This window comes from Danaus plexippus (assembly GCF_018135715.1).
Source record: "Danaus plexippus chromosome 9 unlocalized genomic scaffold, MEX_DaPlex mxdp_26, whole genome shotgun sequence".
NCBI lineage: Eukaryota > Metazoa > Arthropoda > Insecta > Lepidoptera > Nymphalidae > Danaus > Danaus plexippus.
In genome coordinates, this window is record NW_026869848.1 from 1979064 (window position 1) to 2123242 (window position 144179).

At 30.1% G+C, this 144179-nt stretch overlaps 6 protein-coding genes across 6 annotated transcripts; 4 read left to right on the top strand and 2 right to left on the bottom strand.

The window, feature by feature from the left end:
* Window positions 1-9912: 9912 nt before the first annotated feature.
* On the bottom strand, window positions 9913-11893 carry LOC116767775 (3-oxoacyl-[acyl-carrier-protein] reductase FabG-like). Its single transcript, XM_032658253.2, has 5 exons — window positions 11659-11893; window positions 10991-11230; window positions 10743-10919; window positions 10468-10628; window positions 9913-10243 (listed from the first exon to the last, which is right to left on the bottom strand). Exons 1-5 carry the CDS (start codon window positions 11752-11754, stop codon window positions 10081-10083), a joined length of 837 nt encoding a protein of 278 aa, XP_032514144.1. The 5' UTR covers window positions 11755-11893; the 3' UTR covers window positions 9913-10080.
* A 3096-nt stretch (window positions 11894-14989) lies between these two features.
* Window positions 14990-17561, top strand: LOC116767459 (15-hydroxyprostaglandin dehydrogenase [NAD(+)]-like). Its single transcript, XM_032657785.2, has 5 exons — window positions 14990-15264; window positions 15902-16141; window positions 16230-16406; window positions 16485-16645; window positions 17115-17561. Exons 1-5 carry the CDS (start codon window positions 15169-15171, stop codon window positions 17266-17268), a joined length of 828 nt encoding a protein of 275 aa, XP_032513676.2. The 5' UTR covers window positions 14990-15168; the 3' UTR covers window positions 17269-17561.
* Window positions 17562-21100: 3539 nt separating this feature from the next.
* LOC116767739 (15-hydroxyprostaglandin dehydrogenase [NAD(+)]-like) lies at window positions 21101-24704 on the top strand. The gene is made up of 5 exons (XM_032658198.2): window positions 21101-21248; window positions 21634-21870; window positions 22487-22660; window positions 22855-23003; window positions 23782-24704. Exons 1-5 carry the CDS (start codon window positions 21153-21155, stop codon window positions 23930-23932), a joined length of 807 nt encoding a protein of 268 aa, XP_032514089.2. The 5' UTR covers window positions 21101-21152; the 3' UTR covers window positions 23933-24704.
* On the bottom strand, window positions 24671-90119 carry LOC116767211 (uncharacterized). Its single transcript, XM_032657431.2, has 14 exons — window positions 89513-90119; window positions 75409-75675; window positions 49011-49147; window positions 31596-31887; window positions 30813-31405; window positions 29580-29932; window positions 29158-29391; window positions 28819-29007; window positions 28378-28584; window positions 27978-28191; window positions 27642-27872; window positions 27040-27227; window positions 26427-26649; window positions 24671-26223 (listed from the first exon to the last, which is right to left on the bottom strand). Exons 1-14 carry the CDS (start codon window positions 89526-89528, stop codon window positions 26116-26118), a joined length of 3252 nt encoding a protein of 1083 aa, XP_032513322.2. The 5' UTR covers window positions 89529-90119; the 3' UTR covers window positions 24671-26115.
* On the top strand, window positions 35910-39394 carry LOC116767212 (uncharacterized). The gene is made up of 5 exons (XM_032657432.2): window positions 35910-36192; window positions 36275-36508; window positions 37010-37156; window positions 37392-37528; window positions 38932-39394. Exons 1-5 carry the CDS (start codon window positions 35920-35922, stop codon window positions 39071-39073), a joined length of 933 nt encoding a protein of 310 aa, XP_032513323.2. The 5' UTR covers window positions 35910-35919; the 3' UTR covers window positions 39074-39394.
* Window positions 90120-102970: 12851 nt separating the features above from the next.
* Window positions 102971-110985, top strand: LOC116767578 (fringe glycosyltransferase). The gene is made up of 8 exons (XM_032657966.2): window positions 102971-103413; window positions 106416-106464; window positions 106901-107003; window positions 109530-109677; window positions 109907-109992; window positions 110084-110154; window positions 110240-110417; window positions 110599-110985. The coding sequence occupies exons 1-8, from the start codon at window positions 103105-103107 to the stop codon at window positions 110651-110653; spliced, it is 999 nt and encodes a 332-aa protein (XP_032513857.2). The 5' UTR covers window positions 102971-103104; the 3' UTR covers window positions 110654-110985.
* The last annotated feature ends 33194 nt before the right edge of the window (window positions 110986-144179 follow it).

Below are 144179 nucleotides of genomic sequence, written 5' to 3' on the forward strand. Positions count from 1 at the left end.
CTTGATTACTAGTTTTATTTTGTCTATATGCTTATTTTTTATTTCTTTTTATTAAATATAAACAAGCACAATAGCCATTGTAGTGTATAAAAAATATAAATATTTCTTACTAAAAACCTTCTTTGTTTTTGTTTCCATAACGTCAACTAAAATACATATTTTTAGAAACAAGGTAAGAATTGACTTTAAAAAAAAAATTCGACACAATTCCAATACTAATTTATTAAATTTGCACAAAAATAAAAACAATTCTAAATTAATAACTTTCAACTATCTTGATTTAAACTAATCGTTAAATGAAATTCGAATATAACCCAATCGAAAAATTTAAACACACTTTGAAAATCTACTAACGACTAATCTATCACACCAACGCACGTTTGAACGAAAAAAGAGCCCTGATGTCCTCTGACAACCGCTTACATGTCGCTTGATTCTCTTCTACCCTCTCATATTCCTACATTGATTCTCTCCTACCCTCTCATATTCCTACAATATATTAAAATACAGATGAATATAAAGTATGAAAACAATATAAAAGTATATAATGATTACATTCAATTCCGTTTCTCACACAACCTCTTTATAGTATTAAATAAAAAATTTGTTTTGTCTGTAGATAAATATATATAGTTTTTATATAGGGCTTTTTATCAATTTGTTATTTATCATTCACTTATTTTGAGCTCACTTTCTTTTCATCGTATCGACGGTATTAAGACTATTTAATATTTTAACATAATAAACTTGATGCTTTACAAAGTTCGTAAAGACATCTGTTTTGTCTTGAATTTGCGTATATTTTAGCTTGACAATTATTAAAATAAAAATAGACTTATAAAAAAGTTATTTGAACTGTAGCGAAAATTATATCATATTATATATGTATATCGGATTTATTACAAATTCATTATTTTAAAGAGAGGACGCCAGCCTCGCTGACGTCACTAATGTCACTTGTTTCAGTACGTTCCAGATATTTTAAAATGAAACTTCAATTCTTCTAAATGTTCTTGTATTTCTCGAAGGTTCTTCATAATCACATTCTTTATGATCCGCACTAGCTGAACTCTGCAGTCCCCTGTCGTGCGTCCAGACGTCATATTTATACCAGAATTCAAACATAGTTCTATTCTCTTTGATTTCGTTTTACTTTTAACAATAGTAACGACGACCAATAAGTTGTTATAATAATTGATGCTAGCCTTGAGTTATTTTCATGTTGCATCCGTCATTGAAGCTGCTTGCGCCGATATGTTCATAAACATAGAATTACTTTGTCTGACCATAAATGTATATATAACAATATATAGACCAATATATAGAATAATATAACTATAACAATAAATACTATTATTCATAATAAAAAAGGTATTACATTAGTAACGTTTTAATTTTGAAGTTCTATCTTTTACAGATTTGTCCATTCTGTTTTCTTATTGTCTCGCCAATAAGTTTTAAGTGTTATTCAAATCGAGTGATACAAACAAAAAAGAATCGCTATATATTGCCTTATATAAATGTAATATACACTTCTTTCGATCACGCTCAGGAGCCGTATTTGGGAGTTTTATTCTAATAACGCTTTTACTAGCACTTGGTAGGCTATAACCTGATGAGTCGATTACAAGAAAACACCTTGATACTTTAAAATGATTTTATACTTTCAAGCACAACCGTCTCGATCGGTGTCCAACAGCGAGTGACCGATCGAGTTCCGTTTTAAAAAAACATACCATATTAAAAAACATAAATAAAATAATACCCTACGTAAAAAAAACTATCACTTTACAAAAATAAATCGGTAAAACATTTCCTTTAAATCGATATAAGTTAAGTAGTCATAATTTAATGCTATTAGAAGTTATTATAAATATTAACGTCATTTAACAAACAAAATGTGATATTCCATATCAAGGATTAATATGTCGGTAACAACTCGGCCATCCTCCAGTTTACGAGTCCCTCGTAAATTACAGAAGAGAAAGAGATAATATGTATGTATATTTTTAGTTAAATAAATTATGTTACTTTACGATTTATATAAAATTAAACATATTCACATTTAATTTACCATTTATAAACAAAACATTTAATTTACCATTTATAAACGATATTTAGAGAATTGGGAAGACCTAATTGTTATGACAATAAGTTTGATCTGATTAAAATTATCAAAATATACAACAGTTAATTAGTCTAAACAATGATATGATGTGACGTCCATGTAGTATGGCTGATCCATGACTTACATAGGTTACTTGAATTTAAACTGATGCATGACAATGATCAGTAACATAAATCTAAACTGATGCATGACAATGATCAGTAACATAAATCTAAACTGATCCATGTCAATGACCAGTAACTTTAATCTACACCGATCCATGACAATGACCAGTAACTTTAATCTACAGCGATCCATGACAATGATCAGTTACTTAAATCTAAACCGATCCATGACAATGACCAGTAACTTTAATCTACACCGATCCATGATAATGATCAGTTACTCAAATCTAAACTGATCCATGACGATGATCAGTTACTTAAATTTAAACTGATCCACGATAATGATCAGTTACTTAAATCTAAACCGATCCATGACAATGATCAGTTACTTAAATTTAAACTGATCCATGACAATGATCAGTTACTTAAATCTAAACTGATCCATGACGACGATCAGTTACTTAAATCTAAACTGATCCATGACAATGATCAGTTATTTAAATCTAAACTGATCCATGACGACGATCAGTTACTTAAATCTAAACTGATCCATGACCTTGAACAGTTATTTAAATCTAAACTGATCCATGACGACGATCAGTTACTTAAATCTAAACTGATCCATGACCTTGAACAGTTATTTAATCTAAACTGATCCATGACCTTGACCAGTTATTTAATCTAAACTGATCCATGACGTTGACCAGTTACTTAAATCTAAACTGATCCATGACGACGACCAGTTATCTTATCTAAACTGATCCATGACGTTGACCAGTTATCTGATCTAAACTGATCCATGACCTTGACCAGTTAACTAATCTAAACTGATCCATGACCTTGACCAGTTATCTAATCTAAACTGATCCATGACCTTGACCAGTTATCTAATCTAAACTGATCCATGACCTTGACCAGTTATCTAATCTAAACTGATCCATGACCTTGACCAGTTATCTAATCTTAACTGATCCATGACCTTGACCAGTTATTTAATCTAAACTGATCCATGACGACGACCAGTTATCTTATCTAAACTGATCCATGACGACGACCAGTTATCTAAACTGATCCATGACAAGCTCCCTAATTGCCCTCTACTCATCCCCTGATACACTTGCAGATTCTGCACTACAAGTCGCTTCGTCCTCTGACATGGGTGGTGTAAACGTAAGCCATGGAAATATCTTGTCTATTGCTACAACAGATTCGTAATGCCTACCTTTTCTAGTAATAAGAGTATCTTCTATTACGAACCTGTCATTGGGAAGCACCTTTTTAATACGGTAGGGACCTTGACATTTTGGCTCAAGCTTTTTACACTGTCCCTCTATTCCCGTTGCCGCTCTTATAACCCTAACCAAGTCTCCTGTCTTGAAAACTACATTAGTTTTCCGATGTTTATCGAAATTTTCTTTGGACTTCCGTTGTTAAACCTGAATGAGCTCGTTAGTGTCTGATCTTAACTTAACTAAGTCATCTGTGGTAACCTCTGGCATCGCATCTGATATAACTTCATTTAATATGCCTTGGGATGGGTTCGTGGAGTTATAACCAAATAGTAATTCAACCGGTGTCTTTTAGTGGTAGCATTGACTGTGGTATTAATACCTAGCTGTATATCCGGTAAATGATCGTCCCAGTTACCGTTTGGTTTGTCATGGTTCATGGCGCCAAGTGCAGCCAAAATTGTACGATTGTACCGCTCTACCTGCCCGTTGGCACAAGGAGTTATATATGTGCTTAATACCAGTAGATTTAATAAAAGTTTTAAACACTTTACTTGTAAAACTAGTACCTTGATCAGTGATAAGGCTCATTGGTGTACCGAAATAGCTGAAATGCTCTTTAAAAATTCTAATACTTGTCGAAGATTTTGTGTTACGTACGGCTGAGAGGTTTATGAATTTCGTAAAACTGTCAATTGTAACAAGAATATATGTGTTACCTCGCTTTGACCGTATGAATGGTCCTAAATGGTCTGCATGCACTGTGTGAAACGGCCTATCGACTTTCGAAATAGGATGCAATTTCCCCGCTTTAGGCCTTTATGGTGTGCAAACTTTATGGTGTGCACACTCAAGACAAGCTGCAATATATTTTTTTTCAAATCGTCTCATCTTGGGAAACCAGTATGACGCTTGTATACGAGTTAAAGTCTTATCTACACCGAAGTGGCCGATATCATCATGATTACTCTTCAAAATTTGCCACCTGGCACCTCTCGGTACTACCCAACGTTCATTGTTGTCACTGGCAACACGGAATACTCGGCCATTTCTTTTTAAATTTATAATTATTAAAAATGTCTACTACGTTTTTAGTGTTCGGATCATTTAATATATCGGCAATATTCTTTATTTCGTCATCTGCTTGTTGTACAGTCGTAAGCCAGTCGTCTGTTAACAACGAGAACATCAATGACGTGCTGATCGTTGATACTGCTATCTACGGGACTCCTACTTAATGCATCAACGTGAGCCATCTTTTCGCCAGGTCTATACTCGATTTCACAATCAAACTCCAAGAATTGCACACACCAACGAGCAATTCTCGGAATCAGATCTCGCTTGGTAAGGGTGCTTCTTAGGGCGTTACAATCAGTTATTATTTTAAATTTAAGGCCTAACAACTAGACTCTAAATTTTGCAAGAGAAGCTATAACGGCGAGAGTCTCTAACTCAAATGAATGCAATTTCTGCTCATCAATACTTGTTTGTCTACTGTAATAAGCAATTACTTTTAATAAACCAGTATCATCCTTTTGGAAAAGTATTCCCGCTACCCCAATTTTACAGGCATCGGTATGTTATTGAGTTTCAACTTCCGGATTGTAAATAGCTAAAATAGGTCGCTCTGTAAGTCTATTTTTTAAAGAATCGAATGCTTTAATTTCATCATCGCTCCATTTACACGGAGAATCTTTCTTTAGTAAAGCTGTGCTTGCTTTACAAACCTCCTAAAATAACTCGCCATTCCCAAAAATCTCCTAACCTCGTGGACATTTCGCGGGGCGATAAATTGTGATACAGCTTGTCTTGTTCGTACCGGGACTAATACCTTCGGAACTTACTTCATAACCTAGATAGTCAATCTTGTCATAGAAAAATTTACTATATACATATAAAGAACTACCAGATAACAGATCTAACTGATCTTCTATTCTCGGAAGAGGAAAGTGTTCCCATCTAGTCTTTTTATTTAGAGCCCGATAACCTACGCATAGGCGTTTTTCTCCTGATTTCTTGTTGACTAAGTCAATGGGACTTGTAAATGGAGAGTTAGATTCACGTATTATTCCGCTGTCTAACATTTCTTGTACCATGTCACGTACACACTGTCGTTCAGAAAACGAAAGCCTATATGGACGATAAACCACCGGCTCCGAATCTTCCAGATGAATCACCATTTCAGTTTCAGTCGTGAAACCAAGATCTTTCAAATTACTTGAAAAACAGTCCTTATAATTCTCTAAGAGAGTTGTGAGTTTATCTTTATCTACGTCACTAATACCATCACCAATATTTAACGTTGATTCGTTTGAAAACGATTCAGTTGTTGTTTGCAATCGGTTTACTTGAAGGCATATATCCATCTTAAAGCCGCGAGTGAAAAGCTCCCCTGTTTTAAATATGATGTCATTTTTACCTATATTTTGTAAAAGAATACTTCCTAAGCCATGTTTTAAGGTATACTCGCCTGGTAATAAATATTGTTCCTTATTTTCACGTCCCCTGACAGTTCCGTTAATATAAACTTCACCAGAATAGCGTCCAGCATTAATAATGGGAACCGCCTTTATTTTTCCACTAATAATAGAGACGTCTGTAGCACAGTGCAGCACGCATTTCTCTAAATTATATTGTTTCACTTTTGAAAAAATAACATCAGTGCCCGTTTTAATTATTTTAATATTAGGCCTTTCAGTAAAAGTGTGTCCTAACATAATTGGAGTGTTAATGTGAGTGTCATCAACTACTAATATTTCAATGTTCCTTTCTGTAACTACTTGAATTTCAATATCCGCGATAGTAGAGCCTATAGGTCGAAAGTGTGTTACCAAATCCAGAAAGTATTGGCCCTGCAGTTGGTTTCCATTCGAGTCCTAGACCTTGTGCATCACTCAGACGTATAAGGGTACCTTCACAGCCTAGACCGACTAAGCAATGAGAAATTTTGTCATTAATTTTTAATGGCATCTTATACTTCAGGCTAGAATTACACTCATTTTCGATTCGTAATACCTTTTTACTTTCGTTTAAAGTATTTTGTCCCTTTTTGGGACATTCGGTTGCTACATGGCCTCTTAAATTACAGTTAGTACATTGTATTCTCGGTTTTATGCATCGGAAAAATGGATGTCCCGTTTCGTTACAGTTAAAACATACCATCTGACTATAGTTAGTTTTTTTTTGTGGTTGGCTACTTTTGTTATTAGAAGATTGAGAATTAAGAACGACTTGTTGTATACGCCTATCTTCAATACTAAAAAATTAGACAATCTACAGCGCGCTTACCTACTATCTCGCAACGGTTTATAAGATTCATTTTATTGTAATAATAGAGCTCAAGTGATTCGTTATATCGCGCCTTCTTCCCTAACATCTCGGTAAGTATTTCCGCATAATTATCTCGAGAGGGAATAGACTCTTTGAGCTTAAGTTTCCATTCTTTCCACGAGTAAAGTAAAGGTGGCAACCCCTGATACCACGTCTTCGCTACTCCGAAAAGCTTAGGTAAAGCGTAGTGACCAATTTGTTTTTCGTCCCAATTATATTTGTGCACATTCTTCAGTTTTATGTATCCAAGAATCAATAGTTTGTTCTTTACAGAATGGGTCAAACTCAGGAATAACATTATTGAGAATAGGGAACTTATCACGCTCAGTAGTATTCTTATCCTTAATACCCCGCATTACGGTAATAAACTCCGCAAAGAACTGTTGTTGTACGTCCGCATACCTTGATTCATTGGCACAGTCATTACCAATTCTATCTTCGCTCGTTGGTTGCACTGATGGTCGCTTGGCGTGACAGCACAGCAGTCAGGATCGCAGGCGAAGTGCGCTGCCTCGAAGTTCTGGATCGCCGCGATCTAGTAGACTGCCCGCGGTCGTCGCGCCCGCGAGCCACACGCGTCTCGCTTTGCCTTCGGCTGCCACGCGTCTCGCCTTGCCTTCGGCTGCCACGCGTCTCGCCTTGCCTTCGGCTGCCACGCGTGCTCTGCGAACGCCTCTTGCTACGCGGCGACTGGCGCCCCGTGAAGAATCGCTAGCAGGCGATCCGACCCTTTCCTTTCGTTTGAGCATCGTCCTCGAACAGAGTAACGACATTAAGAGGATAAGATTTACATAAAACGTATTAGTTTATAGGTTAAAATATTAACGTAAACGGCAATTAAATCATTTCCTAATGTAATGTTCAGTAGGTAACAATGCCTCACCTTGCAATTGTATACAATATAGGTATATAACCCCAGCACATTTCAAATTCGGTATTACTATATATTTAGCTATTCTTTTCTTTACAGACGCGGCATATTTAGTTTAATATATAACTAATAAAAAAAAATATAAAAACAAAAATACCCTCGTATTTCAAAACTTCATTCCATACCGCAATATTTTTAAGCACAGTATAGTACATTCCAAGTAATTTAATACAGAACATTAAAGAAAAATACTTACGTTTCTCTTGGGCGGGTAGGATCACACCAAGATTTAAAATAAAAACTCGATGCTATCCCACTTCTGAGATGTAATATACACTTCTTTCGATCACGCTCAGGAGCCGTGTTTGGGAGTTTTATTCTAATAACGCTTTTACTAGCACTTGGTAGGCTATAACCTGATGAGTCGATTACAAGAAAACACCTTGATACTTTAAAATGATTTTATACTTTCAAGCACAACCGTCTCGATCGGTGTCCAACAGCGAGTGACCGATCGAGTTCCGTTTTAAAAAAACATACCATATTAAAAAACATAAATAAAATAATACCCTACGTAAAAAAAACTATCACTTTACAAAAATAAATCGGTAAAACATTTCCTTTAAATCGATATAAGTTAAGTAGTCATAATTTAATGCTATTAGAAGTTATTATAAATATTAACGTCATTTAACAAACAAAATGTGATATTCCATATCAAGGATTAATATGTCGGTAACATAAAGTAGTTATGAAGTCAAAATCAATTATTAAAATCCTCCATACGCTTCGAATTAGTCAAATATTTGTGAAATTTGATTTTTTTTACGAATAAGATTTTTTTATAATTCAGCAATATTTTCCAAAAAAATAACATTCTTCATGCTGCATGGTTTAAAAATTCACAAATAGTCAACGGAGTACAACGTGAGCATTATTTGACTTAAGTCATTGTTTAATAAGGTGTTAGCTGAGAAGGAGTGTTTGAGATATAATTTAGTGGAAAAGGTCTCAAAATATCTAAACAGTGTTTAAAAAAATGTATTACAGCCATTGCAGACCACGTCAAATAAGCTATATATTCTTTTAACTTCTTTATATTGAGTTAGTATGACAGTAACGCATTGTAGTATTAAAATGATACAAGAAAAATATGTAGTTTTAGTGTTACAACATATATGGCAACCATAAGTACCACCGTGGTAATATTTGTGTGGAAGGTTAATTCAAATGGGATTTTTTTATTTAGTTTTTTTGTAGGTTGGACAAATATTTAATATATATTAGGTTTTAAATAAAGCGTAGTAAGAATTCATTTCACTTTTTCAATGTTGCTTTTCAGATATACGTAGAAGGGAAGGGAGGACTCAACACAAGAGGTACAAGGTACTTGGCTTATGTGACGTCATCGATGGCATGACAATGGTGTGAGGGTATCGTTCGATAATATATACGACTTTGATCGTGGGATTAACCACACCACTCTCTAAATGACGCTGTCAAAACAGCAATATTTACAATTAGAAAAAAAAACAGATTCACCACTTTTGGTTGTCGTTTCGCACCCATTTTGTATATACATGCGTCATTTCAAATATAATATAAAAAAATGATTATGATTTATGTATAAAAACATATTTGTATCGCTTTTTCTCGAATAACAGAGACAGTTATGATCTTACAATAAACGATGTTCGTTTACAGAAAACTTGTCTTATCTATCTTTTGTTTTTTTAGACTAAGTTACATTAAATAATTTTTAATTTTGTTTGTATTGGTCGTAAAGCATACAATCTGGGTTTCATTATCGTAGCTACCAAGCCTTTCCAAAATGTCAAGTGCCTAAGGATTGCTTACTTTAGTTATGTGATCATTTTTGAATATAAAAGTCATATTAAATGGAATATAAATCAATTATATCAAAATAGGTAAAGAAATCAAAAAGTATAACTTCAGTAAACATAGGATAAAAGATTGAAAACTGTATTCATCGTGATATTTTTTAGTTTCACTGTAACGAAAAAAGCAAAAAACTGATTTTAATTATGATTTCCGGCTTTATTGATAACAAATCATCATCGTCCATAATCAATTATCATATTTACATTTAGATAATTTAGATCTTATTATATGATAATAAAGATCGAACTCAAAACAGTAATGGTATAGTCTCTAGTTAGATTTCAGCCGATGGTTTATGGGACAAAAGCAAAATCACTCCTACTAATATTAGTAAAGAAAAACAAGTGCTAAAATAATAGGACATTTTAATAGTGATTTATCAATGTAACAACATTGTATATGTACATAACAGGATGATGTTGTATTTGATGTCTTATAATCGTTTAACAGCACTGAATTGGGTAATCTACATAGATAACAAATGCAACAAGTTATTTAAGGTGTGAAACTAAAATCTTATGACAATATTTCAGATAACACAGTTTTCTTTGACATAATTTTATAACTTTCATCTACATTCTCTGTAATATCTATTATTTTACTGTTATCGACAAGCCAAGTGCTTCCACTGCTGCCTGTATTATATGCTTGCACCACGCCCTTGGCAGCGATATTAGAGCTGAAAATAAATACAATGAATAAAGGATTAAAGCATAAATTGATTGCTTAAAATATGTATAAAAACAATAAAAACGTGAGAGACATTTGCATCGTAAAAAAGACAATTTTGACTAATGTCATCGTTAGTATTAGTTTTTATAATTATAAAAAGTATCTGTTTAAAATATTATCTGTATGATATTATAAATTTCGTGATTATTCGAAATTTGAATTCTTATTTACCTTTGTAGAATTTTTTGATGGTGATGAAGACCAACTAATTGTTCAATTCTTTCGTTGACGATGTCATCAAAACTGTTCATATTCGTCACGATTTCGGTGTCAGTTAAACCAAAACACATCGTTATTACTCGCACATTAGTGTAGCGATAGTAAGCCTCTTTCTGAATATGAATGAAACATTTGAGATGTTACTTGCAAATTAAAATGGAAACAATAAATTGACATTCAAAATAAGCGACAAATCACTTCCACGTTGTACTATGAGATCGACTTACTCCTATACAACAGCTAAAATGTAAAACGGCGCTCTTAGTTGCCCCATACACAAATACGGATGGTGAAAGTTGTGTTATGCCAGCTACTGATGATATGTTTATAACTGTACCACCTCTCCCTCCTTTATCTACTCGCATCAGCTCAACAGCCTTCAAAGTGGATGTTACTGTAGCCGTCTAAAATTAATATTGCAATTATTAAACCTCGAAGAATAACTTTCAATAAAGGATTGCCAATAATAACTCACAAAGTTGATTTCAATTTCTTTCTTATAAAGTTCTAACGTATCACGAGCAATTCCAGCATTATTAACAATCACGTCTATAGCTCCGAATTCTTTCATGACTTCATCAAAAATACCAAACAGTTGTTCATCATTGGTTACATCACAAATAAAAAATTTTCCTTTTCCTTCACCATGTTTTACAGCCAGTTCTTTTTCAAGTGCTTTTCCCGCTTCATCGTTTATATCCAATATAGCTACATACTGCAAACAATCATTTAAAACAAGGTACTTAAAAATATATAAAACGAAAAAGTGAAATAATAATCCTTTTTCGTGAAAGCAATGTATACCTATGTAAAATGATATTTACCTATCATACCATTTATTCCTGAAAAATGATATGGCAAAAATCTCTTACAAATAAAATAATGAGATCTAGTTAAAAATAAAGTTTGTTTATGAATGTTTAATAATAGCGTTTCGAAACAGTTTTTTAATTAAACAGAAATAGATGTGTTATAGAAATAAATTTAGAGAATAAACGATACCAAAATTTATAATGAGATCTGAGATTAATTCAACAGAATATTAATTTGTGTATAATTTTACATTTGTGTAATATTTTGACTCATCTAATATTTTATGTTTATAGTGTTATATTATAGGTAAATATGAAATAAAAGACGAACCTTTACACCTTCATTGAGGAATTCCTTTACAATTTCAGCTCCAATACCATTAGCTCCTCCCGTCACAATTGCAACTTTATCTGACAAATTAAACATGGTTGTTTATGTAGCTCCCAAGTTAACACTGAAGTTTTCAATTTATTTGAATATTTATATATATGTATATCAGAGGTGTAATAACAAAGATATGCTTTGACGATTATGAGAGAAGATAATGAACATATAAGACTTGATTCAGTAGAAGCTTGTTTAAAAATGATTATATTCAAAGAAGCCGTAGGTATAACATTAGCAAGAGATTTTTTATTAGTAGTTTGGCTATAAACGAGTTTTTTGATGTACAATTTTTTGGACTTCATTACGTCATCTATGTTTTATTTTTAACGTAATAATAAGTAAGCAAATAAAGAGATAAATGGATATCTACTAGTTATACAGTATTCTTGGCAGTAGCCAAGAATATAAGCATCCACGGACGGTTTCTAAAATGAAAGTGTTATTATTCTCTGTAAAGATTTTTTTTTATTCCTGATTTTACTGACAAATAACGGTAATGAACTTTCATCTGACATTAAAAAAATACGAAGACTCCGAACATTGATTGTTCTTACGTAAGAAATACGTGTGATAAGAATGCATTTAAATTTATATATTTTTCATAACAACAATGGCATGATTCCTTATCTAATTATTTCGATACATTAATTGATTATCTTTCTGAATTAAATTTTATGCTTTTTCGTAATTCTATTAACTCTTATCCAAATCAAATCGAAGAATAATAATACTTAATTATCAACAGGGAATATGCATTTGACTTAAGAATTAACAAAAAAAAAATCTTGCGTAATCTTTATTTCTGAAGAAATATGATCACATAAATACTTTTATAAATAATCAGGTATTTATTATTAAATTTTATTGAGAGCACAATGTCTGTCCAAAATGTTACGTTAATAAGATTGAGGGATAATTTCAAGGTGAATGTGCGGCACGTTTAGGATAGTTATCACTTATTATTGAAATCGAGATACCGCGTCATTATGTCAAAATTATCAGCCATATTCCATATTCACTATTTATCATGAACTATAGCGGAGGCTGGATGTATGCATTTTGCATGGTCGCAACAATAGTCTTTATTTTAGATGCTATTATTGACTTTAGTTCTTTGTACATATATGTGGTTAATTTTGCCAATGTCGACATTTTCATTTGTTGAAAAAAACATTTTGATGACAACATTTACATAGTTAGATATAATGTTAAATATTTTATTCCTGTTGTCATTTACAACTTTATAACAAGATTTAATACAAAGATTAATTTTTAACCAAAAAAACAAATTGTTTGTAATAAATATCCAACGATGTGTATAAATTTTCGATTGCATTTGTTAACAAAACAGCGTGGTTGATAATGCTGGGTGAAATATGAAAAGATGACCCAATAAATGATTACTTAGTTTTTTATCGATTAAAGGCTAAATCACTAAATTACATCTAGTATACACGTGGTGTTAGTTAATATTTTATCAAATGTGTTGAAGGATACGAAATTATCGTACTGAATTCACCTAAATCGAAAATTTAAACTCAAAGTTATACGAAATAAATCAAAGCATTTACTTATCCCTTTCTCTAGATATCAGTACAATTGTGTACAATATGTATTGTGTATGTATGTATTGTGTAAAATTTAAATTAAATCACTTTTTTTTAATATTAATAATGTTAACCTTTTAAATAAAACGAACATATTTGGATTACTACGCGTATTTTATTATTTTTAAAAACTACATACTCCCGACGTTTCGGTTACTTTGCAGCAACCGTGATAACGGGCAGACGTAAGGAGTAGACGTGTAGAGAGCATGTAAGTTTTAAAAATAAAGAAATACGAGTAATTATCCGAAAATATTAGTTTAATTTAAGTATTGTAATTGTATTCTTAAAAGTTCAGTGACCTTATTGTCTTTCGACTATAGTGTAGACAATGATGGAAAATGCATTAGTGTGATTAAAATTTCATCAAGAGCTCTCTACTGAGCAACTCCAGCCGTTTTCTTACAGATTAATAGTTGTCTTGGTGTAAGATTCGTCCAAATATTTTCAATTTAAAGAAAAAAAACATTGAAAGTAATAGTGAGTATACACGCTAATTCATGATTCATAAGCTATTTGATAAATAATAAATTGAATCCAAATTCTTGGATATGATAAAAAATTCCCGAATTGTACTTAAATACACTGCATAATATTCGAAATTTGTCGCTTCCACATCTGTAGGAGTACATACATCTGTTTTACAATTCATGATTGCTGTGTTAATATATTTAATGTGTTTTTTTTTCTCTTCTTAACGAAAAATCTATAAATAGTTCCCTAAACTTGTAATAACTACTAGTAAATGTAAGATTATTTTATTATGTAATAAATTTTAGCTACCTAAGAGGTGCCGAGTGAGATTCCGTGTAAATGATATGAAAAAAGTATAAGTCACATCTCGTCATTTTTTTTTTATTTTTTTACATTTTTGAAGCCAATGAAAAGAATATTAAAAAAGATTAAATATAATTTGTGCTCATATATATCATATATATCGTAATAAAATTTATATATATAAAAAACATTAAAATTTTTTTCAACACGATAGGGTCAAATAAAGGTCAAACTTATTAACAGTGCATTAACTTCAACATACTGATAAAAAATATTTATTTATGAACGGTATCACTTTTTATAACACTTTTAAACACAATTTTATACTTCTCGAGAAGTAATTAAACTAAACAATAATCTATATGCATAAATAAATAAAGGTGTTTATATAAATACATACAAGCAAAGGCGTGTTAGTTAAATAATTTATAACCCAAGAACGACTGTACGGGTTTGGCTGAAAATTCGCTGAAATTTAGCTTAGTACCAGGAGACGGACTTAGGATACTTTTCATCCCGTTCGACGAAAAAAAATTAAGTTCGAAACTGTTGCCGACTATATTAGTCGTAGGGCTGTCTTTTGCTGTACTTATTATTCAACTAGTTTTTAGTTTTGTTAATAACTTAATATTTTTGTAGCAAAAATTTACGGAAACACATGAGTAATGTTATTTGTTTCCGTAGTCAGTGTCATGTCAGTCCCTTAAGAAATTAATTTAATAAAAAAAAAAACCTTCAACTTAACTTACCATTGTTATAAATTAAAATTTTAAAAAGATTTTTTTTTCACCTAGTACCTAAACAATATGTTTCAATAATTTTGCAGATATAACGAGGTCAATAACATTAGATAGTGACTTAATAGAGCGATAAAATGTATTGAAATAGAATGTACATAAATACCTGAAGCAGTGTTTTGATTCAGTCGTTATACTTTAAACTTTTTCACAAATGACTGACGTGTTACAAATTTGTATGCACATAAACTTAGCTATAATTTGGTATGAGTTTATTTTAAAACCTTAATCCAGTCTTTAACAAGTAATGTGAAAAACTTTTTGTATTAAGAATGTTTAGTTGTCAAAATAAGGTAGCTATTGTAACTGGGGGCGCAAGTGGCATAGGAGCTAATATTGTTCTGGAGTTCTTGAAGGAAAATATAAAGGTGAGTTAAGTAAACGTTTGTAATGGTTCATGGCGACGTGGCTATGTACGCTACACTATACCCAGAGATAAAATCTTTTGCATTTGAATATTCTTCCTGCGAATTATTTTCTTTCTCGCTTTGATCATCTTTTATGTACAAACACTATGTGGACTGAAAAATCTTTTTATAACTAAAATGGAGGGTTCAGTATACCAATATCCTCCTACAAACATTTGAATTATATCAAGAGTAGGGAGAATATTTGGATCTCAGGATTCTGTTCTCTCTATCAACCAATTCCATTTTGATATCAAAAAATATAATACAATATATTAACCCGAGAAAATATACATACTATAAGCAATTTTATAAAAAATATACGTTCCAGATTAGTAATATATATTATGATAATTTTTAATTGTAACAGTATTTGAAGCCAGACTAAGTGTGTACAGTGAGAAAAATATTGTGAAAAATATTTTTTCAAGTTTTGAATAAAAATCTTTTTGAACTGAGTATAAGTCATATAGCGTTAGATACCGGAGTCTCAGCTATTAAAAAAGTGTCATATTCGAGTAATTTCATAGTATGTAAGCATCTGTAAATATGGTGTTATATATTTGTTATGTATGTCAATTATTTTTTTATGTGACAGCATGTAGCTATTATTGACGTCGATGTAGATTCTGGTATGAGATTACAAGACTCAATTGATGTGAAATATGGAAAAGGTAAAGCTACATTCTATAAATGTGACGTCACAAACGAAGTTCAACTACAAGAAGTTTTTTGTAACGTTATCGAAAAGTATGAAAGCGTCGACATAGTAGTTAATAATGCTGGTGTTGCTGATGATTCTCCAAAAATGTACAAACGGACAATAGAAATTAATTTTGTAAGTATCCACGGTATATCATTGGTGGATAAGAATATCACATAATATGTTGTACACACGGAATCCCTAAATTTATTGCCTATTTCAGACCGCACTCGTTGCTACAACCATAATGGCGTTAGATCATATGCGTGTTGACAAAGGTGGAAAGGGTGGTACTATCATTAATATTTCTTCCATAACAGCACTTGACCCAAGTATCTCAGCAGTACACATTTACTCATCGACTAAAGCCGCTGTGATACATTTCAGTACTCGTTTGGGTGTAAGATTCGTCATACTATTTTGAATTTAATTAATATTTACTTTTTAAATAAAAAAATACTTACACTGTATCTTGCAGATGGATCCTCAATACTCACACACAAATGTTCGAGTACTTACTGTATGTTTTGGAGCTACAGATACACAAATTATGAAAAAATGTGCAGGTTTTGATTATATTACCGATGGAAAAATAAATGAAGCCCGTGACATTTTAAAAACCCAAAATTTACTTCAATGGTAATTATGTTTGAAAGTTTTCTTTAGTCTGTATGTCTGTATGAGTTATTTTTTTATTTTTATTTAATTTCAGTCGAATCAACTTTAAGCATATTAAAAATAAACCTAGGAACTTAAAACGATTTTTCCACTTACAAAATTTTGTGTCGTGTTGAATAGACATTATCCTAAAATTTTCTTATGTGGAAATATTGAAATTCCTCTAAATCTATGTAATAGTTTCTAAAATATTGAGAAAATATAAACTTTAATGCATTAGTCAAACGTTATCTGTTTAAATATTAACCCTTTAAAATCTAGTTTAATATAAATCATCACTTAATAATTATGAATACACCCATATATTTATATATATATATATTTCCTGAAAGGCAATAGATGCTGCTAAGCATCTATTTAACTTAAAACTTTTGAACAGACCTAGGCTCAAATGACATTTTACTTACTTGATTATTTTTAAACTTTTCAGTTCTTCTGTGGCCGCAAGTTTCATTGTAGATATTTTTCAAAAGGGGAAGAGTGCTGACGTATGGCTAGTTCAGAATGGCGAAGTTACTGATGTCACGGATACATTAAAAGAAGCTAATGCAAATATTAGAGAAATTGTAGGATTTAGAACATAAAAAGAATTTTATTTTGTCTTTATCGGTACGATGATTTCATAAAAATTGTAGTTAACTTGTACTGCTTAAAATATCACGTTTGATTTAATTAAATATTTAGTATTGGAGCTGTTTAAAATCTGAAGATATGAAATGTATAAAATGTGTCAAAAAAATTGTTAAAACAAAAGATATGGGAACCAGCCGTCAGGGACATCTTCAGTTTGCATCAAGGAATTTATACACACATACTGTTGAGATTTGATCATACAACTACACGGAATTTGAGGATAAATAGCCTTGATATAAATGTCTCAGCTGTTTTACTGAAAAGGTTTTCAACATCCATGAAATAGTTTTTTATATAAAAGATCAACAAATGTCCACATTTATGTACATCCATACATTCGAACGTCTTTACAATGTTTTGCATTTATTATATTAGTGGGATATTTGGTGTCTGGTTAAAAATTAATTATTTATATTTCAACCGAAATTGATACTACAATCAAATAATAAGTCTTTCTTAATTTACCAAACTCCTACTAAAAACCTTGAAATTTTTCATAAAATATTTATGATTAAAACTACCTTAAATTTTTAATGCTAAAATGCTTTCATTTTAGTCGGAAACGGAAAACATTGCGTATCTTAATTGAATCAAGTCATAATTATTTGATCAGTGCCTTTATTTTGATTCCCAAATTTAAAAATAATTGCCCATTTTGTACATTATTATATTTAGGAAAATATAAGGTTATATTGTAATTTATGTATTTATAATTCCCTCTAATTCTAAAAGGGACTTAAAAGCTGTTCTATCCTTAATATTGCTTAAAAACTATTTTTGTGGGAAACTGTTAGTGTGGAAAGTGTTAGCAAAGTCAGTTAATTATTTTAAATTAAAAACGTCCCTATAAAATGTCATACATTGAGACCGTTTGAGTCGCCATGGCCTCCTTCTGAATACAGTGGAGAAGGGAATCTGCCTCCTCCGCTGATCTGCTCCGTTCAGGGGAGATTAGATAGACGGAGGCGAAAATATGCCCGCCGCTTTCTTACCTAGTTGATGGGGTCCGGGCGAGAGGGGGTTTGGGTCCACCTTTTTGCCAAACATAAGTCTAAACCGTAAAAGTGTAGTACTAGAGTACTCGGAGCACCCTTATTTGAGGGTTGAAAAAAATCGACGGAGAGTCACGATTGATTGCGCTAGTGATCTTGTGGCGGTCTGCTGAGGCAAAGAGGGTCACCGTTGGTGTTTAGTGGGTAGTTCTGGGTATATGCCGAGAAGTTACACATACCCCTTCGACTTCCCGCTTGGTAAGGAGGAAAGTGATAAATCGCTTTTTTATGTGAAAGGTGGCAAACGAGCAGACGGTCTACTTGGTGGGCGGAAGCCTATAGGCGACGGTGCGTTGCCAACCTTCGTTGTTTAGGAATAGGGAGGGTGGGAATAAGGAACTAACAGGAAAAAGGTGGGAATAGGAAAAGGGCAACCGGCTCTCTCACTCATCGGATGAAAAGCGGCCATTAAAAGCTAGTTCACGCCGATCTTCTGTGAGAGGGTGGTACTTCCCCGGTCGAGCCAGCTCATGTTCGATCTGTAGTTACATGACTACAGCTAGGCTCTACCACCCAGTAAGTAAAAATAAATACAAAATTGCACGATAATTATTTGAAAGTTACCTAAGTTGCATATTCGATTACGTTTTTGTGAAGTAACGATCAAATTTTTAAAAGAAAAAGTTAGAAAATATTATTGTTTTATAAAACTAAAAAAAAAAATCTACTCTCACGCCAGCCTAAAAATTGGCTTAGCGAATATTGTAGAATGTTCTCGACAGTAAGCAGCGCCATATCGTGACTACGGATGAAACCATTAGCTATACGTGTACTAGAACATTCATATAGTTATTGTTTGATAACAAGTTAAAATATAATAGAGAATATTTTGTAATGTTCTAGTAATTGGACTGTTGCGTATTGCCTTTGGGTCGGATTTGAGACAAGTCTTTCGAGAAGCGATATTAAAGCAATAGAAACGATATTACCTGCGATATGATCTATGATCATAATAAGGTGAATATTTGTGTTTTCTGTTAAATACCCTATTTACATTGCTAACCAAATACTATTTTTTTTTATGACGCAGGGAAACTCTTTTTACGAGCCGTCTCACCGGCCTTGGTGGGGCCGGAGAGGATGTGTGAGACTCGACTTAGGCAGGTCCCTACTCACTAAAACCACTGCGAAACCCATCAGCCGCTATGTTGGCGCACCCCGGATCTGTCAGCGACAGGGCACAACAGCGACTAGCCGGTCCTGGCAAAGACCGGACTTACTCCCTCGGAGAAAGGAGGCAATCCCGGCAATTAGGATCGCCCCGACGACGCCGGGTTTTCACAGGAGCCGGGTTACCAGCCCGACCCCAGCCTGGAGTGCAGGAGCGCTATTGGAGGCGTTGCAAATATCGCCTCCGGCGCGCCCCCGTATGTCGTCTGCGGAGGGAGGGTGCATCAGCCGCATCCTCCCTTTCCCGCTCAGATGCCTCCTTCGTGGACATGACCGTCTCACAGAAGGAGGACACCGCCAGCCAGGACCTGTCACTCTCGAGCATCTTCTCCACGATACTCGAAAGCGACAAGTCCACTCCGCCGAGAGCCGCCACAAGGTCTTGGCGCTGCGCAGCACATCTCGGGCAAAAATAAAAGGTAGCCTATGTTACTCTTTATAACATGAGGTAGCTGCCGATGAAAATCCTGTTAAGTTGGTCTAGCCATTTCAGAGACTAGACGGAATAAACATACAGACAAAAGTTTAACAATATCTATTATTGGTATATGTGATACGCTTAATGTAATAATACAAACAGATACTTCAATTTCATATAGATGTGGTGAGAAGTGTACTACAACAAAGGCATTATAATTTGGTTTATTACTAAACTAATTGATTTGTTACTGCTCTTTTTAACTAGGTAATTATATAATTACAGTAATGAGCAAAATTATGAGGTTATATTATAGAGACATTTGATTATCAGAAAAGACTGCTAAGTCGTTGGATTATTGACATAAAATAAGAAGATAACATATAAAAGAATAACTAATTACTTCTCATTAAATAAAGTTAATCCTGTATTAGTATGAAATATAATTTTCTAAATTAATCAAAAATTAAAAAAACACTATGTTGATCGTATAAATTATGTATAACAAACAACATGTATTTGTATCTCATTCGCAACTTTTTAAAATGTTTTTTTTTTAATTAGTTTATTAATACCAGAAAACTCCGCTTTAATATTAAATAAACTGTGTAAACTATTGCAGTTATTTAATTTTATATAAAATTAAAACCTATTTAATTTTACATTTTCCAGTCTAAAAAAAAAAATGAAAAGCCATTCATATGTATGTATAGAATTCTTTTATCGCCTTCTAAAATATACATAAAATCAAGCAAAAATATTCCTATTAAATTAGAGATATTAAGTTTATTCAATTTTAAAGTATTATATCATATATTTTTCCATGTTTATTTAGTTACCAAGACTCGGTCGGTAAACGTAAACTCGGTAACCTTGTACGACTCTATCTTTTCGCTGGAAGTAAGATAAAAAAGAAATTTTGTATCTTGAAAATTATAAATTAGTAGAGCAATGTTATTTTGGTTCAAATCACTTTATATTCAACATTGTAAGAAGTAAAAACGTTAATATATATTTATTATGAAAAGACATTATAAAAAACTTTTTGAAATTGTTTAGATGACAAAGAATAAATTTACAATAGCAATATAGATATAACATTGTTATATTATCTATGGTCTGTTCGTCGTCCGTTTGTTATCAACGTTCGATTAGTTCTCAGTAGAGAATCAGTTGCCATCGAAAACAGACGAATATGAATGACGTCAGAGATCTAGTTGTTCTGGTCACCGGCGGTTCGAACGGCATTGGCGCTGGTATAGTTCGAACTGTTTTGGCTCGCGGAGCAAAGGTAAGACGATGATTTAATATACAACATTAGTTTAAAAATATAATTTAAATTATAGATCCACTTGGAACTTGTTTTATGATAATATATCATAAGGTTTACTTAGGTTACAATTATCTTTATAGGAGTAAATAAAAGCAAATAATATGAGGTAATTAAAATTAATAATTCCTTGCAATTGTTCTGCATATTATAGTTCTATGTATATACAACGATTATTGTTTACTTGTATTTTTCACTTATTTGTTTGTTAAAGAATACAAGGAAATAATAACGGATATAGTCAATTTTTAAATAACTCTCAATTAGGTAGTTCAACAAATTTTTTTATTACATAAAAACACGTTATGAATCATAGTTTATAATTATGTTTCATCGTTTTTTCTAGCATGTTGTCATATTAGATATCAATATAACGCAAGGGCAGGCTTTGGAAGCTGAATTGAACTCAAAATATGGTATCAATAAAGTAAAATTTATAAAGTGCGATGTAGCAAGTAACGAACTCCATGCAGCCTTCGAGGAAGCCGTTCAGCTTTTTGGGTATTTGGACGTTGTTATTAACAATGCTGGTATTATGAATGATAGCCCCAAAGTGTATGAAAAGGAAATAACAATCAATGTTGTAAGTTATTCTTGGATTCGTGTCTTAGTTTGTATTTTGTGTTTGCCTGTTTATTATGTTTCGAACATAACGTATCAGAAGACAGTTTTCTGGTCGTGCGCTTATGTTGTCCATATTTTTTGTCAAAAATTCTGTTAATTTTATACATGGTATTTTATTGATATCGATAATTTATTTTTATAAAAAAAGATAAATAGTTTGTTTATGAACTGTTAAAATTATATTCGTATTGTTTAATAACTCTATTATAACTCCAGTTTTTAAACCATAGAATTGTTGTTTGGTTTAAGGTAAAACAAAATTGTTTGTAGAAGGTATATAAATATTTTATGCTCCTCTTATTATAAACACAAAAACGTATTCGAATACATTATTTAAATTTACATATTATGAATAGGCATCTTATCAAGATGTGTTTATTTTGAGAGCTAACATAAATTTTACTTATGCGTTAATGTCACTGAACTACCATCACCACTATCTCATTGTACGTTTGTCATTCAAAATAAATTATCAAACGCAAAGGCAACAATATCCACGTTTTGTAAAATTTTTTCAATTTTTACAACATTATGATATAAGTTTTTATTTAACTCTATCTAATATCATATTTCAGACAGCTGTTATAACAGGGTCACTAAAGGCTTTCGAAATAATGCGTAAAGATAGAAATGGGAAAGGAGGCACCATTGTCAACATATCCTCTGTCGTCGCCCTAATACAAAGCTCTTTACTCCCTGTTTATAGTGCAACGAAGAGCGCTGTATTGCAGTTCAGCAATTGTCTTGGCGTGAGTGACAGAATAATAATTTATTGCTGATTTTATGAACACAATAGTAGCAATAAAATTATATATAAGGTATTATATGCTCGTAATAAGAAAATATAATTACATACTTATCCATTTATAATACCAGCGTCATGGGTTTTTTCGTTATATTACTTTGATAAAAAAAATCTCAATTATATTGATTTAATTTTCAGAAGATTGAAACTTATAATAGGACTGGAGTACGAGTGGTGACTGTTTGCTTTGGTGCGACGGATACAAGTTTGATTGTCAAAGTTGGATGCATTGACAAGGAATTAGAAGAAATGGTGCCAGCAGCAATGGAAAAAATGCCATTACAGGGGTAAGATCACATTAAACAATCTTCATATACTTTTGTGTAATATTCCATATTTTCGTTTTAAGTATCGTTACAACAACGTAAATGACGTAGCTATGATCAACTTTTAGAATCTAAAAAAAAAAATAACCTGACAGAAAAAAAAAGTTATACTATCATGTCAAGTTTAAATTTAACCAATCACAGCATTTGCTTTGAGACGTTGCTAGATGTTAGGGTAAATACTTTAATAGTTACACTTGCCTTCATATTTTAAATACAGTCTAAAAATTAATCCAACATATTTTTTACAGATATGTTTTTTTTATTTACAATAAACAGTAAAATTATATAGCGTCAGTTGTAAATTATTTTAGCTCTATTATTATTTCATTTGTGAATTACGAAGGTTTCTACAGTCATACTTTTTAATTCAAATGGATTTATTAAAATATAAACAAACATACGAAATACGTCTCGTCTGCCCGTGACCACGGTTGCTGCAAAGTAACCGTAACGTTGGGGTTATGTAATTTTTAAAAAATATAAAATACGCGTAATAATCCGAAAAATATTACTTTAACTAAAATTAATACTCGCAAAAGTCCTAGATCTCATTAAACATACGAGAGCTATGTGTTTTTACCGAAGATAAATTACCTTTTTCATAATTGATTCACAAAATTTCATTGTCATATACTAAATTACTACACCGATAACACTTTGCTTTTGATGAATCCTTAAAATACTAATTATAATTAAAGAGAACACGGGATAAAACATTTCAAACTATATATTACAGAGTTGACGCTGCTGTTTCTGGCTTAATACACGCGTTCGAAAACGGCGCCAGCGGCAGCACGTGGCTGGTGACGTCTGGGAGACCTGCCGAGGAAATCACCGGAAACGTCACCAAGGCATACGAAATACTGAGTCAAGGTGTATACAAGTAGCCGTTTTAATACAACATAATATAATATTTGATACATGTTTGTTAAAAGAAATAATTTCTATAAAAACAGCTGTTTCCACGCGAGGCCGTCAAGATAAAACACGGTACATTTCAAGATTTTTTATACGATCAGTTTTTGCAACGATTTAAACAGGATTACATTGTATTTAACTGGTAACATAAACAACTCTTTCCAAATATCCTGATTTCTAGAGACGTTTCTATTCCCGAGGTTACGTAGTTTGTAATATAAACTGAATGTATTTACATAACGATGTTCTAAATGTTTCAGTGTTTTAAGTAAATCAAGTTTACTAATAGTGCATTGTTAACTGTGAAATCATTATAACTATAAGATTTAAATGTTTTAGTTATCTAATAATTTTCAAAGTAATCGTAACTTTGTCTGTAATTTATTTTTTGTAGTATTTTTTTTTTATTTATATTAAAAAAAATAAAACAAATTTCTAGAATAATGATAGTTTAAGTAAATGTTTATTGCCAATCAATGTCCAATCAGAATCGGTCAAGCCGTTTCAGAGATTGTTCAATCCAAAAAGATGTCAAACAGATAAACTTTCAAAAATATATGCATATGTTTTGGTGTGTGTGTGTGTGTGTGTGTGTGTGTGTGTGTGGTACCATGTGCATTGGGTTAAAAGGTTCTTATTATTCATATGGACATTTATAATTACATATTTTTGAATGCAGTGTTACATGATTGAAATAAAACGAAGTATTTCATGCAATAAATAATTTTATTTTAAAAACTTTATATCACCATAATTCTCGTCAATGTATGTCCAAAGTAGTATCTCTGCTTAAACAGCTATTTCCCTTCATTATTGTCTTCCAGGATAACACCTGATTTGGATTATTAGTTCACTTCCGCTATTGGAAATTTACCGTATTTCATACAAATGGTTAATCGAACAAAATTGACAAAAAATAATAATAATAATAATAATGAAAACCTCCGAAATTATCGTATATTATGGAAGACGATATAAACATGCTACACCAGTTCCGCTAACTTACTTCGATAACAAATTACAAAACTCAATCGCACGCTAAAACCGAATCTACGTCCAAATGGAAACAAACCTCCTCTAATGCTTATCGTTAACCTATCAAAGGACATTATCAATGAACGCTAGACCTCGTATGTAACATGTTATATATAATAAAATTGTCCCTCCATTCATACTTCAACAATACTATATCCGTTTCCTAAAGTCCTCACACTCGATATGAACGAGAAACAATATTAGTGGACTTAATATATATATCAGTAACAATATCTTATTGTTAATAAAACGAGGTTATTCAATAGGATCATCATTATCTACAAATTCTCTAATAGTAACTCGACAAAGATTCAAACGATTTCCCTGGGAAACATCTCTTTATATCACTTCAATACGTTTCTAAGATATGAATAGTTTAAATTTTATTTACATCGTATTATTATAATATTTTAAAATGTTTAATTTAATTGATTTATATTTAAATATCTATTAAAATTATATTAAAAGTGGCAGATATTTGGCCGTCAACATAACTCTCGTCAATAGACGGATAGGTAAACATCATTGTAAAATAAAATCCATCTTAACATTTATTTAGATTGAACTCTTTTTTTTTTTAATTTTCGGTGGCGTCGTTGAAGAACATTTCAATTTCAAAATGGCAGTTTTCTATCACGTATACATATAGAATTGAGAGAACACAGACGACTTGGGAAACATTAACAGAATTATTGCCACAACGGTCTATACTATGACGAACGTTACACAATAAATACTACTCTATTTACATTACATTAAAAATCACAATCGAGTAACAGAACAAATGAACGTTGTGCCACAAGTCGATCGGTCGAAAAATTGTGCGTTCATATATACAGATACAAAGGAAATACGATGGGTTTGATAAAGACCACTTAATACATGGACACGGTGACCGTTCGACTGCGTTTGGTCCATACATAATCAATTAAGTATTAACTTATAGTGAGGAATAATAGAAGAGAATTAAATATCAACCGTATAGAAATAAACGGATTCTCACCGATGCGCCAAGAGGTGGCGGATGTATGAACATTAGTATGAGACTCTGTGCGGGAGACGGTCACACGGTGGTGACGCGGTCTACTTCCACGTACCGCACAGAGTCCTCGCTTGGTCAGCAAATCACTTCTTTCTCGTCGAATATAGCTGTATCGGATGATAAACTCTTGAGACGTTGTTGGAAAGCTGACCGCCGTCTGCGACACGAACGCATCACCGCTATCTGTGATGATGATGAAAACATTGTTCTTAATTTGTATCAAATGGAGGTGTTTTATCTTCTATATAGTCCAAAAAAAACTCTTAATCAGAATCACAGCTACAATATGTTGAGAAAATTATTCGGTTCTTCTTCCTACCCTAAAGACTGTACCAAGCTATCTCAAGCTAAGAAAATTAACTATGTTTTAGATCTGTATTACTCACCACAGCGAATACCGCAAGCACTGTGAGCGCGAGCAGAGCGGCTGCGTAATGCGCGGGCAGTCTCATGAGAGCAGAGCATTGCGACAGACGCTCGTCCTCCCCGTGCGGACACTGCGGCACTCCGTCACACCAAAGAGCTGGTTCGATGCACGCGTCCAAAGACGAACATTTATGAGTACACTCGCCGGAGAGAGCGAAGACACCGCCGCGAGGACTTGGGTGTCTGGAGTAATCATATTGAAATGTATTAACTTGTGGCTAGCCACTAAACAAAAGTGTTCAAATAATTTTGTATAAAAAAATATGCATAGATTAGAGCAAATATACATATACATATAATTAAAAAACATTCTTAAAAACTCCGGAACGCACCCGAAGTGGCATTAAATCGATGACATTTGTTTTGTTCACTTTTGCGCGGGAAAGTATTTGTCGAAGCGATTTGTGAGTATCATTGTAAATCAATATTAAATCGTTTAAGGTGTATTGGTTTTAGACAATAATTAGTTAAAACCCTTTAAGACAAGTTTGTTCCAGTTCATATTTGGTTTTAAAAGTGGCAGGTTTATAAGTCAACAATATTTTTAATGATTTTGTCCGAATCCTAAATTACCTCCTCGACAGTTCCAACCACGTAATGTAATAGGAACCAGTCTCCGCGGCTATCAGTTCAACAGAGAGCGATCGTGGCCATTCCAAATCGAACCGGTCGAGGGAGGGCGTCGCCGCCAGCACGTGTCTGGACAAACCATCTACTTCCGAAGTCCAACCTTCGGAGAATACTTCCACTACGTCGTCTTCCTGAAAATAACAGAAAGTAGAGTTATTGTTTCTGATTGTCTCTTAGGTGACGAAATAAAGTGAAATCATATGAATATATATACGAATATATATGCGATACATACACCAAAAAAAAAAATCTATTTTTACAAGTTTTTGCCTGTCTCTCTGTTCCTGCTAATCTCTAAAATGGTTGGGCTGATTTTGACGGTACGTTTATTGGCAGGTAGCTGATGTAATAAGGAGTACCTTAGGCTACTTTTTATATTGATAAATAATGCCGATCCCGAAATTAATAGATATCACGACTGAGTGGGAGGCAATGCGCATGCGATGTTTAGGAGTGTTATCATTATTCCTTGATTTTTTTAACGCAGACACAGAAACATAATTGGGTACATGAATAAATAAAGCATAATAAACAATACCTCATACCTGTTCTACTGGTGGCCTAGGACATATGAATATCGGAGAAAGTCCTCCAGCGTAGACTGCAATACGATTCTGTGTTTGGCATAAATGCCTCAAATCCGGAGCAACTGTTATATTATTTTGTAACGTGAAGTTATCGAGTTCCGGTTCCTTAATCAAACTGCCTTGGATTTGGAGATAAAGGTACCTGCCTGGTGCTGGATCAATCAACCAGGGACGAAAGTCACAACGATCCTACAAATAACATCCGCTTATCTTGCATAGTCCGTAGATTGAGTAATATTTAATACACTTATATTTAATAATAGACATTAAAAATCATATTAACGTATGACTTACATCTTCAGACATTGGAGGATAGTATGAAAGCCTCAATTCCCCACTAGCTCCAAACACTCGGTGGGTGGAATCACAAACACTGCTCAGCCTTACGAACTCAACAGATGCCTCAAAACCGAAAGATCTGAAGTCATCAACAGCGGACATGTTGACCACGTCAAACTTTAGTTCAGCCACTGCTGAGGTGGATGTGAATTCATAGTCAGGAACATCGCTGTGAAAAAAAAACGATAACAAGTTTTAATTACACTTTGGGTTTAAATCATCACGATAGGTATTCAATATTCCAGCTCATAACTTTAATATAGTCTTCCACACTGAAATTCAAACATTGTTTAGCACATTAGCAAAACGGTCTTTTAAACCTTGCAAATTTCATTATATCAAATGTTTCAACTACCTGCACAAACAGTCCCTTGGAACACCAGCTCCATTATCTTTCCATGGTCTCTCGAAGATCCTCACAGCAGCTGTAGGATTTCCTCCGCATCGATACCATGGTGAGTGAGCCGAGTGCACGGACCTGCATAACCTTCCACCATTCCTGACGCCCCACACTCGGAGACGTACTACCTCACCCGGATTGGCTTCGAAGCGATAAGTGCAACTGAAATCGTTAGATTTAATGTTTCGTTATATATCCAAAAGCGAACACTGTCTATGAAATTTGTTGTTGTGGAAACCAATGACGAAATAGAAGTATTTTGTTTATACAATTTTACAATAATTTTTAAATAGTTTTAGTCGTTTGGTGACATTAGAGGTACGGAAGAATTTGCACGAAGGAAAGCGATTTAAATTTTCTTATCGATGACATTGTTGTAATTGTTTTTCTGTTAACCTGATGTTTTTAGCACCGCCACGACCATACAAAAAGACATCTCTGGGCGAGGAGAAGGTAACCGGCGGGTCTGGTGGCGCTTCAGGGAATGACCTTGACGCAAAACGTCTGGAACACGGCCCGCGTCCCCAAGCCTCCCCATCTTGATGTAAATCTACAAACTCGTATAGAGCTTTAAAGAATACTGGCCTGGAATGTAAGAGGATAGACCATATCACCATCGACTCATTGCAATTTCCTTATACTGAGTCTTGAATACTTAAATATAAAATAATATTTCAATTGAGTTCATCAACTAACAAAGGTAAGAAATTGATATGAAAAAGTCATAATACTCACTTCAGTGCTGTTCCTTGTGTTAACTTCAATTCCAACGTTAAAGAGTCCCCTTTAGACAAGAAACTTTCTGTTCTAGCACATGCTCTAGATCGTCTTAATAACGCATGTTCACAAGTCCTTGGAGCCCGTTCGCGGCAGAACCTAGCTATGAGGGTTGCATTTGTCGGTGGCCGTCCAACTATCACGGACTGGGCGGAAGTGGCTCTTGACATTTGAACCGATCGTTCTTTATCACTACAAGTAAAAGTGTCATCTCAAACTAAATACAATTTAAAACGACATTATTTAATATAAAATTATTGTAATTCTTGAATTAACAGAATGTCATGTATGTATGTTTTATGAAACGACAGTTTTTCTTTTTTTCTTTCAAAGATATCGAATATAATGTATTAGCGTAAAACAAAAAGTTAACCACTTACCAAAAGATATCACTGCAACCGGGAGATATCCTCATTGGCCCATCCCATATATTCAAATGGCTCCCACAATACTCATCTTCAGGCAAATTGGGATTGATAGCGTTTGTCACATAAAATTTTAATACAGAGAACCAAACCCTAAAACGCGGTGCAGAAAATTGCCGTCTGTAAATAATATTTCTTCCTGATGGACCGGAAGTATCGATTCCTTGCATGTGATAAAGGCATGTTGTGTTTGGAGGAAGTGAATGTTGTGGATGCTCCAAAACTCCCCTACCAGTTCCTCGAATCCAAAATTCACAAGCTCTTTTATTTTTTGCGTACGTTGGAGATTGTTGGTCAACAAATCTCACCTACAATAGTAAATTGCGTATTTGAATTGTTTTTTCTTTATCAATAATGGAGTATTTAAAATAAATAAAACAGTTTTTGCTCAATTTAATGGGGCACATTTTCGCAATGTGTTTTATGTTCTTTGTAGCGTTAGGCCCGATTACAAAAACTTAACCAAAAAGTAAAGATTTAAAGTTTGGTAAATATTCAGAACAAAAAAGTTATGAAACTTTATTTTTGGGTTGTAAACTGTAAATTAAAAAGATTTCATTGTACTTGTTTGTTGAACCAATCGTTCAAGCGATGAATCGAAACACATTTAAAAAGTTTATATTATGGAGCTGTATACACTATAATTGAAACAAATTCATAATAATAAATACAAGTCTCGAAATTAAACACTGGGATACATACACATTTTTCAATAAACATATCAAAATCCTTTAACAAAAAGAACTTTATAATCCTAAATTCAGCAACATGAATGAGTAGGCAACTTATTAAACGAGACGTAAAAAAAAATCACTTACATAAAAAATATTGACATAAAAACCATTACGATTTCGAATCTAATCTCATTACTTTAAAATCTTAACGAACTGTTTTAATTTAACACACAAATAGTAGAACCCACTGGGAAAAATTCAAGCGTCGTCGTCTCAGTGTCATTTAGTTCAGCCGATCACGTAGTGTCTTCGATCGAACCTCACTAATGATAATAAATTATTTATAAAGCCACTACTATACTGAGCACTGCCCAATCTGATATTGAGGGCAGACTTAAACTGTCTTTTACATAAAACCTAATCAAGTTTATTTCTTTGTTATGATTGTTTTTGAAGTTATTTTTTAACAATGTAAATGTAAAACAATATAAAATTATAGTTTAATTTTAATTACCTCGACTTCTAATTGGAATCCATGTAGAGACTGTGATGTAGCCGGTTGGAGAAATGTACCAAAAGGTGAAGTAGTAAACTCGACTAACAATTCCGGACCACTTGATATCGCTTCAGGAACTGAAACTCCACCACCGCAAAACCTCAGTATAACGGGATCTCTTGTCGTGTAGCCATCATAAACTGTCACATAGTCCTGTACTTCATCGCACTGTTGCCAAAATTTTAATTCTCTACCGTTAGTCTCCCTATCATTTTGAGATGGAGCGTACAATGCCTTTTGACTTCTTATGGAAATTAACTGGCCATTCGGTTGTTTCACAACTATTAAAGCATGTTTTCCTTGAGGCACTTCGTGCTGTCTAACCGCATAGTAACAAGTGAGATTTCTAGGATAAACGCCGGGGAAGTTTGGAGATTGTAATCTACAGTTTTTACGATCGCAGTCACTGTAGATCCGAGAGCAATAAGTCCCCGAGATCAAATCCCCGAGGTAATACTCTGGAGTTTTTGCCGTCCTTCCAATGTTCGTATCTTCTCCGTGTGATATGTTTACAGGGTATAACATTGGCCTGAGTTTGAAAAAAGGTCTCTCTAAAAGCAAAAATAAAATTATGAAATATTGATACCACATATAAAAGTCTACATGAAGGTAACGACGCTCGTAAATGACCCCAATGACATCAAAAGGTTTTACTAACCTTCCAAAATATCCATAAATATTTATAAATATTTTAATGTATTGAAAATTAACTTGTTAATATAAAATATTTTTTTTAAATACCTGAAGGTGGCGTTCCACCGTATCTGACAGTGGCATATTCTTTCCTTAAAACTTTATATGCCATACGGAAATCAAAGTTATAATTATTCTGTTCCTTAGACAAATGTAATAGGCGAATAATAAGCGTAATAGATTTCGTCTCGCTGTAATAAATTGAGGGGCCCCAGGAAGTTCCACACCACGAACCGCCTACTTGGGGACGGCTTGCCTCTTGAATTTGCATGTAGCCATCAGGGCAGCCGTCGTCAACGAACGATGTGAAACGACCCAACGTGAAACTATCGAATAATATCTGCGAACAAAGATTAAATCAGTTAATAATTCACTATTTAATAATAACCAATCAGGAATTAAGTATTTCAGCAAAAAGACATGTTGTGCTTTTATTAATATTATATTTCAAAGCTAACTTTTAAAGTGCTTAAAGTACATAATTTTATTGTACAAAATTCATAATGTGAGGGATGAGTATGTAGTAATACCCTTTTTATCAGTCCAAATCTTATAGGCATTCCTTAAAATAAAAGTTCGTACATATTTTATAAGTAACTAACTACCTGCCAAACTATATTGTAAAAGTATTGAGGTCACTATGTTCATATGTCAGTGCTCGGGTGAAATGAAGTGGAACCGAAAGTAATAAGATTATGTCAGCTTATATTCCATTTCTAACAGTATATGGGATATTGCAATTATAGTCAAGGTTATTATTTTTGATTTATCGAAGTTTAAATAAAAAAATCATTTTGCAACAAAAATATATTCTATTATATTGATCTTATTCAATCGTGATTTTTCAATAGAACTTTAATCATAAAAGGAATGGTAAAAGTTTAACGTTATCCAGGTAATCTTCCCTCGGTAATGTTTGCAATAATAACTGTGGCTGGGATATCGTGAGAGGCAAGTACTCCTATGAATAACTAATCACCGTATAACGCTGTCTGCACTGCAGTCTAAGGATTTCATCTCGGCTTTGATTTCGGGACCGAAATATGAGCGAATTTTTCGATATTAAACTTCCATTTCAACTGTAATTTTCATTTTCAAGTAAAGCTTTTGCTGATAAAGGATATAAAATGGGTTTAAAAAACGAATATTAGAGTGTCGGATATTGTATTAAAACGACCTGTTATATATTTTATTTCGAAGAAATATTATTAAAGCATGCATATACAATAGCGTGTACATACACAGATATATGAGGTACTGACATCTAAATTCATTTGTATTCACAAAAATATTTAAATACTAATTCGTTGCTTGAATTCCCGTGATTCAGTTTCATCACTCAAATCAACTAAATTATCAAGTAGTAAATCACATTCAAGAACTAAATAGGTATTCCAAATTTTCGGCCATTGTTTCGTGTTCTGCATTAATCGTTTGAAAGGCTGACATTCCAAGTGTCAATTGCGGCAGAATATGACAAAAAACTACCAATGGGTCTATAACTACTGAAATTCGCCCAATAACCTACGCACTACGTATTTCTGCAAAATTGTGGTAATGAACTAAATATCTCAATAAATAAATACCTTAGCCTTAATAAATTTTCACTAAACAACATTCTAATAAGAAGTTAGGATACTGTAATAAAATAAGACACTAAGGATAGTGTCTTATATTTCAAACGTGAAAGCATACTTATGATAACAATTCTAAGAGGAATTCTCAAAGAAACAAAAGTGCCTGGAAATATGACTATTTTACATTTCCACTCCCTTTTGCAAATCGAAACGCCACATTTCATACAAGTACATTTAAATTTCATCAGACCGGTGGAATATCTCCCCTTGAAATTGTGATTTCCACGCCACCGGAACGAACAAGACGAAATACGTCTCAGATAATTTTGTTTTTACGTGATGTTGAAATCTTTACGTAGACAATTTACTTATTTTGTTGCTGGAGTTTTCTGGGAGATCATATAACTCTGGCTCAACATCTACATTATAAATCTAACGTTAAGTTGAAGTCGTTTTTTGTTTCATAAACCGAGTAAAATGTAATCAAAACTTTTATAATTAATATTTACTATTTTTAGATTTTATTTTTATAGTTAATTGAACTAACATCAATTTTTTTATATAACGAAAAAAAAGTATTATATAATATAAATCTTTTCATTAATAAATTTCTGTATCATGGGTATTTTAGTTGTTTATATCAACATGGAATAATATGACTTCATAAGGATGAAGATAGAGGTTACTTATAGATATTGCATATGCATGTAATATCGTTGAGTATTTAAGTAATGCTCTGTCATTAATGTTCCAGCTGTAAAAGGAGAATGTTTAGTATGAGTATTAATTTAATCGAAAACCGAAAGTCAAAATATTGAACTAACATTAATCTTCAACTATTAAAGATCGAGGGTCCAATCAGAGTGTACACAATCCTCGGCTGTATTAATATTATAAAAGGTTCTGTGGCAAAGATGACTTTTGTAACGGTAACGAAACTCAAAAACTATAACAGTTGTCGCTGATCATTTAACTTTTAATGGAGTAGTCACTTTTTTTATGCCACGACGAAACACACATATTATATGTATAAACGTATTGTATCATCGCCGACGGTTGAGTAATTAAAGAAAAATTAATTACTAAACTAACACTACTTACAAATTTTGTGATATTTTTTTTAAATAACAATACAACTACGGCTATTAAACATAACCATATTGATTTATTTTAGTTTATTATTTATATATATATATCTTTTTTGATTATAATTGTCAGTAGTTAAAACTTTTGTTCTCGAATTTTATTATTGCAAGGAAAAGATTAGGACCAATTTGCCAACCATAAATCGATTGCTTGTATCGTCTTCATTTAAAAAGTATACTACAGATTTGAAATCAATAACATATCGGTATTTGAACGCTGGAAAAAAGTGTACTGCTGCTAACTTTTTGCCTTTTTCATAGTTACAAAATAAAAATATCAAAGAGTGCTGTGTAAACTACTGCTCTAAATAAAATGTTTCCAATCTTTTATCAGGTTCGGGGATTGTAAATAAAATTGACAGTTTATAAAGCGTGTGACTTCCAAACTTTTTGAGATGACGTCACTTATATTAAATATTCTTTTTTCAACTTTAGAAATTAATTTCTTACATTAGTCATAAAATAAAATATAGGTCATAAAAAGGCCTAGCGTATAATAGATTGAAACAGCTGAAAATCATTTACAATGAAGATATTTATCTTATCCTGATATTTTGTAAGTATTATTATTTTTTAAAAAATTATATGTAACTTATATCTTTATTATAATAGATAATAACGAAATTGAAGTTAATTGTTTCATTTGGAATAACAATCTGAAATAAAAACTATGAGATAATTATCAAAGAATATATACTTATTTCACTAAGAGTGCTCTTACACAAACAATAAATTAATTAATTAACAAAACAAAAAGATACATAGCTGGAATCATTAGTAGTGATATAAGCCATTAATTATTGACAGATAACCCATTTTACTATTTGGAAAGACAACAATATTATTCAAATATATATATTAGTAATAATCTTTCCTTATTTACTTCAACGTAACAATTAAAATTAAAATTATTGTTTCAAAGTATTGTAAAAAAAAAATCTATAACAAATGTAATATAAATAATACTAGTGTTATGCCATAGTAAGAGAAAACGAATTGCTGGACATTAAAAATATAAATAGATAAATATTTTCATTAATATCATTGTTAATGATCTTATTTGAAACGCTATTACGAATTTTATATTGTAGGTTTTTTTTTTTTATTTTACAATTAATCGCTGATAATTAATGATCAATATCACCATTTCACTATAAATTTAAAGTAATCAGACAGTCGGACTAATAATGAGATGGGAGGCTGTGACATCAAAGAATATTTCGAATTAATTAAAATATTTTTTCACGGGAAAAAAGGTCGCGATATACATTAATAAGGCTACGTTATTGAAAATGATCCTGAAATATCCTTAAACAAAAGTAAAGAATTCCGAAACCACTTAAAGTGAAGGAGATTGCCCGCGGTTAGAAATGTTTTAAGGAACACGTTGCAAATCTCAATGAATTTTAATTTTAAGCGAAGTGTCATTTCTTAAATATTCTATTGCCTTTTTAAAAAATCTTTAAAACCGAATACGGTTGTTGCGCAATTTAATAAAAATCTCCTATAGCTAAAACTAATTATATGACTATATATATATATATATTTTAGTTTATTATATATCCTTTTTTATTTCACTCGAATGTGTCATTATAACAGATAAATTGAGCAAATATAATAAACAATAATCAACAAACCGAAAATGCTCAAATGAAAGATACATCAAATAACGAATCATTGACCGAACTCTCTTATCGACTGATAACTTCATATCACAATAGTGTTGATAAAAATGTCATCACAAAGCGCTTATATTTTATGTTGGATTTATTTGCCGCATTAGAAAAACCGTGTTATGTGTATAATATGGGCACAATGGAAGACGTGAGTTATTCTATTGAAGGGAAAGTGGTTCTGGTCGCGGGCGGTGTAATTGGTATTGGAGCAGGCTTAATACGATATTTGGTTTCACATAATGCTATGGTAGGTGTATAATTATTTTGATATCTCGAGTTTTCTATTAGTGGTATTGTGAAATAAATTCAATCGATATTTGACATTACAGTACGTCGTTTTCTTAGATGTATTGGAGCGTGAAGGGGAGGTTCTTGAGAGAGAACTATTGAACCAATACGGTGGCCTAAAAGCAAAGTTCATAAAATGTGACATAACTGACGAAGAACAACTTTTAAGTGCATACAATCAGGTATTAGAGAAATATAGAAGAATCGATGCTGTAATAAACAACGTGATGGTAGCTAATAATGACAACTTGGAAAAGATGATTGATGCGAGTTATGTGAGTAGAATAATTCTTCTGATTTTTTTAGGAACATATACAATCTTACAGTTAATTGTTATTCATGTCATATGTACTGTCTTTTAATATATCGGTGCATTGTATGAAAATTTAAAGAAGAATATAATCGATTTTTGCCATAAAGGATGAAGAATTTTCCAATAATTTTATTTTCAAGTCAACCGTTATAATCATCTTTTCTATTTGTATTTTTGAAAGAGAAATTGAACAATACAAGGAGGCCTATGAAACGTGTGAAGGCAATAACAGTACGACCTTATACATTTGGTGGCAAATTTATATGACAACCGCCCTCCATATTGAATTTTGACCCTTGTTACATTTTCCTCCATATTGTCTGCAGGTGGAATTACAGTACATGTCATTTTTGTTGTGATAATGATACAAGATATATTAAATATATTAGTATTTTCATTGTTTTATTACGAACACTATTTCTGAATGCAATGTTTATAAGAAATAAAACTGTTTTTTTTATAGAATACGGTGATTGCAAGTACGTTTAATGCTTTGGAGGAAATGCGTGCAGATAAATCGGGCAGTGGCGGTGTTATATTAAATCTATCGTCATTTTTGGGCTTAACTCAACGCAATAATATCTTATTAGAACTAAGTAAGGAGGTTGAGGTTAGTATACTTCTAAAATTTAAAGTATATTTGCTTTAAAATTAACAAGTAACGAATCGCATAACGATTGATCTAAAAATTTGAACCTAGACTTGTAATTATTTATTTAATGGGTTCCTAGTAGATTTAGTCTCCCTTTTGTTAAAGCGTTAGATGATTTTTTAGACAAATTATCAGAATATTTTCTTTTGAAATACACATAATACAAATGATTTATACCTATATACACTTTCAGAATCGAGAACCATTTTCAAAGACAAAAGTCCGTATAATCACAGCTTTTTTGGGGCCGACTGATACAGCACTCTTGCATATATCCAATTACATAGAAAATCAGAATAACTTAAGCGGAGACATTTTTGAGACTCAGAGGTAAAAAAAGTAAAACTTGTGTACACATTTTTTCTATACAAAGTAAAATTATTTATTACGTTCATTTCTTTAATATTTGACAACAACTCAGTTGTTGTCTGAATAGCCATAAATCCGATATTGGTCCCAACTACTTATAATGCTTTTATATTTCACAAAGTCTGCTATTTTAAAATAAGTAAATAAGTGTATGTTGGATGTGGTGCCAAGCAATCAGTAAAGTTGGAAAATTTATGGTTAGAAATAAAAATAGTATTTTTTTTAAATAGAAATAAAAAAGGTAATTCAATCGTTTAATCTAAAAAAAAGGTCTGGTTAATTCAAGACATTTTCCTTTAGTGTAATTAAATTAAAAAAGTCTTACGAGTGTTATATTGTGTTACGATATAGTATGTTCTTTTCATATTATAACTTTATCTATATAATTTTCCAACAGATTTTTATTACAAAAATAATTATTAAATAAATTTTCAATAAATAAATAAACAATAATATTAAACTTTAGAGTGGCAATTAAAAGCTATTGATAGGTATAGAAGCTATGGGTTCAGTCCCTAATGGAAGCTTTGATGAATGACATAGGTGACTAGAATGTTTCAGCTCACGAAATGTTCCTATTTCCATACTTTATGGCAGTCACATTTGCGAAATTAAATTCGCTTGTAATATGCCAAAGGGTGTATACGACGTTAGCATAAAATACGAGGTTCCATCATAGTGAGATTTACTTATATATCAGTTTTCTCGCTAGTTGCTATCTTCGAATAAAATTGGATGTTGATATTTTATGGCTCGCCGCGCAAACATAGTTATGTATTTTTGGTTATGGCAACTTATCATTTAAATGTTCTTTGCCTTATAAAACTATAAATTTTATTTATAGTTTGTAAACACTTGCCAATGAAACTGAGCGTGATTGAAAATAACTTACCTATTTTATTTATAGCCATAATTATGAATGTAACAACCAACGTGTGTTTAATTAAATGTTCAAGACATAAAAACCATAATGTTAACAATTATTTTGTTAAAATTTTATTTCTGTACATGGACGTAAAAAAATTTTATGTTCTCTTATACCCTTACATTTATTTGGTATTTTAAAAAGGATTACGTATTATTACATGTTACTCTTGATGGATGTTTCTTTTTTCTATAAAATATACAAAATATTTTTTATTTAATTCCCTAGAGGGAGCACGAACATGAGTGGGTAGAACACATGGCTTAAAATGTATACTGTACTACATTTTATATAAGGATTAGCAGTTTAAAATTTAGATTTTTTTAAAAGATTGAATATAGTTATGTTAATTTTTTTATTAATATAAAAATATGATGGTTTTTGTCACATTTAGTTCAGTAAAATTATAAGTAATTGAAAGGATAACGTTAATTTCCAGGGTAACATCAGCTGTAACCGGTGTAATTGACGTCATAACTCGGGCCGAGAGCGGCTCCACCTGGATAATTGTCAATGACAAACCACCTTTCGAAGTAACGGACGTAAAGGGATTCGACGTTCCTGATATAAATACGGTCTAAAAATATTTTCGTACGGAATATTTTATATGCAATAAATGGAAAAGTGCTATTTATATATAAAATATCAAGATTCACTCAAAATACTTTAATAAAAAAAAATAATTACATTTGCATTTTGATCTCTAAAAAGTGATACCCTTGATTGGGAAATGGTCATTGTTGTGTAGGTGATGAAGAAGTCAAAAAATATGGATGTTCAGAACCGATATTATTTATTAAAGTTGGGGAAGTCTTGTATAATATAATTTTGGTCTGCGCAACTCTGAACGGACTGAAAGTTTCTGACAGTAAATGACTTTCACTTTGTAGGAATTGGGTATCGTCAGAGAGATTAATGAAAAGACTGTACATTCTTTAAATTAGTATTTTCAAAGTTATTTTTTTTATTTACTTTGATATACAAAAATATAAAACATTTGATGTTAAATTTAATTTACCTTAAATTATCGTGTTTTACTTTAGCCTTTAAATTAATAGAAACGTCAGTCAAATGCCTCCACCCAAAATGTAAAATTATATAAAAGACAGAGAAATAATTTCAACAGCGCTTTCAATAACGAATATTAATAAAAGTGTTCAAACAAAAATATATCCAATTCTGTATTTTACATTGGCTGAAAGCGGGATGACGTCATCAACGAGCCGCTGATATCACAATATCAATTTGCGAACAACTTTAATGGTGACTGTTATTGATTCGTAAGCATCTTTTTTATGTTTCGGGTAACAATATCAGAAAACATGTTTTTCGTTGAAAGGAAAAACAATTGAGTTTCTTCGATAATAATATTATATCTTCTTTTGAAAACTTTTTAATTTCGATTTTTCACGGGGAATTGGTTTTTTGCTTGTGTTAATGGGCTGGGCTGTTCTAAGTGTCTTGTTCTGCTACAATCCGTTATTTAGGTCGACATCTAGTTTTCATTACTTTAAGTAAGAATCGTATGTTAAAAATTCTTCTATGAATATTATATCAGGTGTTTAGTTACAAATATCTCTAAAAATTCCACTCTGCTTTTTATATTCATTCCTTCCTATGAATTAAGCCTATACTTTAACAATCAACTCCGATTCTAGACCCCTTTTGATTAATTATCCTTGAAATGTGTGACAAGACATTAAAATACAATCAATACCCACTTTTAATACAAATAGTTGTTTGTCATACATAAGCATGGTGTATTAAACGCGCAGTATCGTGCGTTATATGTATCACATATATCGCTTATACAAACGGACTGCAAGTTATTTAGTGGAAAAATGTTATCATTTTCGATTGAAAAATATTATTCAAAACAAAAAAAATTAAAGTGCTTGTCGCGGCACAACGCCCGTAAAAAGAATGTAGGCATCAAATTTTTCTCAAATATAACTATGAATCGCTCTACAACTAAAATTAAAAAATACCTTTAAAATAGAACAGCGTTACAACACTAAAAACTATTTATTTTCTACAAAAGTCTATGCCTCTAAGAAAATAAATTTACTCCTTCGGACGTGCAAAAATAGGTGTGGCAACAACATTCGTTATTCACTGAACTGCCGCCAACAGCAAAAAATCGACAATTGATGTTCAAGTAATTGTAAAGATAAAAGCGGGAGCAGAGATAAATATAATGGTTTTTTATGCTTTTCTTATCTATAGCTTGTAGCTTTCAAACTTTTTTAACTCTGGCTCCTTGTAAAAAGGGGAACTGATTTCCGATATAAGCACATTACCAGACTGTTTTTCAAAATGATAATAAAAATAGAGTACATTTTTATTCACAGCAAATAATAAATGTAAATTACAAAAATGTAAAACAAAATAAAATAAGACATTAAGTTATCTTAACTTTAGCTGTCAGGTGATAAGTTGGCTCCTGTAAAATATTATTGTACTCGTATGTAGATTATTTGATAATATAGGGTTGTTTATTTAAAACAAAATAACTTTAATATTTCGACAATTTATAGAATTTTATAGTTTCAGTTTGTGTTTCGGAGATCTGTTAATAGATTTCATGATATTTAATCCTTTAGATAATCTAATGCTATATCCATATAGTAAATGATATACTTTCTAACAACTTGAATAACTTAAGTATGTTAATAAAATAAAATATGTATAATATATAATATATACAAAAAGAAATATTTCGATTAAAAACTGTTTCCGCTAATTTATTATACAAAAAGCATGCATATTTTTTAAGCACCGGACCGCCACGGTTGACCTGTTTAAAAAGCACAGCTTCAATGTTGTTTGTTAAAACACACGGGAATTATAACACTGCAGAACATTAGCTGATGAAAGTTAAGAATTACTGCCACTGCTGTGTGTTGTGTTCATGTAAGAAATTAATTACTATTGAATTGGTTTTATATTTAAAATATTTTTTAACAATATAAGTTTTAGAAACGGGGATGATTAAAACGACATGATGAAAGTAATTTATGACTAACACTTGTGGCTGGTAAGTAAAATATTATCGTATGAAACCATATTTTCCAAATATCAATAAAAAAAAATTTATAATACCAACTGGACCAAATGAAATTTTTAATAATACCAACTCAACAGGAGTTATATAAAACCTTTTATTGTAATTGACAATGCATTCATGGAACAGGAAAGTTGATTGAATAAAAGAATAAATGTCTTTCACACCATAGTTCGTAAATTAAGAAGTAATTGCATTTCCCCTTAGCCTGTATGACGTAATAAATCTCGTTTATAGTTACTGCATTCGTAATCGCACAATTGACGTCGTAAATGAATACACAGCTAAGATACTTTTATCTTTGTCATATGAGATTGGAATATGAAATATATAAAAAATTTAATAACCTCAAAAATTTACAAAGCCCTGACTAAATTATGAACTTTTTCTTAATTCCTGGTTCTAGCCAGATTAAACTCATTTCGCGAAAATATTAATTAAGAAGACTTTATATGGACCATTTCTGTGTATAATCTCAAACCTTTTACAGCCAAATACGTAGAAGTTGTTATGTTTATATTTGTATATTTTCATAATCAACATGAATAAACGTAATGTATTAGCGAGATATCAATACTATCTCGTACAGAGAAGTTTTAAAGTCGTTATCTCTACAAATTAGATAAAAATGTTTTCATTATATTTTATCTCTCTAATTCCGCTAAATCCAATTGCCATTTTATGAAATATTTTAAAGAATTATTGTAGTAGCAGTGACAAAGAGGTTATTAGCCGTGGTTAATTTATGAATCTGAATGTTATTCTTTAGAATATAGATAAAAAAACCTTGTGTACTTTGCACCTTCGCATATAAATAATTAATTTTTCTCCTTAGGAATAAAATTCGAAGGAAATTTTTAAATTCTGCTTTAAAAAATTTTAAAGGCCTTTCACAAAACATGTTACCAGGTGATTACTGGCATTTTAATGGAACAGTGAGTCATATGTGAAAGTTGTTGTACATATATACATTAGCGCAATACATTCGGTATTGTCTTATTTATTTTGACTCGTATATTCTCACTGTAATGAAAACTAACGAAGAATGTTCACTGATTAAAATAAATGTTTTGCTTGTAAATTAATTTTCTATATAATAGTCGACTTTTCTTAACCTCTGATAATATTATAGTCAATAGTAATCGTCTCTGAGATATAACTGGATAATTAACGCCAAAGATCCTTCAGTCCATTACAAAAATTATTATCAAAGACGGATAATTTGAATGTATAAGAAAGTAATCATAACTTCAACAGTTTTTTACAAAATTATTACTTTATTTGGTTACTAGATGGCGCTGCTAATATAGAAAATATATTTTCGCTCCAGGCACATGCATCATACTTGTGAACTTATAACATCTTATTACTGGTACTTAAGTTCTTGGCAAAGTTTTTAATTCAATATGATTGTTTTAAACAAACTTAGATCTGAACTTAGCAAAGTAAACTTTGTGATATAGTTAGGGTAGAGCAGTTATGACGATATTGTTAATTCAGCAATTAAATATACACCCAAGTTCGTTGCCAGTGTCTTATAACTGATCATATCTGATGCACAATACTTCTCTAAATTATTCCTGTTGTTTAAAATTCGTTCGCAATCTAATCTATATAGATTAAGATGACTAATGTTTGTCAGAATGGTTTTGTATTGATTCAATTTGTTAAGGAATTGTAATCAATTTTGACGAACAGGGTAAAGCCGCAATTTATATATGTCATACAATAAATACAAAATTATGCTACGAATGATGAAATGCATTTCAATTTGCCAGAAATCAGATTAAATTCACCCCAGAAATTTATAAAGCTAATGGACTTTGTGCAGACCATTTTGGTTATCAATTAAGTGTAATAGTCTAACTTACCACTTAATAGGAATCATGGACTCTGAAGGTCAATTAAAATCATAAAAAAAATGTGTGGATTAAACTTTATTATGACAGGCGAAATAGTATTAAAATAATTAAATTCTTCATTTTATTCAATAACTTGAGCCTGTTATTATGACAAAGGGGAAACTTTATATATTTTTAACGATCTATTCTTTACGCAGAAAAAAATTATGAAGGCTTTGTTCATACTACCTCATCGCGGCAGAGAGAAACTATTATTGTTATATTTCTATAATTGAATTAACTCATCATTCTATTTATTAATTAAAATATATTTTTACTGCATAATTTTTCATTATGGTAAATTTCATTTTTCATTCTGGTAAATTTACTAAGCTGCAAAACTTCAACGGCAGCAGGTTTTAGGCTAATCTACATTTAGTTAACTGAAATGCAACAATAGTCGTTGTGCTTAAAATCCCAGTAATTCACATTCTAGAGTTAGATTTGGGACACGGCAATGCAGGCGTTGCTTAGCGCCGCTCCGATACAAACGTTCCTCCTATAATTAAGATTACTGGAGAAATCAAATCCGGAGACCGTTTCAGTATGCTCACTCATACAATTAGTTTAATAATATGGTACTTTATATAAGTAATATAAATGGACGAATAAAAGTAGGAAATTTTGATGAAGTTTTAAGTTATGCCCCGTTTATATTAAATACATGTCCACTTTACTCAAAACTATAAATGAATATAAAAAGTTAACAAAGACACGAATTAAAAACAAAAACGATTAAAATTGTTAAGCTCTAGAATGGAATTCCATTCAGTTCAAATGTTCTTTACATTTAAAGATTTAAATAGTTCCTCTAGAATTGTAAAGATAAATAAAGGATGAAAAAATTATGTTGCGAATTAAAAAATATATATATTTTCAAGGATATTATAATAGCTTTCATAGTTGAATGAGATACGAAAACCCGTGTAACCTATTGATATCAATCAATCTTAATGGCGTTATAGATTTCAGTAACTGAAACAGATAATTTCAATGAACGTATTTAATAGTGAAGTAGTTGAGCTCTTTTTAAAATATACTTTAACACGTAAAGTTAAAGTTCATTTTTAAAACATAAATTTTTTCTAGTCTGACATCGAATATAATTTTAGATACATATGTATTTTTTAAAATTTAGAATTTCATTTGTTATCCATCAATAATTTTTTATATTTTATTTTGAGATCGTTTTTTAAATTCTATTATTTGGATTAAAAATCTTTAGATGTATTTTTATGTGCATAGATGCTTTTTCCGACCAAAATGTTGCGAATTTCTGAAATTTGACACAATAATGTTGAGATTAGTTTAGCACGACACTATTTCTATATTATCATCATAAAATTTTTATTAATATAAACGCGTTAATTTGATTAAAATGTTTCAAGTAGTACTTAAATGTTAATTTGTTGTAAACTAATGGATTTGAGTGGCAGCATTTGTACGGGTAAAGGCAACTGAAAAGCGTTTGTAAGTTGAATTTGCTGCCTTTTAGTGCGTCCCTTTAATGAAGTGTTTTTCATTTTGTTAATGTTATTGTGATGGAAGTTTTTTATTAGTAAACAAATATATTTTACTTTTGTTATAACTACTTCTCATCCATGTTTTAATTGCAACAAATACGTCGAATTTGATTAAATTAAAAGACAAAAATTTTCTATTCCTCAAATTATAATTATATGCAATTCAAAATGAAAACTTCCAGAACTAATAACATTACTGAAATTTGGATCAGTGACTTGTTAGTTAGCTACGTTTTACATAGTAACTTCCACAACACTGTTAGTTCCCTAGAGGAAATGAGAAGGTGAGCTAAAATGTAGTATACAGAAATAGAATTGATTCACTTGTTCGACTATTTATTAAGATTAGGTATATCGAATATTTTTAATTTATCGTCCTCCAGAGGTTGACGTACTTCAATAAAAATAATATAATTCCTTATATTTATTTACTTATTGCTTTTTAAAAATTACGCCTTACATACTATAAGCAACCATATATAAATAATAATACAAGATTATCACAATCACTTCAAGTAATATTACAAATAAAAACTGTTTGTAATTTAAAAATCACGCTAACTGTCAATTAAAGCCCGTCTCAATAATGTAATAAGTTAACTTCTATACCGCTCTATATTTAACTAAAACTAAATGACGACAGTTTAACATATTACGGTGAGGTTCGATTGCTGTGAAGACAGAGATTAACTTTTTGTTTCGCTTGTAAGCTTTGTTATATAATGAAAACAAACATACAAACAAACCAACGTACAACGTTTTCAAGGTAATAAACTTTAAAAGAAGTCCTCGCTAGACATTTATATTAAAAATAAATATGTTTTGATAGACATTTCGAAGTAAGTAATGTTCGATAGACTTAAAAAGTTCTATATACTTTATAGATTTCTTTACAACATCAAATCCTTAAGGAGATGATACTGCCAAGATATATCTGCTTGCATATAAGACCCATAAGAAATATGAGCAAACTATTTAAATTTCTACACATTTTATTCATTAGTTATTGTCAATAACACAGCAAATTGTGATAATTGTTTTTCCCAAAACTCACTATGCTTAGTACAATTGAAATTTTGGCTTACAATAAGATATATCGATTCGCCTATGTAATAATTTTAAGCCTCTAAGTTCTTATTAAAAAACATAGTAAAAGTCCGTCTAATAACTTTCAAATTAGAAGGCGTCGTTTTAAATGGTGTAGTGAAATTAGCGTAGAATAACTAATGAACTAGAAGTGACGTGTCGCTTTATTTAAGAGCTCTTTAGAATTGTTTTCTTCCATCACTTATTTAATTCATCGTAATGACTTCAAAAGGGAGAGGAAATGAAAAGCTTTCGTATTTCATATAGCCATATCAATAACAATCGTGATATCAAACACTAAAGGAACCTTTTTATGTTATATTTTTGCATAATAAATATAACCCTCAATGGTATTCTGACGGAGGATCGTTTTCAATAACCTCCGTCGGCTTCATTTGTCACATGTCCATAAATATCCGCCCTATCCGTATTCCAACATCAAAGGGACGTTTATTTTTTTTCGACTCAATTACTTATTGACAATGGCCTTTATTAGTTTACTCGAGAAGTTAATTACACCAATACTGACACGTTATATTTTTAACAGCGTAAATGTAGACCCTTCCTGTGTTTGTATAACCCTATAATATAAACTACGTAAATTAAATATAAAACTAACCACGGGTTAAAGTGTTCTTTAGAATTATTACAGGTTTATTCAGTGAATTATGAAAGTATTTTAACATTTATAGATGAATTAAAGCATATATCTATATATATTGAAATAAATAAAATTGACAACTTATGAAACTCGCGAAAAGAAAGCTGATTGCAATATTAGTAGACTCTATCTAGTATAAAACTTAATCGACGGATTGGGAGCGAAAGTTTTTTTTTAATAACACAAAATTTTACTTTTTTATTACTAAAAACTATAGGTTTTTTATTGTGGGTGGTAATAAATAACAGTTTTGCATAGTAAACTTATCCTTTACCATCTTTGGCCATACCGAAGTAAATGTTGAGTATGTGTGAGTGTTAGATAGTCTGATTTCCCGACACAGTAACATGCCGAGAAATCAAAATATGTAATAAGTAAATTTAAATATGTGCATAACAGTACAAAAATGCAATTATCTCACGCTTTATATCAATTACACAACTAATGCTTTACATTAACAGTTATTACTTTAACCTCAACAAAATTCCACGATAATCATAAAAATAACTATAAAAACTCAGCATAAACATATTTATCACCCCCGTGAAATTAAATTGCGACAAACATTTTAGCTGAAATGTTTTTAAGCAAAAAATGTATTACAAAAGCCTCGATTTTTCCCATTCAACAGTGAACTCTAAATGTTAAACGCAGGTGAAGTGACCTCATAATTGTGAGGCTTAAAGGGCTGAAAAGGTCTGTTATCATAGCAGTGAATGGAAGACGGGCCTGGAAATTAAAATACGCTCAGGCTTGCCTGACAACGCTTGCATTCGTAAATGGCTGGTGAGAGCCGACGTCTTACAAAACACTTTAAAACAGGCCTATCTTCCTACACCACGTTATCTTACATTGTTGTATTAAATTATATCAAGGCGTATTTTTTTAACGAAATCAGCAAGTACCTTAGGCATACTGTAAAAGTATACAATAAAAAATTGAGTACATATTTAATAAAGAAAAACAAAAGTCAATAATAAGCAAATATTGAAACTATTTAGAAAACCAATTAATTATATATTTTTTCGTTGATACAGGGATTTTCATATTAACAGTAAAGTTTTAAGGGTTAGTTTAGGTTTATTATAGGTAATTGAAGTACATTACAGAGTGATATTACTAGCAATACTATGTTAAAACTATAAAATTATTCCAACCAGAATAACGACAGTATTGAATTTTCTCGAAAGACCTGAATTGGTCTATATACCTACTCGTTATTTCTACATCACTAAGCCCTCCTACAATATGATTTGTTAGCAATTTAGACGTTCGATTATCTCGTTGCGGGGTTTTTATATGAGAAAGGTTATATGACCTTTATAAAAGTATCTATATTATAGTTTTGAATTACTTGATAAGTAGCGGCAGTGTTGAATTATATAATATCTTATTCATGGTTTTGTAAAAAATTAACGTATTAATATATTTGTGTCTTTTCAATTTTATGTTTTTCAGACATTCTTCCGTCCGAATTCGATTTACCTTTATCGGTATTTTTGTCGAATCATTTTGTATGTTCGTCATCATTGTTGTTTTATTATTCACAGTCGATACATACATGTATATATTTATAATTAATAACGACAAAGAAATCATTACCAATAAATCTTTGCTGGATTTTTGGGATCTGTACTCTGTAGGTATTGAAACGTTTTAAGATATTTCTAAACCAATAAACAGAAATTGGATGAAATAAATAAATTAATCGTTAAATTGCACATTACACGTAAATAAAATATTTTGTTTGAAGACATCTAATTTTAATGCCAAACTAATAGTTTCAAATTAATAAAATACAACAAAAACGTGTCGTATTGTTTTAACATTGAAAACTTGAAAAATATTGTATTTATTTTTAAACACGAGTGGAAATAAAAAAAAGGTGCAGTTTTATAAAACGAGCTCGCAAACCAAGCTCGAGGTTGAATCTCGAGTAATGTCAAGGTTTCATGAATTAAAGAGCACCTGTTTTTATGTTGAGAACGATTTTATTTAACATTCTAGAGGCAATAATTAATTATGCTACAAATTTTTATTTTTAAATTTTCTCATAATAGTAATTAAGTCCATACCAGATTTTTAGTTTTTCTTTTATTTTGGAAATACTAATGACGTATGTAAGTTTAGACAATTGATTTCTTTAACGGCAATATCCATGAAATTTCAAGGTATATTGTCATTCATTTTATACCTTTGATACGGAGCAGGTAAGATTAGTAGGTATATATAATATGTTGTATATAGGAAACAACGAACATGCGGACCTTTGCAGCTTATTACCTGAACAAGATCTCCGTGCACACCTCCAGCAGCAGTGATGGTCAGTAAGCAGACATATGGTACCAGATCTTCTCTAGGACGATGCAATTCCAGTTCATATGTTCTACCGATATCTCCATAGTATGTTTTGTTGCAACCTAGGGATCAAAACATTCCTTTTAATTCATAAACAAACATTAAATATTATCACTTAACTTGCGTAATGTATCTACTTAATTGCGATTTCACAAAAATTCTATTTCACTAAGATACTTAAAAGATTTCAATGTTTCAATCATGGCGCGGAGTCGATATGAAAAAAGCAAAATTCAATGATTGCATCGATCAAAGCTTCATATATTTGATTAGATTTTTATGTGAAAATGGTAATATAGTTTCATAATAATTTCAAGTCATGATGGGAAACCTAAAGTACACTACCATTTTACGAGCAGAATTAAGTTTAATGAAATCACCGTTTGCTAGTCGTATTTTAATTTAATTTTAAAGTTTTCAATTTAATATTCTTATTCCAGTTAATAAAACAACTCAAAGCCAGTTGATATTGCTGTATAAAATTTATAAAACATTTACCGGTTAAAAGAACTTTAAACTTTATTAGAAGGTGTTTAAGAAATTTATTACTTTAGTTATAAAAAATACTTTTCTCCGGGATTGTTACGAAAAATTAGGTCAAGGAGAGACAAAACCAACGTGAGATATTTTTAGACGCTAAGGATTTATCTCTGCACAAGTGCTTTCTCGTAAGTAGCTACCGCTGGGTAATAATTTTATTGTAACTCTCTGAAAATATAATAAGAAATGTGTCTTGTAAATGTATACTAAATAATCATACTTTAGTTTGAAATCTGTTAGAAGGTATTAAGTATGCCCGACGACAAAGGCCTCGTCAAACCAATGGTGAAAAAATTATTACTACTTAGTGCCTATAACAAAACCTTTTAATTAAAATATAACGTTAAAAATATATGTAAAAAATTATTTCTATTGTTCTTTAGCGCTATTTATAGCCATGATAAACAATAAACAATTATTACAACAAGAACACAGAAATTTTGTTTAATTTTGGTAGCAGAACAAGAACTTGGTTACTGAAATTCTCTCATTTTGATTGCTTTATCATAAATGTTTCCTTAAATGTAATAACTTTTTAAAAGAATAAATTTTATTCTTTTACTTGCCACAAAAGGCAAACAGCAAAATGACCCACCTTATGGTGAATGGTTATGGTAGCCCATGTATAACTGAAACACAAGGGTTTCAAATACGTTGTCGGTTTTGAAGGTGAAGAAAATACTTGTGAATATGATTTTTAAAACTTTTCAATGCTGATCTTTTACCAAATCTCAGGGAGAAGATTATTTCATATCCATCATGTGAAAGGCAACTATGTGATATATATGCCATCCTACCCCATTATGGTGAGTGTGATCAGAGAATTGTGATGCAGGCCGAAGTCAAACAATTCTTCAGAACTTTTCTCATAGTACAGATGACATAGAAATCAAAAGCCTTGTGAAAATTTTGGCTTATTCTCCAAATGACAGTAAAATTCAAAATCGTTCCCAATTTCATACACCCTCCGTCCTACACTGTTGAATGGGGTATGCTAAACTAAATGTTTTATTGGCAAACGCATAGATTTGTGTCTTCAAGGAGTTAAATGAGACAGGATTCAATTTTTCCAAATCAAAAACCTACCCCAAGGACATTTCGATTTCAGCCACAAATGTTACTCTGCCTTTTAATAGAAATAAATATTTATCAATATCAATTATAGCAATAATTTAATACCTTAATATTACCATTATAATTCTCTAACATTGCTACATGGCTTCTTTAAACTACCTCAAAGATATTTAATCTTAAATGTTATAAAGTGAAATGAAAACCTATATGTATAAATAAAAATAAATGTATGTGACATGGTAAAACAAATGTGACAGCATGTACATAAATTATTTATGTTTTTGCAATTAAATTTCACCAGCAAAGTCTGAAGAGGCACAGCTGTCCGCTTAATTTATTCATAAATATAAATCCGCGTTCACACGCAATTACTTCAACCGTTCTCATCACGCTACAACTATACTTCAACGCAACGTTTTTAACGCAAAATGTTGAGTTAATTTTACGAAAGCATGTAAAATTTAATTTAATTTAGTATTCTTTTTTTAGTCGTCGTATTTTTTCAATTATTACATAAATTGTGTTCTACATACATAAGAAGTGTTTGTTTTATACAATTTAATTTCTTATATCAGTATCATAACCACCACGTGTTTTAGAGTACATTGATGATAAATGAAAACCGGTCCATGAACGAATATCGTACCATGGGTTTACTTTCATGCCGACGTATTGAACTAGAAAAACTTTCGTAAGACTTCCATTCTGTTCTACCAGAGCTCACGTCACAAATCACTGACAAAAGCCGTTGGCTACCGAAACCTCCTAGCTTCAACATGCAACAGACGAACTATAAATCGGAATAGCAACAATAAAGTTCACGTAACTAAAATATTCACGTACAACAAAGCTCGGAAAACAATAGCGCACTACTTTGAAAACCCGACATTTTACTAGAAGCTCTCTCTTTGATTGCAATAATGCGTATGATACTTGGCCAGTGGGACAGCTTTGTATCGGTATGCATGTTTGTGGAGCGAGTACTCGGTAACAGAAGTGCCCTACAGTTGATGCATTTCGTTGCTCGCTGGGAAAATCTGATGATTTTGACATAACGCTTTTAGAAGGCTGTTCTTTTGTTTCAACATGATAATGTCAATTGATATGATAAAACTATCGAAACTTTTGGAACAGCTAGTGGTTAACTTGCTTTAAACAAAATAATATACATAGTAAAATGGCATATTTGCTGACAGCTTCAATAACTTATCATCGTAAACATAATAATCACTTATTAAAAATATTGTTTAAAGATAACAAACAAATCTTGCTAATCTGGCCACTAGAGTATCAAAATTTATAAAAAAACCACGGTATTAAGTTGTTTTATAGTAATATTCAATATTATATCACATGACTACATTTTTTTTAAAAGCCATAAAAATGTCATCCGCCAATAATATTTCAGTGATTCCGTATATCTCTTTAACTTAAATCTGCCGACTAAAAAGCATATTTCAACATTCCCTTCTTGGAATATTTGTAACGTCGGTAAAGTTTGGTATGCTGATTTAACAAACACTGACCTCAAGTATTACGTTCCACATTTTTCATCTCGTAAACATTAAGTTAAATAACTTAAGTGGTTTTACATTTTACAATTTCACTTGACACACATGTGTAATTTACATGACGTATGAAATAAATATCCATATATATAAATTAGAATAAAAATGCTATTCGTTGATAACAACAATACGTCTAAATAATTTCTAAGCTCATTTTTTTTATTTTATTTATAATTTGTGTAACAAATTAAAGATGTCTAAACTTGTTATAATGTAAGAGAGTTTTTCAATTGAACTTCCTTTACCATGCCTGATTAGCTCTTTCACATAAAAAACCATATCACTTTTAATTTAAAAGTGTCAAGGATATGGAGTACATAGGTTGAACTCAAAAAAAAAAAATTTTGATCGATAATAAATAACAGGATACCGTAGTAATTGAATTTTGTAATAAATTTTCCGTGATAACATATCGAAATTAAATTAACCTCTAAACCAAAATCAAAATTCACTTAAAGATATTTTCTTGTATTTTCAATAGATGTAACAGTTTCGTAAATAGTATCGAGTTATCCTTTAATATACGTTACATGCAACGTTCGATGTGTGCAGAGCAAACAAATATCGTCAGGAAAAGTAAACCCCCATACAGTGCGACGTTGGCTTCGATGTCCACTACATCATTGTTATCTCAAGACCAATCCAATAAGTTTCAAATCACCATTTTGTTTACCTTCTTCATATAAAATATAGACTAGCAACTATATTTAAATGTCATATAATTTGTTATTAATTCCGTGTAAATGTAAAACAAATATTTTCCGTAATTGCGTCCTTGTTGACCTGGTAACAAAAGTTCCACTTGAAGTGTTTCCAACAGAACGATACGTTATTTCAACTCTGGCTTCAGTCACTTGAATATATAATGGCTGGCATAAACTACGGACGAAAACCGGAGCACTTATAATATTACGTAAAGGAAAGTGGTATTACTGTTACATAATGTTGTTTACAACAAAATTTATAACCTTGTTTTTCCAATATCCGAAAATAATAATATTATCATAGCAGTATGGGTGTGTATAATAAAAACAGTATTGGCGAGGATTATTTGTAAGTTATTCTATGTCTTTCAAATTATTCCATCAGCCCCTCAGGCTATATGATGTTGGCATCCGAAATTTTATGAAAAAGTACCAAAAAACCACTTTACTTGAGTTTTAAAAACTGATGATCTTTTCTAATTCTTTCATTTGTTTTGCTTATTGCCAATAGTTATAATTTTAACCTCTCCCAATAATAATATCAAAGTACACAACAAACGGAGTAAAAGTTCAAAACACTGGGTCATTCAACTTAGAATTAAAAATAAACCCAACGTTCGCAATTATTAAAGAAAAAGGTTGGTCGATCAGTGTTCTACTAGATTTTCACGGTCAGTAACCAATAACTGCTCATGAAATCAAACATTTGCTAATAAAATACAAGGCAAGAGCCGTTCCGTTACATTAATCAATTTCCGTTGGATCGTATTTGCTTTATTATTTTTTTCACCAAATCAAAAAGAAGGGCGTTTTTATATCAATAGCGACAATATTTAACTTTTCAATGACAATGAAAAGTGATCAATATTTAAGAATAGATACTATTGCTGACAGTGAGAAGTAGTTTACATCTATTCTGTAGATGAGAACACACAGTTACACTAAGACTAAGAGATCAAGGAAGCCAGATCAAAAACACCGAGAGAAAGCAATAACAAAGCTTAAAGATTTATGCCTTGCGACGCGAAAATCATCTAGGATAAACGATAACGCTCTAGGATAACGCAAGACCACATCAAAAGAAACTCAGGTCAAGATATCCCCGAAGACAATAGAAGAGGTAGAGCAGGCGGAAGAAAGACTGACACAAATCACATCTTACCGCAAATCACACTTAACAACAAAATCTCTTTTACTCCACATAACATAATATTTGGTAAAGTATTTCAACAACTACAAAAGAGCACAAAAATAGAATAACGGGAAAGTAAAGTCTTACCTCTCAGAGTTTATTCTTACCAGCAATATCAAATGTTCGTTGTGGAAGGTCATAAAAGAAATTTGGTATATCAATTAAAAGATATACATCTTTTCTGACTCAAACTGTGAAACAACTAACATTTATCTACACACGAATAAAACTTAACACACACATGAGTAAAAATTGTATAAAGTTCCTTAAAATACATTGCAAAAACAAGATTCAGGATAATTAAATTGAGAGACACCGTAGCTCATCCATCCAAATATGTTACACTTAAAACATTTAAAACAGAAAAAGGAAATCCTAGAACTCGCAACAAAGGTAATTGTGAGTTATTGACAACAGAATTATCTTTAAAAATGGATTTATGCCTTTCAATGACCTATATAGCCATCGTTTGCGATGGTAAAATTCTATATAATGAAATCAAAACATTTATTTTTTTACAATCATGGTCTATACTTTAAATTGCATAGTCTTAAGAATTTCGGGAAAACATATTTTTTTAAGATGGCACTTAAAGCTCCATCTGGATATCATTTTATTATTTTATTTGCAATAAGTGATATAAAACCTTATAAAAAAATTTGGAAATGGAATATAAAGTTATCGAGAAAATATTTAAATTTATTGACTTATATGTACGTAGTCATAAAAGACTTGTTAATCTTTTGGTGGTGATAATTAAAAATATGGCGATTATTTATATTTCCTTCATTTAAATTGTTTAAGTCACTAATTGAAACTGCGGCAACAATATCAGTTTCTAAGAAAAGTAAAACTTACGGCTAATCTCCTATTCTCTGATAATAAATATAACTAACATATTTTTTTTCTCTTCTATGCAGATTGAGTTCATTTTGCCAAATTACCACTTAATCGAACGAAATATATCATAACATTATGAAAATAGGTAAAGAAAGTTTTTCAACTGCATTCAAGTCCGTAAAACGTCTTACTTTCTTGACTGCAAGCTCAGCAGAGTTGAGTTCATTGTGCTGAGGGTTGAAAAATGTGGATTTTACCGATTTTGGTTTTAGCAAAATATTGAAGTATTACTTTATTATTAAGACACAAATTATTAAGACTTGATATTATGAGGACTAAATTGAACATTTTGCTCTTTCCATTCAAAACATAGTTATAATTTTTAGTGCACACAATTTAATATCGCAAATATAATTTGCTTTGTCAGAACTCGATTTATAGCCATGAACTCTAAAGTTTAATCCTTACTGACTGTATTTATGTAAAAATCCCATAACGAGAACGGGGAGTAGTAATGAAAACATTATTATTATTGTATTGGTACATCAACGTCAATGTCCATATATTGAAGATAATAAGGACATTGTTATCAAACAGCGCATACAATAACAACAGATGAGAACAGCATTTGAATGCCAGTTAATCCTAATCCAGTTGTAAACAAGGCTTAGAAAATGTCACTAGAAGCGGTTGGATCACATGCTCGGACAACATTTCGATACAGATTAAAAGGATATTGTGACGGACAATTTTAATTTATTTAGATGTTTATACATGAAACTTCATACATAATATATATTTGGAGCCAAATTTAGGTAAAAAACACTTTAACCTAATCACAAACTGTGCACTCTCGCTAGTTACAAATAAAACGCAAGTCACTTCGCTAAGAACTTCCGCAGTAAACATGGAATGGTTTAAGCCTTGGAAAAATATATTGAATAGTTCCATTTATAAGTCTGGGTTGAACAGTCGTAACTCTATCGACCACTTAAGTGGTCTAAAATGGCACATATAAAACTAAAAGTCTGATGGTACTTACAAAATTTGGTCTTTATTATTATTATAAATCTTAAAGACTTTTTTAGTATGACTTTATTTTTTATTTATGCATGTCTATGTAAATCTCCTTGAATATTATATAAAGGTTTTTTTCTAGAAATGGAGCATTATATTATGTTCGGAGTTCACGAGACTTATCATGATTGATAAGTTTTTAGACGGCTTGGACTAAAATTAATGCTGAAATATACAACAACTGACATATATGAGAAGCAATATAAAATCCCAGTGGATATTTGTGCGAGGGCGTCCAGACCGGACATATTTTTCTATTCGTGAATTTTAAAGCAAATTGTGATAATAAAGCTCACGGTTCCGTGAGAAACTAACATCGTCAAAGACCATGCACTCAAGGTCAACAAGTATTACGAGCTCACTAACGAACTCACTAAAAATAGGTTCGTTGTAAATTTGTACGCGGTAGAAGTAGGAGCGAGAGGTATAACAGCCAAATCTCTCTACAACCTGATAAAAGACTTGGGCCTGCCAAGAACTATCAATTCATTCTTGGAACGTGCGTCCAAGGCAGCCCTAGTAAGTGCGTTTCAAATTTGGTTAGGTAGAGAGGAGCTTGGACAGTGGAGGTTAGCGTTTAACGCGCGTTGGATAGGGGCCCCTTAAACCTACACCTGGGTCCCAAGTCCTGTTTAAAAAAAATTACACAGCATGTAAAAGATATCTGTATATTTTAAAATTGATTTGCTCCATAAAAGTAAAATTTCGATAAATTTCAAAGAGTAACTTTCCTTTTCACTACTTAAGTAACTTCAGATCGAGAAAATGAAACTAAAGATACGTAGTATCTTAATAATTTTCAACAATTTAAAACACACGTAAAAATTATATTCAACTGCGCCCTTGGGTCTAACGACGGAAATACCCAGCTTAATTTTCAAACAAAACCCACTAGGCAGATCTTCTCAGTTTCAATTTAACTTGTAATAAGTTTGATAACTTGCAGAAAATTTGCTAAAGTTTGAAATTTTGATGTTGAAAATAATATTTACTACAAAATTGAGTTTATTACAAATAGTGTACGTAATAATTGCGATGTGGAATTTTTAATTAATGCAATTTATTTTGTTTAATTTCATAATGTTCATGTCCTGAAATATATTTTCAATGTTTATTAAATGCTATACAAATATAATTAATGATAAAAAAATTATTTACATTTTTAATTACATCAATTCTAGCAATGATTGAGATTTTTTTTTTATTTATATAAGAAAAGACCAATGAGCGGTTTTTATCCTGCTGACCTTTACTTAAAATTGCTGCTACGAACTTTGCATTCATCTCATTTCTACGTAGGAAAGCTTTTATACGGGTAAAAAATAGGACGAGCATTCCACCATTGTTTTCCGTTGCTCACTTTGGAATTTTCTATTTAAATATCTCATATCGCCTGCTCTTTCTGTACATGTGCTACTTTTAATATATTCTTTGACACATCGCAATTATGTTTCTTTAACAAAGAGGTAACATGTACGTACGAAAACTTTAGATATAGAGTTTTAGCAACTAGGTAATGACAATAAGTATTAAATATATATGGAAATTAAATTAATTTATTTGTCTTATGTTATAAGGATTGATGGCTGTTTAATCGGTATTCTCTTTAAATATATCTATTTTCATATTTATTCAGGAGCAGAGGTGACCAGAGGGAATAAATTAACGTGGAAACTGCGGCCCCGAGTTAGGTGTTTAGTTTAAATATTCATTCCTTGTGTGTTTAAACAGAACCGAGTGTTTAGTTTGGGTTTTAGTCTGTTGTCGCATTTTATATTTTTTTTATGTTTTTCCTAAACCGTTTTAATACATACGTATGGTCGCAAGAGAAATAAGAATTATAAAGATTCCATAAGTACATTTGTGGCGAGAACCTTCTTCTGTCACTCGAATATGACCTCCTTGAGTTAATTAAAAATGCATCAACGAATATGCCTGTCATTTCGTATTCTTTTTTGAATTAACGTCAAATTTCTATATTATTTAATTCAAAGTCAACATTTATTTTCAATATTTTTAAAATCTTAGGTTCCTCAAAATATATGCTTTAGACCAAAATCTAAACTTTATAACATTAGTTAATGTTACGTCCCACTACTGTGTATAATACAATGCTGAATTGTATTTAAATGTTCACAATCCTTTCTCAAGACAAAAGCCGCCTAGACTTGACAAAAATTTTTGTCAATGTGAAATTTTTTATACAAGAATAATATTTTTATTTCTTGACAACATAATAATTGAAAACGCTGTAAAGTTAGTATCGTACATGGATCATTGGACTAACAATTTTATAACGTACGACGCAGTCTGCTGCAGTATTGCATAAGTAAGACGCCGAAAAGAGGTCGATTTTAGCATCGGATACAACCACAATGAAATATTCTTTGATACATAAAAGTAATTTCTAAGTGGCTTAAAATAACACAATTTTTATATACGACCACTTTATATTATTATAAATAGATATTATATGTATATTCTATTTACGTTTACTTTGCATTAATAGTACTTACGTACAAAATATTGACACATAATACTGTGAGGAATAAAATCTGATCAACAGAAAACTACGCCCAAACCCAATATAAAACGGTCTCATTATTCAATATGGGCCAGTAACAATCTTTAAACAAAAATAACTGTCCGTTTATATCCCTGAAATTAAATCAAAGTATAATGAGTTTCGCATGAAATATGGTGAAAATGAATGCGAGGCGTCGAAATGGGAAACATAGGAAACGAAATATTTTATATTCAAAAATTTCAATTCACATGTCGCGTTGTTGGTGTCATTTTTTTGTACATTTTTGCTTCACTAGAGAACATTATACCGTCATTTCTATGAACAATCATTATTCAAATATGTCGAAATATTACGTTTGTGATAAAATAGAAAAATATATAGATATTCAGTAATAATTACGAAGTTAGTAAATATCATGAATATCAGGTAATTTAAATTTATTAGGATATATTTGCTGGAAAATAATAGGTCTAGGGATATTATTGGCTTTCTAATAAGACTTCCAGTACTGTTTTCTAATAGTTTTAATTATAGTAGAAAAACCATGTCTAGAAGTTACAGTTATTCACTGACGAAGAAAAAAAAATAAAGCTAGTTTAAGATACATATATGTTATATTGAATATAAAATTGTCGTTTCAAAATTGTACTCGGTTTTTCCTTAGTTAGTTTAGAAATAGCATGATAACTATAATATAGACTTAAATAAATTATAATAAGTACATAGGTACACTTATAATGTGATTAAGTCAATTGAAATAAAAAAAAAAAAACATTATTTAAACAAGCAAATTAAACTCTTACAGATGGAAACAAACAAAAAGTAATCAGACAAACACATAACTTACATTTTAACATTTCAAAGGGAACAAAATCCCATTTTTACACTAGCAAAATGTCGGAAGTGATAGGAACAAACGCTAGAAGAGTTGGAGCGAGCAAAATTTCAACTTTATATGTGCATTGCGGTTGTTTAAATTTTAATATCTTTTATTGCGACCTCAGATAGCGAGTTGCTCAGACCGCTGCTATTACTATGATTGTATGAATTCTAGAGAAATTGTATGGAGGATTGTGTGAATTCTAAACGGTGAATTAAATAAAAATGTGCTTTTAATATTGTGTAACGTCTCCTTTAAAACTTTATATTAAAATTCCACATACTTGTATACATATATATTATATGTGCATAAGTACAGATGGATAGTCAAAAATGTAAAGAGGTCACGGTTTCCTATTACGTCCCATCATACTGAAAAGTCTTGACTTATTACCAGTCTTAAAGGGGCAATTTTGGTAACTGTCATGCATTTTATATATTTCAATTCGCTGACTAAGCTTTCTGCCTTAATGAATAGAACTCTCCGTTAAAAATGGATATATAATTTATATAGGCTTTTTTCTACGTACAGTTTTACCTCAAAATTTCTTATCTTCTTCACCATCCTATTATTTATGGGTAGAAAAAGTACTTATTGTCGTATATAACTGCTTAGTGTTAACACAAATAAATTATATATTTGTTAACTCAACACTTCTAGAAAATTGATGGGTTATACTTACATATCTCCTTTACTTTAGGGAAGTATATTACTTTGTGATACAGCCTCAAGTTTCATAGGATTTCTACTAAAAAAATAATAATGGAATGTACTGAAATACTAGAAGGTACATGCATATAGGTTTTCGTTACTGGCCCATACAAAATGTTTTAAGTCCTGTACTTTGAATTGTATTTTAGTTTATTGCACTATGCCGAAGTCTTTAGTATTCCTGCTGAAGAATTTTACTATCTACAACGATATCTTCAGTATGTCTGCTGAAATATATTATACAAAATGAAATAAGGAATTAAGTGAATGTTATTAAAACGTTATATTAATTTTAAAATAAATGATTCTACACCGAATAAGTTCAGTTCTTTACAAACTAACAGGTTTATAAAAACTTTATTGTAACTGGATTTTGTCATACATTGAACAAAAGAAGAGATTACAGGAAACCAGTACGAGGTCAAGGAATACACTCGTATCTGAGACATTAAAAATTAAACTTGCTATGCAGTCAGCAGTAGGTGAACAAACATGAAAACGATTTCTGCAATCGTAAATACATTTGGATTTATGAATACTTTAAATTGAATTTAATTGATTAAAACCGCTAGATTTTCCTCATAGGAATCATTAACAAATACCGTCACTCAGGATATTTAATAGTCAATAACGTTAATTAATAACATTCCATATTTGAATCTTATTGATGAAATAACTAGTATTATAGTACCAGAATCTGAAGTTAGGATATAAAAATCTCCTTGCACAGATTGGCTGTAAGAAATCACTTTCATGAACGGCCACTTAGTACTACTAATATAATGATTTTGTATTTAGGATTTTTATAAACATTTTATAATATTGTTATAAAAATTGATGCACATGAATTAGCTTTAACAATGAATAACAGTGTTCATTGTGCTATATTTGGTGATCTATTGAATCATTATTGAGTATCAACGTTTTTAGGTCATGTAACTGTTTTACAATACGATGTCAGAGATATTTTAGAATCCAAACATTATACATAAAACTAATATACGAGCAAGTTTTAACAAAATATTTTAAAATATAATATTAAATATATTCCGTGTTTATTTCCGAAGAAGGAATTCATTACGTTCCAAACGATTTGTTTTACGAAGGGTCGTTTGATAACTAATGGCTCAGCTGAACTTATAAATAAAATTAATTGTATAGCTTTCACAGAGCCACAAGAGGTTGTTTTCTGTAATTTGTTCAAAACTCTTTATTGTATAACGTTAGTACATTTTTTTGTCAAAATAAACACCATAAAGAAGTAAAAGGTTTCAGGATTATATCAATACTGACTTAGTTATAAAGTGAGAAATCTTGACATTCCATAAAAGTTCTTTTCTGATTCCTTTGTAACGATTAAAGCCATAAAGGTAAATTTTAAACCCATGTATAGTTATAATAGTGAATGGTCATTACTTAATAAGTACATTTTAATAATCAATAAAATCAAAAAGATGAGAACAAAAAGATTTTCAAAAGTTGAACTTAGTTTTAATTAAGTGGTTTAAGGTTTTCAAGCTTACATTGTGTTTTCGACACCAAGGAAAGTAATACATACATTTTATAGGACCAAACATATGACAGGTGGAAAGATCTAATTAATATCACTAATTAAAAATACAATGATATCAATTTTTTTTTCTACAAATTTAAATAGGTATTATAAATATGCGTAAAAATATAACTAGTTAGAAATAAAATTCTGCTGAGTATAAGATTGAGTAGAAAGAATATTTTCTTAAAAAGATAGTACAATGATCCAGTCAGTAGTGTCTCATATATGTCTGTAAAGAAGTTTTAAGTACATAGGTTAAACAATATTCCAGTATAATCACATCAACAGCTTAACAGTTTATGTTCTTTTACCTAATCACTTCTTAGAAGAAACCTGCATTTGCTTCGCACTTGTTATTGAGTTTGTTCCACTTTGCTTCTTCTTTAAATCACAAAGTATATGTAACTCGGTTGAAAAGTTGAAGAATTTTATTGTCATTGTGATTTGGTTCTCGTCTTAAAAAAATATGTGAATTATTTTTTTATTATTTTTATGGTAAAGTATATCAAAATATTTTGTTTTTCCTGGTTAAAACAAAAGATATTTAATATTGATTTTCTCAATATTATGCATACCTTGATTTTTTCATACTATAATAAAAATCTGCAGGTTTTTCTCAACGGAAATTCACACAATGCCAAGTTATTCACACAATGCCAAGTTATTCGGTAGTATAGATAAATAAACATTTCCGAATCAAATGTTTACAAAATAGATGAGCAGTAAAAATAAAATGACGTGCGTCTGGTCACAGGAAAAACCGGGTCACTGTTCAAATCCGCGAAACTAATTCGATTGTCCGAGAATCGCTTTGTTGCTCGGTCGCGTTCAACTAATCTAATTATTGTCGCCTATATGTTACGTGTGAAAAAGTTAATAGAATATATATGATAGGTATTCTTTTAATAGAACATTACCCCTATAATAATTATATATAAAAAATATTAATGGAAAATTATATTTCAAGAAAATCTACTTATAATTCATCTGCATATATTTTTTTAAAATTATGTAAGTATGTCGAAAATATTGTGATAATTTATGAATGCTTTGAAATGATATTTGCCATCATTCGACATATTTATGGCAATGCACTCGCTAATTAATGTTAGAACGTTAATAATTCCATATTCTTGCTCGCTATAAACCAGCCCAAGTTTGGCTGACTGCCCACTGCTCAAATGCAATGAACATTAACGCCTCGGTCACGGCTTTTACTGACGAATTTCCTTTTAACTTTAAAGCAGGAAAACTTACTCTGAAAACTTCATTAGGTAAAGAAATTGCTAAACTTTTAAAAAATATTACATGAAAGTGACAAACTTTGATTAAGAATTTTATAATGATTAATAATATTATATTGAAATTAACATAGCACTCCTTGTATGACTCAGAATAAAACGTCCTCGAATATCGATAGGTATAAAGTTCAAGTAATCTAGTAAAGTGTTGGCTTATTTTCGCTAAACAATATATAAAAAATGATCATTACTAAAGGTTATCCGTCATTATCACCTATATTTTAGGTGATGAATTTCTCAGCGAAATTAAGTTGGGAGATATCTCATATATATGAAATACACGAAAATGATGGTCTTATACGTTTATCATACAAAAACGGCCTATAAAAAACAATATGTGATTTTATTTCAAAACCAATTTCTTAACTTCAAAAGTTAAACGATAAGCGAGGTTAATAAAAATTATGTACAATAATATCTATAATAGTGTTATTATTATATTTGTTGGTCAGGAACTTAAAAACTAGTTTTTAAGTGTATGTTCAGATAATACATTATCTGCAGGAAAGTATTTGATTCACAAAGAATCGTTTTACTTACTTTTAATTTTATTTAATATCTTTTTTGTTCGTTCCTTTTCTTTTAACGACCTAATTGAAGAGACGTGAAGATAAAAGAATAAAATATTACCTTAAATTTCTATGTATCAGAAAAAGAAAGGGAAGAATTAATAGTGTCATCAGTAAACGTATAATGAATCATTAAATTGTTGATAATGTTGTAACGAAAATAATCTTAGATCGTAAAGTTTACTATGAACCTTAATAGACTGAACTGGCTCATAAAACATAAAAATTCAGTATGAGAAAAGCCTGTTTTTCAACTAGGGTTTTATGACCGCTCGTAACTGTGGAGTAGTTTTAGGCGGAATGACAATGTTGGGACACATTGATCACACAGTGTTAATGTTTCCTTAGATGGCGTCAAAATTTGGATGCGTGATTGTATCACTCGTCATGTGGAAAACTATTGCCAACCCTTTTTTCCTGTTCTTTTTTCCATTCATGAGGGCTGTGTATCCTGTATTACACACATCTATATTTGTACTTAAAGGACATCGTTAACATATATACACAAGTGTCATCTATAAAGTGTACTCAGCGAAATCTATCCTGACCTATTTGAAGACTTATTTTAATAACATCATGGTCGTGTAAAATAATTATAATTAAAAACAATCTATAATAAAATATATATATATATATATAAATGTCTTTTTTATATAATGAAAAAAAACGTGAGTTTAAACTTAAAATGGTACTAAAAACACTATTATTTGACGTAGTAATATTTTATAGGTCATAGCCGTTCAGTGGCTTTATGAATTAAGTCAGAAAAATATTAAAGAATGAATCTCTCAGCTGCAGCACTGGCGTGACGCCAAGTCGTCGCACTGCAAACGATTATGTCTATTATGAGTTTAACAATTGTATTATGGCACAGACTTTTGTTACAGTAACGCGTTTAAAAATTTGACTTGGTGACAAACAAACATTACGAAAACAGGTCGCGAGATGAATCTGTTTCTAAAAAAAATATTTTTTTGTTTGTCATGTAAAATATTTTTTATTATACTTAATGCTACTTTCATTTGTATTTAATTTTAATTAAACAAATAATTGTACTAAAAAATGTAGAGTAGAAGAAAATATTCCTCTTACTAGGTCAACTTCTTTATAAAATTTAAATTAAAACTAAATTTGTTTCATTTTATACGCGAATAGACGTATAGTTTTACATGTTATATAATGTTATGCAGTATGTGAAACTATATTAAAACAGCAAAGCGAGAAAGTGTCACCACAGTATAAACTTCAACTCATACCAAATAGAAAGTATTGGCAATATATACTTGAGGTGACTGTTGGAAGTGAATTCGTTGCGTAAAAGGCAGTAAATATTTGATTAACTGGCCTCGCGCCAGCTCGTAAATGGTAATGGCTGTAATTGTTCCAAGCTAAGCAAGGGTATTTTTTAATTTATAATTATGAATGTAATTTAAGGCGACTAAAACATTATGAATACTTAGAAGAAAAAGCTAATAACTGCAAGTCTAACTTGTAGTCGGAGAGTTTCACACTAATTTTACTATTAAATTTATCGTTGAAAACTATTGTGTGAAGACATTGATTTCACCAGTAACTGTATTGTAATTATTTTTCACTAGAGAGTAAAGTTTTGTAATTTACGTGAATATTATGACTTTTGGTTTTTTTATTTACTTTCGTTACATCTTACTGTATACGATACGATACGATACGATACGATACGATACGATACGGTACGGTACAGTACGGTACATTACGGTAAGATACGATATTTTTTATAGAATTATGTTTCAATTAATTGCATACTAAATAAAATAACCGATACATTATAACTTTTACTTTAAAAATATTTGATATTGATTTTATTCAGCTTATTTCTTGAAAAAAACATATTTGAAAGACATGTTAATACTGACAACAAAGTGCTAAATGGCTATCAAATTTCGTCCATTAAAAACGGTTCCCCGACGTATTTCAAAAATGCTTACTTGCATATTAGAGAAAAGTAATTGATACTAATATTTCTGAGGATATTTTTAACTTTTTAGTAGCATTAAGTCAAACCTTGGAAAAACGAAGAGGAGCTAGGAAGTACATCGATTAACATATCTCATACCTTAACAATAGAGGTGTATAAAATTTGTTGTGTATGATTAAATAATGGACCAGACGAGATACTAACACATCCATTTTGACAAAGAAAAGCTCCTTGCTCGTGGAGCCAGATATGTGTCAGGGATAACCCAGAAATTATTGAAATTAAAAAGAAAACATCCTGATTTCAAAATAAATTGTAGTTGGCAATTATCCAACACTTGCTCTCATCACAAATATACCATGTCAAAAAATACGGAAAGAAAAATGTAAAAACATAGTTTTGTTTAAATAATATGGACGTAAATTCAAAATTAGGTACATATTTTTGCAATCTACAATACGCAAATTTTAATAGAATTAAGTGTGAAGCGGACAATTTTTTAATTTTAAACTTTCATTCATACAGATTCGAATTGCTTTTGATATGTCTCTACTTTTAGGGTAAATTAAAAAAAACACTCCAAAATATAATAATAATTTAAAGCATTTTTGATAAATATCAGTTAATTTTCAGGTAATTTATAAAGAACTACTTTTACCCGAGATTGCATTTATGTGGACTTAATTTTTTTGAGTGAGCTGCTGTATTCTTAGTAAAAATTCAGTTATAACAACACGATTGCGTGATTCTTGAGGAAGGTTTTAGTATATAATTTGATAAGTTTTTGCATTTAATAGAGTGTACATAAATAATATTTGTCGAAGATATCGGGAAAACATGAGCCGTCTGAAAGGTTTTAACGAAAACGCTGCCTAAAGTCTTTGGGTTATAACAAAATAATATATTGTGGAATTGTGTATCTTATATAGGTCTACAAAAAAGTTCGCGGTAGCATATGTCTATATCTTAAGGATAACTTACTATATCGTTTTTACGACTTTTAAAAATTGGCATTCCTAAAGCGTTTATTGGAAAGCTATTTACATAAATACGGTATTAACTCTATCAAAATAAATCACTTTGTCTTCGAGCTTACATCAGGATCTGTAAATTACTTTTTAAATCATTTGAATTGGGCGTACCATTTGAAAGTTATCATATTATAAGTTTAATAATTCTCAAAATTAAATAGGCTATTTTATATTTTTTGTAAAGAGTCCGTGCGAAGTCGGATCTGGTTCCAAGTCTACTATAAAACATAAAAAAGGCATAATTATAAAACCTACGATATATTTAAATGTGCTTTTATTTATCAAACCTATTTTTATCTATATTTATCGCTTTCTTTTAAAACAAACCAAACATTAACATTACACTTGTATAATAAATTGTGATAGTAAAAGTTTCCTAATTTTATATTTGTAATGGAAAACTATCTTTCGTAGTTTCAACTTTGAAATTAATGACAGTGAGTTGTTAGGATGTTCAAACTCCTATCACAAAGTTAATAAAAGAATTCTTGACGTTAGCAATTCGATCTACTGCCTTAATGAAAACTAAAAGTAGAACTTAGTTTTAAGTTTTTGGTAGCCGGAAAGCGAATGCTTATTTAGTTCGAACTGGAGTTTTTGAAACCTGGGTACTTCTTTGTATAATTCATTGTAATATAGGTATCCTAGTCCAAGCTTGAAATAGTACGAAAAGTATTACAAAATTTAAATGAAACTCGCGAAAGTCTTAGATCTTATTATTACAAAATTTCTATAATAAATTAATAAATAGTCATATTAGACTCTTTCAAATACAAATTGTATAAAATGGTAACACTGCAATTTTGTGATTAGATACACCTGATAAAATTTTGTTTTGAATAAAATTTAGCAGCACAGGGCTAATGAAATATCGTTAAGCATCTTATTCTGAAGAAGTCCGGGTACTTTAACCAAGAAACAAACAGCCTTTTTCATAATTTTTATTGCATAATATCCATTTCTTATTCAATTAATTTACTAATAAAAAAGAGTATTCATAGACTGGAACTGAAAATTTTTAGGGAAAATTAATTCAAAAAATTTTATATGAATAATTACAACTCGTCAAAAATAATAATTCTAGAAAAATTGTGTGAGATTAAGTAGCCGCAAGCAAAACAAATAAGAGAAATTTCGCATAATATATTTTTTATAAAATTTTTTGACAAAAAATACATTTTGTCAGTTTTAGGTCCAGTATAATGAAAATTGTTTCAAATCCTGCTTCTGTAGATGTCATGGGCTCTATTAACAAATTCCTTTGAAAAGTTAAAACGGAAATTAATTAATACATAGTAAACATTGTAGAAGGTAAACTGACTAAAACTCCTCTGTCCCAAATGTCAAACTGCGAACTGTCCGGATTTACAACAGCTGTACTGATTTACTTTGCTAATTTCTTCGCAGTTTCAGAAGTTATCATGATTTAATATGAAATTCCTTACCTTACTGTTTTAGCATAGAATATTTCAAGGCTTATATGATAAAACATGTATGATATCATAATTTAGTACGACACATTTGTATGCACGTGCCGCCAATCGGTTCTCAATACTATACAGGTATAACTCCAATTATCATACATCACTATTCAAACCCGTCAAACATTGTACATCGTTGAATTAACTTGATAGATAAACAAATGTGTTCAATACATCATAGGTAAACAATACGTGTCACAGTTTGCAATGTATTCGCCAGTACAGAATGAGTAGAAGTTTTATTATTGTCAAAAGTGTTTTATTTAAAATTATATTACAAATAGAATATTTTAAAATCCAGGTTTTAAATTCTTAATATTAAATCATCCTTTATATTACCTTATGCCGTGAATTCTTCATAATCCTATTATAACAAATTGGTTTAAAGATAAAATTGAATAAAATTACTTTACAACCATTTATATTACTGTCTCATATAATAAAATGTGTGTTTTCTTTGAGTGTTTCTCATTTACTGCTTTACACACCGGATGTCAAACTATTTATGTAGGCAAATAATTTTGACTTATATCTTAAACAAACACTTATTCTATGTGATAGCTAATGTAACAAACAATAATAAAAAAAAATCTTAAAAATATCACATCTCACATGTTAACATATGCTTCAAGCGTTACAATCTAACAATTTTGTGTGATTAGTACAACCATACTTTAATTTCCTTAAAAGGGATGAAAGTCCACTATGATAGAATATATTGATTCAGGTAAACATATTTTTATACAAATCAATATTGACTGTCAAAAGTTGTTGTCCCGCAATAAAACGTTATATTGTATTTTATCCTTAAAAATATCCTAAATTTAATCTTCTTGTTTTTGGTTTGATTGAAACTCGAGATAGGACGATAATTTGTTATTTAATAAGGGAATTGTCAATTATTAATAGACTAGATAGATTCTTTCTTTTATTTTTATATTCGTATATAGCAAGTTAACAGCCCTAAAAGTAAACAATTTTATCCTTTAATCTTGCATACCCAATATTGCAATTATATTTTTAAATCAAAAAAGTCATACTACGGTCCTTATAGTAATGAGGCATTAAGGAGACTGAGCATTTTCTCATAATAGATTCAATATAAGCTTGGACTACTTTTAATAATTTAGCGAAGGCGGGGCTAAATTAACGAAGCATCTCTTCATTTTATTAGTTACCACTCTCCAGACATTAGCGTATTCCCGAGACGCTTTATTACGCTTAGCTGTTAAAAATGTATATAAGCTAGAGTGTAAGACTTACTGTGAATATTTCATTAAAAAGGACATAATTTGATTCACTATTTGTATATAGTGTGCTCCTATTTATTCATATTACTACTAAAATTAAAAAAAAAAATTATCAACCGAGCCTGAACAACTTTAGATCACTGATGCTTCAGAACAACGCTAGACCACACACAGCACAACAGACAGTAACCAAATCAGAATATTTTTAATTTGAATGTTTAAGATGTTCACCTTTCTCCCCAGACCTTGCTCTAATAGGAACCTTTTGTAAGGAAAAAAATTACACTCAAATGCAGCAGTCCAAAGCTGCTTAAAAGATTTTATTAATACCAGTCCAAAGGGGTTTTTTAATAAGGGAATAATGAAATATAATATGGTAAAAGTGCGTAAAATACAGCAATGTTACATACATTGATAAAAAAAATCTGTTATTCTTTAAAAAAATCGACTTTAGATTACTCCCTTAGAGAACACTAAATTCATATGTGAGTATATTGATATATTTTATTAATATTTGAATATAAATATTATAGAATATAAATTATTACTGACTTCTACTCCATGGTATATAGTTACGAAGCCACAGATATTACTCGAGGTTTTTATTATAAATAGAGTTTAATAAGTATATATTTCTTACAGCTCTGAAGTAGAACCAACTTTAATCCACAAACTTTATCCAGCGCATCAGAATCCACATTGAAGCAGATAATATTGATTAAGTACAGCTTGCCTTGCTTCAATATTATTAGCATCATGAACAATAAAGCCTCTTAATTTAAAAAGACTTGAAGCATTGCTTACACAATTAAACATTGAGAAAAAATAATATATACAAAAAAAATATCATAATTAAAAAGAAACAATAACTTTAAAACGAACGAATAACAACGTTTCCAAGGATTTATTAAAAACACATACCTATAATAGAATTAATACGATTGTTCTATAATAGCATTTATTGCAAGAAACAATGAATGAGAGTCATTGAAAACTCATGGCTGGTTGAATGCTCTGCACTGGATGCGCCAAAGGATACTCTGTATTGTTTTAATTGCGATTACAATTAAACGAGGTCTTATAGGATTTCAAGTTTTTATTAATCTTACTCAATTTTTATTATTCTTATGTAATCCAAATGTAATGATTTTTTTTTTTAAATGACGACATCTTTTCATTATTATAAAAAAAAGAATTGAGATAGTTTGGAAGTTGGAAAAACTATTTAAGAAACTGATGTAATTTGTTTCTCGTCATTTAGAGTAAAAGAATAACATTGACTAAATTAAATTCCCAATATTATTAGTGAATCCTTCAAACCATCGAATAGTTTTACGTGACATGTGAACAGAAAATAGACGTTAACGATGATTGAACGTTATAAAAGACTTGTCCAAAATATATAACTATTTCAGACTCAGTTGCGGGAGTAACCAAAAAGCTTAAAAATTATATTCTATGGACGTGATATTTTATATAGATTTTTTATATCCCTTTCATTACATTTCTTTCATTGTCAATAAATACCTTTTTGGGTATCTCAAAGAAATAAAAAGAGGAACACGTTTAGTAATTTTCAGGATGCTTTTAAAGAAGCTGCATAGTTACAATTTGTTGAATATTTTTTACGATAGTTATAGACAAATTTAAGAGAATAATCCCCCGTTTTCATATTGGCTAACTCATAAAATGTGAAACATGTTTGTGTAGGTATCTCACATTATATCCGCTGTTTATAATATAACTAATACAAATTATAGTGTAGTGATATACATAATATGTATATTCAATAGATTAGATATAAAATGCATCTGGGTACTTTAAACACCAAGTTCGTTCTCACGAAGAAAACGGAATTACCCTAAGTACGTTGGGGATATGTTGATGATCCTTTGGTAAAAGAACAAAAAAAATTTATAAATATAAAAGAAATCTTGGAAAACTCTGTCGAAGCATTCACTAACGTAACAAAGAACTTGTAAACTTATCCCAAAATTTAACTAGTCAATACTTTTTTGATTAAAAAATTATATTCATCTCCATAATGCTTCAATAACCTTTAACATAACTTAAGAGAAACTTAAAATAATTTTTTAAATGTAACAAATAGTGGTTAATGGTTACTCGGAATGAGATGGAAGTGGGACAGTATATACTTAGTAAATGGAAGGAGAATCGAATTTTTTCAGTTTCGTGTCTGCGCACCCTGAAAATTGATTATTATATTCCACAGATTGAAAAGAGATTCGAAGATTTTTAATATAAAAATAAATGAAAGGAAAAGAACTCAAATACTTCAATATTCAATTTTATTTTCTTGAAAATATACACACTTAGTGCTCAGAAAAATCGCTGTATATTAAAAATAAAATAAATTTATATTAAATTAAAACGTAACTTTTTTTAGATATTTATTAAAAGTTTCAAGTATCTGAGAAAAGTTTCAATAATTTAATTCAAAAACATTCAGGCTATCGCTATTATACACGCACAAATGTAATCTTCTACAATTACATTAATAACAATTAAACTAACTTTATTTTGACTGGCATCGGTTACGGAAGGGCCCCCGATACAACCAGCAGGTGCAGGGTCGCCCTGGACCCCATGCCACGGACAACACCTCAAAACAGACTAAGGCTGATGTAGGATTTAAGGTCAATGCACACATCAACATTCCAGAGGAGGAAAGGGTGGTAAAAAGGAAAAGGCAACCAGCTCTCTCATCCATCGGACGAAACGCAGCCATTTAAGACTATTTCACGCTGACCGTCTGTGGGAGGGTGGTACTTTCCCGGTTGATCCAGGTCATGTACGAGCTGCAGTTGAGCTGTAAGTTGACCACAGATAGGACAACCTCAGAGTTTTAATGCGTAGTTTTTCTTAGAACTAATTTGTCGTATTAGATGACATTATTTCACTAATTTATTCAAGAGACATGTTAAAACTCATGTCCAAAAAAAGGGTAATTCCTATCTGTCTTATGACTGTTTAGTTCCTGTATAAAATATTGAATAAAATATCATCATTCAAAAGAAAAAAGTAAAAATTTCAAAGATGGACAGATGTAAAAAGCACTATTTCTTGGGTTCATTTCAGGATCTGTATATATAAGCAGCAGTAACGGACGTGTTCTGTAATTTATAAAGAAGTAAGTAAAAAGGCTAATTTATTTAATCCAATGCATCTTCTTATTTCAGCTCTTTTGGCATGTAGCAAAACCCTTTTCACATTTTGAATGTATGCTTACGTAGTGAAAGAGACTTTCGCTTTAAATGAGGGTTGTAGATTACACATCTGTATTTGTAATTACAAGAGGAATTAAATTTTATACTGTGCTAGTAAATATTCATTTATACTTTAAAGTATTCAAATTATTTTTTTAATCTTTATTCTAATAAAAATTGTCCTTCTAAAATAGATGTATACAAATAATTAATATTAATAACCTCTCGTGTCTTATGATAAAATAAAATGAACAATTCATACATTTATGAGGATATTCAAATTTAAAATACTATTATATTTGTACAAATTGCATATCTTTATAGAGATACTCTTTCACGACATCATATACATACGTAATTAGAGCCTTTGGATAATTCATAGCATTTGTTATAAAAATATAATTTATTTAATTTATACAATTAATGATATATAAAGAGAAAATAGAAAAGAATAGACTATATTTATTGTACGTCGCTCATATAAAAAAATACAGAATGTCACAGAAGAAGATAGAGAAGTAGAAAAGGCAACCTTATCGCTTATGAGCGATAACTTCCAGGTAACTTTTTTTGGGTAAAAATTATATTCAAGACGAAAGTGGGTTAAGGTGTATTAAAAATTTAATTAAAAATGTATGCAATTCAAAAGCACATTTTTAAAACAAGGTATTTAAAACATACAAAGCTCCAAATATTTATGGTTGATATATAATTAACGGTGCCAAAGAGATTTCAAAGCGAGAAAATTTTCTCAATTTTAGTTATCGGTGAAAGTTTGTTACATATGTAGGTCAAGTCAGGTATTGAAAAGAACTAGTTACGTTTTCCAAGTCCCTGCGCAGGTCGATTGCAAGTAAATTTAAAATCAAAAAGGTTATAAGACTATAGGTAATAAATCGGAGGCCAAGAAGAGGTTGCAATTTTAACTTATAAATTATGCAGAAACAGAAGATGCTAGAAGTATTTCAGAAATAATCTAAATAATTAACTCAATTTCCGACAAAGGTAACGAGTACTTAAGGGCTCTTGGACCTTAGCATCTAACGTTTCGAATTACTTGTGCCTTGTTGAATTAACAAATATCTCTTAGACGTATTATGTAAGTATAAAAATGTTTTATTTTATTATTGTTCAATTTTCTGTGATTGTGGATTTTTCGTGACTTTGTGTTTATTTTCCTACAAAAAAAACTAGTCAAGATTATACTATATTATAAATTTAGTCTTCGTTATCACATGTCTGAGTTTGCGCTATTAGTTAGATTTCTTTTTTTATCAGTAACTTGGCTAACCATTTACATTTATAGTATAGATCGATTTTCGAACTTGAATTTTAAATCTCACAAAATTGACAAAAAGCAATGAGTTTTAAGTCGACAAAAGCTACGACTTTCATTAGTTTCAATGATTATGTTATTGTTGTCGTCTAAGTCTATATAATTCTTCTTAATATCCTGCTCGGGTTGACTACGGACCGATATGTTATTTTTATATTCCTTACATACATAGTTTGTTTACATTCCAAACTTAAGGCAAAGCTTGTATCAGATATCCTTCTGCAGTTCAGACATAGTTCAAATCACAACTTGAGTTAACATGTAGTTCAGTAAACCAGTAGTTAGTAAATACAAATACATCATTTTCAAATATTTATTATATAAAAGATGGAGGCTTGAAGTTTTATATATATGAAATTGCAAACTGGTACAAAGAATCTGAGGCATAATATTTTTTTAATTATACTCGCTTTTTATCAAGAGAGCTGATGGAGTGAGGGAAGAATATCTGAAATTTTTGGTGTAAATAAATATAGCCCTAAAGTGTTTCTGAGTACAGAATTTACCCGCACATTTCTTTATCATCAGATTCTTTATCTCTTTTAAATTTTGTTCAAATTATCAAAGAAATATAGCTATAATGTGATCTATTTTGTTGCAGAACAAATTCATATTGAAACTTGTATCAATTTCGACACAGCATACTACAATTCTCCTTGGAATTTTTTTCCATTTTTCTTTTACAGTTGATTGTTCAAATCATGTTTTTGTATTAATTGTCATTAAAATTTTAGTGTAACGGACTTCTGGGCATTAATCACATTTATTTGCAGCATAGTAGACACCATATTCATGTAAGCTTAAAAATATAAGCCGCTTTTTACCGCTCTTTTATCATTCACTGTAGTACAAAGATTTCAGAGGCAATTAATTCTCTAAAAGACTAAAAAAAATTGTTTCAATAAAAATCTCCTTAATTGTTTTGATTGTGATCCTAGATTTTATTCAAAATAATACTAACGAATTACACTTATTCCTAGTATTGTAACACAGGGGAACTAATATATTTTCTGTATTTTTGTCTGTGACATTGGATGAATAGTATCTATAGGAAAATATAAAATAATAATATATTACTAATTTTAATATTAAAACAATTGTTAAAACAGATTCGAATCGTTTCATCATTTATAGTGCTCTGAATATTGCCTGTCCATCCATCCAAATAAAACTGTATAAACTCCGCCGAGTCTGCTGTTTCCGTTCAACTGTTACATTGCATGTTAAATAACTTACATTAAATGTTACGATCCTCTGCGATTCAATTTATACGAAATTTGAGGTAAAAGATTTTATAAGTTTAAAACCACTATGCTTAACTCACAATAAATTTCCAAGCAATATATAGAAAGAAATTGTTATATTTTTTTTATTTTCACATCATTTTAATCATATTCTAAAGACGGTTGTTGCAAAATACCATTAATTATGCTGCTAATCTCAAAATATAACCGATAAAACACGAATTAAATACCAAGTTTATTGAAATAGAAGAATACTTACGTGTGCAGTGACGGGGTTCATCCGAGGCGTCACCGCAGTCGTTGCCTCCATCACAAAATCTGTTTATCGGGATACAACGTTTATTAAAACACTGATACTCTGATATTCTGCATTTGGTATCATTTAAATGTAGCACTGGCAGTGATTCCGGCTCTTGTAAAAATGTACCATCTTTTTGGTAAACGTTTCTGCCGTCAACAATATCACAGTCGGTGGATCTGATCAGAGTAAGTATTACAGCGATAAACATAATGCTGATGTTAATATCTGGAACAAAACAAAAACAATTTCAATTACATTGTGTAATAAAGTTTTCAATTATCCAGAAAAATCCACCGATATAACTGATCTAAAAATTTCACTCGCAAAGCAATCACAAGTTTTATTGTTAAGTTAAAAGCACTCCAAGTTAGATTGCTATTTTGCTGCAACGAAAAAAAGTGAATTAAGCAGAAATAACGTCAAGCTCTCCATTATACGTTTCTTTTTCTAAGATGCCTTAAAATTTATTTTGAAATAAAATAACAACTGTGAAAACAATATTATTTTTATATGTAATCGTTAACTACATTATTATCTTAACGTTAATATTATCCACAGAAGATATCTCCCTTAACGTAAAACAATATTAAGGTTAAAGCCTAATTAGTTATCGCTGTAATCCCCTGGACATGTCACAGTAGCAAATTGTCCACAAATTAGGTTACAAGACTTCACTTGAAGTTCTAACTAATTAAAGCATAACAGCCGCACTAAATTTAATAATTTATGAACAGGTTCATAATTAAAAATTATTTTTATTTAATCATTACTTTTTGATATCACTCTCAAAGAGCAGATTAATATTTTTTTTATATAACGACTATTTAATAAAACGGAGAGAAGTAATGAGAGCAAACAATCAATTTGCTTAAGAGTTGATTTGAAGGCGAGGTAAATTGATAGTTTATTTTGAGACGTTTGGCTTCAATTTGTATTATGTTTATACAACGCTATAACATTACCGTTGAGTTCGTACGTTGATACATTAATTGAAAGCAATGTTATAATTAAATTATAACTAAGAAATTCAAGAAAAAATTTGCTAATATTTGTTCTTCGTTACAAAAAGACATTCATTATTTTATACTTCGAATTTTATAACCCGTGGTAAGGAATGACATGTACTTCTAAGTTCACGCGAATGTACAAATGCCTCGTCGGTACATTTGCTCATGAACGCATGGAGGTATGTGTGTCAAATATTTATATAATGTTTATAATTTGTATTAAAATTTGCTTTTATGACAATTTTTTGATTTTTAATTGCAATCTATATATATATATGCATATATAAAAATTAAAAATGCATGCCTGTTATTGTAATTACATTAGCAATGGGAGTCACAATGTAGGTGATGCATGATTTAGCACTTTTAGATACTTTAAAAGACTTCACAGAGTATTTTATGGAACGATTCATAACTTCTTAAGGATACTTTATTTTATTATTTATTTTCTCTATTTTAGATATTAGATTAAGTAGGTATGAATGTATGCTAAGCAAAATAGTATATATGATAATCATATTTTCATTCGTTAATAGTTCGATTAAGTTAATTTATATAATTGTCTTCTCTTATACAAGCTTATTGTTTTGTACAACTGTTATTTACTTGAAGTTAACTGGTATATAAAGTTTTTAGCATTATGTCCGACTTTTTTTGATTTTTAATAAAAAATTGAGAAAAAATCAATTCATACCTGCAAAACTTTACGGTTTCATCTATTAGATACGCTTCTTGACATTACATTTAGCATTATTTTTGGATTGCTTGAAAACATAAAAATATGCGAATGAAAGGAAACATCCACACAAATGTAACATAAACACAACTCCAAATAGCAAAAATTGCGCAATATCCCAATTTTTCCACTACAAGTATTGGAATAAGTAAGTAGTGTGTAAGTAGGAATATATAAAAATTCTGAAAGCTTATTCAGAAAATTATAACTATCAAAACAAGAGTTGAAATCCAATATATAAAAATATGAGGAAAAGAAGTACCATTTACTCAAGCACAACTGTGAAAAAATAGACTAGATTTTACTATAAACCAAATGACAGATCACCCATTGTGGATTTTTTTCCAAGAAACAGAAAGTGCATTGTACCGTTTTTAAACTAAAACAGATAAAGTCGAAATCAATCCGTTATTCAATGCAGATAAGAACAAAAATTTAAAATATATAAATCACTTTAAAATTATGAATTGTGACTATTTATGTATGATCCAAAAAATATAAACAACTAGATTCAACATATATGTATATCCGTATTATCACATATATAACTCCCACACACCATAGATAAATGAATAAAAACTATCTTTTTAGAAAATTTTCAAAAGTGTTAAACAAAACAGCACACCAAAGCAAACAGAAACAACAAAATATATAACACTGTGTTTTCAACATAAAAGTTGTCGTTTATCTTAGCTGTGCTCATCAAGAAAGGAACTTTTTATTCCCTTCAGTCTTGAAAATAAAGTGATACGAACTTCCTAACCGTAATCAATCTTACTTTGATGTATTGAAACTAAAATTATAATTAAATACATTTAGTAAACAAGAGCTTTTGATAAGGAATATCATCGTGTTCCATATAAAGTGTACAATGGGTCCTTTATGACAATTTTCTACACATAACATATATAAATTGAGTAATTTTATATGTTACACTGGAATAAATTGTGACTATATCTTCTTACAAAATAAACGCTTTGATGAAAACGATACGTGAAACCAAAGTTTTAATAATTCAACTCCACTTGAGTTGTTATAAACGAACAGAAAAAACGATCATCAAAGGAATTACGCAGCGATAAATTCCCAGAAAATTTATTATATGAATAAAAATTTTACTTCATATATTTGCTTCTAAAAATTATATCAAGAAAAACTGAAGTGAACTAATCAAGTGAACATGGATACTATTCGTACTTTTCACTTATAGTATATATAAATAATGATAAAAAATGTAACACAGATAAAATTAAAGATGATGAAGAACTCTTTGAAGGATGTTATAAATGTATATGTGATATATATATAGTATGTGCTTCCATGCTAGTCACAACATCTAAATTTAAACTTTATTTGTGTTATTTACTATATACTTATAGTTATTTAAGTTATTACTGAGAGAACAGACTTTAATATCTGGTATACATACGGAAAAGTCAAAAAAATATTTTGCAAATTTAATGATTTCGGGTGGTACAGTGTCGACTATATTAATTTACGAAGAAACGTATAAAATATATTATTTATAGCTATCCAAAAAAAATAATTTAAAGAACTCAAACTTCTGCTTAGATATTTATTTGTCTTTACACGTAGAGTGATTGAAAGTTAATCAATGCAATTCAACAATATCGACTTTTATTAAAACAATTAATTTTCAATAAATTAAATTGAACTTTAGAAACTATAAATCAATATACTCGTATTATTTGATAGGTGGCTACTTCCATCGTTAAATATATGAAAAAAATATATATTATTAAAGGCCAGGTTCAACTGCTTTGTGTTCATCCATATTACATCATTATTCAATTCAGATTCAAAAGTTAAACGATTCCTGTTTAAGAATACTTTGGTTTAATATGGAGTGGCCATTAATTTACAAAATGATTAACATCCGACGTAAAGAGCACATCCATTTTGTCGTATACAGAAATCCGAAGTTAACAAGTATTGCAGTTTAGATGTTGTTTTAGTAGTCGTCATTTTATTTTAATAACTTAAAAAATTCTTAAATTATTTACAGAAATGTATTTCAAAGCTTTTTTTTTTTAAATCCTAACCTTTATTTTACATGCCGTTTCAATTTTATTGTAGAATGAACAATGCAACTGAGAATTTTCGTAGAGTTTATAAAATTCAATAGCTTAGAATAAAGATATTCGATGTAACAATGACAATAACAAAAAAATTTCACAACAGAGCACTCACGATTTCTATTCATTATTCTTCTAAAAAAAGTTTTTTATTAATCTGTATCCGTTTTTGTAGACATCTTCAACTAAGGATTAATTGACTTGCATTCCTAACAGAATATAAAAAATATACAGTAGGACATAATTTATCGACATTTTATATACTTTTAAATGTTATAAAACCGATAAAATTTTAACGACTCATTGAAACCGCGTCAACTCAGATAGTGCATTTCAACGCGGACTTGCATGTCGACCATAACACCTTTTGTAATATATTTGTTGCGCGTGACATTTTACATAACATCAAAATATAATTTTGAAGGAATCTGTATGTTTTCTATAAAAAAATTATCTATTTTGTGTAGCATTTAAAAGATTGTACATATGGAGAGGGTAATTGGGATCAATACTAGATAGTTAGTTAAAGATTGCGAACCAATATTCTTACACAATCGAGTGCTGGCAGGTTGACCTCGTTTCTATTGGATCCAATATAACATTGGGTATTAGTTTATTATAACTAGGTGGGGTTTTCAGTTTGACCCATTTATTTTTAAATTTTATCGCTCCTGTAATTTAATGTATATTCATATAATTTTAGTTTTAATATAACAGCTTTGACATATTTATTGAACAGTGTTTATATTTAAAATGAGAAAAGTATACCCACTGCTATGAAAATATAATAATATTATGTATCGCTACTACTTGTGTGAAGAGTTTGAACTTTTGTGACTGGAACGATCAATTGCTATTAATTTTAAATTTATATTTCATTATTGTACATACTGAATATTGTTGGATTAGTTAGCGTTTTGTTGTAAGGCCCATTTATTAAAAATATTATTAGACAAAAATATCACGAACTATAAACCTGTTCTCTTTTTTATTTATAAAAATTAGAAATCAGATTATCGTTTCGGGAAATCAAAACTTTTGTATACGTTCCATATTTTCTATTGATATAAGACATTATAGTTCTTGAAATAACATACAATCGTATCATCAAAATGTCTATACATGGCCTCTTATATAGGAATCCGTTTATTTTAATTTATATTATTTAAAATAATCCAGAATATATCCTCATGTTAAATAACATTATGTACATCTTATCTCTTGCTTTATTTTCCTTTCAAACTATATTTTATATTTTAACAAGTATTTATTATCTATAATATAGGTATAGGATTCATAGGTAATATATGTAGGTAGGCAGCAGTTATACCACAGAAGTTGGTTAACATTGCGGTGTCCATATTAAACGCTCCGGTCAACCAAAACAGAACGAAATTTGAATAATCAGACCTCCAAATACCATGCGGTTACTGAATAACAAACATTCTAAACTTTCCAAACAAAACAACAGACTACAAAGCTCGGGATTTAAAACAGCAATTAAAACAGAAAATATTATCATTATTAGCCCCAAACAAATGTACTATAAATATAACACTCTTAGATTTAAAATATTTGCGACTTTCGTGTATTTTAAGAATTGTTCAAAGGCAGTCCAATTCCAATATACTTATCATTTTAATAAAATATTCATTAAATATAACACCTCAGGGTTTTACAAATTTAATAAATTGATAGAAAAACATTTAGGTGTGAACCAGAAGATTCCTGATACCACACAAGCTATGGAATGAGATTGCTATCCTAGCATCGGGGCCAACATGTAGTCTTAGGTATAGGTTATAAGTTTTAATATGTAATTTTTATTACAATATACATATACGTAAGTTTCGTAGTTTTCCTGGAACCTCCGGTTGCCACCCTATATAGTTGCCGTTCTAATATTTATTTAATAATACTTTTACACCATTTAAACATTAGAATATGTTTATCTACATGAAAAGACAATAAAAATATAAACACTATACCTACATAGTGAAATGTTCTGCTAGAAAATGATCAATTTACGATGGTAGCTGTCAATCTAAAAACATGAAATGAAGAGTAGCATCCAACTAGGCATGTTTACCGAAGCATTCGATTGGTTGAAAGATTGAATTTGATATGAATGTACCTAACCACTTTAATTTTCGAATATATATATTTTTAATTTTTCCTTCTAGTATTACATTAAAAAGAATTATGTTTTTTTTTCGAAAACTAATCAAAATTAGCATAACATAATTAAATCTTCCAAATGATTAATTTCATCAAACGAGGTTTGTAATATTAGTTTGTACGCTTTAAAGTTTCGTCACAAAAAATAATCAAAAGCAGATCCAATAGGATTCAAACACGGTTTAGACTGCTTTTATTTATCTTAATCTTTTTTCTTACTATAGCGAATCTAACTTCTATAGAAATTTTAACAGTGCCTTAAAATTATGATTTCTTAATAGTTCGTATTAAGAAACAGTGGAAGCAAGATTCAAGCAAGAAAATGTTTATCAAAGATATATCATTGGAGTGTCTCTTACATTGTGATCGTCGGCCGTAAGATTTGAGATCTGACATTGTCATGAGGTCATAGCCATCCATCACGGTTTGCAATTAGCTCTAATATAGATATATCATAACTGTGTGGCTAGATCTTCGACGGCTGTGTTATACAACTAACTTCTAGGTAACCAAATATTCTACAGTATCTTTTGTCTTATTCAACTTAACCTTGGAACAGATATTATCCAGTGTTTCTGAAATCAACCTAGCTATTATCCTTATTTACTATGTAACATTTATTTGTCATCAATACTTTATTTAACCTTTTTGTTATATTTCACAGAACGCTTACCTAATGGGTATTCCTCGGTGTGGTTAAAGTAATTTATGGTTAATGATGTCTAAGATTTTCGCGAGTATTCTACATGCTGAAAAATGACCGAGACGTCGGGATTATGTTGTTTTTAAAATAATAAAATTCGCGTAGTAAATCCGAAAAATATTAGTTTTATTTCAATTTATATTTAGTTTCAATTTCTTGAACTTCTTCACTTTTACAGTAATTTTCGATTGAATTAAATCTAATTATTAAATGTACAAAAATATTTTGTTAACGCTAACGTGTTTTGTGATGGATTTATTGCCACGTTGACCCTTAATTATTAATTCCCAACTTTGGTTTCCGGTCATCCTCACGGTTTGTTTTTAGGTCAAAATTACAAAAATATTTTTTTAACTAAAAACGTAGCGTGTTTTCCTTTATATTGGATTCCACGCCCACTATAAAACAGTTTCACAGTGAACTCGTGTTTGCGAATAACGTGATAAGTTTTCCACTTAGTAAATGGATAGTAGTGTAAACAAATGCATTGCCTTATTTGTTTTCTAAATTAACATGACAAAATTAATTTTTGTTTACATTTTAGAGTATCTATTATTTGATTATTTGAGCTGAAACTGACCAGTTCAACAATACGCCAATTTATAATGGAAATACCTAATAACTAGAAGTCATTTAAATAGCCTTGTGATTAACATTACTTCATAGAATGGTTGGTCATCGCTACGAAGTATGAAGAAAGAAATTGTATTATTTTTCGCATTGAGTTAGTACCTTTAAGAATCTTTTTTAATTTTCTACTTATTTTCCAATTGTGGTAATGGCCTATGGACACATGCACCTTTAAAAGTAAAGGGTTGTGGTTGTTAGACAAAAGGGATTCAAGTAGAAAAAGCAGAATTCTATTAAAGTAGGAAAAAAACAAGAACCTGAGCATTTCAGAGATATGTCACGCATATGTGACTTTGATTCCATATCATAAATTTTATAGTTATGGATAATATAAGAACAGTATAAAATGTTTGTTTCCATGAAAATCACAAGAAATAATAGAAATAAAACGTGCATTTTCCAGTTACTAGTAGACTATTAACAGTTTACAGAACATTGATCTTCAGTTTTTCTTATTCCTTATTTATTTATTATTATTATTATTACCTTACGGCAACAAAAATCGTATATTTTATTTTTAAAATTAATCTTTGTAATATTTATCTCAATTTTATATTTCTTTCTATTTCTCGAGTTGTCGTCAACCTTTTACAAGTCCTGATATTTTGAAGGGCGCAACACAAAGACTATATCTAAATGTTTCAAAACTTTTGTTTCAAAACCGATTACAAAATTATCTCTTTCTCTTTGTAACAGTAGGTCTTAAAATATCACTTGAATTTTTTTTTTAATATTTTTGAGTGGCTAATTCGTTTAAATACTATATAAATAGTATCTATTTATTGTCAACACATTGACAAAATTTTCTTTTTTTTATTTTGGTGATATCATAACCAATTTGTAGGCAAACATTTATTAGAATTTTTTGGTTCTTACTTTTTTGGTGGAAAATATAAAATATAATAGATTATAAATAACTCAATTGTGTATATAGTTTTACAACTACACTTACATTCAAAATCAAGGACTTGTATATAAACTTTGAAGAGCTCTTGGCCCTTATCTCTTTATTCCGGTCTTATTTCAAAGTCTATTCCAAGCTTATGCTCTTAAGTAAGTCCTGATTTTACTAATCTTTATGTGCTAAATAGTTTTGTAAATGTTAAGGACAGGATTATAACATACCCTAGTACTTTATGAGCTAAGCCTAACAATGGAACTTACATTTTTTCGGATTTATAAAACGATTGTGAAGAAGAAACTATATTATTTTAATGAAAATAAGTGTAATTATTATTGTTATAACTAGAACCAACTTAAATAAAAATTTAATTACACGAGGAATTCGTAGTTTCCATAACTGTAGTAACCAATTTCGTTTTCTATATACGAATTCAATGTTTTTATTGTAATAAATTTTAAGTAGGACTTAAAAATAAATGAGTTGAATTTAATAGAAGTCAGAATAGCATCGTTAGCCGACCCGTAGCATGTGCTGATAATAATCCTGTTATAAAACACTTTTATGGCACTGTCCCATCTTTACGGCCGTATGCTGCGGAAAGCTGAGATAATATTTCCGAAATAATAGTTCTCTGAATAAACGGAAATCTCTAGAAACATTGTTTGCTTGCACTTTTAGATCAATCACGATTTATATGTTTTTTGATATAAGTTATATGTCTAGAAATAATAAGATTTCCGTAATAAGATATTATTGTATATCCTATTTCAAATTGATATATTAAAAACAAATTAAAACGTCAGCAGAAAATTTTTTATGTTACCAAATATAAGCTTGACTATAATGTAGTGAAATAAAAACAAGATTCTATACAATTCGATCTAAAACTATTCTACGAATATAGTAATGTACAAAATTATCTTTAAAACTAGTGTCTTGCGAGACCATTAATATAACTCATCCGTTTCGTTTGTGTAAATAACAACCATATTTCCGGGAATTTCCTCATAATTAAACTACCCCTCTCTTCGATATTCCGTAATTATAATTGAGCTCTTTTCATAAAATCTCCATTCCACATTTATCATACTTATTTGAGACAAACATTCGTTATAATATTATCCACATACATGTATTTGTATGTGAAATTAATCATTATTTAGTTATTCGTTAATATTGTTAATAAATTACACAACAAATGAGGAAAATAAAATTTGTAATTAATCTTCAGCAGTTTATTGTAACATTAATGACTTTTTTCGCGTAGTCTACAATATGTTATCATGTATCTGGCAAATGCGAATATTTTACATGAACCTGTCAAATCACCGCCAATGAATTGAATTCACATGTTTTAATTATTTAACACATTCATAGTTGATCGTGCCAAAACACAATGGCTCTCATCACATTTCACTTAAAAGCATTAAACTCCTCCGCCGCGGCGTTACTTCATGAATATGAAACGTTCTGCTTTATAATTTACGTCATGGCTCATATCATTTATGAAAGTTTCAGGGTAGATTACACCCGAACAATATCTCGTGTTCTTATATATTAACAAATTGTCTCAGATGTTTTGTTTGCCCTTAGTCTTGTCGCAATGACGAAGGTTAACAAAAGGTACTTTATGTTTCTGAAATGTATTATATGTGACTTTATTTATAAATAATTTTACTTATTCCATGTTTGTTATGTTTTATTTTGGTTAATAATTTTTGTTTATATACATCGTTCATATTAATCTTATTGGTAAACAAAGAATATCATTGGACTAGTCACAGAATAAATTAATTTCATGAATTTTATGAAATATATGAACTCAAGTATCGTGAATGTATTTGTCTACGAAAACGCAAACTTAAACTCTTTAGACAGGGGTCAAAAGTGGTGAGGGTTTTTTAACCTGGAAGAGGTTAGAAACCCAGACGCTGTTAGTTGATGCCCTTATCTCCCTGAAACATTCAAAGAAATATCGATTCAACTCTTGTTGGCTCATAACAACAGAAAATAGAGATGTCTGGTTCTTTTTTATATTTTTTTAAAACTTCAGCCGTTTTTGGAGTAAAATTATTTACTTAAATTTTTACTTCTCTACTTTTGACTAAATAACATTATAAGTAGAAAAGTATTCTGTTGTTCGTGATTTTTGAAATATAACGTGATTAATCAAATTAATTGGATTTTATAACAAAATCAAATACACATAAAACTAGCATATTTTCTTTAACATACTTATCGGTATGGAAATATTTTCAATAATATTGTTGCTAGTGACTTATCGTCAACATTTAGTTACTACGGAAAGTCATATGGATTACGTAAGAAGGTTACGTCAGTGCTATGACAGGAAGAAAATTACATGTTATTAATTGATTAGATTCTACTCTTTTACTTATGATAGAAATGAATAACTTTATAATGTATATCTTAAAAGATAAGAAATTAATTTTCATTATTAACAAAAATCCTCCGATTTAACTCTCGTTAAATATATATTATATTTTAAATAAGGCTCAGCTCTCATATCTTTTGTTTTTATTAATAAATGTTCATATTCAATATCGTATAGATTCTGAAGTTTTATTTATAGATTGTGAATTGTTAATAACCTGAAACATGTTGTTTTTATATTGAGATTCAAACTTTAAATGTAGTACTGAACAAATATTTTTGTCTAAGTAATAAGGGTAACAAGCTTTATTAAATACTCCAAGAAATATTAAACTTTTGAAGGATACGGGGTATGTATATCTCTATAACACAAGTGGGCTTCCTTCGGTAAAGTGGACGCGGACAAATTGCTGAGTGAGCTATAAATTTTCATTTGATAGGCGTAAAATATATTTTCCTTACTCAAGGTATTAAAAAGAGTTTTGTATTAAGAAAAATTTAAACATATTATTTTACATCACGAAAAATCCTATAAGTTTCTAATAAATAGCGTCAGTAAAATGTGCCAGAGTCTAGGAACTACAATTTGAAGTGCAATTTAAATAATTTTCCCCCGGAGACTACACCGGATTTCACTAATCTGTTAGTACAGGCCGTTTATTAGTTATGCAACGTTATGGAATTGTATTACTTTAGTTTTATTTGTTTGTTTAAATTCACTCTGTATTTCTTTCATAAGTGATATAATTTAACCATATTCTTCTTACCAAATATCTCACTTGTGTAATACGTTAAAAACAGTTTTCAGAAAATTTTAAGAAAAAATTCCGAATATCATACTGTATTACCCGTCTATGACATCTGGTCTTTAGAATAAAAAGTACCTCTTGATATGTTTCAACAAGTACCCATTAAAACTTTTTAGTTTTATTACTCAAACTCCGCCTATGATCCCATTGCGGGGTACTATCGGACTCGTGACTCAAGTACGTTGGTATAAAACTATTTAATTTATATCTACAATCTTACTAACATTGCTGAGATTAAAAATAACGCAAAGACCAACGGAGTTTTGTTTTTTATATAAATATTTCTCTGGAGCCACTCAAAATTTTCGATAAACTTGATTGAATCAAGAAAACGCAAATATATTTTGAATAAATTGTGACAGGAGCAGATAAAATACATTTTTCAAGTCCATACACGTGAAGAATAATTTGTTTCATTTAATTAAATGCGAAATTGGTTGCTAGCTTTAAATTTTAATTAAATATAGGACCTACAATTGATGGCTTTTAAATATGGGCATTAGATCTTTTTCTGTCTATAAAGACGTTCGTTGGAGAGAGTAATTTAATTATACCATCTTTTAGTATAAAGCTATTGTTTTGTAATCTGTAGAGATTAGATACAGGTGCATTGTATGATAATTTCAATGTAGTAATTCTGAACATTTGCTATTCTTAAACTTTGCTTCTTTATACGATTCTTACAAAAACAGTATCTAAGAAAAATGTTATGCCTGACTTCTATTAAATCCAATCGAAGATCTTTAGAAACAAAAGTTGTTACTCGATTTTATAAAAAAATATATTTTTGAAAGCATCTCTTTGCATGCTAACTTTTAAAGGTAAATTATAAAAATAAAATATAAAAAAACAGTCTCATTCCACTAAATATTGTGGCATAAACTAAAAATAAAAACCAAGAATTAAAAAGGTTGTCCCAAGTGAAATCCTATTTCTTTGCTTGATTACCTTATTTAGACTGAAATATTACATCTTTGCGAAAATCATATTGTAGCGTGCAAAATTTTAATACATTTCAAATGAAAAGGCTTCTACAATACAACCATTTATCAATCAAAACAACGTAAGATAAAACAACGACTTTCGTTTTCCGACCGACTGGGATGAAACAGATTGTCTTTAAATTGTCTTTTTACACTTGACTATAAATTGGAATTGCACATAAAATCTAAACAGTGTTTTTGCCTTATTTATTCGGCCTTTGGAAAACGACAAGCTTATTTGAATGGATTCAGCTAAATTCCTTGCTAGAAGTATTTTTAACGTATGTTGTACAAATTACGCAACCTAGAATTTGACACGAAGTGGCATCGGCGATATTTAGATTTAATCTGATAGCTGAAAAACAATTATATATGATGAACTTTATGATATCTTTAGATTTTTTGTATTACAAAATTATATATATCTATAAAATATTATAAAAGTTATCCAAATTTATATCTAATTTATTTGCAGAAAAATATACGTAAAGAAACAAAGAAGATTAGTTATTTTCGACATCCCCAAGGAGCACTTCTTCACACGGGAATATGGCTATAGATGACAGAGAAATCTTTTTCGACTTATTTACGTCTGAAAACATAAAGATTTGATTTCTTGAATACGAAAATAGTAAGGAATGATCTGATGTTATAGTCTGAGATGTAATATTCTTTTTAATTCATAATATTTACTAAAATAACCACGTAAAAAGATATATATTTCTGGTGACAAAACCAAAAGGAAATTACTGATCCGCTTAATGAATCCGCCATATTGTATTGACACATTTCTATAAAGATCTTAAAACGTCATACATGTATATAAAATATTAGTTTTTATTTTCTTTTTGCGACCTTTTCAAATTCAAGTCTTAAATTTATTTATATTGTCGTTTGATGTTATCTCCAAAATACTAAAATAATTTCTGTCGAATAATATATTTGGAGGAAGATCCACGAACTGAGAAATTTGTTTAATTAACTTTGAACATGAAAAAAGGTATGTAGTATAATATAATAGCTTGATTGTCTATACCAAATGGTGAAAATCAGAATGGTTTCGAAGAAACTGGTTCATTTATTTGCGAGGTCTAGATTTCTTGTAACTTTATAAAATGAAGATTAATTTACTAGAAAAGAGAGAAACCACATTCATGCTAAGTATATCAAGTTACTATGAAACAAATAAAAATATACTTTAGTAGATAATTTTTAAGTTATTCTTTTCGTTATCAAAAAATAAATTTTGTAGAAAACCAAGTAAATTATACGATGCTATTGATTCTTTTAGATATTATTTACAGTAATTTTGAAGGTTTTAAATTTTCGTCCAAAAATTTTAATATTTTTTATAAAGGGAACTGAATATGGGTCAGAGCCATAATCCGTAGATTTACCTTTAATCCGGCAGCCCACGTAAATACTACCAATTTTAATCCGTACTAAAGGGCATATAACGAATTTTCAATATAAATCAAGGGGCAGATACAACTTTTTCATTTTTATTTATATGTCATATTAAAAAATTAAATAAAGAAAAAGATTTAATTGAATTCTTATAGCTAAAGAGACTTACAATAATCTTCTTCGCCTTAACAAGATATTAAGTGTAGTCTACTTACCTCGTAAAGTCTTCATTGTCACCGACCTAACCAATAGAAGGTCACAACTTGTTAAAATCTTGCATAGTAATTTCTTTCATACAACTAAGTGTAATTTAATTTGTATTATATTTATATTAAGTTAAAGTCATCATTTTATCTTTCAATTTACTCTTATTTCATATTTTATTATATTAAATGACTTTGATGCTATGAAACATTTCACACTCCGTTTTATGTTATTTTTAATGTCACTAATATAATGGCTGTTAGCTAAATTCAAGAGACGGTGCAATTGAAAACAAGGTTTGAGCGCTAGCGCGGGAAAATGTGTCAAGGTCATGCAGGCACCACAATAACGACTAAGGTGCCGACCACTGAAACTACCCTAGCTCATCCTTCACTTATATTCTTATGGTTGTAAGTCGTTTTTGTTATATTTCTAGACCCTACTTTAGAAACGTCACTATTAATAATAAATCTAACAATAACACTGTAACACTTTCGAAACCGCGCGATATTTAAATTTGTTACATCTATGACGCGGCGTCACTTTCAAACTATTCCATTTTTAAATTTTGACATCTCTCGTGATATGCAACCTCGTTGGACGCAACATCCCTCTTTCGTGTCGTGAGAGGACTGGAAATGTCGCTAGAGGCCGCTAGCGACGGAATTGGCGCAATTTTAACGCATGCGCAGTAAAATTGCGAACCGGCGGGACTCGTTGTGACCCAATGCCCGTCGCTTGATAGAAAAATCGAGGACGTAAAGTGACGTCAAGCGTTTGTATCGCTAATACAATATGGGTTAATCGAACGAAACAAAACACCTAAAGCCAACATAATCACGCTGTAGTGTCAACAAGAGCGGTTTATTTGTAACTTACGTGTGTAAAAGCTTACCCTTTGTTTTACTATCGATAGCACTGACAATTATAAAAACAATGAGGTAAATTATGCTCCTATCTCATTTTATTATTTCGATAAGGAAAAATTAAAAACACTTTTTGAAAACAAATATGATGCGGAATTGTTTTTAAGATCTCATCGACCATAATTAGGGGGCTTGAAAAAATGCCCCTCCTTTAACTCCTAAAATGGCGATGTTTATAAGATGTCTTTGTTACTGGTCAATTTTTTTTTATAATTTTATTCTGCTACAATATAAAGCAGAATATTCAGATACAATAAACAATATTTTTATTTTTTTAATGAAATAAAGATTTTGCAATTTTTGTTACTATATCTCAACAACAAATTTAGGGCGTGGGTTAATCCTTATTATAATTAAAATTATTTCTTTTCTTTAATAATATAAACACATAATTATATTATTACACTTCTCAATTTAATTTAACTCGGGTTATATGTAAACGTAATTTTGTATACAAATGTTGATGATTTTGATGATAGAGCAATATTATTATGATAAACTCAATTGTTGGCAAATGTTGCTGATTTAGCGAAAGAGCGGCTTATATTCTCTCCCTATATATTATATATAGAGTACAGAGTACTGTATTATTATGTTAAACATATTCATGTTAATGGATCACATTGAACCAACTTAATGTCAAGTTATCGTTCCTAAACGTTTTCAAAATTTATAACCTTTAGTGTATTTTCTTGAACATAGTTCTATGTCTTGGGTAGCTGATTTTGAAGTCCGCAAATAATCTAAGGGAAATAATAAAGAGAACGAGTCTAACACATTTCTTCGTAATTAGTTTTTAAATAGATTAAGCCAAATATACGGAACATTTATTCATCTCGAATAAAATATTGTGACTCTATAAAAAAAGACAAACAGCAGTGATGAAAATATAATTAGACAATCAATTATACAAGAGTTGCTTTTACAATTATTATTAATCTACTGTAAGAATGATCATTTAATTTCTTTTTCACCGGCCAAGTTTATTTTTATAGTGGTCTTAAATATACCGTGACATTTTTATAAACTGAATGATTGCGATTTTAATTTTTCAGGCGTTTCACCAATTTAAATGTAACGATATTTTGTAATGCCGCTAAATGTTAACAGTTTATATATTCGATGCTGTATATTTTCTTTTATAATATTGAATTGAATTTTAGTAATAAAAAAAAAAACATTTAAAAATTCTTCAAATCTGTTAACATATTTCTCCTCATACGAGACTCAAATCTCCTCTCAGTAACCTGTGGTTTCATTATGTTACGGCATAAAAATTGTTCCTATTCATTATGAATTAGAAATTAAATGTATTTGTAGAAAAAAAAATTGAATTCTTCCGCCTATAAAGATTACAGCATTCCAAGAATGCTCTAAAAGAAAGTCCTAGTTTGTTTTAAAAGATTCAACGTAACTTATTGCGTTTATAGAAATCTGTGATGCTGAAGCAAAATTTTATCTCACGTTCTGAACACAAACTACAGGAAATACTGGCATTCTGTATGTAATCCATGACCCGGAATAGAATTTAAGCTGCATATTATCATAATGGTTATCGATTTTACAGTTATGCAAGAGCTTTTAACAGTGTATTACAATATAAAAATATTTAAAACCTCCGAACATATGCGATCGACTGTCTTTTTTTAAACCTAATCGCATGTAACACATAAATAACTGGACGAAAACAAAAAGGTGTGTTCATGTTTAGGTAATGTCGTAAAATATTGACAAACCCGAACCAATTCAATGATAATTATGTCTTAGTTAAAAACAATAGAAAGCTTTAGATCATCCAGAAATAAAATAACTTATCGTTTTATCAATGCGGAGACCTACTTTCTTACTGGAGCACTACATCAAAGCAAGAAAAAAAAAAAGATCTTCCTATAAATCATAGAAACTATGTCTTGACATACTTTTGAGGATTTATTGTTTTTGTTCACTGAAGCAGCTGTCGAAGCAGCCTTGGCGGAATTTAAAACACTGGATTCCGATGCACTCGTATTTAATATCGACCACTACTGATATTTTCAATTCCATGTTAGGCAGTTATTATGTCCTATCTATTTAAGTTGATAAATTTTAAAAGCTGACTTTCTACTTAGGTAATTGTGAATACTGTAATATTATATGTGGGTTATGCCAACATTACACACAGAAATTTTGTTTTATTGTTATCTTATAGTTGGTAGGTCGAAACCTTTGAATTTAAGAAAATTAACAAAATTTTAGTCGATATAAAGAAAGCCGATGCTTTTCTGTCATTATAAGTTTCATCTCCGAAGATAATTTAGGAACAAATTATTATTACTCTCATTATTTTCTACTTTTACTCGACTTATTCTCAAGTGCAATTTACTCAAGTTTTTAATACTAATCTAATCTAATCTTTTTTTAAATAATCCATTTACTTTTATGAAATCTGTTATGATATTTTAGTAACTTTGAAATGAATATTTAAAATATACATATATTCCACATAAATAACTTATCTTAATTTTTAGATAAAAGTTATAAATGTGAGCTAAGCCTATAATTACAAAGTTACCTTATATTCCTTTTTTATAGTAGCCATCGTCGTATAATACATATTGTTTTATATTAAAATATTTTTTTTAAGGAAAAAAAAAAACGATTAATTGTTGCAATTATAAAATTAATTTAAAATTATTAAAAGCTTGTCCAAATCAAATATATATATATATGTATATAAATATACTAAAAAAAAAAAAATAAACTATCCCGATACACCTTATAGACCTATAAGATCCCGAGTACACCTTTTGTTATATAATTTGCATTTACTATACTCATACTGTTACCTTTTATACAAAAGTCTTTGCACTTTTCATATGTTTCAGGCGTGAAAGGACGACGTACATCGTAGTAATAACATCTCTCATTTTATAATGAACACTTTTAATTGATGCAATATCGTCTTTCATGCTTAATAACTATATCGATTATGTGTTATACAACTTATTGATTATAACAAGGAAAGCAGACTGCAACAATTATTTACCATGGATCTGAAATATATATGTTGTTTTCTAACTTAAAAGAAAATCATACCAGTTACTCCCAAATCACAATGGGTTGCTTATAAGCCGGAATAAGGGAATCTTGAGAAACAGTGAACGGTTTTCTAAGTACTTCCCAATAATTCGAATTTGTTTAGCATATATGTATAATTAATTATGAATGTACACAAAGTAAAAAAGAAGATAATCATAGGATATGCTCTTCAGAGCTATATTTGAAAAAAAAAATTCATTAGGGTGGTATATATATTGTAGGAATATGAGAGGGTAGAAGAGAATCAATGTAGGAATATGAGAGGGTAGGAGAGACTCAAACGACATATAAGCAGTTGTCAGAGGACATCAGGGCCCTTTTTCGTTCGTAACGCGCGTTGGTGTGATAGTTTAGTCGTTAGTAGATTTTCGAAGTGTGTTTAAATCTTTCGATTGTATTATATTCGGATTTCATTTAACGATTAGTTTAAATCAAGATAGTTGAAAGTTATTCATTTAGAATTGTTTTTATTTTTGTGTAAATTTAATAAATTTGCAGTGGAATTGTATCGAATGTTATTTTTTAAAAAGTCAATTCTTACCTTGTTTCTAAGATCAGAAGTGCGATACGTACCTTGAGAACCCCGTTTGCAAGGTGGCTCAGTCAACAAGGAAGCTGGACTCATGTATGCGGGGACTACACCGGGTTATGAAGACACTATCACACTGCCGATATGAGCTGCAGATGTTAGCTGGCTCATACGGCAAATCGACTCGAGCAGCTGCGGAATATATGGTCCCGTGGAAGGGAGAATGGACTCCCGATGTGTGTTCTGCTTACTTTGATGGTGAGGTATTTGCCTTATTCTGCCTGAAATTTTGACTAAAACTCCTTTTGAGATTTTATTGAAACTTAATCCCATTGTGTTATTTATTTTAATTTTGTTTTGACACAAATCTCTAAATGTATTGGGGTTAAAGCGAGGAGACATGAGTTACTTGTTACGATGTGAGCGTTTGTCTTGGAGTGTATCGGACACGCTGTATTAGAGGTTAGATCTCTGGGTCTGGGATAGCTGTCTTGGAGTGCATCGGACAGGCTATGCCAGAAGTGGCGCTGTGCCTGGGACAACCGTTTGCCTTGGAGTGCATCGGGCCCGGTTGTCCTAGAAGTGGTGTTGTGTCTGGGATAACCGATTGCCTTGGAGTGCATCGGGCCGGTTATCCCGGAGGGGACGCTTAGGTTGGGATAACCATTTGCCTTGGAGTGCATCGGGCCGGTTATCCTAAGAGGTACGTTGAGCCTGGGATAGCCGTTTACCTTGGAGTGCATCGGGTTCGGTTATCCCAGGAGGGACCATAGGCCTGGGATAATTGTTTATCTTGGAGTGCATCGGATACGTTATCCTGAGGATCTGGTCTCTTGGTTAGGAATTAATTTAGTATGTTCGGAAGCTTGACTTTGATAGTGAGTTGTGTATCGAGCTGTGGTTGTAAAAGATCATGAGTTTATTTATGGGATGTTGGTCGGCCAACATTGCCTGTATCAGATGGTATGTTTTGGAACATGTTTTTATAATAACCTTCACACACACACCAAGTCATGCCTCAAGCAATTCCTTGTGGGTCTCTGACGAGGTGTGAGGGGGCGATCTTCCGACAAGTCCCGCCCCAAGTGGTTGGTTATTGGGATGTTTTACAACCACTTTGTGTGGGCTATGTTTGTTTAGCTCACTTTACATTGACGTTAACCATGATGTTACTGTTGAGTTAAATCAAAAATCGAAAAGATTTCTGCCGTTATATTTCTCAATTTCAGACATAGACAATGAGGGAGAAGAGTTGTGTCATGACGCCAACTTGCCTCCGGAGGTTGACCTGCCTGTGGAGGGGACTGAGCCGCAACCAAGCCCGTCTGGAATGTCAAGACATTCAAAACTGAATACGTCTAGTGCGAATGAAAAAAATTTCCTGCCCTTGGTGCTAATACTACGTTTTGGACGTCAAGAAAGTTAAACACAAAGGAGCCCGGGGACGTGCTCATGTCAGGAAAGGCCGTGTAGGAATATGAGAGGGTAGAAGAGAATCAATGTAGGAATATGAGAGGGTAGGAGAGACTCAAACGACATATAAGCAGTTGTCAGAGGACATCAGGGCCCTTTTTCGTTCGTAACGCGCGTTGGTGTGATAGTTTAGTCGTTAGTAGATTTTCGAAGTGTGTTTAAATCTTTCGATTGTATTATATTCGGATTTCATTTAACGATTAGTTTAAATCAAGATAGTTGAAAGTTATTCATTTAGAATTGTTTTTATTTTTGTGTAAATTTAATAAATTTGCAGTGGAATTGTATCGAATGTTATTTTTTAAAAAGTCAATTCTTACCTTGTTTCTAAGAATATATATTTCTTAATTTGAATTTAAAATAACTCTAGCTTACAGGAAGTATTTTTGTTCATTGAAATGTCGGTATATCGTTTTATTTAAATTTGTATTAAGATTTTGATAACACTACCATGTTTCTATACAGCAGAACAGTTATTAAAGCTAATAAATATGGTCCTCAAGAACGAGAAGGTAAACATTATTAAGTTTATGTCATATTGCTGCTAAAAAGACTTTCTCGAATTAAAACACAAGCTCAAATAATCAGTTAAAATATCAATTTAATGTTGTTAATACACTAACAGTAGATTATATTATTAAAATATTTTTATACAAAATCTAATTTACTTAATATATAATACATAATACAATAATACATAATACTTAATACATAATTATAAATAACTTTAGTATTGTAATGAACAAGTGAACTGCGGAAGAAATTTATAAGGGTATAAAAAAATATTTAACTAGCGTATATTTTAGATATTGCATACTATTTACCTGATAGACGAGAGAACGCACGTATTGAGGAAATATTCGTGACAAAAATATTTATGAAGTTACATCAATTCAGACCAGCAGTGAGATCCAAACATCACTAAAAGTTTTTCTGAAAGTTATAGAAAGAATAAAGTTCTTTCTAAGATTTGTTAAACTTGCCAACTAAATACGCGAATACTTGCCAGGAGTAGTAGCATTGGTTATACAATTTTTGCTGATAAATTAATAATAAATAGTGATGTAATAAAAATGTCATTGCTGATATGCATAGTTCTCGGCTGCAACTCTTTTAACGCGAGCTGAATGGTCATCTTCTCGCAATATAAAAGACTGCCAGGAATTTTGAAGACCTGTCGTTAGTTAGCTATCTACAGGAAATATGTAGGTACCTCTGGTATTTATTACAAATACATATATTAGTATTTTCATCATGTTAGGTAAATAGCAGTGAAAACTATTCTGGCAAATTGTTATGTTAATTTTATTAGATTATGTATTGTTATATAATCTGTGCACAATCTTCTGTGACCTCTCCAGTGCTGCAATAACATTTCGAAAAGGTTCCTTTTCTTTACTATTATAAAGGGTTCTAATTGCAGAGATATACAAAGACTTTTATGCCACATCCTCCATAAACTTATATATGTACTCCGAACACATAAGAGGGAGATAACAAAGGGATTATACTAATTAAAACAAATAGACATGTACGAGTTAAACAAATTATTAAATACAAAAGTCAACAAAACTTCTTTGTCATATTTATAATATTTTGTACATTAAATATACTTTATTCGTGTCTAACCACAAATTCAAATGCGACAGGGCTTTCTAATTTGGATAATACGCTGTGATATATTGATCATACACAACACCATGCTATAGGCCTCTCGCCACGATTAATGAGGGCGCATTTAATATTTTAGCTGTGATACAAACACGGACAGCGCCTCGTTCTACGCTTCCTTAAGTAAATTCTATAAAATTTATACCAATAAATAACATATTAGACGACATTTACATTGCGTTCAACGGTGATTAAATTTTATTTAGCTTAAGAAACGAATACTTCGTCATTATAAACGGACTTAATTGAAATAAACTGTTTTCTATTTGAATAACCCTTGAATATTATAATGCTTTGATTGAGTACCATTTTAACTGTTACCTGGAATTTCATAATATGATTCACATAATATATCTACTGTTATTATTATTGACTTCACTGGAAAAAACTTTGTGTAAAAGAACATTATAGTAGAAATAGATTTATAATAAAACAGATAATAAAAGGTACCGTAACTCTGACAATGTCACGACAGTAACATGTTTTATAAGAAAACGTGTAACTTAATTCGCTACCTAAGTGAAGTTCTGCAACTTTGTGTTGGTTGTCACTTTTATTCCGAGAAATAACATTAAATAGTATCCAGTACATGTCACGTATTTCTTTAAAGTTATTTAATTACCCTTTGTTTTACAAGATACAGACATGATCTGTTGCAAACAATACTCACATAACTAGAATAAGGGCGAAATTTTTCTACTTTTCCAATTACATATTAGTCTGGATTTAAAATATTTTCAACCGACTTCAGAAAAGAAGGAGGTTCTCACTTCGTCTTAATCTCTTTTTATGTATGTTCTCCGATTTATTAGATGTCGCGGGCACACACATTATAGAGACGAATTATTTTCTTTCCTGCTGTTTCATTAAGAAGTATTTGAGCTAGTCTACCCTACGTACCTATTTTATAAATTATAAATACACTAAAAAGCAAGAAATAAAATTATTTTTAAGTTCCAAAGAGCACAAAATTATTTTACACCCAAATACTATTTCCTAATTAGAAAGTATAGAAAAATAAATTTTAAATCTCTGCACAAAAATCGACTAATTTGGACAAACGAACACCATTTTAAAAAAAAAATTATAACCTTATTTAATAATATGTCCTGTTGGCCTGGAGGTTAAAGGACCGCCTCTCATGCGTGAGGGCGCGGGTTCGAAACCTGGCAAGTACCAATGTGATTTTTCATAGTCATATGTACTTTCTAACAGTATTTAGACGCCACTGACGGACGGTGAAGGAAAACATCGTGAGGAAACCTGGACTTATAATTTCAAATTATAAGTTTGAAATCGCCAACCCGTCTTGAGCAAGCGTGGCGATTAATGCTCGAACCTTCTCCATGCGAGAAGAGGCTTATGCTCAGCAGTGGGCTTCCGATAGGCTGATGATGATGATGATGATGAATACTTAACTAAATATATACAAGTTCTCGTTATCAATTCGCCTATTGTAGTCGGTGCCTAAGATTTACAGCTAAAAGGGTAAAATTTCTTAGTAAATGGAATAATCGCAGGTTAATATCACTATTGGTGACTAAATATCGCTACTAGTATTATTGTATTATTAATTAGTTTTGAAACTGAGTGAAGCCCCTATCTATACTGCTCCATACGACGTCTGTCTATTACGATATCATTATTTCTTTGAGGAATATTCGATCGTAGCTATATCTTATGTCTTATTTGTGTTAAGAATAAATGAAATTCTATATAAAATATTACTAGATATACAGAAATTCAAAAATGTTCAACCAATTTTAATAATAAATATAAATTCATACCTACTGTAATTTGTAAATTTGAGTTTCGCTTTTGAACAAAACGCGTTTTAAATAACAATTACTGTAAATAATTACAGTAGTTTGTTTGCTAAAAGTTAATGTGATGCTGTAAAATGTTTTGTAATGTGTTTTAGGTTATACTCGTATTTATACTGAAATGCATATTGTGTGATCTTTTTTTTAAAACAAAATACTTGTTAATATAAAACGATGAAAAAATTCTTACCATTGAAGTGGAAATTATATATGAATACAGATTAAAAAATATAGACGGTAAAGACCTTAGGAATATCTTTCAATAACGGATAGCATTTACTCTCTCTTAATTGAATACTAAAAACGGTAACCCTGTGGGTGATCTGAGTTAGTGTCGTCTTGAACGAACCCACCCATTAATATGAATCCGAAACCATTCAGTTTCCTGTCCAGAAAATACTTGATACATGGTTATTATCCCGCTAATGGTTATAGACCATGTCAACAATTAATTCCGAAAACAATACGATAATTTGTAAAACAACAAATAAACAATTTATAAACAAGATATAAAATTAATTTATCGTCATACATTTTTAAAACCGAAATCAGGTTATTTTAAATAATTCGTTATTCTTTTTCGTTTGTGCTGAAATGGAATAAAAAAAATATATTTTAAGATTTTAATATCATTGTCCGATGTCCGATTGTCCGATGCGGTAAAAATTTTTATGTATAAAAATTTACTATGTACTAAAACAAAGCATATTTTATAACACCCTTATGGATATTTAGATTATTTTAGAAGTTGCTATTTTTCTACATTGGTTTCTTTAAAACGTTTCAAATGAAAATAGCTTTGACAAATATCAGTTATTATTACTTTTTGACCCGAACTGCCAATCATTTACGAAACGGATAAGAATATGGATCTAATAAAGCGATTATGTAGATAATATTTAAATGACCGAACCGAACTCTTTCAAAACATGTCACGCCTAATAAAAGTATCGAAATAACAACTGTGAATTTACTTCACTTAATCCATGGTTGTGAGTGTCAGACTAACGTCAATTTAATACGATCTCGCTCAGTGAAGCCAGTTTCCAATGCTTTTAGGTATATTATGTTACCAGGATTCATAATGCGATTAAAACGGTTCTATGGACGGGTTGCCATGTGAATAATTTTATAGTTTAATATTGCTTTAGTATTAATCTTATCTCAGTCTTAAGAGATTCGATTATAGCAGTAGGGTTTCATCAACCGTCATGGGAATAAAAAGTACTTTAAACGAGTTTATTAATAGTTTGTTGCTAATGTATGATTAAAAATTGTCCACATTTTATTATACTTTATATAAATATACTTGATATAATGTTGATATATTAAATATTGTTCGAGAATAATAATCATACAAACGACTCTTCTGGGAAGAAAAGCTCTTATTGGTTTTCCTAGAAACAATAGCTAAGAAACTCTAGATTTTTATTTGAGAACTTAAGGTTATCTTAAATACAGTGACATTATACATACCTCTACAATATACAGAGATCAGATCAATGTCAGTTAACATACAAATAAATTGAATAATGACAGCGTCGCGGACGTCACCAATCAGTTGATTGGCGCAAGTGCCGATAAGTGGTCCGAGTAATGTATATGCTTGATTCGAAAATATACGGCATCCTAAAGAAAAATAACACACCGTACTTGAAATTATAAATCCTAACGTATGAAGCGAGTAGAAGTATAAAGTCTCATACTCTCCCACACAAATCTGTTGAACAGAATTCTATAACCTTGACAAACAATAATGTTCGTCAAAAATATAGTTGATATAAACATTTATTGACATTATTTATTAATAATACCTGTATTACCGAATATATGTAAATGAAAAAACTGTTGCTATTATATTTTTATTACATTATGTATAATTAATAACTTCAGATAATTCCTCTAACACTCACTATGGTTTTAGTCAAAAGCATTTCTCATTTAAGCACAATGCATTTAAAATCTTTGCCTGTTTGTAATTTATACTAAAACTTAAAGGTGAATCTCACTTTCAAGGACATTTCGTTTTAATAACATACATATAAACGCATGAACAAGTTGGATTTCACATCGTCACTACAAAACAAGTTATGACAAGACCTCATATTATTGGAACATCAAAAATGATTTCATATTTGAAGCGTGTTCGCGATTAGATAATTAAAATTTCTGAACGCGTGTCAAATGTTTTCCCATTGAAACTGTTGAACCTGATACACAGACGAATCTGAAGGTGACATTTTTGTTTTTATTTCTTATGTAACAATAAAATTATAGTCAGGTCCACGGACGGTAACAAATTAATTTAAATTAATAAATTGTAACTCTGATTCGTAACTTTAAAATTACAAATACATTTAATCGGCTCTATGTCTGACCATTAAGTACATATTTAGAACAGACAAGGTATTTAGCATGCGCTACTAAACTTTCTCCCAGAACGACAAATAATAATCATTAATAATCCCAGAAGCTTGTTCACGGTTGGTTGTATTAAAATTTTCAACTTAAAAGCCATTCAACTTAAAAGCAACGTCTAAACGGTTATTATTCCCACGATTAGCGTGTGTGATGCTCATTTCTAGCTTCCGCAATTAGCAATGGGCTCACTTTCTAACTGCTGTTATGATCTGAGACACATCCGGAGACAACCCGTGCAAACTCTTATACCGTTACACTATGCAAATAATATTTTACCGATGTATAAGAGATCTTCATTTTAATTAAATACATTGAGAACTTAGCACCATAATTAAATACTTAATCGGAGTATAATCGACGCATGGATTGAGAATTCTTTTTAATACACAGGAAATTGGTTGTGGGCTTATATATTTTAATTAAAAGTAACACCGTTAACCGCACCTGTGACTTACATTAGTTATAAACGTATTGAATATAATTAAAATTTCAGAAATGATTTATAACAAGAACAATTTTAATTTACTTTGTTATGAATGTGTGTGTATATATACAATTATCAAGTTTATTATCATCTAAAAATAGAAGGGGCAAGATACATTTTAGGAACTCCGCATCAGGCTTCTTAATTAATGAAAAAAATCATGAAAAGATCGATAAATGTGACCATAACAGAAAATTTACCGATTTCACGCTGGGATGGAAGATCTTCTGAAATTTTATAATTCGCCGTCAATCACGACGCTTCAAGAATTTTACACCTATTACCCCGCTCGAACGAAATTAAATACATCTAAGCTAATTTCATTACCTCTCGGAGCAAGGAAACCGTGCTTCCTATCTCGAATGAGAATATAAGATAGAACTCGCTTTAAATTCCAAGAAAAGATTAAGATATATCTGGCATAAAAAGCAAAACTGAATGTAAACTGAAAAGCATAAAATTAAATTTTTATTGAAACACTAAATGTAGAATTAAAATTCATTATATGACTAGGAGTTGCAACTACGGCCTATAAAATACCGAGCACTAGTATTTTTTATTCCAATTCAAGTGAAGTATCTCAACATTGCTGTAATATTATTATCATAACTATATGAATTTAAATGACTTATAAAATTACAAAATACTATTAAAATTAGATTAAAATCTTAGCCTCCAAGAAAAATAATTTGTAATAAACCACCTATAAAGATAATTAATAATAAAGACATGGACACAGTATTATAATAAACAAATTTAATTATTCGCTCTATCGACGGGCATTACGTAACACCAATTTTAATAATCGCTTTTTTTATACATTGAATAAAAAATGATTATTAAAGCAACGATTTTTTTTAAAAGTGCACCATACAAAATGCATCCATCGATGAAGGTAACAATTACTTGAGCTATTGACACGGGTGTCGCTGCCGGCGGTTGCGCAGGCGGCAGACAGGCGCACGCGCAGGTAGGCCTAGCGAGAGTGAAAAAGACAGAATCACCGGAACTCTCGCTCCCAGCACGTGGTGGGGCTACGAGGAGGCGCGGGTGTACCGCCTGTGCTACATTTTTATTTAGTTTGTAACCGCTCTTTGTCGAATACGTACAGCTTATTTGAACTTTGAATAGTGTTTCGATAACAAAGTGCAACAGATGAGTGACAAAGTGTTAGGACTAAGCCTGTGTACTAGGCTGTATGATTTCAAAAAGCTTTGGGATGGGTGGGCGTAAGATAATCAAAGCTGCAGCTTTGCTGATAGCATTGGGTTACAGCAGTTTACTTGTTTATCAAGGCGGAGTTAATTTCAACTTCCAGGAAAGTCGGTCAGTGCAAGTGGCTGATTTATCCATAGAACCCATCACTAAAACAACTGTATTAGACAGTGGTCTGAACAAAAACATAACGCTAGATGATATTTTTATCAGTGTTAAGACAACAAAACATTATCAGTACACCCGGTTGCCAATAATATTGAAGACATGGTTCCAATTAGCGAAGGATCAGGTAAGCGTAGATTTCGTACTTATCTATTTAGCATTAAAATGGAAATTTTGACGTAATTCACATTCGATTTGTTTTATAATAATAATAATATAGTAATATGCGATTTGTATTTGGAAATAATATGATGACAAATTAATTTTTAATATACATGTTCTCTTATTAGTTTTATTATTTATATTTATATTATTGCAAGCATACTTTTTATTATTATTATTGAAATTAATCGTTTTATATACCATACGTCGTCGTCGAAGATATGTTTTTATTTCATTTAAATCACTTCACTTGTGTAAATATATAAGGATTATTACAGAAGAAACATAAAGATCGTTTTGTGAATGATAATCTTCTCTTGAAAGCAAATTTTATAAATTTGAGTTCAAAATAATATAAAAATATTTAAAATAGCATTAATTCAAGTTACTTTTAACAAAACTTCTTATAATAGGTGAAAAAAAGTAATTACCTTCATTTTATATAGCAAGCAATAAAGATAAACCTGTCTCCATCGTCCCAGAACGCTCCCTACGAGAAACAAACATCTGCCAAAATGACTCCATGTAAAACCTGATATCTATAATATACATTATACTCAACAGACTTGTCTAACAAGTCATCTCGAAAATTTAACGAACACTCTCCTGATAAAATTTTTACCGACAATTTTTTTTTATTGGGTCCAGATTTATGAATAGTTAATCGGTATTCAATACAAATATTTTTGAAACGTTTTTTTGCATTGTAACTGATGGGCACCATTTTTTTCATAAATTTAAAACTTCAAACAAGCAGCTAAAAGTACTCGTCACTACACTCCGTATTGTTTTTATATATAATAATAAATATTTAATCCAATGGGTTCCGTTATTTATGATTTAAAAGGCTAAACTATTATAAAATAAAAAAATATATATTACGAAAAACAGAAATAATACAAGTGCAGACAAATTTCAAGTACCATTTTATTATACGACCTTGAATTATACAAGTCAGCTTTATAGACGAAATAGTATGTCCTAGTGTAATTACGATACTACATTAATTTGCTTCTTATAAAATGTACGGGTAATATATGAATGGGTGACATGAAATCATAGTTATACAAAACTATATAACTGTATAATTATAACATAGTTGTTATACAAAACTTCATTACAACTATATAATTAGACAATGCTGGTAAAATCTGAACTAAGAATCAAGTAGATATCGAACTAAAATCGTGTTCAATAGTGATTCGTTGTTTCCCAAATCTGGAGCGAGCATAATCGACCGTTAATCCGGCTCGCAGGACCATAAATAACTATTGTACGAGCCCTGCGCTTGCGCAGCGCGTGGCACGAACGCGCGCCAGCCACGTGACTGGATTGTTGCCCTGCTTTTCTCCTTTTGTATAAAAACTCTATCGAATATTTATCTTATTGTACTTCTTGAATAGAACATTAATTTCCATGGTTTAGTATTACACATCTATCATAGTTTATGTATAAAATTGTTTTACTTAGAAGTTCGATTTTTAAACACACAAAAATTTGGCGAAAATAGACAAAAGCAGTGCCTACCTAGTAAGTTGTGGGGTAATTTTCATTACTTACCACGGCAATACATTTTGTACAGAATAATTTTATATAAATTTTGTATCCATGGTACCAGAAAGTCAAAACAAAACCTCATTCGTTGAAGTGAGTCATTTCCGCAGATCATATCTTATCTTATCAGAAATTGGTTTTGTATTTAACCTGTTACATTCTGTGAGTCTTTTGTATTGACTGTTTAAATTACTATTGTGTTTTGACAAAAATGTTAAATTATTTAAAATTATCATATTAATTAATTTTTTAATATAAATTATAATTTCAATAAATTGTTTTAACATTTCCAACAATGACCAACTCATACTTTTAGATAGCACACACGCATGTGAATGAATGTAAAGGTGATATTAAATAAATGTAAATGCATTCTGCGTATCCCTCTCGAATCACGTTTATCGTTTATAATTTTTATTTAATAAAAGAATATAGTAAATCGCTTTGAAACAAAGACTAGGTGCTTAAAAAAAATTTTTGGACAGACATTTTGAAAGTATATAATCCAACCGGCTACTTATATATTGGCTTGCTTCTTTTAGAAACTTTATTCTTATTAATATTAAATATTTCCATAAAACAGACATTCAAATTTTTTATTGCAAAACTTCCCGTTGCCGTCTTTTTACTTTTCATTATAATAACTGGCTGGAATCATTAAAGATATGGTAACCTATGTATTATGCATTTTTATTGCAAATAGAAATGTATGTTTTCGAAATTAAGCTCTTTTTTCAAAATTTTACCTACATGAAAATCTGATCACGGTATACCTGTTCAGGTGTGAATGGTATTCCGTAAACGATATTGAAATTATTAGCTAATTATTCGCATCCCTTATCGTGAATATGCTTTTCTAATTAATTGTGCTCAAAAAACAAAACCTGTTGTTTATCTGAATATACATAAGTATTCTGCTGTCGAATTACGATTGTATTACTTGTGAAAATTGTTCGAACATTTATATTACTATGAGTTAGAACGGTCAACCAAAATTCCTTCAGTACCGATGTTATTCATCCAAAAATAACCGAAAAGTTTTATGGAGACGATTTATAGATAACTGGAAAGCTGTTGGTCTTAAGTTAATTTCCAAATTTTTAATATCTGCACAAGTTATCCTGATCTAAACTTTGTCTTCAGAAGATAAACAGTGCACATAAAAGAATATTTTATATATATATAAAACACATAGCACATAAATATAAACATGTTCATTTTTGTTTGAACTAAGTTGTTCTAAATTTTACGAAGTATCCTTACAAATTAAAATTCATATTTTTATTAACGAATGGTCGCTTATTTGTTTTTAATCGACATCTCGATATTGTCGTGCTGTTAATTTCTGTTATTATAAAAATACCTAATTTAAAGAAGCTTTGTATATTTCTTTAATTATATCCTTTGTTTCAGACGTGGTTCTTCACAGACACTGATAATCAACAGCAACAAAACCAAACAAGTGAGTATTGTTTCTTTCTTTGTCAGAATATTTATTTTCCATTTTATATTTTTCCCACCACGTAAATATATAACTGTGCTCTCGAATTTGGTTTATAAATTTTAAGAAAGCTTGTTACATTTCGGTACAAATTACGACAGTTGTAAACTGTTGTTTTGGTTGTCATTTAGAAATATCTGTCGTTTTCTTGGTACGCTGGCAAACTCGAATGTTTATCTGAAAAGTTGAATCGTTGAGTAACTTTCATGTTGTTGAACAACATCAGAATGAATTCTAAATTGCTACATATAAATTTACGGGGATGAAAATTTCTGGTCTCATTTTAAGATTTCATTAATCGGAATTGTATAATAATAAAAAATATATTGTATTAAATCTACTATAATCTTTAAAGCTCTTTGGGGAAAGCTTAAAATAGTTTTCTGTTTTTTGTCAGATGGTCACATGGTCAACACGAAGTGCTCGGCATCACATCAACGCAAACACCTTTGTTGCAAAATGTCAGTTGAATATGATCACTTTCTAGAAAGCGGTAAAAAGTAAGTAAAATTTAAAAAAAAATCTTAAGTTACTAAATGTATTTAAGTCTTAAGTTATATCATATATATAAATATTACCCCGATTTCGGGAATCGAAAATATTCGTTTGCTTATATATAGATACCTACTTAAAGTATATTCTTTGTATGCGTACTACAGACATTATATTTACAATAGGTACTTCATAAGAGATCATTAACGTATTAAAAATAAGAAAGAAAAATAGACAAAATATTTATTTTTTATTTGTATCAATTTAAAATAAGTCTCAGGGAAATATCGTTTGAAAATTTACTTCATTATGTTTGGAAACAACATTTGCTTAAAAGCTAGTAATTAAGCTAACTGTATTCTTACAAATATTTTTATTCAAACACTCTTTAATCTCTTAGATCATTTAATTATGATGAAATTTACGGCAATTATAACGCAATTAAACTAAAATTTATACACGCATTGTGACAGCGTGATGAATCTTGATTCATAAAGGCTATAATTATTATATAAGTGTATACTGTATAATTAACAAAGACAAATGTGTTGTACTGAATGTGGCCAAGACAGACTTAATCAATCAAAAGTAATTATATTATTATTAGACCTTGATCTGTGCTTTTTCGCTTGATGTTGGCCCAAAGGCGTTGCTAATTATCAGATCTCATACAATCATTACATTTACACGTGTATAGTCTTTATTTTCAAGAGAAGAATCTACTTTTTTACAAATTTAATGTCTTATATGTAATAGACACAAACAAATTTATTCATATGTAATACGTTTTTTAAAATATTTATTTTATTTTGTGTTTGTAATATGTGAGTTAAAAATAGTTTCCCGTACCGTATAAACGGTTCGTCAGTAACGTATAGACTGATTGGATTCCATTGTCAACTCAAACATCTGGATCGAGTGCTTTTTTTGTTTTAAGTAAAAACAAGACGCTCTTAACTTCTGTTTTTAGAAGCTTGTCCGGTAAATAATAAACATGGTCCATTGTTTGACGACGCTAATGACCGGCGCATCGGATACGACTGGCTTTAAATAAATCACCTCAAATTGTTTGATTATTAATGACTGTAATAATTTATAGCTATTTCATGTGATTAATTGTGAGGCCAACATTTAAAATATTAAAATTTTGATTGATATCAAAATATTTCTTATGAAGTTCACGTGAAGATTTATATATTGTATTTTAACTGAATGTATGTAAAATAGGCATAGATAGAGAGGGGGTTAGAGTTTTTATGTACCGAAAATAGACAAGGACTTTTGACGACTATCTCTGTGTCGAGCATCTCAACCGTTCTACCTGTATTATTTGCTATGTTATCTTTGAATCTTTTCAACCAACAGTGTCATGGGTTTTTAAGTCGGGACGAAGTCATATTTAAACAAATAACACAAGTTAATGGTTTTTTGAGAACAAGTCCAATATTATTACGAACTCACAATGATTTTCACGCGTTTATTTGAATAGAAATAAAAACTCATCCTCCTACCGCTATTTTTATTATGATAAGATCTTAGTTTTGTTCTCATGGACCTTTGTTTAGTTTCAACATTGAATTAATATCCTCAAAAACTTTATTCTCTGCTTTAGAAAATAAAGGTAACAATATTAAAAGGGAATATTATGATATAAAATATCAATCATCATGTTTTTATCTTAAAGTTAAGTTATATCTGGATATCAAAAGTATATTTCTTGTAATGCTATTAGAACAAATCCAGTTTTGACCTTTTACATGATTGTGAATGTTCAACTAAGCCAGGACAATTAAAGTCACGACTTCTCTACTCTATTCTGTAACTTTTATATTTTTTGCTATTTTTTATAAGGTGAACGTTTTGAATTCGGTTAGAATTGATTTACTCATAAATATTAAATTTAAATGCTTGCTTTATTCATAAAATGCATCCAAAGAATATTAAACGGTTTAATATACAGATAATGAAACAACCTAAATTACTTAAGTGCAAGTCTGATACGATGGAAATTGGATCCCTGTTATGACTTAGCAAAGCAGTCATTTGTCGTACGCCATCTTGCAATATGTGGTCTCGCTTGCGCAGCCGCAGCTCCTGTTATTTGCGCAAACCGTAATGTCAGTAAATTATACCACAGGACTAATTATTATTGGCACTCGAAGTAAATCTTGAGAAATAATTTATACAATGTACAACCTACAATCAAGTAATTATCTATATTTGAACCCTTCCAATTACGAATGTATTGAAATATGGCTCAGCTCTTTTATTCTATTTAAGAACGCTCATTACAAATATGGAATTCGTAATTTATCCTAAAGTATTTATTCATCACATTTATAGGGTTTAGCGCTTCAGTGAAATGTACAATTTTGTTATCTAGTAAAATTAGGTATACAGATCAAAGTCCTGCGTTGCTTTTCCATTCTCTAGTGTTTACGCAGTGATAATTGTTCTTCCCTGTTGTTCCTTCTTTATAATTTAACTTTGGATAAACTACCTGTGATAATTTTACAACATTGTTTTGATGTTAGATGGTTCTGTCATTTCGATGATGACAACTATGTGAACGTGCCTCGTTTGGTCAGCGTGCTTCAAACTTATAACCATCAAGAAGACTGGTATCTAGGGAGAACATCTGTATATGAACCAGTCAAGATTTATAAGAAACCGACTAATCAGGTATAATTTTAAAATAGTTTATATAGTTGATTCCATATGTATTAATACTAATGTTATTATCATTTCGAACTTAATATTTCACGTTTAATGTACCATTACATTAAATTCAAATTTACATAGTGTAGCAAAATATCAATTATAATGATGTTACAAAACGCTGCTCGCCAGCTATTTACCGACAAACGTTTACCAACAGCCGAAGACTAATTTAATTAACGTTTTGTTTTAGTTACTATTTTCATTTTGGTTTGCTACGGGCGGTGCCGGATTTTGTGTTAGCCGAAGTTTGGCTTTGAAAATGTTACCAGTGGCAAGGTACGTTGCTTTAATTGAATAAAACATTTTTGATCATTGAAAATATACAGTTAATAATTATATTATAAATAATCAAATTTAATTTTTGCAGCGGTGGCAGATTTATAAGTATATGTGAAGGTATTAGGTTACCGGACGACGTTTCTATGGGATTTATAATAGGTATTTTTTTTATATATGATTCTTGTTTTTATTTCGTTATCTTTTAAAATAATGCGGATTCATATTGAAATAAAAATCATTCTAGAACATCTTATGAAGAAGAATCTGACTTTGGTGCCGGAATTTCATTCTCATTTGGAACAAATGAAACTCTTGATGTCGGAAAGTTTCCGTGACCAGATATCGTTCAGTTACTCCAAAACGAAGAACGTTTGGAATGTTATCAACGTACCAGGTTTTGATTCCAGATACGATCCTACGAGGTAAGTTTCTTTAATTGTCCCGTAATCTGTAAACACTTATAATACAATTCATATGTAATAAAAAATACCAGTACATTTCGTCAGTGTCCTAAATAAAACAACCTTTTATTACTACCATCAGACGCCACATTACAATTTCTATTGTTTGAACATACCTCAAGTGAAATATCATTTGTTTCAGGTTCCTTTCACTGCATTGTTTCCTTTTCCCTCATTTCAAATTTTGTCCGAGGTAAAAGCTCTTAAAAATTTAAATAGATTATTCAATATATTTTTACATTCCGTATATTTTTATATTAGTAGGTGCAATACAATATATATGCGATTACGAATAGGTTGTGATATTAATGTAATCAACAATTTTTGGTTAAAAATGTCAGTTTATATCGAAAACAAAGCATCACACCTAGCTTGAATGCCTTATAAAATCCTAACTGTGATATTAGATTAAATATAATTCTAAGTTGTGTTTATATAGCTAATAAATATATATTTAAACTCATTCAGTCAAATGTTATGCTGTTGTTTTATAATAAGTTGTTTATTAAATAAACAATTGTAAATTGGATATTACTTTTATTATTATTGTCTGTTCCCTTTTTTAAATGTTATGTAATTTATTTATTTCAATTACGACAAAAACTATCAACGTTCAAAATTTCACCCAGATCGATAAAACTTTTTGTCAATATCAGTCCAAATCTTTGCATATGAATAAACTCAACACAAAATATTTTTTATAGAACACGCGAGCCAGCATCAGATTAAAAAGTGTTCTCAAAATAAGAATGTTTGCCATCTCAAATTACCGAGATGTAAATATATATATGTTATTTATGTTATCCGATATACACACAGGTGTACAATGATGACCACAGCGAATAACAAAAAAGGATTATAGCTATGGAATATAAATGGAATGCGTTACAGGTTGCAAATCCGACAGAGATGGCGAACCTTTATGTTAATCATTCAAGGAATGTCAGGTTAATGTCCTCCCAGCGTGTTGATGTTTTAATTTAGAAAAAGATATCGTGTGCATTTTATTATTAAGGTTTTGGGTTTCAAAGCATAAATAATTACACCGTTTGTTGTTATTTTGAATGAACAATTCAAACCATTGTTTTGAAGTGATACATAATTATATTATTAAAAATCCAAATTCCAACGTTGCCGTCATATTATCTGATGCTTAGTCAAAACAATACTTCATCGTTATAATGTAACCACAGCAGAATTTTAAATAGCATTTTATTATAGACAAAAAATATAAAATATACGATTCCAATCATCTGATTCGTTTAATCATAACCGATCTAATTTCACGTCTGAACATTAGGCGATTATGTAGCATTAAATTTTCTTTGAGCTTCTTAAATGTCTAATTAACATTGACATGCCTCATTCGCTCCGCAGTGGCGGGTCTTGGCGTTTCCTGTCCAGCCACCTGCACTTTCAGACTTTTTATTTCTAATCGATTATCAAGTGCAGACTCATTCTGCGTAATAGGCTGTTGCTTTAATACGTTCTGCATCAGTTAGAATTACTACTTGATTCTATAGCAGACAGTTTGGTAACAAGCGAAATGTAAAATTAAAATATTACATTTCTTGCTATGATTGCAGTTGTAGTGATAATTAATTTCTTAATTGGTACAACACTCTTCTTTCCAACTGCAATAAAGTGGATGTCATAATCTATGGGTGGAAACTTCACCGCGTCTATGAATGCTTTATTTTTTATTAGACTGGCCATAACAGCTTTCTATAATATGCCGTACAGACCGATTAACTGAACTGGACCGTTTGATGAGTAAGAATAAACATAATTAATCTTTCAAAGAACGCCGATTGATCTCTCAACCGCTAGCTGGAAATTATTCTAAATTTAATTGGGTGCTTTTTTATTTTGCTTCGTAACCTTTCCTTTCGAAATATGATTAGTGTTATGATTTATAAAAATATAGACAGAAATGTTTAGGGATTCTGTATTATTATTTATTAATATATTATATGGCAGTCACATTGAGACTTTTAAACATTTAAAAGACTCAAAACTTATAATGTTGAGTACAGCTTTGCTGCGATATAATTGACATAAAACCAGTTAATAACAGTTTTATCGTCAAGTCAGAATGACAACCGGTTCTTGTCAATTAAACTTCCTTCAGCTGGGACACGTACAGTGTTATTTAGAAATCGATTGACAAAGATTTTCCGTTCCAGTTTAATATTATATACTGTTTTAAATAATTTACATTGCAACATGAATCTTGCGGAGAGATTTCAATATCAAAAGCCGTTATCATTACCGATAGTTTTGTGCCTCTAAGTTGACATTATTCCAATTTAGCAAGGAGATAAGGTTTTGCAATGAAGTTATTTTAACATCTTTTGAAATATGAAGTTTTGTGAGTTAAAATTTTAATAGAATTTTTATGGAATGAAAAACATAATAGTTGATGGGTTCATGATAATATAGCCTTCAAGATATACTGGTTCCCTCGCGGTTTCCTATCCCGGTTTAACTGGATGAAATTCTAATGTTATATCCAGGAATATAAATGCATTAATACGACGACTAGATCACATTGTTGTTTTGAATTTAGTAAGTATAAAATATGTATATTTAAGAATTATTTTTTTTATGATCCAAGACCACGTACACCTTTGTACCGGAAAAAAAAGCACTGTTAATCCATTCTAAGCCAAATAATGTATCTGTATTCATCATTTTATTCCACATACTGACGGTACACCAGTAATACATTAAAACATAAACAACACTTAAAAATTCTTTAATATTAAAAATAAGTAATATTTTTCGTAGGCAGTTAAACATAAACTGCATAAAATTTTAAACAACAAAATACAATCCTTTCACTGAATCGGACAATGTAAGCAGTCAAGGGTGCGGCAGTGAGGTCACGCCTATTCAAATGTGGTTCATATCTGCTATCTGTGATTACATTTTGCAATTCAGTGCGCCGTTCAAACTTATCTCTAGTCATTAATCCGGCTTTTGTTGCGACAATTCGCGGCCAACCTTTTGTTAGGTTAGCTATATCTCTACAAGATCCCATTTATAGTCCAAGTTTTATATTTCATATAGTTAGATGTTCCATGTTTTTATGTTTTACAAAAATTACCATATAAATATAATTACATTGTTTAAGTTTGAAAATATTTTAATATAACAATTACTGAGATAGTGAATATCTTGATATTTCACAAAATTATTGTCCGCCCAACAAATAAATTAAATAATATTACCCTTAAATCTTCCCATTATCTCATATTGAAAGAACATAAAGGGAAGCGAACATCAAAGATGTCTGCTGTAGCCTCAGACCAAATTTTTGTCTCAATGAAAGTGAACCCTCAAAAAAAAAATCAAAAGATGACCTGAGTCATAAGAGATTTGTTCTGAATACCAACTCTTCCTATTAACTTTATTGAATAACTTGTATTGTATGATACCCCCTTTATATCACAGGTGACCTTTCTGAAGAAACGAGATTATACCTATATTTATCAACGTGAATTTGATTCGCAACCCAATTGACTTTAATTTTTATTTAAGAAATTAAATATGTACCTATTTATCAAATGAGTTTGATGTCAAATTTTAATATGTAATTTATCATCTACCTGTAAATTATTACGTCATTAAAGCTGTAATATTTTATCATTTGCAGTCCGTGTATGCGTGTTAAATAACTGAGTCTCGTAAAATTATTGCTATATTAACTATTTCTCATTATCAGCATAAATGGACAAACGACAGCGCCCAGTCACGAAACGATCCCACAAAATGATAATTTTATATTAGTAAGGCATTAGCAGGTGTTTGCAAAATATATGTCGGGTATTATATTTTAAGGCTATGTAATCTCAGTTGATTAATTTTTTTAACGAGTTCCTGCCATACGAATCAGATGTCGGTTTCAATTCTATACGTGTTAGAATAAATTTAGACCTGTAATATCTTTCGAATGCACTGAAAAACATTGCTAATTTTTTAAGCTTCATTAAACTGGCATAAGTAAATTTCATTAAAAACTTCTTGGTTTACTTGGAGTTCGAATGTACGCTATTGCAATACACAAGAGGCCACACCCTAGATTAAAAGCAATCTACAGTACAAGCGAAATTGTTTGTTATTCCATTGTAATAGATATCTAAGTTCCATTAGAATTTTAGATAATTTACTGTGCGGAATCTGTGTTAAAGGCTACCGACAACAGATCAGATTGTAATGCCCTGTAGGTTGTATAATGATATTTAAATTGTTATCATATTTAAAACAAAAGATATCTCAAACTAATAAAGAGCAACAATGATTTTTATTTATAACATTTCCTTAAATAAAACTCTTCACACATCCATATGATTTTTTAAATACAAACAAACGTCATTAATAAATTACATGAGTATAAATATTTAATTAAGTTCAGTTCTGAAAGTAAATAGCGTAGAGCAGCGAGGCGGAACTAATACTTATGTGCTATCATTAATCTGATCTGAATTAGGTCTTGGACCAAGTTTTTTACAGATGGATAATCACGCTACTTTTCGTTAATTTTATTATAATCTTAACTTTACTTCATATTTTAAAATTAGTTTATGCAATTTATTAATATATTAAACAAAGTTATTTAAGAGGGTATATAGGTTTTAATTTTAATATATATGGCGTGTTTGTCGAAATGTACATTTTTGTTTTTTATTATTTAAATTGTCGCTCATTACTTATAACTTATCTAGGTTAGTTGGACGAGCAAAGAAAGAAAAATAAAAGGAAGATACCGCAGCTTATGTGTTGATGTACAGGATGTTCAATAAATTTTATATTAAAATTATCCAGTACAGGCTGTTTTATAATCACAGAATTGAGAATTTTGAAAGCGGATAATATTCGCATAAAAGAGAGCTTTGATTAAATTATTTTCTTTTTCATTACAATTTCATTCTTTTTGTTTTAAATATTATAACGTTTATTTTTTTTATATTATCTTAAAATTTAAAATTAACTTAGCTAGAAGGCTACTTACAATAAAGACATAATACTAGTATGATAAAAAAGATTAACTGAAGGAAAAAATATTCAAACCGTTGCCTAATAATAACGAATGATAATAAGTCACAATTATATTGTCTCTAGAAAACTTTAATTAGTCTTCACTAGATCAAAGTCAAAGTTTCAAGTATTTTCTTTCGAGAAGATTTAGTTATAAATTAAAGAAGATTTAATGATGCAGTACATAGTGTTTCTCTATTTTTCGGACTATGACACGGACTCGTAATAGTTGCACTATAAAATGACTTAAGTTAAAAGAATGTAATGAATACAATGGCGCTATATTTATTTTGAATCCAATTCATTTGGCTCACAACCAACTTTAATTGTTCGCAATGAAATGTTCACTTCATGTTTACGATCACTATCCTCCATTCTGAATGTCTTACTAAGAATACTGCTCCATTACATTCAAGTAAAAAGCTTTTAATAACTTTGTCATTTAATTAAACGACTTTATATCATTTATTAGAGTTTTTCTAAGTTACTTTATTATAGCCTTTTATCATAATAAATTTAAATAATACATTTAAAGATTATACAAGAATAATTTCGACGGTAATTAATGTAATTAAAATTTAATTCGACATTCAATAAAGCATTTTAAAGATTATTTATAGTGTTGCCATCGTAAAAAGTTCAAAAACAGAACTCATTCGTTTACATGGCTTATACGAGCTGGCCATTAACATAAGCGCTAATGAAATTCGTTTTCTAATTTAATGGTATCACCATAATTGATCTGGCTATGACCAACCTCAATAAAACGGAGGTTGTTCAATTTCACATACATTTACAGTTATATCCCATATAATGCTTTGATGGCTATTTATATTGCAGTGTTCGCTCCACGAAATGACTTTTCTAAGGGCTAGAAGTGCTTATAACAAATAGAAATCACTTAAATATATACATTTCTAATTCTGAACAGGCAACAGAAGTTATTTCTGTTTTATGTCGCTAAAAATTTATTGAAGAGTTTTAATACATTTTATTAAAACTTTACCAAAACTTCACGTTCGGCTCTGAAGTAAACAACTCATGGACGACTAGTTTACAAGAATTTGCTTTTTACTTAAATAAAGTCTACTTAATATATATACTTAATCTACTAAATATAAATTATATCTTACAACTATAACATCCTATCTTAAATATTTGTTAATTTTCCAATGACTTACTTTACTTATAGTCTCAGATACCATAAATAGTAATTTGCGTATATCAAGATCATCGGTTTCCTTAAAATGATTCAAAATTTATGAATGTCAATCCATTTCGTGCTATGCATATTTTCATCAATATATCTTTCACGTCCTACGGCTTTTACGCTACCGTATACTTTTTATTCCAATTTTAATGACCATTAAGGTTTTTACGAATGAATAATATAGCCTGGCTCTATTGTGAAGAAATTTTTCATGGCGAACTTTTTTTTTATTGAAAGGAAGAAATAAAGGACGTTTGGAATCGTATCCTTATTCAGCATTTGTAATTTTAGAAAGAAATCTTCGTCTATATCATAAATGATTTGAATAATTTATAACGAACACAAAAAAGGAGTAAGATATGTTTATTCTATACGTCATTGCAAGGGTCTGAAGTACAAAAATGTATAAGCATATGATACACTATGTACCATACGCGCAAGAACTTATTTGCATACCGTGCAGAAAGCATTATGTAGCAAATTTACCTATTTGTAAAATAAAACAATTTCTTCTTGCCATGTGTGGTCCAACGTCACTTGCATTCAGATTGGATTTGTGGAGCAGTTCATTCGTTTTGCATAAATAGGTAGAACTCCGTTTTAACTATTCATGAAGTAGTTCTCCCTAAGCGCGGATAAATCTTGAGGCGAAATTTGTTCAGGAATAAAAACTTATAGGTATGTGTTTTCTCGACAGTAAATTTGGAAACGTAATTGGGGTACGAGTGACAAGCCAAAATAGTTTTTTCTGTTGTTTTCTTATCAGGTAGATAGCATAGATTAAAAATATATAACAGAAATAAACATTTCTTGTCTTTCTTAATAATACGAATACGAATATTTCTTTGATAAATTGCATCATATTTAGTTATGCTATTTACTATATATGAACTTTATTTTGATATTTTTTATATATGCATACAATTATTATTTTAATTATAAAAATATTTTCCTTTAAAGAAATTTTCATTACATTTAACTTAATTTTCCTCTTCGACCCATTAATGTTGTTACTATTCTGAAGCCAGATTGTAATTGCATTCTTACTCTGTAACACTGCAAAACTTCGATTGAGATGGAATCTCATTACATTAACAATAAAATATTTTTTTTAAAGTGAGAATTTTCTAATTATAACTGTAGGGAGTTTGCATTTTCAGTTCCTATAAAAGGGCACTCTCATGGAAACCGTGCCGCCGTAACGGGAACATGAACTAGTACTGCTTGAAGTATGAAGTGATACAGAGGCTTTATGTTAGAAAATGGAACAAAATTTTGAGTAACTCAACATAAAAGTGAGGTTTTAAGGACAGCGTGTCCTTGTACTTTAAAAAAATATCTCGTACCAAAACATTTCCTATGTTCTTATGCTATACTTGTGATTTAGTTATTATTATTCTCATATTATATACAAATACAATCAAACTCAAGTAGGTACTGATAAAATATATAATATTTTAAAAATTAATATTTGTATGCAACTGTAGATAGAACAAATACCATCTTTCTTCCATTGTACGTCATAAACAATCTTAAGGAAATTTATTTGTATTTGTAAGTAGGTAATAAATATTTCTTTCTGTGATATAAGTATCAAGTTATTCAATATTTATTAAACAATATTCTTATAAACGTCGCAAAGTGATTTTTTTTATAATAAAGGCTTCTTATCAATGTTTACTGGTGATATAGGACTACCTTAGCTTACGACTTAGGATAGACTGTTGAAACATCTGGATGACACAAATATAAATATTCATAATAAAGAATTACCTAGACACCTAAACATAGAGAAAATCATAATAATCTTCATATAATTTTATATGCGTGGCGGCATCCACACAAACAGACACAATTCCACAAGTTTAAAAAACCGTTAAATATATGAAAAGACGTTTAATGTACTTTGAAACCTTTTTTATAATAAGAATAAAAGTTAGAGTTAGGTTAAGTTAAAAATTAGTGTAACCTTAAGTCTCCTAAAAAAGTATCCACTTATGCCTTTAGTAACAAAAAATTTTAATGGCTATAGTAAACACCTTTGTCTTTTCTCATTCTTACATATTTTATGTTTTGCTAAAAATATCACAACAATATATGCTTGATATATGTAAAATAATATTAATAATCCCTTGACGTTTCAATTATATGTCAATGACTTTATATACTTTGTAACGATATTAATGTAAGTATGGAATAAAAAAATATAATTACATTATGTAGTTACTTGCATGGCTGCTATCAAGCTAGTATTTTTACCGAACTTTGGCAGATTGCCTGTAATTATGTAGCGGCTACTAGCGCAAGTTCGGCATACATTTGTGGGTGAATCGGTAGCACATTATGGCACAAATTGTAGTAATTTACGCTTAAACCCGCTTAGCCCATTACCAATTATACCCTCACAAGCAGTGTAGGAATAACAATGAATATAACATAGTATGTGGGTGGTCCTCAAAATTATTAGAAAGTAGACGTTTTATGGTTTTACTATCTACTTTTTTATCTATAATAACATCCATCCATGAATATTCATAAAGCTTTAATATTCTTAGAAAGTTTTCTTCCTAATCGTTTCTCAGCTTCATTAGTGAAACACTTGTTCTACACTAAACGCAAAAAATAGTTACAATAAGACGAACCAACATTTAGTATTGGTATAAAATTACCATTTATAAAGAAATATTCTTATCGAAGCGACTCCACGGCAAGTAGCAATTACGGATAATTGAGGGTTTGTTGTATTATGTCGTTGACCTCTTATGACGTCAGAATGCATCTAATTAGTATGCGTTCTAGAATGTACAGAATGCTTTTGTCCAGCTATTTTTATGTCAAAGATCTAACTTGGTTATTAATAGGATTCAAGAGTTGATAAGTTTAAAAATTTATAACTATTACTTGCTGGATTTCGATATTTTCAAACATTCATTTCATTTCCCTACTATTTATGATATAAATTTCGAAAAGCTATAATTCAGATGATACACAGCAACAGAGAGTTGTTATTGCGAGGTGATTAATACTTTATTGTGCAAACTTATCATCGATTATCAATTATTATATCTCGATAAGAGAGCATTTTATCGGTTGCGTACTGAGGCCGGTCCATCAGATAACAAAATAATAATATTCTAATTACAACAACAATACAGTCTCGTATATTGTTTCCTAATCGATACAAAGCTTTTATTAATGTACATCGATGCTATCTTGTCTAATGCCATTTGTTTCAGTTTATCTCTAATGAAGTGCGTGATTTGCTAAAACTAAGATAACCGCACATATTAGGTATTCCAATAGAATAATATACCTAGTAGTATTTTTTAAATCATGTGTCCTTAATAATGTTGAATTATCAAACGTTCTGTACAAGTATATGAAATATACAAGTATCACGACTGTCTTTTCTTGCGAGTTACAACACAGAAGTAAACAAACACATTATGTTCGCATTAAAGTGACACAGTAAATCAGTCACAATATAACCATTAATGTCTCTAACCTAATTTAACCCAGACCTGCGGTACTCAAATCGTATGTTTGAAAAAAGTAAATTATTTGTATTCCTTACTATACGTACGTACAAATATATATATATATATATATAATATAATCTTAAATTTTAATTTCACACGAGAAACACATCTTCAATAAAATTGTTATCTTAAAAAACGTAATTGTACAAATTAAAAATTAATTCATCTTTAAAAAAAGATTTTATATTCGACAATAATAATTTTATTATTAAATAAAACAAGAATATGGATTATATATTCTTGTTTTATATTAAAAGGAAAGGATATAATTGAAACGAAGCTATAAATCTGTATTTCTCAACAATACCTTTCTAAATTGATCAAATATCACCGAGAATCGTGAAACACATTAAGCCAACCTAATTATTGTATGAAAACGAACGGTTCCTGCGCCCACGTCAAGTCACCGGTCACCGCCCACACCGTAAAGCCAATTAAAGAGTTTATTTTATTTGGTCATTCATGACTATGTAAACCTACCATCAAAAGTTTACCAATGATTTGATCAGGATCTAACGTTCTAATGTATTAGCGTCTATTTTATGAGCGTCAATTGGAAGGCTACTGTTGGATTTTAAATCTTCATGAATTTTATACAGAAAATTTTAATGTATATTCGATATAGGCTATAAAATAATAATTAATAAAAACATATGAGAAGAAATAAAGATGTTTTATGCGAGATTCAGAATGCTATTCCTTATCATATAAATAAAAAAAAACACCATTTATATGTAGGCAGTGAAATATAAAAATAAACATTAAATCTCCAAGGTTGCACAATCTGATACTTGCACGTATGTTTGTCATTTTAATCTGTTTTACCGAAGAAGGTGATTGTAATAAAAAAAATCGTTAAATTAATATACGCAAAGGAAAAAGTTTTTTCTTATTGTTTTACAATAACATTATCTGATAATCCGTAATTATAAAACTTAAACAGAAATTAACCAGTTCAAAATTTACAATAGTCCATTTCTAAATTGAAATTAACTTTAATTACTGTTTCTTTGATAACTTTAAAAAGAGCCATTTGAATAAATAACAATATAATAGATATAATAACTACTTATAATTGTGTGACAAAGTCATCTACTGCCTAAGTGCCCATTTATTTATTACTTTATGAACTATGTATAATACAATAATAAAATAATATTTCCAAACAACAATTAGAGTTCGTTCTGAATTAGAATAGGAGCTATTATCGCTTGTTCGTCGTCTAAGGTACCGTATATCTGTACTCAAGACGCGCCACAAATCAAAATGGTGGAAAAAATTTAATGAATAGCCGCGTCGCTCATGGCTTTTGAAGCGTGTCGCTTTAGGGGACCATTGAAGAGACGATTATACCAGAATGAATATAATTTAGCGATTAAAGCTCACGGTTATGTTTATCAATAATTTGTGTCAAATAGTTTTTCTGAATCTGTTATGAGAGTCTGATCTAATGTTGAATATGATATTAACACGGGGATTAACTCGATCGATTAACTTCACGCTAAATTCTTGATTTGAGATGGCGGTCTGTAAAAAAATGTTGACCTACCGTTTAAAAATTCCACGCGTCTTTAAAATATACTGAAGTTGTGATAGTTCTCACAGAGACCAAGAACATACAAAAGAATACGGAGTGCCATCGCGTCAACAGCCATTTTGTGACCACGGCTGGTGCAATCTGGCCGAAACGACAAGCAAGATGAATATTTGTTGATAGCCCTTTACTCCCAGTAATAGTACTACAATTTTAAGACCAACTTGAATTTAAATCTGAGATTAGAATTGCCTTCACAATCAGCCTTTCTGAAATTGCTGTAGCAGGTTAACTCAAAAAGACAGCCCGTGATTCAATAGCACTATCACTTCGATGTTCCAATTTGGAGCGATCTGTCGTAAACTATCAGTGTCATTTCAACCCAATGAATTTTCCACTATACAGATACAAAACTCTCATGTTCACGGCAAAGCTTCAAACATTATTAAAATAACACACTAATTCAGGTTATCTTGTTATAGCAATATATATATAAACGCAATGGCCATTCAGGGATGGATCTTAATTTAAATTTTAATTAAAACCTTCTCACAACTTCAATCTTAAAGTGCATACCGCTTTGAGTTGAGGACTACAAAGATAACTATCGAGCAGAATCGCAGCTGCGCGAGAGTCGCTCGAGCTCACCTCGAGCGATTTACGCCATTGTTTATTTACACACAGGTTTAAGATACAAGCTATGCAACAGGCTTTTTAAATTATTTTGTATGTAAAACTTTCTGTAATGTTATAAATCGCAACAGAAAGGAGTTTTTGTACAGTAACTTTGAACTTTCGATTAGATTAATGTATTATTTGTGTCATCGTAGGTCCTAATATAAAAAAAAAAACTTTATTTAAAACACCAGTTGGAGAGTAATACAATGGATTTTCACATTTCTAATTTATTTTTATAATTTATATGAACACGAAAGTGACCTCTTACATGATTTTTTATACCTTAAAAAATTGCCAGCCAAAAATAAATCTATGTCTAATTTATCGCTCACCATCTATAAAATGACGACCTAATACAGGCGTGGTCATTCACGATGCACCCACTAGTGCCGCTGGCTGCTGTTTATACGATGCATTCGTTATAATTTCCAACGGATATATTACGTCACCGGTTTAAGAATAAATTGCAGAATAATTTCTAGACGGATATTATATTTCCAATTTAATGGACTGCAATAATTAATCCTGAGTGAAATATTATAGATGGTAGAGAAGTCTTGCATTATATTGTATGGTAAGTTTCCTTGAACCATTTTAATAACAGTATTGAGAAACAAAATAAGTTTTTCTTTGAATAACCAGTAGTTTTTACGATTACAGAAAAGGATTTTAAACTATAAATGTTACAAGACATTTTATGCAAACTTTAATTTTTTACAAACTATTTATTTTTATTTAAACTGATTATTTCGTTACTTGAGAACTGTTTTGTAAATCTTCGTATATTCGCCATTTTTGATTATAAAATTCATCCCCGTATAAATTTTAATACGACCTTCTGAAAAAATTGATTGGCAGCAGGAAAATTTTAAAAAGGCGCTAATACATCTTTTGAGTGTTATCGGTTTGAAAATATTTTGTTACAACACTTATCGTACTGTACTGTAAGAATTAATTTACTGAATGAAAATAATAAAAATAATATATGTATAACAAAAAGAACTAGTTTTAAAATATTATAAAGGCTGATTGCGTGATGCAACCAGCCTTTAGAGATAATATCATTTAAATAATATATTGTACTATAACAAATAAATTGCATTATTTAAGTTATTAACCTTTCTTTCTAAACAATGCAAAAAGGATACAGTTTACGTTCTAAAGTTTTTTTTTACCCTCGAACTAACTATCCGTCCATTTAGTAAGAATACTTTGAAAGATCGAGGAGCCAACTCTTAGAAAATATTAGGTCATTAAAGCTGAGAATTCTATACGATGCCTGTGTAGTGTGACAATATGGTTCTTATGTCTTCGCATTGGAGTTTAGTATTGTAAAGCAAATACATTTTTCACCCACAGTACCCTAACATAATCTTGTTAGAATGCCACTCGCCCAGATGTTCTCGTTTTACTCAGGAAGGAGAATTGTGTACGAACAAATTGATCACTTGAACAATGTACTGCAAAGAAATTGAGTAAATGAGTAAAGACCATTTATTCATTTACTCAATTATATTGTATTAATTGGTCCCGTACAATTTTTTATTATGTATAAAAAATATAAAAAATAACAAAGAGAAATTGTACATTAATATCTTAATTCAACATTGAACAGAATGATCGATTTCAGATAAAATAATAACTGACTCTTAAAATTATTTTTTATCAAACTTTTAACTTTTTTTAAGGTTTGTTATCGGTTAAACCGATTGTCTTATTAGACACTGAGTGGGAGGTGGGAGCGGATTACTTTAATAGAATGTATATCTAATCATTTAGTGGCTGGGAGATGGATGAGGGCATAAATTATGTAATTAATTAGTTTCTTTTCAAATCTTTTATTTATTTGAAGACGAAAAATACAAAGGAATCGTAAAAAACGAGAATCCTTTTTTAAATTCTATTACATAATTCTCCTTTGTATTTAATTTTTTTTAATTGGAAAGATTTTTTTTTAGTTGATGATTTTTAATGTTGTTTTATTTAAATATTAACGGAAAAATAAAAGGATTTATAAATTTATGTAATATATAATTCGTATTATTTAAGAAATAGGATAAAATAAACATCGAAGTATTTGATTTATATAAACGATGTCAAAAAAAATAATGGTCTTCGATACTAAAAGGTACCTAAGTCATGAGATTTGAAAGTAGAACAGATAAGTCAACCTGTAAAGTTCAAATTCAATACAACGTAAATGTAGTTTTTAGTCGGCAAGTATTTTTGCATGCTAATACTGGGGTATTGGAAAATGAAGTTGTCAATCGAATATATGCTTAAGTGGGCAAAACATAAGAAATATTATCCCGTAAAACCCAATATGAAAACTATGAAACGTATTTGGAATCTTAACAACTTGTCTTTTATAGGTATACTAAAATAGTTTCAACTAAATTATTGAAGTAATAATTCAGACTGACAGATGTTTTGGAGTGACTTAAACAGCAAAAGAAAATAAAATAATAGAAAGAAAACCGAGATTTTGTAGCTATGAAATAACATATAAAACAGAGGAAATCGATTATTTAATTAAATAAGTATTCGAATATAATAAAAATTCATGTTAATATGGAATTCAAATGTCCATTATCTACGTAGGCGTTGATTTAATTTTGATATTAAATTACAATTCTTACAAGACCGACCACCTATAAGAGCCATTCGAGTATCAACGTAATACAATCTAGACGTTTAGTCGATTGCGGGACATGCATAACGAATTTCACCAATAAAGCACAAATAATCAGAATAAATCCAACCAAACTGTAAGTCAGTGGACAAATTTATTTGAACACCATTTAGCTTTTAGATATCCAGTTTCATAAACAAAAATGTAAAATTCGTCCTCGATGGACCTGTAAACTTGTTAATGGAACTCCGTTGGAAGATCATAAAAAGGCAATATACAGATTTCAATCAAATCTGACACAAGTTATTTTAAAGATTCTGAAGAAACGATAGCATAATCGACTGCCAGTAAGTGTACAAGGGACTCTATCGAGCTTAATTGGCGTGTGTAGATAACAATGAATATGAAGTGTTTGATAATTACGAGCTATCGGGATGTGATCAGCGTTTGCGGTGAAAGCTAATATGATAGCATAGGAGGATATTACCGTTAATATTCTGCCGTAGGAAACAGCTATTTAGATCGGTAAACCTTTTAAGTTATCGCATATACTCGTTAGATCCCAGCTCTGTAATTAATATATAAAATAGTGCTGAAAACTTTCTAGATGAGAATTAAATATTTTACGATTTCTTATTTAGGAATGATAATTATTTGATATAGAAGTTTAATAATGAAGTTTTGTGATAAAAATTTTACATTAACATGGATTTCGTTCACATTTCATTTTAAATAGTGAAAGTAATATAAGCAATATAAAAATTTATGTTGCGGTATTATTTGTTAAAACAATTAGAAATACAATAACATAAATTAACTTGTAATTGCAACCAAAAGCGGTGTAAGATAAATGAGCAGCATAAATAAATACTATCTCAACATTATTTTAATGCTAAAAACATAATTGAACGTATAATTATCAATCAACTCAATGTATATTAATGAGACAGTTTCAAAGGCTAATTATAACATATATATATATATATATATATATATATATATATATATATATATATACGTGTGTGTGTCACGGAAACCCTCCTAAACGGCTGGACCGATTTGAATGTTTTTTTGCATGCATTTGGGTGGAGCCACGGATGGTTTAGATTCACAAATCAGCCCGGCAGATGGCGCAGAAGTTGGTATCTAGGTTTCAAATGAAAAGGCAGCAACATAAGGTACTATATATAGTATATTAACACACTTTATACATCCCTCTCTAAGCTCAAGTCTGATGTTCTCGTCAATGGAGACGCAAAGACTAGTTTCATATAAATTTTATAAATTATTTATTGAATATATTAGAAAAAATAGATAACATAATTTAATTTAGCCAAATAAATAATAAAGTCATCACTACGGTTTGTCATGTTTTTATTTACGAAATAATTAAAAACACATATTTAAAATCTTGTTTTTGAGGTGTAATCAGCATTAGGTCTTTTTTGTCAACAAATGATTAATAATTTATATGTAAACACTTAAGATGTTAATTATTTAATAAGTTTTATTTACATTTTAATGCTTAAAACTTGATAACTTATCTGAACTCCGCTATTTGTGTGAAAACTACATCTAGAAAAATGGATTTATACAAATTCATTGCTTTTATTTAAAATAGAAATATGTTGCTATGAAAATGACATATACGAATTGAATTTCATATTTCTTCGAACAACGTCCATTATGTAAACGAAACCTGAGTTAACAAACTTTCTAGATCCAAGTTCAAAATAAAATACACAGTGTAGCTCAAAATTGGCAATTTATTCGCACGAGAGCCCGGTCTCTTGTGCAGTAGATAATGTCCAGTGCAAAATGACCTCACATTTTGATGTTAGTTATTTTGTGCTTAACGAAAATGTTTAGGAGGAAAATTTTATGTAACAAAAATTGCTAATACCCAGAAAATTACTTATAAATCAAATGAATTTGTTGCAGTTGCATAAATGACTTTTAATTTACATACGAAACGTCTAGTATCTTAATATGATATATTACACCGCCTTTATACGATTGATTTTAAAGCATATTTTGAACCGTGAATCGGGGCTTATAAAAGGATAAGTGGACCATCAGATAACAAGCTCTATGTTACCCGTTCCATCATATTGACACGTTTTACCGTTTTTCACCTTTCAGCAACTGATTCGACCTGAATTCCGACACATATGTCAAGTGAAATGGAATAATCTGGTTTGATCGATAGCGGAAAGGTTTTTGTTCATACTGGAAAAATAAATAATTAATACACCCTGAATACCGAATAAATTTTTGCAATTCGCTATACTATTAATATGTATGTGATTAAGAAAATAAAAAACAAGACAACTAAAGTATGCGGTTCATTCAAACCTTAATACTCTTCAATTAAATTCAATTGAAATCCCAATCAACAAGTAGTCAATACCCTAAGTACTGGTAATTAGTATAGCAGATAGGGATATATAGTTAAACGAAAGCGGAATCTAAATACTAGTAAATAAATACTATTATCGCGTAATGGTATGTGATGTATGCATACGGTATGAATGGTAGATGGATAATACACCCGCATCTTAATATGGTGGGAACAAACTACACGTGTTGGTTTGGTCGTGTGAACAACGCAGTCAGGATGAGATCCTTGTCTTTGTTTTATATACACACAGTAACTATTCCAACCCGTGGGGTTATATTAAATTCTTGCCTTAAACCCATTTCATCCTACATATTCTGTTAGTAAAATTATGTTGGTAATCCAACAACGCACTCTAAGGCATTCTAGACATAATCAAAAATATTCATAACAAAATATCCTAACGTTGCATACTCGATTAATATTATAAAATTTTAATTAACACGGGAATCCAGCTTCATTTCTTACAAAAAAGGATAATAACAATAATGTCATATTGACTTTAAAATTTAGACTTACAATTTGTTAAGAAAAAATTATGAATAATAACATATTTATCAATTTATAATTTATTAATTTAAAAATTTACGAGAAGTATAAATATGGAAATTAGACCCGTATTCGGTTGATGGTAATTTTTATTATAGATCGTGGAATATTTTTCTGAAATACCGATTGTGTATTTTTTTTTAAGATTTCGATCGGTAATTACCCTAAAAGCTAATTTATAGCATTTTAGGTCCAGTGGTATTCTAGAAATTAAAAGTACTTATTTGCTTAAATTTCATATGTTTACATTATTTATCGAAAATGTGTTATGAAAGGTGCAATATATGAAATAAATTACTTCATATAAAACCACAGCTTACTATGTTAATAACGGCTTTCAAATAAAAGCCAAAATCTAGTAACTGTATTACACATATCTCACATGTTATTAAACTAAAATTAATATAAAATAATATTACCCTGCTAACCTTAGAAACAGTAAAACTACAACCTTTCATTTAAAATAATCTAAAGTTCATTTTATGCTCTACATATTTCGCATATTCACAAAGAAATCAAATTTGGATGAAGTTTGCCGTTGACTTACAATCATGAAATTTGAAAAAAAAGCGAAAGTAAAGAAAAAATATATTTGTAGTTTTATTTTTAGAATTTATATATATATATATATATATATATATATGAATATATCTTTTTGTAAAGGAAATTGATCAAATAACCGGCACCCATGTATGTAATCCTTTACAAACTATTAGTTTAATTAAGGAAAAACGTGAAAGCCTCCTGGCTTTTTCTTTTCCTTAATTTGGTTAATCTTTTCATTACAATAATTTTAACGTATTTTTTAATTTTTCATATAATAATTAAATAGCAAAATTACTTTAAGAAAACTTTCAAAGCTTTCCCCTTTTTTCGAGAAGGAAGCTTCAAAATGCTATTGAAACTTTATCTTTCTACTAATATTGTTGTCCAAAAGCAAAAAGTGGAGAAGAACTATATATACTTACAAAAGGATGTCCTTGTGTAAATGAGGTCAACATATGAATCCGCCGTTCGCATTTGAGGACACTCGGAAATGTTGGACAACTTGTTTAGCACAAGTTATGTTTGTACATATACAGTTACGAATGCCTCGAGACCTTGGGGATCCATAAAATTACTCTTCTTATATTTAAATTCCTTAATTCACATCGTTCACAACAACTTAATTTTCTTTCATTCATACTCTTCGTTGTTTGATCTCTGATTAAACGAACTTAATGTTGATTTTAAAACATTAGGTTTTTACTGTCGTTTTTGGTTCTAATTTCTAAACATTTTTTACTCAATTGAAGATCAATTTCCTTCAATTTTTTCATTGTCGTTTTCATTGCATTTTAATTTAGGTACATTCGAAACTCCATGTAACGCAAAATTCAAGCAAACTTTACCCTTGTCGCGTAAATTTACTGTTTATAATTGGCGTTGTTTTGCGAGAACTAGTCCATTTTCAGAACATTGGCAGCTTGTCGCGGTATTGGAAATATTATACATGAAAGCGTTTTGCTACAATTCCTGAATTAATGTTCGTATAACAGAATTAAATTCCGCTTATGACCTAATCAACTTTCAATTCTAATAATACAATGGTGAATATTTGATAAATAAACAAAAAAATTACTGATACAACATTCACTAATTATATTTTCTTCTGTGTCGTTAATTTCAGCGTAATTTTTATTCTTAGAGTTAACTTAAGTAACTGCTTGTATAAATTAAAGGAATTTACTGTATCCCTCTCCGATCTCTCCGATCGAAAGGTTCGATGAACGATAGAGATTTGTTTGCTTAGCTTATCAAAGATCGTTACGAAAGCGGAAACCCAGTATCGCTTAACGGTTCGCAAAACTTTATTCACTGTTTACTTACGGCAATCGAAGATATGAAGAAACTAATAGTTTGTTTGTACTACAAATGATTCAAGAACAAGATTTATTATATCTCTAGACTTCATTATAACCTTGGCCCATTACTATTATGATTACGATGACAGTTATACTAATATTTACATACACAATAAACGGTTAAATATTTAAAATAGTACAATTTATTACGAGATAAACTATTTACGCAGACAAAACTGTTAGCCGCAATAAATGTTAAGGGACAAAATATTTATAGTCTTCTAATATTTATTTGAATTGAAATTACTTATATCAACTAAAGGTTCTTACAAACGAATAAAGTTAAAGTACTATAATAACTATTTTATTAGTTTTGTTGTAATATATTATAACAATGTTATAGGTCAGTGTTTAATATTTTTAACAAAACAAAAATAATTAACATGTTATTAATATATAATCTCGTACAATACTTTCGTTTGCAGTAATCCTAAAATCAGATTCATAAAAACTCACCCACACTGTCATCTCATACTGAGGTGTAAAGTTCTTAACGTTTAGAATCGTCGGCTCAAATACTAACGGACCGACATAGCTGTCGTGAACTGAAATATTTTTTTATATTTACGACCGTTATGTTTCTATAATATTGGATATCATTAGATTAACATTTAAATTGGTATCAATGTGACGCTTGCTCTTCATTGGAAAGGATTTTAAATGAAAAGAATCTTTGTAGACGCTTAAATTAATGTAAAAGCTATAATGGTTATATTTATTAAGAAATGAATAAGGATAAATAGAATTAAAACTTTGAATTCTCAGAAATTTTATTAAAATTGCTATTAAGTTTGACAAAGTAATTCATTAAGATATTTGACTTATAAGAAGTAATATTCGTCTGAAAGGGTAATCAGTTGGGTTCGGCGTTTCATCTTTTTTGGAACGAATCGTTCCGTAATTTGCTCCTGTTTGTTTTATACAAAATATATCACATCTCTATATAACAAACTGAGTAACGGTGATTTGAGGTAATGTATGAAAAAGTTTTATTTACAAAATTTTATAAAGATTACGGCATTACATGACCAGTGACCATATGAACAATGACACACAATTCGAGAACCCAAACCTTCGAGAAGATGAAATCATGGGACCAACATGTCCCATTATAAACGAAGACGATTAACTAATCAAGTGTATCTAATTCAGCCCATCAGCTCAATTGCTCCAAATACGGATTGGAGAAGCCAAAAATACGACGCCAAAGTTTTAATTACCTCGAGCATTGAACATAATTATTGCCTGACCGGTTACAATTTTTAATATTTATGCGTATAAAAATGTGAATTCGATATTGTATGTTTTCCCATCGCATTTTTATTTGTCATTCGGCAGTGAGTCATCTTTAAAAATGTAACGGATGTAATTTTTTTATTGTTTCGTCTTGTACAACGTGAAATATTTTCAGCAAAACACTCGACTCGCACAATGGACTTTAAATCAATACGAAGCCTTTGTCATCAATGATTTTTATTGCTTTGATAAAAAAGTTATATAAGAAGTGGACGTTATGGTAAAGATTTTTTCAAGCTACTAACCAATAAATTTCTTTACGGAATTCCTCAACGTGATATCCTTGTGAAAATCCCATAAGCGTTTTTGAAATATCTGAATAGTTGATATCAATCGCCGTTCTCGGATTGAGAAGGCCTTAATCTGTGAATGGAATTTTAATTAAATATATTTCGGTAAAATATCGCAATCATTCGCAACCGAAGTTTCATAAATTAGAGCCAACGAAAATACTTATTTATATGTTAAAAGAAATTTATATATATACCTCGAACACAATATTTACATTAGTCGGTTTCCCACGTTACTACTTCGCTGTAATTCCTTTTTTAACAATGAGTTTTTACAACTATTTAAGTATAACAGCACACATCAATTGTTTCTTATTAAACGTTTAGCTTAAAACAAGTTCCACAATGTCACGTTTTTTTTATACATTTATAATACTCTCCTGTTAAAGTTTGTATATAAATATATTAAAAATAATTAAATTAATTTAATTTTTCTATATAATAATATTCTTGTCTATGGTTTCACTGATCAAATGTCCGAGATATTTTCTATATTAACTTCGATACAGAACACTTGGAACATCAATGGTCTCGGTTCAGTTTGCTTTCCGATTATAATCTTGATACATTAAAATACTTGTACAAACTGGGCTAGTAACACAAGGGTTTATTATAGAGAAACATCTGGTTTAACTCGTACGCAGGGATCCCACGACATCACAACTTTTTATAAACAAAACTAATTTCAACATCTCATTATTAACAAACACCTGCTCGGGATTACCGTTAAGACAAAAATTGCAATTGAATATAGAATAAGATTGTATGATTATTCTAACCTCGAAATAATATGGTATGAACAATTTATTTTTATGGAGACTGGTATGTTAGTGAAATTAATAGGTTACCAGAATTTATAAGTCAAATACGTTGAGTCATAACTGTTCCCATTCATTTATTCTTTTAAATTTAATAACGTAGGACATGATTATTCACGTAGTTAAAAATTGGTTTGAGAAATTTTCGAGAACATACATACACGTAAATGATAAAATATATAAGATGTTCTTGAAGGGAATTCTAATAAAATTTTGATTCCCATTATTTTAATAACTAAAAACCTCCAAACAAATCCCAACAGTGCTCCCTTTTTGATCAGGGTTTCTTAAAGTCTGTACCGCAAAACCGAATAATTAATTATAGGGTGACCCTTTTACAGATTTGATGATAAAAACAGGTAAACACTTTTATTAATTTGTCCCTGATCCTTAAAAGTGTCCCGGATATCCGTAAGCAAATTTTGAGCACAACATCGAACGCTTAATTAAATATAAAGTATTGGTGTGAGTAATAAATATTATTTATGAAAAATATCTTCGATTCTATGTTCCCATTTAACTAAAATAAAATCTTCGTTCCCTTCTTGTGTATATTTTAAAGCCCCTGTCTTGCATACGATTTAAGAATACAATGTTTGTTATGCTGATCCCTTCTCCGTATTAACAGCCACGCTCACGAGTAATGCTATCGTCTGCTATGACTCGTCCAGCAATTTACAAAGAGCTCTTTATTAATCAAGTACACAGTCCACATTAAATTAAAATGTACCATTAATGTTAATTGACTGTGGATGTGAATTGAACGGTCTGCTTGATGTATGATATAAATTAGAATTTATAACTTGTGAAATATATTAATATATATATATATTATGTGATATGTATTCATGTAATTTTTCATATAGACTATTAATTAATATTAACTAATAACGAAAAAAAAAAAAACAAAATATAGATTAGTTCACTAATATGTAATGTTTATTCTTACACATTAAATATTTTTTTGAGTAGATAAGACTCCCTGGAATTGAACTATTCCATCCCTGATAAAGGTCATTAGCGAACAATGACTCAAGTTAACAGGTCATTGTCTAATTTGCTCGAGATAATTGATGACCCAATTTAACGAATAGGCTACTCCTATCAGGCACATAAAGAGAGATTTAATATAAACATTTTAGAGTTGTAATGGGTATAATAGTCAAAATATTAATTTTTTTTTATAATAATTAAATAGGAAGCAATAGGAAAATAAAAATACTTATAATGTAACGTAATTTTTATATATTTTTATTTTGACGAGAGTGTGTTGCTGGATTCGTGATAAAGCTTCATTGAAGAAGACAATTTAGATTTTTTTATTTTTTTTCATCAATATTTTGACATCTTGAATACCTGGACAATGAAGAAATTTTCACCAGCGTACGGAAAAAAAAATGTATTGTTTTTATATTTTGTATATATATATGTATATATAAACAGATAATATATATATATATATATATATATATATATATATATATATATATATATATAAACAAATAATAATTATAATAAAAATATTAATATTTTTTAATGTCGAGGTTCAATGTTTCTTGATATAATTTTTCTGCTAGATATGAGTTGAATTATTTTAAATAATTTATTCGATCAAAATAAACTAAAAGGATAAAACGTTCTCAAGGTTAGAAGAATCTTCGTTCTTTAACTTAATAGTGCTTTTTCCTATAATGTGTTTACGTAAATTTCATGGTTCGTCACACAAATTTATTCAGCATTGTTTATTTGAAAACCATACAGCAAAAACTGCTGTTAGTCGTATAATACGTAGCGTGACTGATAGCAAGGAAAACTTCCTGCTATTGTCTTTTCTACCGTGAGCTCTCAAGTTAACCAGACTGTGTAACATGTTCCCACGCTTACATGAAAACTTTCTTAAGTTCTAATTTGCTTTTACATGTGTCAAACTAGTACTAGATGCGGGCCTTGGCAGTGTTATGAACGTATAACTTGTTACCCGCCACAATTGTCGAACTTAAATAAGGATATTTACTGAAGACCTTGTTTAAACAGATACATTCAACAAATTTACACTTTTTTTGAAAATAAATGTAACTCGATTTATTTCAAAAGCTACTTCTTTAAATAGAAAGACAATGAAAACCTAAGCATTTCACAATATACAAAGGCTTTCATAAAGTTCTAATTTCAAAAATCCAGATGACATATAAATATAGAGGAAAACTGAAATATTTGAGAAATAGCTAAGCGGAAGCATAATTTAAGGAAAATGTTAAAATATTAATGTTAAAGAGACTTGGGTACACTAAGTGCTCAGATTAGGGCGAAAGCACCAACCATTTTGTAATACATAATATTCTAGTGGCGACGTTGAAAGGTAAGTAAAATTTTCGGGCCACAAATCCTTTAAAAAGTGTTCCGTAATTCGAATTAGCTTGGGGAGTGTAACGATATATTGTTGTTATTGCATTGGGAATACGAGACCCAGAGATCTGTTTGTAATTTATTTAGTGAACCTTCGTAAAGTATTTTTTGATTTATAGAGGTTTTTGCTCTCAAAAATGTATAAGAAGTGCTTGTTAAATCCTTAAAAATATTAATTTCATATGCCTCTAAAATATTGTAAAAAAATGACAAAAAATAATTAAATTAAGACAGATCTGGATTGCGAAATATTTAATTAACCTTTTTCAGTCATAATAAACTATGGCATAAAATTATGTAGTAAACAGTGAAATAGATGTAATTAGATTATATACAACATATATTGATTATTTTCTGATATTTAATTGTCACTTGTTATTGGTCTTTAAATTAGAACCCTCCAAATTATATAAAAATATTCCGAATTTATCTAACAATAAGCAGCGTATGATGCTTTCCTTATAAGAAATTTTTAATCATTTGATGTCAAATAGGTAGTAGACTTCGTAATCATGGGCATTACAAAAAATCTGTTACGGAATTAGCGGCGACTCACGATTTGTCTATTAACCCAAAATAGGGGAACATCAAATTACTTTAGAGGAAAAAATTTAAAAAATACTCAAAGTAATGTAACAGTAAGTTCATAATATAATAATATTTTTTTAGTAATTTAACGTTATAGTTTAAAAGATTTACATGATTTTTTTGCTACATCTAACTGTCAATTTTGAATACCTTATGAAGCAAAATATTTTACTCGGTATATTTGTAACCAAAAGCGTTCTTCTTCCTACTTAAATGACCTATCTTAAACTTGCTATTGTCACCTGCAAACATTGAAAATTTTAATTAAACAGTATCTGCATAGTTAAAAAAGCTTTATACAAGCTTTCACATTTATAATAGGAATAGGTATCAAGGAACAAAACTTAATTTTAAAAAATGTCTTAAAACTAAAATGATAACCAAATGTTCAGCAAATTTTTTCTTATCAATTTATTTCGATTACGTTAAATCAAAGTTATTCACAAATTTATTAAAACGAATGTTGTTTCATTTCTCTTTTAAGTGCACGTCATGTGCAAGCTTACCATCTATTAATAAGTATAGAAAACTCTGACCTTTTAGGAGCCTTACTTATAATAACTATGTCCTGGGCAAATATTAATGAACTTTTTAAAATTTGTTTTATACTAATTATTATAAATAATAGGTACTTCTACTTATTTTTCTGAAACATATATTTAATTGAGGTACTTCGATGAATATATTGACCCCATTAGCCTAATCCATATAAATGATGATATCTCGGACATTTGAATTGTTAAAGTGGTAGCTGTCAAACGAGTTTTCTATAACAGAGTTATGGTATGTCAATGGTGGTAAATTATTCATCTCGTGATGGAGCTAATCTTTACGATTGCACCAACACACGTCATACACAATACACCATGACACATGACACCTGCCACAGAATATCAAACAGAGTAGATTAGCAGATATCAACCAGCATACGTATTAGACTTCTATAAAATTTTTCGTTTCCAATTCAACTTTTTACTATTGACCTTATAATTTTTAATGTGATAATGTATAGATTATTGCTTTTAAAGAGAAAAGTGTTTCCATTTTGTTTTAATTAACCTTATCAAAACAGTTGGACATTACAATATAACACAAGAAAACTCTTAGAAAGGTTAAAAAACTGTTATTCACACTCTTAGTATTATCTTTATTTAAAACTATAAAAAGCGTTATAAACATAAATTGCATTAATATTGAAAACGGTAACTCGCTCCAACAACCTATTGGTAACCAGTATTTCGAACATATTTAAAAGCATGCGGTTTTAATGCCGATATCTATAATTAATCGTGTACTTAAGTGCTAAGAATAAATTAAATGCATGAAAGTAGACCTCAGACGCATAAAGCGGACAGTAGTACTATCGTATTTCATTACACTCACACAGACGTATATAATCGTTAACACAACCCTTTAATTTTGCATTCACAGACAAGTTTGTCCATCGCTATTTATAAACGTTCATTTTTTTCCGTCGTGCACCTGCCACATATCGTGATCTGGATTGGCTGCTGCATCTCAAGTCAATAACCAGCCCACCCTCGCTTAACCCTTATCTTGTCTGAATAATCTAATCGCCCTTTTAGTTTACCAAACAGATGCACAGTTTTGTGACTATGAATATTCATATTTCGTATTCATTTAGAACGTTTAACAAATTTAATTGCGTGTCACGTGAATATTAATTGCAGTATTGTATAAGAAATATATATGTTCAAAGATGGGTAATATTTATGAGAGAGAATAATTTAAATATGAAATCAATATTAGTTATAACGTCGGAGATAAATGGAAGAGGGGAAATGGAAACAAGGAAAATTATTCGAGCACTCTAGAACTATCATTTATTTAAGTTAATAAATAGTATTCATAATAAAATAGCTTTTGAATAAATGTTATTTATTCAAATTAATTTTTAATATAATAAATTATATACACAGCAAAAATAATATTTATTTTCACTTGCAGTATAACTATTTACAATACCCTATATAATACTGTTATAATGACATAAGAAAACAAACGCAATAAGGATTAAATAAATTAAGAAGTTGTATAAGAAAAAAAAATGAAAAAAAATAAAATAAAATGAAAAAAAAATGTGTGAAAAATCACATGAAACTATATATATAATTTCATCATACTAACAGGTACGTGCAAACCGGATAAAGTGAACACTCAACATGATGATAACTGATCGTACCAGTTAGGTTTGCTTTATATATTATTCATATTCTAAGCACTCGAATGACTAAATAAATCGACTAAAAAAGCAGACATGGTGCCCTCACCGACGAGTTATTCAATCATATGTAATATTAATACTTAAAGCGATAACTTCGTATCCTTTTTTAAGAGAATTGTGAGAATATAACAGTCAAAATTTATATGGAGAAGTTCGCAAAGGTATTTTTGTTATATTATATAAAAAAAACATTACCCACACTACCAAGAATTTGACACACACATTCTTATAATTAGTCAATCCTTGAAGATTCCTTAATGTGTTATCACTAAATGTCAAAGATTATGACATTTCTATTCTACTAATGAACTTTAAATAATCAATTCATTATGATCAGGAATCGATTGGCTATATCTAATATTATATTGAACAGTGTTTTTGATTTTAAGCTGCACTATTTTATTCCAGTCTAATCTAGCCGCTTGTCAGTTACCAACAGTGATTAATTTCATAATCTGAGAAACAATCAACAAAGTGCCGACCAACTCAAATATTTACTCTGAATCCATTAGTCTCACTGCAATCTATATATCAATAAACAAAGATATACAGCAGTTGTATGTTATATTTTATAATATGTTATTGTATAATACTTAATTTTAAAATTATGAGGATTACATTCATATTTTTGCCAACACAATTTTACACGGTTATTAGTAATAAGAACGACCGATTTTGAATGTGATATTTTGTCACATTATATATTAACAATCTGAACGCCTTTTTGTAAAATATATTAGTCACAATTTTTTTTTAATTAAATGTGATTACAACAATAAAATTTTAAGTTTATTTAAAAACAATTATGTTTTGTTTAAATATATAAAATTTTAATGTGTATATTATTCTTATTCTCACGAAAAATAATTAGTGTGTTTTACAAGCAATAACTGTACATATTGAATACGAAACAAGATCGCAACGTGGTGAAGAAAATAATAAAAAGTAACAAACAATAACTGGTTTACACGAAGGAAGTCGGGGTAAATATAAATAACGGTAGGCTAAGAATTTATTGCAGCGTCTTTACCCACGATCGTAACGGACCCGATGAAATAATTAATACAATTTAAACATTTAAGATCAGTATATTTCTAACTGAAGTTTTTTTTAATTATTAAACCGTATGTTTATTGCTTGCTGAAGTTTTTTTTAATCATTAAACCGATTTCTATGCTACGAATTGGATACATTTTATTTTCTTATTAAACCCACATTCATATTTTTGATCTCATCCCTTATATTTACATCTCACCTAGATAAATAAGATCACATTTTACTTAATGTAAAATATTTTTTTTCTATCAAACCTTGTCATAACAAAACTATCAACGAGATATTAATCTGTTGAATTTTTTTCGCTTCAAGTCCACCTTTATAAACAAGTAACGAAATGATAATTCTAAATTCAAATAACTGAAATGATTTAAATATTAAAGAAACTAAAAAAACTTTGTAAGCTCTTATACTACATTTGAAACGCACTGAGATTGACAATGTGATAACATACAGCTCCTGTCTATAGACAATTTAACAAATGGACAACTGACGCGAATTGATTGGTACGATAAGTCGCTATGACTTCTTGTATGAATAATCTGACTAGAGAATCTTGATTGTTTTGAAGCAATGATTGAAAGATAATTTTGTTTATTACTTCGTCTTGTCTCTCTCAACTTTCGCTCTGAATTTAATTATTTTATAACAAAATTAATAAATCAAACTATTCATGTGACTGAATACGTTAAAATTTAAAAAAATAATTAAACATATACATATATATACGTATATATACATCAGATGTCCAATATGATTCTTTTAAAAATAAAATTAATTGATACCATCTCTTGAGTAATAGCTTTCATTGCACCGACTTAATTTTTTTATAGCCAGTCAATACAAATAACAAAACCCATAAAGTTACGAATATATCCTTAAAAAGCCATATATGATATGAATATATAATAATATATGTAAAAGAATAAGTATCAACAATTTTTTTGTCTCTCATAAAACATTACTTATAACAACGTTTCTTAAATAAGATAACACTACAATATATAATACTACTCCCAAAAATCCAAAGACAAAAGCAAATATGAATAATAGACAGTGTCACAGAAGATGGTGGGAACTTTTTCCCCATTTGCCTTAATCTTTATTAGACCTTTTAAATATATTTTTACTAACTCACTTAACTAAACTACAAATTAACTTGACATTTCGGTTCTAGGTAAATTTACTTAAATACAACAAAAATATAAGTGTTCCGTGCTTCACTAAAGATTCAATCATAACATCTAATGTCAATACCATTTCCAAAGATACCGACTTCATTGTTTGCGAGTAAAGAAAACAATAAATCATATAAGCAATAACACTCCGTCATTATAGTAGATTGTTTTCAAATACACAACCAAAGGCTCTATTGTTTTATAACGTGTTATCTTTAAAACTCAACAGAAGATTAATTGAAAAGATATAATCCAATAATATCACATGATGCATATTTACGAACCTATCTATTCATGTGCTTTATAGAAGCAATAAAATATTAAAATATACGATTATCACAAACCAATCTTTATGGCCGGAGTCACGAACTAGAGTGCGGTAGCGTAGATTCATCTGTAGATTCATCTGTGCCCTTGGGTGACCGTATAAAACTCGCTCGTAAAATAGGCACCCTAACACTGAAGTGAATATCTAAAACTAGAGTTACTTTAATATTCTATATACTTACATTACCTTACCTTTCATAAACCAAGCAGGACAGCTTCCAGTGAAAAACATTAAACCTGTTTATATATTATTTTATGTATAATATTTTATTACAACCCAACTTCTTCAATTTTTTTTATTTTCCGTGTTTCATCTGACGATAATCTTTATTACACTGCGTTTCTTTAAAACCATAAATAACTTGCAAATTGCTTTCTTAATTAGCTTCTGTAACCGGTTCTCGGGTCCATTTGCTTTAATTTTAATCATAAAGAAATACTTTATCCAGTTTCCAAATTAGTTATCTTTATCATTATAATGTGACGGAGAAGATAGATCTTTAAATGGTAGCGAACTATGACGTCATGAGATAAATCACCAATAATTTATAGCATATATATATTTTACAGTTTTTGACGAAAGGTCACACATGATAATGTAAGATAGAGTAAAACAACCAACATTTACAATTTAATCATTTATGATTACCATTTCGGAGATAAAGAAAAATTCTTTTTAAACTCTGAGTTTTAGTTTTCAGTAATACTATTAAAAAGACTTGCTTTCCTAAATAACGTTTTATAATGAATAAAATTATATTTTACAAAACCGTGGCTAATGGATGGAAAACCACAATTTATTTCAATCAATATCTCAACGTGTTAATAAATAATAAGCACTACTTTAAATTACAAACAAATACACATACATCTCATCTTCGAGCATTGATGAGCTATGAAAAAGATCCACTATAAGAAATAAAGTCCCGGCCCAGTCATAAATATATTTAATATATGTAAATCCCAATGATCACGCCATAAAAATTCCGACGACGATCTTTTATCTTAGATTTTAACAAAAATCTGATAGTGAAGACATATATTTATTAGGAAATTTAACTACAACGTTGACCACATCAGACGAAATACACACAGTAGGTGTGATTGGATAGGGTTTTTTACTAACAAATTTCCTAAAACATCAAATAAAAAAATAAAAAGTGTACATAATAAAAGCTCACATTAAAATATTGTTTCGTTTTAGTATATTGATAAAACTGAGGTAGAAATATTTGAAATCTGTATGCATATTAGGTTACTGTTTTCTGGAATACTTTATACATTTCCATTTTGTAGTCAGTCGTTGAACCGACGGTACCCGACGCGTGACAGCTCGCGGGTGCATTTTGCGCCTATCTTCTACAGCTCACTAGCACAAAAACTACCTGTTTAGAATCCAGTCAATTTTGAACCTTCGACTGAGGAGTTAAGATTCAAACTCGATAGTGAACAGAAAAAGCTATTAATTCGGAACAGCTGAATTGACTCGAAGTTGTTAGGCTCGCCTACCAATTTGATTCTTTTGAGTAACGAAATAGCGCTGACATAATTTTTATTATTGAAGATTTGTTTCGGTGTGACTAAATATAGGGACATCTCAAATAATAATGAAAAATGGCTAGGGCAAGTGGCTCGTGCCATCAAATTTTAATCCAAAACTAGGATTTAGGAAATCTAGATCAACGAAATTGCTTCAGTATTATTTGTTTAATTTGGACTTTGACAACTAAAATACTCTATATTACATTTTGAAAAAAATTTGATAGTGAATGATTAAACTTTAATTTTATAATATATCTGACACTTACATAAATCTGTGACAAATTTCATTGTACAAAGAAAAGATTTTTTATTTAAGTTTTTAAACAAGGAATAATGGAATTATTTTCTTATTATATACAACATGAACAGGGATTTATAAATAATAACCAGTAAGTCCAGCGATGCTAATAGTCCCGTGACCTTTATTAAGGGTTTCAATTAAATATCTAATCAACTTTTCATGATGTGTCGTATTATTAACGTGCTATAAATTTATATAACTGGCCCAATACCGCCATTTGTAATCAAATGAAAATTTAATATATATATATAATATAAGTGTACATATATTATTTTGTGACAATAAAACTTTTTTTCTATTTTACACTTAGTAGTTTTGGTATTACGTATGAAATTAATAAAATAGCTCACTCCAGCACGAAGACGAACTTGTAACCGTCGCTCAGGGACTTTCGTTCCCAGTAGAAGAGAAATTTGCATATTATACGAAAGTCGCCATTCAGATTTAAATGGAACGCTACAGTAACCATACTCATTTAAAAAATATATATCTTTATGAATAGAAAGGAAAATATTAATACCAACTTATTAAAGCAAATATTATATTTTTTATATTGCATCGGATAAGAACTGATCATAAAATATGATAGAATTTTAAATTTATTAAAACATATATCTTTATCAAAGTTTTAATTAAATTTATTTATAAAAAGCTCTATTAAATCACAAAACGTGGAAACCTCTTTGCGTTGCCACAAAAACTTGTAAGAACTTACTAAGATTTACCCTTACTTATTACTTACTTAATATCAGTTTTCAAAAATATTAATTTATTCTACCAATTTTATTCAGGGTGAAAACTTGAAATTTTGTATTATAATAACACAAAGGTTCGATTCAAAAATGTTAAAATCCTGTATTTAATTGTACAACTGTATTTTTTATAACAAATAGTCTGTGATTTGTAACGTCTTCTTTAATGAAGCAGACTTATATACAAATTCTCAAACGAAGCGGTTGGATAATTCTACTACTCTTATTTATACAAAACGACAATTATCAAACAAAATGTTTAAAAATGTTCTTAAAGCATACTTGTAAGCGTGGCGTAAATATAAAAGTAACATTTACTGCATATTCAACGTTTGCACCTGCGACTGGTGATATAATTCAGCGTCGATTCGTTACAGCTATCAGGGCAAGGGGCACCTTTCTATTAGAAACTATGTAGTAAATATACCTTATATAAAACATGTACAGGTGACAAAAAAGATTTTTTAATATTAAAAAATAATGTGCTCTCATTTATGTACCTTGATTATTTTTCCAAACCTTTTTAATATTGTAACATTTAGAAAAATAACTTACATAATTATAAATTTTATAATATACATATATTTCCATTACATAAAATATACTACAACTTATTTTTATTTATATAAAAAATCCGTTAATTTTCTTTATTTTCTTTGCTGACCGTCCCTGTAGAAGTGAGGGCCTGATTACCATGACTTGACATGGCAGGGACCGAGATTACAGTTCAATGCCTGGTTTTGCCCTTATCATAGAATACACCTTTATGTTCCTATAAGTTGTAGGTACTAAAAAAGGTAAAGCTATTTTAAGTTAGCAATATTTTTATACTTCTTGTGTCCACATGTAAACCAAGATTGTTTGATTATTTTGATTTAGATCTAAACGAAACATATTGTATGTTTTGAAAGAAAACTATCGAAGTCTTTGAACAATGACTTTTGTCTTACAAAATGATTGCAAATTTGTTTGCCTTCACTCACTAAAACTTCCTGTCGAACGTGAACTCATATAAAATAAAAAATACAATTTATGTTTTTGGAATATATTTAAATTATCCGCCAACATATACTGTTTACATATAAAATTGAACTTTAGTGTCAACATAATTTCTGCCACATAGTGTCGCCCGATATTCAGTTTTGCTTTAGAAAGAGACACGGACTGCTGTTAACATTTTTCTTAATTAGTATCCCATTTTTTTCGTTTTTCCTCAGGTTCTTTTGTTATAACCTTAGAACCAAATACTTTCCTTTCACATTTCATTTTGGTTTTCTTATCAGACCAAATCTCCAATACCGCATTGACTTTTTGAGTGACGTCCTATATAAGGCGCTAATGATACAGATCGCCGTCGCAAAGGTGTCTTCCCCTAACGGCTTTAACAATTGAAAACCAAACAACTTGTTTTGTTTGCTGTTTCATCAAGATTTATCCCTC

Bases quoted from the DNA above. Each gene is read 5' to 3' on its own strand.
- LOC116767775 (XM_032658253.2), bottom strand. From the start codon at position 11,754: ATGTTTAATTTGTCAGATAAAGTTGCAATTGTGACGGGAGGAGCTAAT. The intron at 10,920-10,990 runs GTGAGTTATTAT...TATTAATTTTAG, and splicing joins AAGAAATTGAAATCAACTTT to ACGGCTACAGTAACATCCAC. The intron at 10,244-10,467 runs GTAAATAAGAAT...ATTTATTTTCAG, and splicing joins CATCAAAAAATTCTACAAAG to CTCTAATATCGCTGCCAAGG.
- LOC116767459 (XM_032657785.2), top strand. From the start codon at position 15,169: ATGTTTAGTTGTCAAAATAAGGTAGCTATTGTAACTGGGGGCGCAAGT. The intron at 16,407-16,484 runs GTAAGATTCGTC...TGTATCTTGCAG, and splicing joins ATTTCAGTACTCGTTTGGGT to ATGGATCCTCAATACTCACA. The intron at 16,646-17,114 runs GTAATTATGTTT...TAAACTTTTCAG, and splicing joins ACCCAAAATTTACTTCAATG to TTCTTCTGTGGCCGCAAGTT.
- LOC116767739 (XM_032658198.2), top strand. From the start codon at position 21,153: ATGAATGACGTCAGAGATCTAGTTGTTCTGGTCACCGGCGGTTCGAAC. The intron at 22,661-22,854 runs GTGAGTGACAGA...TTTAATTTTCAG, and splicing joins AGTTCAGCAATTGTCTTGGC to AAGATTGAAACTTATAATAG. The intron at 23,004-23,781 runs GTAAGATCACAT...TATATATTACAG, and splicing joins GAAAAAATGCCATTACAGGG to AGTTGACGCTGCTGTTTCTG.
- LOC116767212 (XM_032657432.2), top strand. From the start codon at position 35,920: ATGAAAGATACATCAAATAACGAATCATTGACCGAACTCTCTTATCGA. The intron at 36,193-36,274 runs GTAGGTGTATAA...TTGACATTACAG, and splicing joins TGGTTTCACATAATGCTATG to TACGTCGTTTTCTTAGATGT. The intron at 37,529-38,931 runs GTAAAAAAAGTA...GTTAATTTCCAG, and splicing joins GACATTTTTGAGACTCAGAG to GGTAACATCAGCTGTAACCG.
- LOC116767211 (XM_032657431.2), bottom strand. The intron at 49,148-75,408 runs GTAAGTATTCTT...TTTGATCCCTAG, and splicing joins TGAACCCCGTCACTGCACAC to GTTGCAACAAAACATACTAT. The intron at 31,888-49,010 runs GTAATAAGCTGC...CTTTGTTCGCAG, and splicing joins TGCACGGAGATCTTGTTCAG to ATATTATTCGATAGTTTCAC.
- LOC116767578 (XM_032657966.2), top strand. From the start codon at position 103,105: ATGATTTCAAAAAGCTTTGGGATGGGTGGGCGTAAGATAATCAAAGCT. The intron at 103,414-106,415 runs GTAAGCGTAGAT...CCTTTGTTTCAG, and splicing joins TCCAATTAGCGAAGGATCAG to ACGTGGTTCTTCACAGACAC. The intron at 106,465-106,900 runs GTGAGTATTGTT...GTTTTTTGTCAG, and splicing joins ACAGCAACAAAACCAAACAA to ATGGTCACATGGTCAACACG.